Source organism: Chelon labrosus, assembly GCF_963514085.1.
Source record: "Chelon labrosus genome assembly, chromosome: 13".
NCBI lineage: Eukaryota > Metazoa > Chordata > Actinopteri > Mugiliformes > Mugilidae > Chelon > Chelon labrosus.
In genome coordinates, this window is record NC_140346.1 from 29,617,771 (window position 1) to 29,757,434 (window position 139,664).

Sequence of the window (139,664 nt, forward strand, 5' to 3'; positions counted from 1 at the left end):
TTCATCTCAACAGATTCACTTGTTGAGAGTTTTCAGGTCATGACCTGAACAGGACGTCCTGGGTGTATAGAGCTTTTATTTCAAAGTAAAAGACCCATTTTCACAATAAAACCTCATTTTCTTTCACTGTTGGAGGTCAGTGAATGAATCTGATCAGACAGGAAGCTCCTCAGAGTCTGATCACTGGTTTAAAGACTCATCAGATCAGAGCTGAACAGGATTACAAACATGAAGATTTTTTATATAATTAACACATATTAATTAATAGATAGATAGATAGATAGATAGATAGATAGACAGATGGATAGATAGATAGATAGATGGATGGGTGGAGGAGGTGACGTCTGGATGACGTCAGTCTCTCTGTGTCTCGGGGTGTGTTTGTTTGTGAGAGGAAGAGGCTGGTTGGATGTTGGGCGGGGTCTGAGGAGAGAGACACAGAGAGAGAGAGAGAGAGAGAGAGAACACAGAGAAACGTCCTCCTGCTGCTACTGCACGGACAAAAGGAGGAGGACACAGAGACAGGGACAGGGACAGAGAAAGAGACAGAGACAGAGACAGACGGACAGCCGGGAGGATGGGCCGGCGGAGCGGCCGTCGGTAGCGCTCTGTTTTCTGGGACGGAGCTCCAGGATGAGCGTAGCGCTGCAGGACCTCCGGAACACCGTGAGTACACACACACACACACACACACACACACTAACGCGACATGCACGCACTCGCCACGTGCACGCGCCCAGGTGCGTGACACTGTCGCAGTATCACCTGTCAATCACTGTGATTGACAGCTGTGTGTGTATGTGTGACGTCAGGGTTCACCTCTGTGCTGACGTCACTGATCAAACAGGTTGCAGATCAATAACACCAGAGAAGAAGAAGAAGAGACTTCCTGTGACCTTCTTCTTCTTCTCAGAGAAAACATGCGGCTGTGTTTAATTAACCTCTGGAGGTTCTGGTTCTGGAGGTTCTGGTTCTGGAGGTTCTGGTTCTAGTTCTGGTTCTGGTTCTGGACAAACTAGGGACGTTCTAGAGCTAAACTGAGGAACGAGATGAGATTCATCTTCAAGGTTTTGTTTGTAGTTTGATTTGAACTCTCTTCATCCTGAAAATGATGTCGTGGAGTAAAGTTGATCTGGAGTCTCTCTGATAGGAACTGATTCTGCTCCAGCAAAGATCTGACGGACCAATCAGATCATTTGGGCGGGGCTTCATGTGGTGATGGACAGAAGAGTAGAAAACTCGTGTGAGTCTTCTTCAAGCTCGAGAATCATCAGAGTATAAACTGATATTTACCTCAGATCAGGTGAACTAGAGAACATGTACACTTTAAAAACCCTCGAGGTTCTCATACAGAACCTTGTGGCACACCACAGTCGACATATCTTTGTGGTCTTCAAGCTCTCTTTGAGATAGTTGTCCTCTAAAACTCAGTGTCTGCACCTGGAAATAAAAAATGCAGCCTTGTGCTCTGAGATCCATTGTTAAAGCAGCAGCAGGTTTTTCTTTCTACGAGAACTATTTTTACGGTCGTTAAATAATTCAAGAACAGTTTGGAAATATGAAAAGTGACATTTGAGGTACTTTACTGGAGTATTTCTTCATGGTTCCAGCCCGCTACCTGAACATTTTATTATTATCTTAAATCACAATAACGTTGATGTCGACATTTATTTATTCTTTGATGGTTTGTAAACCTCGTTCATCCTTGGAGCTTCTTCCTCAGACTGAATCATATTTACCTGAAGGTTTACAGTCAATCCCAGCTGTTAGTTCCATTTATTTAGTTTCATGTTAAGTTGAAGTGAAACAACGTCATAAGAGTCTTTATGGTCATCGTACGCTTCAGCGTTTACACGACCAGCAAAGCGACATAAACATGTTCCCAGTGATAAAATATCACCAATAGATTAAAGTATTTCATTGCGATTAATCACGTACCTTCCATTTACACGTAAATAAACACAAATAAAACTCATTTTACATGTTGCAGGTAGCTGGACGTTATATTTCTGTCCTGTTGGTTTAGTTTGTATCTGACCGTTTCCTAAAGTGTCGCTGTTAAACATCGTGTCATATTTTTTCTTGCTGTTTCATATCAAATCGTTTCGTTTTCCTTCGTATCGGATCATTTCTCGTCACTAATCAGCTGACGGTTGTTTGCTGCTGTTCTCTGACAGTCATGTTCAGCGTTTGGTTTCTGCTGCTCTGACAGCTCAGTAATCCTGGTGACTTGTTGCTGGACACATAGATGATGGCTGAACGCAGCAGGTCTCTACTGATGAACACATGAGTGACTCCTCTTTGTTGGAGTTCAATGGAGCCGCTCCTTGAAGGAAACCAGTTTCCAGGAAACGTCCAACAAAGATATGAGGAAGTCACAGACGTGTAAAATGAGGCGTCACCTGTTCCAGCTTCCAGCCGACCGTCTGGTTTGGTGAGTTCAGATTCTGGGCTCCGACGCCTGAGGAGACGAGCTCGGGGCCAGAAAGGCCCTCAGGTGATTTTACTGAGGTTTGGATCAAATTTAAAACTTATGTCAGAGTTTGATCTGAGACTCGACGTGACATCGAGTTAAAGTCTAAAACGTCTCGTGATGAGTTGAAGCTTCTCGTCATAAAGATTTATTGTGGGATGAAATGAGAAAGACTGAGCAGCTTTCCAAGCAGAATAAATCTGGCTGCGTTAACTCTTTCAGTCCTTCTCATGTTCCCAAACAGCGAGCTGGCAGCGTGAGAGCTCTGGGCTGGGCAGGCTTGACTGTTTCCTGTCTGCAGAGCTGGGACTTCCTGTCTTAAGACGCCCAGTTTCCATCTGAGCAACAAAACAAACCAAGACCCCAGAGAGCCTGCTGCTGTCTGACCTTCATCGCCGTCCTCATCTTCATCGCTCAGGGCTTCTCTCTGAGCGTTAAAGCATCTTCATCTTCATCTTCATTCTTCAGCTGCTGCTGTTGATCCACTCGTTTGTTCTTTTTCTGGGGGGTGGGGGCGTTTGTGTCGCTGTGACTGATGATGTGTCCACGTCCTCGGGGATGGAGGAGGAGGAGGAGGAGGAGGAGGAGGTGCAGAGGTTGCTATGGTGACGACCTGCAGGTGCTGAGGTCGTGAGGCAGTTAAAGGAGGAGGATTCATTTCCTTTCTACGTTGAAACGCTGCTCGTCCATCTCTTTGTTGCTGACAGTTGGTTTCTAGTGGACGTCCCAGGCTCTGGTTGCCATGGTAACCCTCTTGTATATTTCCCAGTGAACATTAAAATATGTCTAGTGTAAAGACGGAGCTAGCTCATCATCTACGCTTCATCTGGGTTCACCTGATGCTCCAGGCTGCTACTAGCATGGTGCATTTAGTGGTGGGGTTAGCATTAAGAAGCTAATGCTAGCCTAAACACCATTAGAATAACCCAGCTAGCTTAAACATAAACAGTCAGTGTTAGCCTAAACCAGCTAACATTAGCTTTAACAACCAATTAATAGCCTAAACCTGCTAATATGTTAGCCTAAAGAGCTAATGTTAGCCCATATAATCCAATTCTCTGGTCGTCCATGTCTCTGTTGAGGACAGTTGGTCTCTAGTGGACGTCCCACGCTGTGGCCGACGCTACTAGATGCTATCAAACTAGCATACGAGGCTAGTGGGGCCCGGGGCCGCTACTCTGAGGAGGACGAAGCTAAACAGGAATCAAATAAACGAACCAAAGCTCTGTTAGCTCAGACACATGAGAACCTCACCTTCCTGCTGGTCTCATATTAAAAAGCCCCGTGGTGGTGGTGGTGTCCGTTTCCATGGTAACAGGCACAAACCAGACTGAGAATGTAAACAAACAGGCGACAGCACGATGAACACCCCTCTGATGAGGAGCTGATGGTTTGGTCCAGTCCTGCAGTTTGTCTCTAAATTAAATAAGGACGAGGAGGAGGATGATGATGATGATGATGATGATGATGATGATGATGGAGTTCAGGCTCTCTGAGCACGTCTGCTCCACGAGGACTAAACTGAGGGACAGAGACATGGAGACATCTTGGTCGTCTTCTTCTAGTCTATCAGTTCAGGCCTTCATCCTCCTCCTCCTCCTCCTCCTCCTCTTCCTCTTCCTCTTCTTCTGCAGCGTGTCCTGACATTAAGACATCTGGACATAAACACCGTGTGTAACCATGGCGATGGTCCAGGTCAGAGGACAGACATGTTGAGTCAACGTGGTGTCTCAGAGACAACAACGTCACAGACCGACATGATGTCTGAGTTTAGAGGACACAGGCTGGGAGGGGACAAAAGAAACAGAGAGACAGAGGGACAGAGACAGAGGGACAGAGACAGAGGGACAGGTTATATAATGGGTACATTAGAGCTGAATAGAGATGATTCAAACATTATCTAATTACACACACACATGATATAACACACACTCCTGTCTCCTAGCAACCAGCTCACCCTCTCCCCCCTCTCTCCCCCTCAATGTGCGTCATCAATTAAAGAGAGAGAGATGGACGAGAGACAGAGACAGAGAGAAGAGGAGGAGGAGGAGGAGGAGGAGGCGTCCACATACTTCAGACCAGTTGATCTGGAACAAACTGCACGTCCTCCTCTTCCTCTATCAGAGCTAACATGCTAACAGCAGCGAGCTAACATGCTAACAGCAGCATCAGCGGCTGCTGTGCTGTGTGCTGCAGTGGTTTCCATGGTAACCCGGCGCAGCGTGCGAGGAGGCGCTGGATGTGTGTGGTCTCCTCCTCCTCTGGGGCGGGTGGAGCTCTGCTCTGTTTATACTGCAGCCTCACAATGACTCCTCCAGGAGTAAACACAGGAAGAGGAGGTTTATCTGATCACAGCTCCACGTCTCCTCACGCTGAGGCCCCCAGGCCTCCTCCTCCTCCTCCTCCTCCTCCTCCTCCTTCCTCTTCTTCTTCATGTTGACCTGAACTGACTCTTTAAATGAGACATTTTCATCAAACTAATGTTGACGTTGTTTCCAGAGATTTGTCTCCACAGTCTTTACCCTGCTAACAGCTAACAGCTAACAGTAGCTGTTCCTAGCTTTGCTGTAGTCTTTGTGATGCGTTCAAGTACAACATTTTGGTCCAGTTGTCCTTCGCTGACGTGTCCATGTCTTCATTGAGACATGGTCTCTTGGTTTCGTCGTGCGTCTCCTCCCGTTCAGTGTTGTTGTGAAGATGTCGATATGTTTGTGTCCCAGAGGATAAAACGTGTCCAGAGCTGGAAGCAGACGAAGCTTTAATGTCCCAGAGGAGCGATCAGTCTTTGAGAGCAGAGCAGCGATCGATGGGACAGTTCATTAAAGAGACAGACGCTGGTACCACAGGTGTGGTTCAGGTGCTGCTCATCACATTCAGATAACACTAGCTCCTCCTAGCCTCTCAGCTAACAATAGCTCTTCCTAGCCTCCTAGCTAATAGTAGCTCTTTCTAGCCTCCTAGCTAATAGTAGCTCCTCCTAGCCTCTCAGCTAACAGTAGCCTCCTAGCCTCTCAGCTAACAATAGCTCTTCCTAGCCTCCCAGCTAATAGTAGCTCTTCCTAGCCTCTCAGCTAACAGTAGCTCTTCCTAGCCTCCTAGCTAATAGTAGCTCTTCCTAGCCTCTCAGCTAATAGTAGCTCTTCCTAGCCTCTCAGCTAATAGTAGCTCTTCCTAGCCTCCCAGCTAACAGTAGCTCTTCCTAGCCTCTCAGCTAATAGTAGCTCTTCCTAGCCTCCCAGCTAACAGTAGCTCTTCCTAGCTAATAGTAGCTCTTTCTAGCCTCCTAGCTAATAGTAGCTCTTCCTAGCCTCTCAGCTAATAGTAGCTCTTCCTAGCCTCCCAGCTAACAGTAGCTCTTCCTAGCCTCCTAGCTAATAGTAGCTCTTTCTAGCCTCCTAGCTAATAGTAGCTCTTCCTAGCCTCTCAGCTAATAGTAGCTCTTCCTAGCCTCCCAGCTAACAGTAGCTCTTCCTAGCCTCCTAGCTAATAGTAGCTCTTTCTAGCCTCCTAGCTAATAGTAGCTCTTCCTAGCTTCCTAACTGAAAGTAGCTCTTCCTACCCTCCTATTCATTCAGTCATTCATTCATTCATTCATCTTCTGTACCCGCTTATTCCTGTTAAGGGTCGCGGGGTCTCCTGGAGCCTATCCCAGCTGCCATTGGTCTAGAGGGGGGGGGGGGGGGGGGGGTCCACCCTGGACAGGTCTCCAGTCTATCCCAGCTGTCATTGGTCTAGAGGGGGGGGTCCACCCTGGACAGGTCTCCAGTCTATCCCAGCTGTCATTGGTCTAGAGGGGGGGGTCCACCCTGGACAGGTCTCCAGTCTATCACAGGGCTAACACAGAGAGACACTCACACCTACGGCCAATTTAGAATCACCAATGAACCTAACCAGCATGTCTTTGGACGGTGGGAGGAAGCTGGAGAACCTGGAGAGAACCCACACAGACACAGGGAGAACATGCAAACTACACACAGAAAGGAACCAGTCGGCCTGGATTAGAACCTAGAACCTTCTGGCTGTAAGGCATCAGTGCTGACCACCACACCTCTGTGCCACCCTTCCTAGCCTCCTAGCTAATATTAGCTCTTCCTAGCCTCCTAGCTCTTGGTAACTCTTCCTAGCTTGGCTGTAGTCTTTGTGATGCGTTCAGGTGCAGCTTGTTGGTCCAGGACACGTCTCCGTCGTTCTTCGTTTATGTTCATCCAAACACATTCTGGTGAAAGTCTTTTATCATCGGTCCGTCTCCGTCTCTGTCTTCTGCTGCAGATGTCCAGCTACAAGCGAGCTACGTTGGAGGAGGAGGAGGTGTCGGACGCTCCTGCTGAGGCCTCCTCGTCTCCTGACAGAGTGGAGGTCAGTGAACGCAGCACAGACACAGTAAACACAGGAATGTTTTGAAATGTGGTAACTGGTCCTGGAGCCAGCTCTGAGGGGGGGCCCTCAGCGGGGGTCCACCATCAACAAAGAGAGCAGCAGGGGGGATCTGGAGCGCTGCCTTCAGGCTCTGAGGAGGAGGAGGAGGAGGAGGAGGAGAAGAAACATGAAGCAGCTGTGCCTGAAAGAACTTTCACCCAAAACTGAACCTGAACTCAACACTTTCAACTCTGGTTGAAAGATGAACGGATGAATAGATGAATAGATGGACAGAGTGATAGATTTCTCTCTCTTTCTCTCAGGTGGGCTTCAGGAAGGGAGGGGTGGACATCCTGGGGAGGAGAACCCAGCTGGAGGTTCTCCTGTCGGTTCTGCTTCTGGCCGCTCTCCTCGCACTGATGGCCTGTCTGCTGCTGCTGGGCCTGGGACTCAGCTCAGGTGACCTCCCCCTCTGTTCCTCCATTCATCCATCCTTCTATTCCTCCTCCTCCTCCTCTTCTCTCTGGACTCTCTGTGTATTGTCTTTCTCTCCCATGATGCCTTGCAGACAGTGGGCGTGGCCTGTGCCTGTCGGAGGCGTGCATCACGGTGGCCAGCCAGATGGTGGAGGCGATGGACCGCAGCGCCGACCCCTGCTACGACTTCTACCAGTTCTCCTGTGGAGGCTGGATGAGGAAGAACCCTCTGCCGGACGGACGGTCCCGCTGGTCCACCTTCAACAGCATCTGGGAGCAGAACCAGGCCCTGCTCAAACACCTGCTGGGTAGGACGGGAGGAGGGGGGTGGGACAGGTGGAGTAGAGAAGGACAGGTGTCTCAGTGTGTCTCTTGTCTCCACAGAGAACGGGACATTCAACGGCAGCAGTGAAGCAGAGAGGAAGACTCAGTCCTACTACCTGTCCTGTCTCAACACTCAGAGGATCGAGGAGCTCGGAGCTCAGCCTCTCATCGACCTCATCGCCAAGGTAACCGCCCTGTCACCGCGGTAACCGGCCTGTCACCGCGGTAACCGAACCTGTCACCGCGGTAAACGCCCTGTCACCGCGGTGACGCTGTCTGGTTGCCGCTCTCCACAGGATGAACCACAGATAAATTATTCAGGAAACTGTTAGTGGTCGTCGGCCATTTTGTGTCAAAGCTCTAAATCGTGTCTTGTTAGGCGTGTTCGACTTCATGCAGATCTGTGCAGATCTGACTTGACGTGATGCATGCTGGGTTGTTCATGCTCATAGACCTCGAATATGATTGGTTAAAATGAACTTGTTCTACCCAGCATGCATCACGTCAAGTCAGATCTGCACAGATCTGCATGAAGTCGAACACGCCTGTTGTTTCATTTCCTGCTGTGGTCACATGACGATGTTTCTTGTGCGCTCAGATCGGCGGCTGGAACATGACGGGTCCCTGGGACAAAGACAACTTCATGGAGGTCCTGAAGGTGGTGTCAGGTCCGTACAGAGCTCAGCCCTTCTTCAGTGTCGGAGTCAGCACCGACCCCAAAAACTCCAACAGCAACGTCATCCAGGTAAACCACATGACTCAGGAACCAGAACTAGAAAAACTGAAGTAGAACCTGAAACTGAAACAGAACTAGAACCAGAACCACAACTAAAAGCCTAAAAGCAAATGTTTGCTTAAACAAGCTAACCTTAGGCTAAACAGGCTAAAGTTAGCCTTAGCATTAACCTTACCACATTTGACTCACCTGTTGATGTCTGCAGGTGGACCAATCAGGACTCTTCCTGCCATCCAGGGACTATTACCTCAACAAGACAGCCAATGAGAAGGTGAGGACACCTGAAGCTGAAGGTGTGTTGGTGGAAGATGAAGGTGAGTGTTTGAGACTGAGCTGTGCGCTGCCTCCAGGTGCTGGTGGCGTACCTGGACTACATGGTGGAGCTGGGCATGCTGCTGGGGGGCGAGAGGAGCACCACCCAGCACCAGATGCAGCAGATTCTAGAGTTTGAGACGGCGCTCGCCAACATCACCGTCCCTCAGGACCAGCGCAGAGACGAGGAGAAGATGTACCACAAGGTCACCATCGCTGAGCTGCAGGTGAGAAAGACATGTTCCGTCAGACAGAGGGTCCTGATGGAACCAACATCTAGGAGATAACACAGGGGTAATGACCTTTCAAAGTAAGACAGGAAGTAGACAAAACAAGAAGAAACTTTCAAAATAAAACAAGTCCAAGCTGGATCCAAGCATCCAAAACACCACAGAAGACCCGAGTCATTAATCTTCAGCTGAACCAAGACTAGAACCAGAACTAGAACCACAATCAGAAAAACTAAAGTAGAACCAGGAAATTAACCTGAAGCAGAAAAAGAAACTGAAATGGAACCAGAACCAGAACAATGAAGTAAAGCCAGGAACTAGACCTGAAACTGAAATAGGACAAGCTATCATTAGCCTAAACAAGCTAACATTAGCCTAAACAAACTATCATTAGCCTAAACAAACTAACATTAGCCTAAACAAGCTAACATTAGCCTAAACAAACTATCATTAGCCTAAACAAACTAACATTAGCCTAAACAAGCTATCATTAGCCTAAACAAGCTAACATTAGCCTAAACAAACTATCATTAGCCTAAACAAACTAACATTAGCCTAAACAAGCTATCATTAGCCTAAACAAGCTAACATTAGCCTAAACAAGCTATCATTAGCCTAAACAAGCTAACATTACATTAGCCTAAACAAGCTAACATTAGCCTAAATAAGCTAACATTAGCCTAAATAAGCTAACATTAACCTAAACAAGCTATCATTAGCCTAAACAAGCTAACATTAACCTAAACAAGCTAACATTAGCCTAAACAAGCTAACATTAGCCTAGCTGAGCTTACAGGACGGAGATGAAGAAACAAATTAGATCAGGGGTCTACAACGTTTTCCAGGCTGAGGACCCCAAACTGAGATGGAGTGGGGACCCCCTACTTATGTACATGTGTTTAAAAACATTTAAATTTATGGAAATTTCCTCCTGCAGTACCTCCGCTGACCCCCTAGGGGTTGCGGAGGTACTGCAGAATCAGATCTTAACATGTGAGAGTCTTTCCATCTGGTTCCAACATCTGGATCATGTCTCCAAGTCAACCAGCAGCTGTTGATGGTTCTGATCCAGCGGTAGGTAGAGATCCATTAGAGACAGCAGCTGCTACAATATTCTACTGACCACATGATGGCGCTGCTGATTTACAGACACACAAACTGAGATCAGATCTGGAGACGGATCTTATCACCAGGTGTGAACACAGGTGAGATCAGCTGATCAGGACTGATGTGTTTCAGTCATACCTTAGTCGTGGTTCATCCTCAGCCTCTCTCTCTCTCTGCTGCAGCCCTGTCCTTCAGGGCTACGAATGCTACAGGGGTCGCCATGGCGACTGTTGCCACGAGTGGTTGCTATGTGCCTGTATCTAGAGAACCAGCGAGGTTAGATAACAGGTTATTATATAAACGATGAAGACGAGGCAGAACAGTCTGTGCTCGCTCTCCTTGTCATCTTTGTTTTTATTTGTGGTCGCGGTTGATTGGTCGCTCTGGTCAGCTGACCCTGGACCAGCTGGTCTCATCACTCATTCATGGTGGAGGTCGTTCTTCCAGTAAACCATCAGCTCTGACCAACCTAAACCATAGACTAGAAATCATCTTCACTGGGACGTCTCCTTAAATATGAATCTTCTACTTCCTGGTTTTGTTTGGTCTTAAGATCTTTAGAGTTTTTCTTTAAACTTTAAACAGGTTTATTCAGTGTAAGCAGGGGAGATGTTCTACCAGCAGACACAGGTAGAACCAGTCAGCCAGCAGCTTAGAACCCACAACCTTCATGCTGTGATGCTAACCACCGCTAAATGGTGCTAACAGCCACTTCCATGGAAAGCAGCACTGACATGCTAGCCATTAGCATAACCTTTAGCACCACCATTAGCATCACCAGTAGCATCATCATAGCAGTGCCATTAGCTCTGCGAGTAGCATCTCGATTAGCATCACCATTAGCATCACCATTGGACTAAACTGTTCTTGTTCTTCTCTAGTCACATTACTGCCCTCTGCTGGAGTGTGTCAGGGTCTCTGTGGACATATTCATGTGGACACCTCTGTCTGGTGCATTCAATGTCCCCTGATTCCGTAGGATAAGCTGAATCACATCATGTGATATTTCCAAATCTTGTGTTAGAGAGAAAAATATCTTGGTTTAATGCAGCCTGATCCCTAATGCAGCAGGACTGGGCTCTGTGTCAGTGACTTCCTTTTATTCTTGTAATAAAATAATTTCACTTCTTCCTGCAGCAGAACTTTCACATTAATGATGATCAGAGAACAAACGTGAAGGCTTGTCGCCCTCTGCTGGAAGAAAGCAGCTTTAATAAAGTCCTGACTGTTGGTCTGTGTCTGAACGGCACAGCAGGGACGGCAACAGCAGGGATCAGTTTTTCATCTCTGCCCCCCCTCCCCCCGCCCCGGGTGGTGCAGTCTGCTCCCACGCTGAGGATTAATAACTTCCTGACGGTGGTGGGGGTCAGGAAGTTAAGATCTGTTTAATGGAGACAAGACGTCTGTGTACAGTTTAATAAAACGAATGTGTTCCTGAGCATCCAAGACTCTGGAGGTTTTCGTTGACGTTGGTGTGAAACCTTCTGGTTCTCATGATGACGTCTGTTTCCGTTGCAGCTGTTGGCTCCAGCTGTGGACTGGTTGGACTACCTGTCCTCCTCTCTGTCTCCTCTGGAGCTCAACGACACCGAGCCCGTCGTCCTCTACGCCAGAGAATACCTGCAGCAGGTGTCCGAGCTCATCAACAAGACCGACCGCAGGTCAGTCACCCACCTACCGCCAGAAACCCCCCACCAATGCCTCCCGCCGCCGCCACCACCTCAGGCTGCACATCAACCTCATGCTGATTGTTTTTGTAGATGTTAGATGAGAGGTTATGTAACATCAGGACGTCTGAAGCTTCTGAAGCTGAAAATACAAAGAAATGAAGTGAAGAGAGAAATCAGATGAGGTGTGTTGTGTCTCTAGAATGACTGGTGGGGGGTCCAGGTTCAGTCTGCGTCTCTAGAATGACTGGTGGGGGGTCCAGGTTCAGTCTGCGTCCCTAGAATGACTGGTGGGGGGGTCCAGGTTCAGTCTGCGTCTCTAGAGTGACTGGTGGGGGGTCCAGGTTCAGTCTGCGTCCCTAGAATGACTGGTGGGGGGGTCCAGGTTCAGTCTGTGTCCCTAGAATGACTGGTGGGGGGTCCAGGTTCAGTCTGCGTCTCTAGAATGACTGGTGGGGGGTCCAGGTTCAGTCTGTGTCTCTAGAATGACTGGTGGGGGTCCAGGTTCAGTCTGTGTCTCTAGAATGACTGGTGGGGGGTCCAGGTTCAGTCTGCGTCCCTAGAATGACTGGTGGGGGTCCAGGTTCAGTCTGCGTCCCTAGAATGACTGGTGGGGGTCCAGGTTCACTCTGTGTCTCCTTCTGTCTCCAGTCTGCTCAACAACTACATGATGTGGACTCTGGTTCAGAAGAGCGTCGCCAGTCTAGACCAGCGCTTCGAGAACGCTCAGGACAAACTGCTAGAGAGTCTCTACGGAACCAAGAAGGTACTTCAGTCCAAAGACTGCTGGTTCTAACTGGTTCTAACTGGTCTGACTGTTCTAACTGGTTCTAACCGGTCTTGTCTTGGTGCAGTCCTGTACCCCCCGCTGGCAGACCTGTATCGGAAACACCGACGACACTCTGGGCTTCGCTCTGGGGGCGCTCTTCGTCAAGGCAACGTTTGACAAACACAGTAAAGAGATTGTGAGTCTCCGCCTACAGAACCCATCATCTGGTTTCTGGTCTGGTCTGGTTCTGATCCAATACCTTCTCTCTCTCTCTGTCTCTGTCACAGGCTGAGGAAATGATCAACGAGATCCGCTCAGCGTTTAAAGAAGCTCTGGACCGACTCAGCTGGATGGACGACCAGACGAGACAGGCTGCCAAAGACAAGGTAGACGGACACATGTCCAGGTGGACGGACAGAGTGAACGCTCTTTAACCAGAACCAGAAGGTGTTAAAGTCACTTCCTGTCTGTCCCTCTTCAGGCAGACGCAATCTATGACATGATCGGTTTCCCAGAATTCATCCTGGACCCCAAAGAGCTGGACGACGTTTATGACGGGGTGAGTGTTGGTCTTAGACTCATGTGGTTCTCTGCTGCCCCCTGCTGTTTTAACACCAACATGACCATGTGTTTCAGTACGAGGCGTCCGACGACAGCTTTTTCCAGAACATGTTGAACTTCTACAACTTCTCAGCGCGAGTGATGGCCGACCAGCTGAGGAAGACGCCCAACAAAGACCAGTAATGAACTAAAAGACGTGATGAGTCGACATGTTTATTCAGGGATCGTATTCACAACAGATTCTCTGAGCGAGCTAAAGAGGACTTCATTGATCAGTCACGGCCCCTGTAGGTTTCAGTGTCCTTCTGCATAAAATTACTCAAAACATTTTCACACAAGTCCTGAAAGAAGTCAAAGTCCTGACCTTAATCCAATAGAAATGTTGTGGAAGGACCTGAAGCGACCTGTGAGGAAACCCACCAACATCTCAGAACTGGCTCATTAAACATTTCTAAAAGCTTGAACCTCCAGACATAAAACACCAGGTACCAGTCAGTGAGGATCTACTTCCTGTTGTCTCGATGAAAATCAAAGAACCGGAGATGAGACATTCATCCCTGGAACTAAAAGTCTCTTTAATTAATAAGAAGAAGCTTTGTGAATACGACTCCTGGACGTTTGGATGATGTGTTCAGACCACAGATTAACTCCCTCTCCTCCTCCTCCTCCTCCTCCTCCTCCTCCTCCTCTTCCTACTCTCCTTCTTTCCTCTCCTCCTCCAGGTGGAGTATGACTCCTCCTACAGTTAATGCCTACTACATGCCCACTAAGAACGGCATCGTCTTCCCTGCCGGGATCCTACAAGCTCCTTTCTACGCCCACGACCACCCCAAGTCTGTTCACCTCCATATCTGTCTGTCTGTCTCAGAGTTAGGATTATTACTCCATGATCTAAGAACCTGTGGAACCCTTCCTAGTTTATCAGTCTTGTTTTTAAAGATTAGCTTCCACTGCTGATGGCAGGCGCTGGAAGGCCTTTAGACTTTTAGTAGCTCATGTTAATCTAACTTTGTCAAGTCTGCTGTTGTTGTTTTTGTGTAACTTTGTGTCTTTTGTCTCTTCAGGGCGTTGAACTTTGGTGGGATTGGGGTGGTGATGGGTCACGAGCTCACACATGCCTTCGACGATCAGGGTTAGTCCGTTTACTTCCTGTCACATTCTCTGTTTTTATGTAAAGACACAGGGACTTAATCAGCACAAGAACTAAGTATGTCTCCCTCTCTGATCCTAAACGTCCTAGAGTTGGTCTCCTGTGGCTTCCTGAAGTCTGTCCTTGTCTTCCTTGTCTTCTCCTAGAGTGGACTGGATTCAGTCCAATAAATCTTTCTGTCAGAGTTAATGTAGTGTGGAGAGGGTAGCTGGTACCTTGGCTCCAGGAGGATTTGAAGCGTCCTCATTGATAAAATCAGTTTAGAAACAACATCGACTAATTTGACCTCAACTAGACGCCACTGAACTCATTCAGCAACCCCTTGACTAGAACTGGACCAAGAGTTTGGAGAAATACCACAAAGGTTCTAGTAAAAATAGAACCAGGCCCACTCTCCATTTGGACATTTGGAGAACCAAAGAACCCAAAGTGTTCCACGTTGGGTTCTTACCTCTTGAAAGTGAATCTGGCTACAAAATCCTACTGATTCCACTACAGGAGGCAACGTACACACAATTCAACCTTTGGACATTTTATTTCTCCTGGACATCATCACATTCTACCATTGTGCACATTATACAATCCAGAAGAAGATGGAGATTTCCTCCATGTTGTTCACACATGGAACTCCCCAGGGAAACCAGTCACCAAGGCATGCTACATATCAATGCTAAGCTAACTGTCACTACTAGATGGCTGTGTTGTGTTTATTATCTGTAGTACCACCATTAGACCACTAGATGGAGACACAGGACCAAGTATGTAGTTAAGGCACAGAGCTCAGATTCTAATAGTCCAGTCACCATGTGGTTCATAGTTGATGTAGAATCATGTGGATAGACTCTAAAGGACAGAAGATAATAAAACTATATCAGTTGTTGTCAGTTGGTTTAGGATTTGATGAAATATTGAGACAGAAGAAGAAACTCTGACATGAAGACTGAGAAATAAAAAGGTTCTCTAAGTGTTTTCTCTGTTAGCTGAGGCTAGCTGGTTAGCTTTTTGAATAAATACACTTGGACAGTTGTTTTTAAAGGTTGAAAGTCTGATCTTTTAGAGACATGAGCAATCACCTTGTCATGTGACCTACTGACTGACAGTTACACCTCAGACCAGACTGACCATTCTGTTTCCTGTTGGACGTCTCGTCAACGTTTCAGGTCGTGAATACGATAAAGAAGGAAACCTGAGGCCGTGGTGGCAGAACTCGTCAGTGGAGGCGTTTCGTCAGAGGACAGAGTGCATGGTGGACCAGTACAGCCACTACACCGTCAATGGAGAACACGTCAATGGGAAACAAACACTCGGAGAAAACATCGCAGATAACGGTGGCCTGAAGGCGGCGTACCACGTCAGTAATAATCTGTTAAATTAGAACGTCACATCACATCATCTATGTACTGACTGGTTTCTTCTTCAGGCGTATCGGTCGTGGATCCAGAGAAACGGAGACGAGAAGAGACTTCCTGCCGTCAACCTGACCAACGACCAACTCTTCTTCGTGGGATTTGCACAGGTGACATTGTTGTCTTGTGTTGTCTTCTTCTGCTGCTGCTTTAAAGGAAGGAAGAAATCAGAGAGTAATCTGGACCAATAGGAGCCACTGATCCAGCTGATTGACATGTGGCTCCACAAACTTCCCCAAAGGTTTCCCTGAAGGAAACACCAGTTCCTACCACCAGATCCACCATGATGGCGCGGTGGTGACGGTGGCTGGTTCATAGGCACTTTAGGCTAACGTTAGCTGGTTCATAGGTGCTTTAGGCTAACGTTAGCTGGTTCATAGGTGCTTTAGGCTAATGTTAGCTGGTTTATAGGTGCCTTAAGCTAATGTTAGGTGATTTATAGGCGCTTTAGGCTAACGTTAGCTGGTTCATAGGCGCTGTAGGCTAACGTTAGCTGGTTTATAGGTGCCTTAAGCTGATGTTAGGTGGTTTATAGGTGCTTTCGGCGAACGTTAGCTGGTTTATAGGTGCCTTAAGCTGATGTTAGGTGATTTATAGGTGCTTTCGGCGAACGTTAGCTGGTTTAAATGTTTGGTTCCTGTCTGTTTTGTCTCATGTACGTTTTAGGTGTGGTGCTCAGTCCGGACACCAGAGAGCGCTCACGAGGGCCTGGTCACCGACCCCCACAGTCCCCCCAGGTACAGAGTCATCGGGACACTCGCCAACTCCCCCGACTTCAGCCGCCACTTCAACTGTCCAACGGGGACGCCCATGAACACTGGGAGGCGCTGCGAGGTCTGGTAGACGGACCGGAGGTTAATTAGGTCGATGGTTAGTGTCTTAATTAGAGGCTGCAGGAGTTAACGCCAGTTAATCTGTTAATTAGACGACTCACTTCCTGTCTGAACAGAAACAGACTCAGTGGACTTCACACAGATATGAAGGACTGATGATGATGATGATGATGATGATGATGATGATGAAGAAGAAGAAGAAGAAGCCACGTGGGACAGTGTTGATTTATTATTATCATAATTATTATTATTATTATTATTAATTAATTATTAATGGGCTTTGGTTCGTGTCTGTTGTATGAAAGAGCTCTTTAACTCCGCCCCTCTCTGATGACATCACTGTGATGAACCATTACATCATCAGTCATGGGCGTCCGTGTGTGTGTTGCTGTCGTCTGATTGGCTGATTGGATTCATTAAACAGATTTAATTGATTATCAGTGAACACTCGTTAACCTGATCACACGTATTCATTCTACTTGCTGATAATCAATTATAACCTCAACTCATTTAACAATTTATTAATTAAAGGTTTAGTTACAGGGTTCAGTCTCATCAGAAACCTGTTAATTAGCACCTTAAAGCTCGTTAGGCTCAATTAAAAGTAAAACTGAGAGGACATGTGACCACGAGGTCGTTACAGCCGTGTTCAGTGTTTAATTAAATAATTAATAAATGAATTAAGTTGCCTTAATAATTGGACTCTGAGACTGAATCTGGAAAGTTGCCTTAAAAAGTAGAATCATCTTCATCAGCGTCTGACTGGAGCCAGCGTGGGGCGTTCAGGATCAGAATGTTTCAGGAAAAAATGGATGTGATGCGTTTAGGAACTAAAACCATCATGGAACTGAGCATGGTGTGTTCAGGGTCAGTCAGAATATTTCTGGTTAACACAGTTAAGAAATTCTTCTTAGTGTGATGCGTTCAGGAACTAAACGTTCTAGAGTAGAACAGTTCAGGAACTCTAAACATGATGTTGGGAACTAAAAGGAGCCTGAGGCGTTCAGGTGCATAAATGAGTGTTGAGTATTGCGAACCTATCGTTAGCTGACAGATTCTGGTTTGATCCTCATGTTAAATCTAATCAAAGTTTAAACAGTTTGAACTTATTCTTGTGTTTTCGGCCACATGGTCTTTTTAGTTCTCACCAACCTGATAAGACCAGACTTGGTTCTGAATGCTCCATGCTCAGTTTTGCACCTGAATGCCTCATGTTCCTCATGATCATTTTAGTTCTTAAGCTTGTTTCAGTCTTGCTCTGATTTTAGTCACCCTGTACTAATTTTGGAGAACCCAACATGTTCCTTTTAGATCCTAAACACTCCATTCTCAATAAAGTCCCTGAATGCATCATGCTGCTTTTAGCTCTTGCAAACTCAGTGATCATTTTAGTTCCTAAACGCATCATCATCTAGACTTCCTAAAACCCTCCTGAACTTATTTTAGTCACCTCGTGTGACCCTGAACGCCACATCCTCAGTAAGGTCCCTGAACGCCACATGCTCTTTTCTGTAATTGCTGATGAAGATGACGACAGAGTGGGATCAACAACCAACAGTTTCTAATCGACGCTCAGAGTCAGAACAAATTAAATCGTGACCTTTAGTTACCTCAGACGTCATTACCCACAATGCTTCTCACTCAGTGTTCCTGTCAGAGGTGTTCACTTGGACTTCAACACCTGAAACATCACCGTCCAATCACTTGCAGCTCCCGTGTGTGTCTGTGTGCGTCATCATTTGTTCAGCAGAAGAAGAAGCTGCTTCCTGCCAAAGACGTCTGTGTGTGTCTGTGTTTGTGAGGACCAGCTGTGTGTGTGTGTGTGTGTAATTGTGTGTGTAAAGTAGACGACAGTAGATCTGATCTAGACTAAACTCACCTGGTTGTAAACTGTGTGTCTGTCCTGAAGGGGGCGTCGGCGCTCTGCTCGTCCAATCAGAGAGCGGCTGGAGGACGAGACACGTTTTCTATCAGACTGCAGAATAAACACGATGAAATAAAACCAGTTTCTGGAGTTTATTTCTAATCCAGAGGAGTTCAATGAATCTGTCGAGTGTTGATTCATCTTTGAGTTAAATTCTAAAACATGTTTCACACTTTCACCAGATGATCCTGATTAATTAAAGCTTTATTCAGATGTTCAACCAGCAGACACAGACTGACCCCAGACAGTCAGCAGCTTAGAACCCACAACCTTCAGGCAGTGATGCTAACCACTGCTAAATGTTGCTAACACTTAGCACTTAGAGCAGAAGTTGCTGTAAATCTACCTGGTTTAGTTTTAGAGCAGAAGATGTGCAAGACAAATAAATAATAAACCATAAGTTATCAACAGTTATGACAAACTGAATATTCATTAATTAACTTTCAGTCTCATTTAAATTAGATTATTATTACAACTCCTTCTCAGTCTCATTCTCTTATTTTCTATTTTAGTTTTAATCCTGAACTTTATTGTGAAGGAGTGTCAGATCAGAGCCAACAGGAAGGGAGTGTTTGTTTTCACTAGAGCCGCGTGGGCGGGGTTTAAACAGGGGAAGGGGCGGGGCTTCTCAGAGCTTCAGCCTGAAGCTGGAAACCAACAGAAAGCTTCAGATTCTTCAGCTTCACCTGAACCTTCAGCACCTCCACGCTCAGGTGAGGCGAGGCGACTGATTGGTCGATAACGCTCTGATTCTGCTGCTTCTCAATAATAACAAGGTTCATATTTAAAGAGTCTTTGAGCTGTGATGAAGTTTAACTGTTCAGTTTATATGTTTAGAGACGGGTTCAGTCTTTAAGTTGTTGTTTGGTTTCAGGTCATTCAATAGTTTTTATTTGAGTTTATTTAAAGAAAAGAAGAACTGTAAGAAAAAGATTAAATGTAAATGTTTATTTTTATTAATGATTCTCAGTCAAACTGTATTCATGCAGCGTTCACACGCTCCCTGTCCACTTCATTAGGTACACCAGTGAAGTAGTTCTTATCTAAATAATGTTAATAATTGATGATGATGATTGTGGAGGATGGAGTTAAACTGGACTATTTGAGGAGATGATCCATATTTTAGAACCAGCTACTGTTCAATGAAAACACAGTAGAATCAACATCTATCTGAGTCATTAGAAACTAAAGCTGAACACCAGAACCTTCATGGAGACTAGAGTCACTAGTGTACCTAATGAAGTGGCCTCTTGTAGCTCTTATCGTAGCTGTTGTTGTTTGTTATGTTTTTTTTTTGGGTGGGGGGGGGGGGGGGGGGTTCTGGGGCCCACAACGTTTTAAAGGGTTAAACCAGTTGGTTTTAGTTTGAAGGTTCACGGATCTGTAGGAGGACGACGACAGTTTGGGGGGTGGAAGGATGAGGAAGAAGGCGGAGCAGAAGGAGGACGGCGCCACGCTCATCGCCATGGAAACCGAACTGGAGAGCAACTACGGCAGCATCACCACGGTAACAGCAGTTTTTACTTGTCCCGATCAACAACACGTTGATTTAACGTGAAGACGAAATTTAGATTTAGAATCCAGCGACGTGAAGTGAAGTTCATGGAGGAGTCCCTCAGGGCAACGTCTCGGAGCCTCTGTGGTTCACTTTAAAACTAACTTCATATCTGTCAGAACCTAGAAAAAAATAAAATCAGTTTGAACATTTAATCTTTAATTCTTTAAAGTCTAAAGACACGTAAACTAATTTTGTGTATTTTGTCTTTAAATATTAGTTTAAAAATACTTTCAAACTTTCATTAGATGTTATTTTCTAACCTACAAAATGAGTTAAAAAAATAAATATTTTAGTGTTTTAAATCTAAAAACTACTGAAATACATGAAAGAAAAACAAATGAAGTCTGTAGTTTAAAAAAGAAAATCGTCTTGACGTGTTTAGCTTCACTTAGCATAAGGACTGTTAGCATAGCTCCACGAAAAGCTAACAACTATTTCATAGTTCCAGCCTCCCAGTCGGTTTTCTTTCGGCTACAGCAGGAAACAGGAAGTGGGAGATGGCGTGAGACAGAGCGTCTCCACTCAGTTTGACACTGGCTGAGTGATGGACACATGATGTTTGTCCTGGTCTCACTCTCAACGCTCCGTCTGTCATCGGCATCGTTAACAACAATGGAGACGAGAAACTTCAGGAAGTGTCAGACGAAGGCTCGATAAGGAAACACTAAACAACACAGATCAGACGACGACGCTAATCTGCTTCAAAGAACCAAAGAAACAAAACCAACAATAAAGAGACTAAAACAAACCAAGTAATGAAGGATTACCACAAAGAAACACAAACAGCTTATGTCCCTGTGCCTCCACCTGGTCTCACCTGGTCTCACCTGGTCTCACCTGTCCATCTCTAAGTCCCTGTGTCTCCACCTGGTCTTAATCTAAATGTGTCTCCACATGCGTCCCCAGCCAGCACTTGAGATCTGATCTCAGTTTGTGTGTCTGTAAATCAGCAGCGCCATCATGTGGTCAGTAGAATATTGTAGCAGCTGCTGTCTCTAATGGATCTCTACCTACCGCTGGATCAGAACCATCAACAGCTGCTGGTTGACTTGGAGACATGATCCAGATGTTGGAACAAGATGGAAAGACTCTCACATGTTAAGATCTGATTGATTTTAGAGGGAGGTAGTAATGAAGGCTCTGAACGAGACCGATAATAAACTAATTCACAGACTCATTCTAGAAAACTGTATTTATTATTTCCCAGAATGCACCAGTTCCTCCTCCAAACAGGAACGTCTTTAGTGACGGTTCGACCCGAGTCGGTGAGTAAAACAAAACCTGTCTTGAACCTCAAAACATGCTTAGCTTAGCTTAGCTTAGCTTAGCATAAGAACTGTCAGGACACAGAGAATTTTATTGTAAGACTGGGTGATAAATAGTCTGAAGAACCAACAGCAGACGAGTCATGGTCTGAACGCTGAGCTCCTATTGGACAGATTTCGTGCTGGTGTGGGAGGAGCCTCTGAACTCTAAAGAGGAGAGCTCAGGTGTTGGCCCCGCCCACAGGAAGTGGAGGGAGGAGTTTCTGAAGAGACTGAGACGATCCGGACTGCTGCAGGAGCAGGTGAGCAAAACAAACACAACTCCATTAAATCAGCTGATGAAGGACCGACCCGACCGGGACGTCCTGTTTGACGTCTCCTTATTAAAGTCGCAGAGTTTGTTTTTATTGTGTTTGTTTGAAGGTTTTCATGTTGTTGGTTTTAGTTTGACGTCAGTAAGGAGGAATTAATAACCACAAAAAAAACAACAACTTGTCTTGTCCACAGAAAACTGTCCTCCAGACCAAGACGAGGGCATGCTTCGTCCTCCTCAGCGCCCCCTGGAGCATCCTGTGTTACTACGCCGAGGAGATCAGCCTCCGAGTTCCTCTGCAGGTACGAACCTCGTCCTCTGACGCCGTCTGAACTCAGATCCTCTCAAACACATCTTCGTCCTCCTGCAGGTGGTCAACGCTCCCATCGTCAACTGGTCCGAGCAGGTCCTGTCCAAGTTGTCCCTCCCCAACCCTCTGTCCCAGGAGGTCCCAAATCCCCCACCAGACTACTACACCTGCCAGTTCAGGACCAACAAGCTGCAGAGGTCCAGACTGTCCTGGTTTTAGTTTACGTCCTCATGATCTCAGTCCTCCAGTCTGAGTCCAGCTCTGTGTCTCTGTGTCCTCTGGCTCCAGGTTCCTGGGCAGCGACGACAAGGAGACATTCTTTAAGACGACCCAGAGACACCAGGTGGTGAGTCCAGACGTCTTCATGTCATCAGTTACTGATCAGGACTGATCAGATTTGTTTAGGTTCTTAATAAAGTCCCTCATCAGGTGAGACTTTCAGACTTTCAGACTTTCAGACGACACTAAAGAACAGCTGGGACGACTTTTTATTTCCTGAATTATAAGAAACATGAAACCACTCCGTGATCTACACTGCAGTGTCTGGTGGTGAAGCTCTGAACAAACTGATGTTAGAATAACTCAGGAGACGGAGTCTGGTTTAGTTGACACATTAAAAGTCTGTCTTCATTAATGATGATTATATTATCTACGTCCTGGAGACACAGCAAACCTGTCCTCTCAGCTGACGGGTCTGAGTCGACTCCTCTGATTGGTGGAGACAGATGTCCAGGATGTTTCATTCATCAGACGGATGCTGCAGGCGGCGACGCCTCCTCCTCAAACACAATCAGCAAACACACAAATACACACATCCTCAAACACACACACGCACACACACACACACATGCACACACACACACACACACACACACACACACACACACCCATAAATAAAGAGTTGGTGTGTTCCTGCAGCTCTATGAGATTCTGGCCAGGACTCAGTACGGTTCAGTGAAGAAGGGGGAGGTGGGAATCGACCGGCTGATCAGTGAACAGGTCTTCACCGCTGCCTACCCCCTGCACGAGGTGAGTCCAGAACCCAGACCGTCTCTCTCAGTGTTACATGTGTCCTCTGTATGATATCCAGACTCTGTGTTGATGCTGTACAGGGAGACTTCCAGCTGCCAGCCCCCCCGGTGCCCCCCCAGTGTCTGGGTCTGAGGCAGATCCTGTATTCATACTGGGCCTGCTGGTCCTGCTGGAAACGGTACCAACCTCTGGACCACATCAGGGAGTACTTTGGAGAGAAGATAGCGCTTTACTTTGCCTGGCTCGGTAACTATAGCAACAACAGCAGCATCCGCTTCTGACTGTAGTTACCGTTTCGTTTTGTCATTTCTTTGGTTACCTTTACTCACAATTGTTTCTATGGTAACGGTTTCCAGCTGTAATTTCTATGGTTACAGCAGTTTCTGTGGCAACAGTCTCTGTTTGTAGAGCAACAGTTTATAGTTTCTACAGTTACCGTTTCTAACTGCTGTTCCTACGGCAACAGCTCTTTGCTTTTGTCTCCGACTGTAGTTTCCTCTTCACAGCTTCTCACTGTAGTTTCCATGGTAACACCTCACTGTAGTTTCCATGGTAACTGTGTCCCTAGGCTTCTACACCGGCTGGCTTGTACCAGCGTCTCTGGTTGGGACAGTCGTCTTCCTGATCGGTTTTTGGCTCGTGGCCACTGATGTCCCAGCGTCAGTATAAACTTTATCAGGTCGTTGATTCGTTGGCGACTCTCAGAGTGATGTCTGGCTTTAACGTTTGTTTGTTTGTTTGTTTGTTTGTAGGAAAGAAGTTTGTGACAGTGGAGACACATTCATCATGTGTCCCATCTGTAACATCTGCTCCCACTGGAACTACTCCAGCATCTGTGTCACCTACAAGGTACCTGTCCTCATCTCTACCTGTCTACCTGTTCTCCTGCCTACCTGTCCTCATCTCTACCTGTCCTCATCTCTACCTGTCCTCCTGTCTACCTGTCCTCATCTCTACCTGTCTACCTGTTCTCCTGCCTACCTGTCCTCATCTGTACCTGTCCTCCTGTCTTTAAAGACGTCTTCCTTCAGGTTTGTCGTCCTGTCAGGTAGTTTGTGTTTATTCTAATCAGATGAACTTGATAAATGATCAGTGACTGAGTCAGCAGCTCCAGGTTGATTTAAACGTTGTCTTCAGGCCGGTCTCCTGTTTGACAACGGAGGGACAGTGTTTCTCAGTGTCTTCATGTCTCTGTGGGCCGTCACCTTCCTGGAGTACTGGAAGAGGACGTGTTCTGCTCTGTCTCACCGCTGGGACTGCTCCGAGTTCCAGGAAATAGAGGTGGGACCCCCCGACACCCCGACACCCCTTGACTCCCCAACACCGACTCACCTGATACTGTGATTAATAACTGTCTGACTGGTTTCTATGGTAACAGTTTCTGACTGTAGTCGCTCTGTAACTGACTGGTTAAATCTACTAAATCATTGCCCCCCCAGGAGCGACCTCGTCCAGAATTCACCGCCATGGCGCCGATGACGGTGAGGAACCCGGTGACCGGAGCTGAGGAACCTTACTTTCCTGAAAAGAAACGGTTCAACCGGACTCTGACTGGCTGCATGGTCATCATCATCATGGTGAGTCACCTGACCTCTGACCCTTCACCTGAACATGAAACAATAAGGACTTTACAGGAGGGTCGTGTCATGGTGGGATCCCAGCCTGACGTTCTCCTTCCCGTGTGCAGGTGACAGTGGTGCTGATGTTTCTCATCGCCATCATCTTGTATCGTACCATCCTCAGCATCATCATCTACAAGTCTAACAACGACTTCTTCAGCTGGTCTGTGAGTACCACACAACGTCACTGTTCCCTTACCGAGGTCCAGTAGAAAGTAGCGTGGCTCCAGGACGCTTCCCTGAGGAACGCCACATATTTCTGGTTTCATCACGTTAAAGTGTCTTTTCTGTGTTCAGGCCGGGAGGATCGCCAGTCTGTCAGGATCAGTGTTGAACCTGTTGGTCATCCTCATATTGTCCAGAGTTTACACTGCACTGGCCCACATCCTCACCCGCTGGGGTGAGTCAGCCTCACACTCTTAATGTGCAATTAAAAATTACAGCAGTGTGGGCCCCCACCTGTCCCTAATAATGTCATGTTCATTATTGAATTCTTTCTTTGATGTTAGCATTAGCATAGCATAGCATAACATAGCATTAGCATTAGCATTAGCATTAGCATTAGCATTAGCATTAGCATAGCATAGCAGTGTGTCCAGTTCTGTTGTCCCAGCCCAAGTCTAGTATAGAAGGCTTCAATAACTCTTCACTGTCTTCTGTTGAACTATCTGAGCTGTGTTTGTGCAGCCTGGATTTATCCTGTGTGTTCACAGTGTGTACTCTGTGTGTACTCTGTGTGTTCACAGTGTGTACTCTGTGTGTACTCTGTGTGTACTGCAGTGTAAACGCCTGCAGCTGTGTTGACTCTGTTTGTTTCTGTCAGAGATGCATCGAACTCAGACTCAGTACGAGGACATGTTCATCCTCAAAGTCTTCATCTTCCAGTTTGTCAACTTCTACTCGTCTCCGGTTTACATCGCTTTCTTCAAAGGAAGGTGAGCTATGCTATGCTATGCTATGCTATGCTATGCTATGCTAATTCTATTCTAATAATTAAAAACAACAATTTGTTTGTTGTTAAGGTTCGTTGGTTACCCTGGAAACTACAACACTCTGTTTGGAGTCCGTAATGAAGAGGTGAGTCTGATGAAGATGATGATGATGATGATGATGATGATGATGATCTAATGAACCCTGTGGTGTCAGTGCGGGGCAGGCGGCTGTCTGATTGAACTGGCTCAGGAGCTGCTGGTCATCATGGTGGGAAAACAGCTGATCAACAACATCCAGGAGTTCGTCTCTCCGTAAGCTACAACACAAACACACTCTGTAGGAGGAGGTCAGGTCCTCCTGGTCTGAGGGAATGGCTCATTATTTGGCAGGAAGGTGAAGGCGTGGTGGCAGAAGAGGAAGCTAAGTCCTCAGCTGAAGAAGAAGAAGAAGGAGGAGGAGGAGGAGGAGGAGGAAGGAGAGGAGGTTCAGAGGAAGAAGGGGGAGGAGGAGGAGGTTTCTCCCTGGGAGGCTGACTACCAGCTACTGGTCTGTGAGGGACTCTTCAGTGAATACCTGGAGATGGGTGAGTCCTCATCCAGATCTTTACTGGACCAGTTCCCAACAGAGAGAATCCAGAACAACTTCCCTCATTATTTTTCTGTCAGGACTCAACCGTACCCTATCCTATCCTAGCCTAGCCTATCCCATCCTAGCCTAGCCTAGCCTAGCCTAGATTAGCCTAGCCTAGCCTAGCCTAGCCTAGATTAGCCTAGCCTAGCCTAGCCTATCCTAGCCTAGCCTATCCTATCCTAGCCTAGCCTAGCCTGCTCTGGGGTTTCTCTGATCATATTGTTGTAGGTATCGAGGTTTCAGGGATGAACGAGGTGAGTTCCTGCCAGAGTGTTTTCGCCTCCTGCCATACGACTCTATCGTCTATAATATTTGTCGGTGGGTCACATGGGTCTCATTCTGGGGTAACATCCTTCCTCTCGTCCTCAGTGCTCCAGTTCGGCTTCATCACCATCTTTGTGGCGGCGTGTCCTCTCGCTCCTCTCTTCGCTCTCATCAACAACTGGGTGGAGATCCGGCTGGACGCCCAGAAGTTTGTGACTGAATATCGGCGCCCGGTGGTGGAGCGAGCTCAGGACATCGGCATCTGGTTTTCCATCCTGCAGTTCATCACTCACATGGCCGTCCTCAGCAACGTGAGCGTCTCTGAATGTGGATGAATTCTTCTGGTGGCTGTGTGTTCATGATCTGAGGCTTCTCTCTCCAATGTTTCCAGGCCTTCCTCATAGCGTTCACCTCGTCCTTTGTGCCTCGTCTCTACTACCGCTACACCAGAGACAACACTCTGAGTGGCTACACCAACTTCACCCTGGCAACGTCACCGCTCAGCTACAGCCAGCAACACAACAACACCTCCTGCAGGTGACTTCACCGTCATCGTGTTTGGTCACCGTCAAGGCTGGCTAACTCTGCCCTAACATTACCATACTCCACCCTTCTCTACCTGAGAGTGGAGTATTCTTGGTTTGGTTTAACTTCAGCTTCAGGTGTTTGACTGATCATGTCTTTGCAGGTATCGAGGTTTCAGAGATGAAAAAGGTGAATTCCTGCCAGAGTACTTTCACCTCCTGGCTATACGACTCGGTTTCATCATCATCTTTGAGGTTGGTGTCTCCCATACTTCAAGTTAACTTGATCTGTATTCGGTGTTGATCAGTGAACCAGTGAACAAGGCTTTGACCATCTGTCTTCCTCAGCATGTCGTCTTCTTCATCGGCCGTCTGATAGACATGATGGTTCCTGACATCCCAGAGGAAGTACAGATGAAGACGAAGAGGGAACACTACATGGCTAAAGAGGCGCTGGCTGAGAACCAGGTACAAGAAAACGACAGCTTCTGGTTTGGCCCTTTTTGTTTCAGAGAGTTTCAGTTCTACTATTGTGTTCTGTGTTTCCAGTCTTTGGGGAAAACCATGATTCCTGTTGATAGCGATGTCGCGTCTGGTGACCTTCGATGGCGTGGCTCTAGGATCTCACCACCGCAGAGTGACTCTCCTCCACCAAACCTGAAGGAGATCCCAGAGGAGACCGTCCCAACAGACAGCTGCTGAGATGACGCTCAACCTACATGGATTTAACTGCTGGACAACCACGGGACTTCTAAAAGAACGTGCAGCTTTGAACCTCTTCACATCTTCCTACAGGGAGTCAGGACAAGATGTCTGTGGGGTCTCTACAACAGCTACAAGACCTCTGCTAGACATGGAAACATCCTCTAGACTTCTAAAACTCTATCAGACATCTCAAGATGTTGTTCTAGGGCAGGGGTGCCCATTACGTCGATCGCGATCAACCGGTAGATTGCGAAGGTAGTGCGGGTAGATCACGTGCCATTGAAAAAAAATGATTTAGATGTTTGTCTAAAACATTTATCTATCGCACCTCCAAAACAAACAGCAAGACAAACGTTCTTCTTTATTTATTTTTACTTTATATTTGCAACGTGCCCTCAGTTGAGTGGCACACATCCACAGCCACGCACAACTTCAACAACTCAAGACTACCGTCTTTCTTAAAGAGACAGCGCTATTTTTGTCAAGGTGCAGTGCACCAGTTTTTCTTGATAAATAATTTTTCTTGATAATAATAATAAAAACAAAGATGGATAGAGCTTTTAACACTGTTGCACCAATTACTATGACTTATTATATATATATATCTATAGATATCTATATATCTATAGATATATATATCTATAGATATATATCACTTTGACTTGGTCATTGTAAAAGTAGCTCGCAAGCCAAAAAAATGTGGGCACCTCTGTTCTAGCAGAACTCTTTTTTATTTATAAGTTGACCCAGGATCTCTGGAAGACCTCCAAGACCTCTGCTAAACCTCTACAAGATCTGAGGGTTATCGGCTAGAAATAAGAACTACAAGAGTTGAGTTGTAGACTTCTGCAAAACTAACTAAGACTTCTGGTCAGCAAGATCTATTTAAGTTGTAACAGCAGCACAGAGGTCTACAAAACCACAAGATATCAACAAGGTATTCACAAGAGTAACGTGACCTCTTCTAGATGTGTACAGGTACAGAAGACCTCCACCAGATGTGACCTGCTGACGTCTAGTAGGACTGGAACCTAAAAGAGTTGAGGTGACCTTCTATAGACTAAACAAGATGTCCACTACAAGAGCTGTGTGACAGTTCCTATAGGCATCAGTAACGATGACTGCACAGGTTCTACAGGTTCTGTGCAAAGAAAATGTATCTTGAGATGAATTAACGTCAGTGTTTTCTGTAAAAAGACAAATTTAGTATGTAAATAAAATTTCTTACAGTGTTTTGTTCTTACTTCCTCTCTATGTGATGGTTTTAGTCCAGTAACAGTTCATCTTGGAGAAACTTCACAAATATGCTTAATACATATGAATTTTACTGTAAAGACTGAGGTCAAACCCAGAGGAGGTAAAAGTTTAGACAATGTCCAGATAAAAAATATAATATAAAAGGCCCAGATTTACATTAAACCTAAATAACTCCAGAATTAAATGTTCTTATTTGACCTCTTAATGGCCGAGATATACTGAGCCCATATGTAGCCCCATAGTATGAAACGTCATGATGTTGTAGCTCTGTGGATAAAATGAAAACTCTGTAAATTCATGAATTGTGTAGTATAGTGTAGATTTCTAGTTTTAGAGTAACTTTAATTATTTTGTTTTAATTCAGTCTGGTCTTCATCAGAAACACTGAATCGTTCATTAACAATTTTTAAAAACCTTTAGAAAGGCGCTTTAACTCACTCTCCGTTCAGTTTCTCATGCTTTCCATATTATTGTTAATTGATAAAGCACCTTTAGTTATTAACATATATTTGCTTTGAAAGTTATATTTATTTTAAATGTTTAAATGAAGAGTTTGCTCAGCGTGTTCCCGGTCAGGCGCTCTGCGGGCAGCTAACCCTGCCCCCTGTGTGACGTGTAGGACCTCCTCCTCCGACACACAGCAGCGGTAATGGCGGACTACGACACCTACGATGAGCGGGACCGGGCCTACGGCAGCTTCGGCGGCGGTAGAGGGTGAGTCTTCGCCCCGCACGGCAGCTTCGCCGTGTTCCCCGGACAGAAACCCCCGCCAGGTCGTCGCTGTGTTTCCCGCTGCTCTCCGCTCCGAGACCGGGGACCAGGATGATCAGGCCCCGGAGATCGACACCCCCCACGCCTGCTGAACGGGCCGTGCTGGAGTGAGGCGAGGCCGCGGAGAGCGGCTGGGAAACACCGTGGTCGCGGAGCTAGCAGGCTAACTGTTAGCACTATGCTAGCTGCGTACAGACAGTGAAAGAAACGCTCCCATGTGTCGCGGATCGCTCAGCTGCACCGCAACGTTAATCTGTTTTAAATAATAATGAGCCGGTCCCGGTGGGAGGCTGGACGGGAGGCCGCAGCCGGTGGAGGGGTAGCGGGGCTGCAGCTGCAGGCTGCCCGCATGGCTGCATCATGTGTCCGCAGCGGCAGATTGATCCACGCAGGGAGCGAACATGAGGCTGGATGTCGGTCCGTCCCGCCGGGTCCGGGTCCCTGCGGCGGGTGGAGGGTCCTCGGGTCTGCCGCTGGGTTCTGGTCCGGGTGTTTAGTGATGAATGGAGGCTGGAGGATGAGGGCAGCTCCCCGGGCTCCAGCTCCATGAGTCTGCGGTCTGAGGGTTCAGCCGGAGGGAGGCCGGGACCTGGTTCTGCTCAGGAGTCTGTGACTCTGAGTTTATCTGACATTAAACTTTATCACCTTAAAGTTTTACTGAGACTCAAAACAGAAGCTGATTCACCGTCAACTCATCAAAGTTCTAATATTTATCAGGATCTTCTCAGAGGAACCCTGGAGAACATGAAGGGTTCTGTCAGTGTGTTCAATCATTTCACTGATCAACAGAACAAATAATTATCATCTGTAGAAACATTTGATCCTCAGAGTAAATAGTTTATTAACTGTTCTATATGAACGACAGGAAACATGTGAACTAATGTCTCATCACTGATCTGATCATGTCTTTATAACAATCACAGTATTTATTAACCCCTTAAGGAAAGTGTTTCATTGCAGTTTCTCTCATAAAGTGAAGGTTACCAGGTTAATATAAACTAGAATAAATAAGGCTATAAAAGATGCATCAAACCAAACAGAGTCTGAGATGTGAAGAGGGACCGACACTCAGCAGAGACCTGGTTCCTCAGCAGAGACCTGGTTCCTCAGCAGAGACCTGGTTCCTCAGCAGAGACCTGGTTCCTCTGAGGACGGAGCTTCAGGGTTCAGGTCTAATCTGAGTCTTTGTCTCTAGAATCAATCAGATCTTAACATGTGAGAGTCTTTCCATCTGGTTCCAACATCTGGATCATGTCTCCAAGTCAACCAGCAGCTGTTGATGGTTCTGATCCAGTGGTAGGTAGAGATCCATTAGAGACAGCAGCTGTGACCACATGATGGCGCTGCTGATTTACAGACACACAAACTGAGATCAGATCTCCAGTGCTGGCTGGGGACGCATGTGGAGACACATTTATATTAAGACCAGGTGGATGGACAGGTGAGACCAGGTGAGACCAGGTAGATGGACAGGTGAGACCAGGTGAGACCAGGTAGATGGACAGGTGAGACCAGGTAGATGGACAGGTGAGACCAGGTGAGACCAGGTAGATGGACAGGTGAGACCAGGTGAGACCAAGTGAGACCAGGTGGGACCAGGTCTCTGCGTCACCTTCAGGCTCTGAAAGTTAACTCTTGGTCAACGACCAGTTAAAATAACCCAACGGCCAAAATAATAAACCTTTGTGTCACAAACGTTCATTTTAGAACATTTATAAAGTAGAAACTCTCCGTCAGTAAAATAAATAATAAGGCGCGTATGAAGCTAAGCTAACAGTTAGCTCACATGTAGACATCAGCTGCTTTAAAGGATCAGTTCTGTTGATTGAAGTTAAACTGGAGCTGCTCTGCACCGTTGACATGACGACCTGGAAATAATAAACTCCTCACAGCTTCCTAGCCGTTTAGCTAACTCCTAGCTAGCTCTCATCTCTGTGGTGCGTTCAGGTGCATTGATCCATTACACATCACAGCTGGTTTGTTGTGTCCAGGTCTTAAGAAAGCGTTCAGTGATTCATTATTCATCTCTGTGTTGCCCACGTCCCATGATCCTCTCTGTCCCGTCCCACCAGGCCCCGTGGCGGCGGCGGCCCCGGAGGCCCCAGGAAGCAGAAGGAGCTGCCGTCAGAGCCCCCGTTCACGGCGTACGTGGGCAACCTGCCGTTCAACACGGTGCAGGGAGACATCGACATCATCTTCAAAGAGCTCAACATCCGCAGCGTCCGATTGGTCAGAGACAAAGAGACAGATAAGTTCAAAGGTCAGAGGATGATTATTTAACCGACATCAAAACATCCGCCCAGAACTAGCCTCTCAGCTAACCGTAGCTAACGGAGCTAACGGTGCTAGCGTCCTAGCTAAACGCTGGAGTCTGTTAGGTTTTTATTAATTAAAGGTGTCGGCTGTGGACGATGCAGTACCTCTGTCTTCCTGCAGGGGGCGGAGCTTCTTGGATCCATGTCCACCATGTCCTCATGTCTGTCTTCTCTGTGTCTTCCAGGTTTTTGTTATGTTGAATTTGAAGATTTGGAATCTCTAAAAGAAGCTTTGACGTACGACGGCGCTGTGAGTATAGCGGATCATACAGCGGCCACTTTATTAGGTACACCTGGCTCCTGCCACGTCAATTAGTGATGATACAGATTCAACAAGGTGCTGGAGACGTGGTCCACGATGACCTGAGTCATCAGAGACGTTAGAGCTCAATGAACCGTCGGAGAGGATCTGATCTTTTAGACGTAGAGACTCCAGAAAGAAAGTCTGGAGGAGGAGGAGGAGGACTAGGAGGAGGAGGAGGAGGAGGAGGAGGCGCAGAAGATAAACGGTGAGGACGAGGAGAAGAAGAAGGAAAAGCAGGGAGAGAACACAAAGGAGTATGTGGTTAAAAGGAGGTGAAGAAGAGGAGGACAGGGACAAAGGAGGAGGAGGAGGAGAAGTTTGTGTCCAGTCCTGAGTTGATAGAGTAGAAGAAGACAGATGTTCCTGTCCTCGTGGACATGGACTCCATCTTGGTTCCTCTTTTCTGAGTGTTGCTATGCTAGGCTAGCTAGGCTAACTGGACGTAGCATCAGTCTGCTGTGGACTGAAGAGACATGATGAGCTGCTGCCGTGTGATTGGCTGATTAATGAGCAGGTGATACAGGTGTACCTAATGAAGTGGCCAGTGTGTGCTGTACTGGGGTGTAATGTAGAGAGCAGATGAATCCTGACTGGCTGTCAGTCTGACGTGACCTCTGACCCCTGCAGTTGCTAGGTGAGAGGTCACTGAGGGTGGACATCGCAGAGGGACGGAAGCAGGAGCGAGGAGGAGGAGGAGGAGGCTTCGGCTTCAGGAAAGACGACGGCGGCAGAGGTAGGAACCACGGTCAGAACCGTCAGCTGAGAACACGGAACCAGGAAACGTCGTCTCTAAGCAACAGACGGTTCCTTCTCTGACATGTCGTGAAACTAAAGTTCCTTCTCTGACATTTAGTGAAACTAAAGTTCCTTCTCTAACGTCGTGAAACTAAAGTTCCTTCTCTGACATGTCGTGAAACTAAAGTTCCTTCTCTGACACGTGGTGAAACTAAAGTTCCTTCTCTGACATGTCGTGAAACTAAAGTTCCTTCTCTGACACGTGGTGAAACTAAAGTTCCTTCTCTGACATGTAGTGAAACTAAAGTTCCTTCTCTAACGTCGTGAAACTAAAGTTCCTTCTCTGACATGTCGTGAAACTAAAGTTCCTTCTCTAACGTCGTGAAACTAAAGTTCCTTCTCTAACGTCGTGAAACTAAAGTTCCTTCTCTGACATGTGGTGAAACTAAAGTTCCTTCTCTAACGTCGTGAAACTAAAGTTCCTTCTCTAACGTCGTGAAACTAAAGTTCCTTCTCTAACGTCGTGAAACTAAAGTTCCTTCTCTAACGTCGTGAAACTAAAGTTCCTTCTCTAACGTCGTGAAACTAAAGTTCCTTCTTGGTGCCGTTTAGTTCCTGGTCTCCTCTGATGTTCAGACTGAATCTGGATTCATGTTTCTGAGTCTCTGAGGAAGAGGAGGAGAACTCTTCATCTTTCACTCTTCATCTTTTCATCCTCACCCCCCCCCCCCCCCCCCCCCCCGTGATTGGTGTAGACAGTCATGTGACATGTGAGCTTCTTCCTCTAACAGCTTGTCTCTGATTGGCTAATGGACGACTAACAAGCCCCGCCTCTTCAGTGCTGCTTCTTCCAGGAGGAGGTGCCTCCTCTTCCTCTTCTTCTTCCTCCTCGTTGCCTCTTTCTCCTTATCGCTCCTTATCCCCTCCTCCTTCCCTTCTCTCCTCTGCTCCCCCTCTCCCTCTTTCGCTTCCTCTCTCGCCTCCTCTCTCCTTATCGCTACCAGCCCTACTCCTCCTTTCTCTTTCACCTCCTCCTCTTCCCCGTCTCCTTTTCTCTCTCTCCCTCTCCTCTTTCTCCTCTCCTCCTCCTCTCCTCCTCCTCTCTCTCTCCTCTCCCCCTCTCTCTCTCTCTCCCTCTCCTCTTTCTCCTCTCCTCCCCTCCTCTCCCCCTCTCTCCTCTCCTCTCTCTCTCTACTCCCCCTCTCCTCTCCTCCTCTCTCTCTCTCCTCCTCCTCCTCCTCTCCTCCCCTCCTCTCCCCCTCTCTCTCTCTCTCTCTCCTCCTCCTCCTCCTCTCCTCTCCCCCTCTCCCCCTCTCCCCCTCTCCCCCTCTCCTCCTCTTATGTTAAACTCCCCCGTTGTCCCCTGCAGGACGAGGAGGTTCTCGAGGAGCACCGAGAGGAGGAGGAGGCCGTGACTCCCGGGATGACTTCGACCAGCCAGGAGGAGGAGGAGGAGGAGGAGGAGGTAGTCCGGCCACAGCCAATCAGACGGCAGGATTTAAACAGATTCATTAAAATTTAAATATTAAAGCAGATGAAGCTTCACGTGTCCTCCAGGGGGCGCTGGAGTCTTCTCCGTCTTGTTTTAAAGTGCTGACCTTTGACCTTCTCAGCCTGAAGCTGCCTGGACCACTCCCTCTGTTTTCCCATCATGCCTTTCACCTCATTATCACCACTCACCTTCCAGGTCCCAGTTACCTGAGGGAGCGTCTCGACTCACCCGTTTCTCTCTCTCTCTCTTTAGGCTTCAGAGATGACGACTACATGGGTGGGCGGAGTCGAGGAGGCGGCAGCAGCAGTCGCCCCGGCGACAGAAGGGGAGCTGCCGGCGGCGCAGGAGGAGGAGGAATGGGTCGCTTCAGAGAGGGAGGACCCCCCCGAGGAGGAGCGACAGACTTCAGGGAACCGTCTGAAGGTGACTTCCTGTTTTAATTTGTGGCGCTGCTCTGTGATTGGTCGGTTTTGTGAATGTTTTGTTTGTTTCGTTTCCAGAGGAGCGAGCGCAGCGGCCTCGTCTGCAGCTGAAGCCTCGAACCGTCTCGGAGCCGCTCAACCAGGTCGCCAACCCCAACTCCGCCATCTTTGGTGGAGCCAAGCCGCGAGAGGAGGTGATCTCCAGAGAAAAACCATAAGAGACTGAAAGGGGGAGGGGCCCGGGGGAGGGGAGGGGCCGGGGAGGGAAGGGGGAGGGGCGAGAGAACTTTAACGAGGAAAAACTAAACGAGACGAGAGAAACGCCGACGGGTTGATTGAACCGCCACAGTTAGCATTCCTACCCGATAGTGAGCTAGCTAGCAAGCGAAGGCGACGCCCCCCTCCTTCCTCTTCTTCTTCTTCTTCTTCTACTTCCTGTTTGCGTTCAGTATTTATTCTTAGTGGGAGTAAAGAGGAAACACCGATCAATAAATAAACCTGTAAACACAGCGCGCAGCTCCTCAATGCATGTCCTAGCCCCGCCCCCTGCTTCGTCCTGTAGCCCCGCCCCTCTTTCGTCAGAGGTCTCCCACAGAAAGAAGAAGCCGGAGGTTAAACGAACGCGTCGTCTTTTTAGTTTGTTTTGTTTACTGTCGTCGTCCTAGCTGAGGCCCCGCCCCGTCCTCGCCCTGATTGGTCAGAGTCAGAGACGCTTGTTGCCATGGTGACGCGTCAGTACAGTTTGTTTAATTCAAACTGTTTGTCATGTCTGAGTGGGCGGAGTTTAACCCTGCCTCTCGACAAGCTCCGCCCACTCAGGTATCTGCAACACCTGGTGGAAATTTTTTAGGTTTGTTTTTAATTTTTTTAAACAAAAAGAAAATATCAGTTTTCTCTGACTTCTGTTCCCATGATGCACTGCTGGTAGAGCTTCCTGATCAGGTGATGTGTGTGCTGCATTCGCTGTCTGTGGGATTTTCTTCCCTTGACAAATGCTGCGTTCAGGAAAAAAACCTTTAGTGAAATTAAGTTAAAAAAAAAAAACAGATGAAGGAGAAAAAAACAACTGCAGGCTGATTTGTCCCACGGTCCCTGAACACAGCACAGAGTACACAAAGGGAGACTGTGGTAAAGGGGCGTGGCCTACTTTACCTGAACTTTTTTATTTTCAGCTTTTGTCTCGTGTTCTCGTCTTAGGTAATCGTTACCATGGTGACCGACGTCAGGTTATAATTCACTTCTTGTTTATTTATTTCTTTAAATTTAAACAGGAAGTGAAGAAGCAGGAAGTAAGAAGAACGGGTGGAAATGTAAAATGAAGCACTCGTTTTATTTATTCATCCGTTCTTTTCTCGGTTTGATCATCTTTAGTTTTTATTAACGAGGTGGAGGGAAAGAAAATGTGATCAATGAATGTTTGTTTCTCCCGCCGTTCATGAAGGGATTATTGTCCTCAACGCTGCGTTCAGGTTCCTGTGTGGAAAAAATAAATGGATTGATAAATAGAAATCAAAATGTCTGCTCCTGATAGCTTACAGGTTGATTTATCCCACGGTCCCTGAACGTAGCACAGTTCAAACACATTAAGGGAGACTGTCGTCCTCTGATTGGTTGAACATAACACTTTTTTTCCAGTTTGTGTCTTGTACAGGCGTTACCCCCGTAGACGCCTCACTGAGCGCTGGACCGTACGTCAACGTGGCCGCCATATTGGAGGAGGCAGCTCTGTCCCATGAACCAATACGAGTCAATAGAGTGAACTTTATCAAGCGTCTTCTACAAAGTGCTGTAAACATTCACACATTCACACACAAACGTATATATTCAGGAACCGACAGGAACCAAAAACAACGTTGATGTTACAGACGTTGTGTTGGGTTCCTATCGGTGTAAATGTTTACAGCACTTTGTAGAAGACGTTTAATAAAGTTCGCTCCTTTGACTCGTATTGGTTCATGGGACAGAGCTGCCTCCTCCAATATGGCGGCCACGTTGACGTATCTCCAACCCGCTCAATGAGGCGTCTACGTATATATGTCTATGGTTACCATGGCTACCAAAGTCAGGTTACTGGGGGGGAGTAAAAACTAAGCTGATCTGTCCCACGGTCCCTGAATGCAGCACCGTTTAGACAGGTGGAGGTGTGGTGACGTGTTTTCCAGCAGCAGGTGGCGCTGATGTAACTTTCTCAGTGTTTGTCCAAAAAAGCGGAAAGGAAGAAGAACGGATGGAAGTTTAAAAACCGATCCTTGTTTTATTCGTCGGTTCCCGTGGTGATGAAGGAGGGATTAAAACAGACGGAGGTGATGGAGATGGAGGGAGCAGAAAAGATGATGATTAAAAACTGTTCTTTTCTTTTTCCCCCCTTCTTTGCTTTTTGCTCCCACTTTTCTTTCTGTGTGGGACCTCTTCCCGTTTGTTCTCCTTCCACCTGTCTTTGATTGCAGCACTGACTCATTTAAAGCAGCCACCCCCCCAACCCCCACGCCATGACCAGACGGTGGCGCTAAAATCACTCGGCGCCAACAGAAAAAGGAAGAGATTTGAAGGTTTTCGTGCCGTTTCGGTTGTTTCTTTGTGGATCTGACACCAAGAAAATGTTGTAAAATGACCCCCCTGCAAAGTCCAAATCATCGCTGTACAATAAAAGTTGGACCTTTGGTTTGTAGCTGAAACTGTAACGTGTGCTTTTTTTGAATCTTTTAAGTTTTCCTGCAGACAGAAATCTGAGAACTGAACCGGAGCCGGTCCAGGTGAACGGACTCAGCGTCGGTGTGGATCAGGTGAACGAACCTAACCCGCACAGTCGCTGGTCTCAGTCCCGGACGTTCAGTGGAGAAACTTTTTTTTCTTAACGAACTCTAGAATAAATCAGCAGTTTTAACTTTTTTCTTTATTTTTTGTTGTTGTTGTTTTTCCTACACTGTTTATGGCAATAAAAGTATTCTCATCGTACTCCAACCATGTGTTTGATTGGAGGGAGGGGCTCCGATTCATCTTTGGTTTTTCTTCTTCCTCCAGAAATGAAGAAAATAAAGCTCCATCTGTTCCTCCTCTTGTTTTTCTGAGTTTATAATTAAGTTTAATTTTAAATTCGCTTCGAGCTTATGAGCTCCTAAACCCAGAGTTCAGACTGTCAGGCACAAACCTGCGAGAAACTGAAAACTCATCAAATCTGAAAATCAGTTTAAAGTTTAAACAGGGAAACGATGTGTTCAGGTGCCTGGTGTCAAAAAGGGAAAATTTAATGTCTGATGATCATCGGCTCCTAAAAACCTTAGAGTCCGATTCGTCCCGCGGAACCCAAACACAACACAGTTTACATATTACGTAATCATTAATAATTAAAATCAACTCTGGAAAAGCAAAAAAAAACAATGCTCATCTGATTTGTCCCACAGACCCTGAATGCAGCATGGTCTACAGGTAGACTTTGGTGATTGAGGTTGTCAAGCTGCATTTAAACCAGAACCTCCAGCTAGCTTAGCTGTTAGCATAACCTACAGTGAAGCATAGCGGTGGCAGCATCATGCTATGATGCGTTTCAGGACTGTAGGACAGACAGAAACTTGAGGTTGAAGATGTTTTACTTGTACCGTCAGGTCACATTCTTCTGCTCCATTGTTGCTATAAATGAGTTTCTCCAAAGCTTCGTTCCAGATCAGAAAGTGTCTTATGGCATAAAGCACTGATGGCTTTAAGGCTACAAGCTAATAGCACCAGCCCTAGGTGTTGTTAGCCTAGCCACGGTAGCCAGTCTTAATCATTAACACTGAACTGTAGCCAGGTAAACATTTCCTGACGGCACAGATATGATTGACCTTGACCTTTGGGTATTTAGTGTCTGTGATCTTCTAATAGCCTCATCTGGTTTATATTTAACTGTTAGAACCACGTCCCCACGCTGGTGGACAACTACAGGCGCAGCGTCCGGTATCTACCAGGAGGTGGCAGTATATTAACATTTAATAAGTTCTAACCAGGTAGCTAATGTTCAGCTAGTCAGAGTGGCTACCGTGGCTAGGCTAATAACAGCTAAGGCTAGTGCTAATTCAGACTGTGAACCCTCTTTACTTTAATAAACAGTTTATAAATAAATGAACCTCAAACTGTTCATTAATTATTAGTTTGTGTTTCCGTGAGTCCAGTCTGAACTTTGTGGCGGGAAGTTGTTTTCCGGAGTCTCTCTGGTGAGAACTGATTCAGCTCCAGCAGAGATCTGCGGGCCAATCAGATTGTTCGTGGGGCGGGGCTTTAGTCAAACCTAAATGTCTGATTGGTTGGAGGGCCAGATAGGATTCAGACTCACTGATCCAAAGTTCACGTTATTAATCAGCTGATCCAGTAGTCAGAAAATTCAAAAATAAAACTTTTTAAAACTTTATTTTAGTTTGTTTTCTTTAGTGTTTCGGTTTTTAAAGATCAGTTTATAACAAAGATATAGTTGTGAGGACATTTGATGTAGTCCTCACAACTAAAGGATAATCTCAGGTGTGTTTGTTTTCTTCCTGGTTGTCTTCCTCCTCCCCTCCTCCCCCTCCCCTCCTCCCCTCCTCCTCCCCTCCCCTCCTCCTTCGGTTTCTCCTCTGATCCTCCGTCCCGTCATGTCGTTAAACCACCAGCTGACGTTAAACTTTGTCTTCTAGCAGCAGCTCCTCGTTGGTCAGTTAGCTTCCTGCTAGCCTCCTGCTAGCTTCCTGCGGCTAGCTGTAGCAGCTCTGTCAACAACAGGTAAGTCGACTCGTCACGTCGCTAACTTTGCTCCGTATCAGTTTGTTGAACTGTTAACCGGCTCGGTCTAATCCAGTTTATGTGATGATGTTACTGTCTGTCCTGCTGCTTTGTGTTTGTTTCATCCTTTAATCTCTTTAAACTTCACTAACTAGCCTAAAGTTAGCCTAGCTTGTAGCCTGCTAGCATCACCGGGGTACTTTCCTGTCTGCTTACGCCGGATTCCGTTCACATATTGTCGGGTTTAAAGTTCCCCGTCTCACCGGTGACCACCCAACGGCCTTAAACTGATTTTATGATTTATTACTTATTATCTACAGGCGTTTATTCATTCGGTCGATAGTTTTAGTTAAATGGGGTTTATTTTGATTACATGTAAACTTATAGCTGAAGCTGAGTTCCGTGGGCTAACCTGCTCTTCTGCTTTCTCGACACATTTATTTGCCTGATAATTTATGAAATAAGAGTCCTGCTCCTTTAAACATGGCGCCGAATTTATCAGAACAGATTACTAATGTATTAAAGTTCGTTGTTCTATGAACTATACTTCACCTGTGTCTGACAGCCACGAAGGAACTTAAATATGTCTTTTTGTGCTATGGAGTTTGGTGTTTACAAACGAAAGTAATCTCAGGGACTTTCTGTAGTGTCAAATACTTTCATACTGCTATACTAGTATAATAAAGTATTTTTTTTTTGGTATAGCTGAAAAGTCCTTGTTCATAACTCACACCAGCTAATTAGAAAAATATCAATTAGGACTTTTTTACAGTTTATGACATATGAAGCAGAATTATTTCAAACGACCTTATTAATATGTAAATAACATAGTTTTCATTTTTGGGCCCTGATTATCTGACCGCCTTTATAATTGCAGGTTTTTTCCATGGGCTTTGGTCTGCAGCCGTCCATCGCTGGTGTTATTGATCGCTGTGTGTTTTCCAGATATGTTCGCATCCTGCTGTAACTGGCTGTGCATGGACTCGGCTGAGGTTGAGTCGCCGGACCGACGGAATCAGTCCTACACCAACTCGGCCTTCAGCGGTCAGCCGTCGCCTCCACCTGAACACACCTGTAAGGCCTGTGGGGGCTCCTTTGACACACCTGCCAGGAAGGTAAGGAAAGAAAATACCTCTGCATCAACTGGATAGTCCTTCAACCAATCAGAGACATTTTAATTTTAGTTAAAGCCCCACCCACACGAGTTGATTGGCCCAGCAGATCTTTGCTGGAGCAGGATCAGTTCCTAACAGAGAGACTCCAGATCAACTTCCCAGTCATTTCTCTTTTCTCCTCATCCTTCTTCATCCCACTCTCACTCGTCATCTTCATCAGCTCGACTGAAGTTTCTCCAACTTTCAGAAAAGTTTCTCCAAGTTCAGCTTCGTTTGAGACTCCAGAACAACTTTCCTCTCCAAGAAGTTTGGGAAGTTCATGCTAGCTTCAAGGCCAATAATTACCCACGATTCATAAGGAAACTCCAGGAGGATGGAAACTTTAGCACTTGTTAGTTCCAACTCTGACGTTCTGGATTCTGGAGGATGATCAAACTTGAAGACACGTTAACTGGAGAATCAAGTGTTTCTTCAGATTAATGAACTTTCCACCAAACTGAGGAGAACCACCAGCACGAACTCTCAGCGTCAACTTTGGGTTTGCGTCTTCAGTGGTTTTGACTTGACAAGAGAAAATGTTTGAGACTAATGACTCCAGAAACACTGGCTAATAAAGCCTACAGCCAAATAGCTAACATTAGCAATCATGCTAACAGTAATTACTAGTTTCCTCTCCAGTTTTAGCGATAGCCACACTTGTTAACGGTTTGTGTGGAGCTTTAACGCTGACTAAGTCTACAGGTCTTCATCCTCCACATTGCTGTAGTATGTTTGAGCTTGGGATGTGTTTCACTGCTGCGCCATGATGCTTTAAGCAGGAAGTCGATAAGTCACTGATCACATGACAGTAACAACATGGACGCCTCCTAGAAGACAGGTGAGGAGCCCAGCGGGTCATTGGTTCATCAAGTGTGTGGAAATGCTTCACTAAAGATGAAGCCCATACTACCGTGACATGTCAGTCCTGAAATACAACTAAAGTTTTACTGGAAACAAGACATGCTAATGCTAACGCTAGCAGAGGAACGGTCCAAATCCTCTGGACAGCAGTCAGTTAACAACTTGACCAAACGTCCTGTGGTAACAGAGAGAAGGAGGCTGCACATCAACTATCTGATAAAGTTATTAGACCTTTAGCTGCTACACTATCCCATCTAACAACACGCTGTGGAGGACTATTAAATGCTACTGATGGTGCTGAGTTATAGGCTGTACATGTCTGCAGCTGACGGCTCCTAGAGCTGCATGTTAGCGTCAGACTGATGGTGTTTGTGATGGTGATGTGGTCTACGGTTGACAGTAGTCTGTGTTCAAGCTTCAGTTATCTTGCAGAGAAGTCTCCGTAGCTTCTTTTTACACTATGTGTTCAGGTCAAGAATCTAGAGTTCTTTACTTTCTACTGTGTTTTATGTGTGATGTCATCGACTAGTCGACATCGACTCCACTTTCACCACGTATTAGTCTACTTTAAAAAATCAGAAGTCGTTCAACCCCTGGTTTAAGCTAGCAACAGTGACACAGGAAGTCAGGGCTTCAAAGAGTCAGTTGTTGTAATCAGGCAGGAAGTCACTGTTTAAACTCTTCTTCGCTGGTGTCAATGATGCATCAGCAACGTCTGCTTGTCTTGTAAAGAAAAGTCAGAGTCCTGAGTTTAGATCCTTTCAGTTTTGATCCGGCTGGAGTTTCCTCTGAGGGTGACCCGGGGTCATTCCTACTTCCTGTCTTCAACAGTCACATGGTCAGAGTATTTCTCCACTGTGGGATAAACACAAGATTATCTTTTCTTGTAGAGTCAGCATTTATACTCAGACGTTCTTGACCCATCAGGAAGACGCGACAGAAGGTCCAGTCACTGGCCACTTTATTAGGTACACCTGTTCAACTGCTCGTTAACACAAACACCTCATCAGCCAATCGCTGACAAGTAAAACAGTTTACTGAAGTTTATATCTGCAGCTGATGATCACGTCAACATGGACCAAACCCTCTGAGGAACGTCTGCAGCTCCTTGTGGAACTGAAGTCACCAAGAACTGAGGCGGTACTAGCAAGGTGTACCTAATAAAATGGACAGTGACTGATACTAAAGTCTTCTTTTGTGATGACGTATGGTCATTTATTCAGAGATAGTCATGTCTCCAGGAAGTGGAGGTCCAACGGTATCAGCGAATGTCCTCGCTGTCCTTTCAGAACCACATCAGGAACCTCCTGACAGAGGAACCTCCTGACAGAGGAACCTCCAGACAGAGGAACCTCCTGACAGAGGAACCTCCAGACAGAGGAACCTCCTGACTCACTACACTCTGCTTTTATGGTCGACCGTGTGTGTTGTTAAAAACTGAAGCCCATGTTACAAACCATGTGACCGTTCTCTCTGACCAATCAGAGCTCTGTAGGGTTTTATGTGGATGGTCCAATGAGATGGTACCATCACCAGGTCCTCTCCCTGTCACTCTGTCTCTCTCTCCGTCTCACCTGTCTCACCTGTCTCTGTCTCACCTGTCTCACCTGTCTCCGTCTCACCTGTCTCACCTGTCTCTGTCTCACCTGTCTCTGTCTCACCTGTCTCTGTCTCACCTGTCTCTGTCTCACCTGTCTCACCTGTCTCTGTCTCACCTGTCTCTGTCTCACCTGTCTCACCTGTCTCTGTCTCACCTGTCTCACCTGTCTCCTCTGTCTCACCTGTCTCTGTCTCACCTGTCTCACCTGTCTCACCTGTCTCCGTCTCACCTGTCTCACCTGTCTCCGTCTCACCTGTCTCCGTCTCACCTGTCTCTGTCTCACCTGTCTCTCAGCACGTGTGTGTGGACTGTAAGAAGAACTACTGTAGCCGTTGCTCTGACCAGCTGGAGCCCCGCCCCCGCCTTTGTCACACCTGCCAGCGTTTCTATGGCAACCTGCTGGAGCGGGCGGAGCTGATGAAGCTGAAGGTGAAGGAGCTGAGGGACTACCTGCACCTGCACGAGGTCTCCACCCACCTGTGCAGAGAGAAGGTAAGGTGGGGCAGGTGGAGGTCCTGACGTGGACTCACCTGAGTTCTGACCTGTGTGTCCTGTTCCAGGAGGAGCTGGTGGAGCTGGTCCTCAGTCAGCAGTCCTCCCCAGACACCCCCATCACTGAACCCCCCATCACTGAACCCCCCATCACTGAGCCCCCCCCTGTGACCTCTGACCTGCCTGACCTCACCCCCACCCATGAGCCCCCCCCACCTGAACCGACCTTTGTCCCCGACCCCCCCGCTGAGCAGCCTGAAGCCTCGCCCACAGAGACCGTTGACATGGAGACGGACGTTCAGGACGAAGACCAGGTGACAAGTCTGAATGGATCTGTCTCTCACCTGTCTCTAGTTTTTGTTCAGACCAAGAACTTCATCAAATGAATAAGATAAAGTTCCAGATGTTGTTGTCAGATGTGACTGACTCGGTGTCTCTTGCCCCCCCCCCATGGTTCAGGGCTGGGACCCTGAGGGCCCCCCTGTTTACGGCCGCAGGGCGTCCCTGTCGGACCTGAGCTGTCTGGACGACATCGAGGCGCTCAGCGTCCGGCAGCTGAAGGAAATCCTGGCCAGGAACTTTGTGGACTACAAAGGCTGCTGTGAGAAGTGGGAGCTGATGGAGCGGGTGAGACGGCTGTACCAGGACCAGCAGAACCTCCTGGGTGAGTCGGGTGGGGGCAACTCAGGGAGGCCTCACACTGTCAGTGATGTATAGAGCTTTTATTTTGAAGCTCGTTTTATTTTGTTAACTCAAACTTTGTTTCCTGTGTTTCCAGCGGCCAACGCCGTCAACGCCTCAGGTGAGCTTTCTGTTTTTAACACATTTACGCATTTAATCAAAGGAGAAGAAGAAGAAGCCTGAAGACCAGGAAGTGACTGTTTGTCTCCCCCCAGAGTCCGGCGGCGGCCCTGCAGGCGTGGAGGAGAACCTCTGTAAGATCTGCATGGACTCGCCCATCGACTGCGTCCTCCTGGAGTGTGGTCACATGATCACCTGCACCAAGTGCGGGAAGAGGATGAGCGAGTGTCCGATCTGCCGGCAGTACGTCATCCGAGCCGTCCACGTCTTCCGGTCCTGAACCGGGTGGCGTCCTCACCTGGACACAGGTAAAACCAGACCTGACCACCCTGATAGCGCCCTCGCCACCAGCTTCCTATTCATCTTCTTCTTCTTCTCCTCCTCTGTAGGAGCTGATCTTTGAAGGGAACTTCTGCACCGACAGATGCTTTTATTTTGTTAAATCTATTTTTCTAGTGAGAAGTGACCTTACCTGACTTTATGACCGCTCATCCTCAGAGGAGCAGGAACTCAAACGTGCCTTGGATCAGCGCTGACGGGTCGAGGATCAGTTGACCAAAGACAAAAACATGCTGCAGGTGGAGGTTTGTTTACAGGCTGCTAAATACATCAGGACGTGTCTCTTTCCCATAATGCAACACTGCAGAGGGAGAATCTCAGGGGATCAGAGCAGCAGAATCAAGAAGCAAACACCTGAGTACACCTGGAGAAAATAACTCAAAAGAACAGAACATTTACAGAGAGCAGGGGCTTTCTTTAAATTAGAAGAAGAAGAATTTAAATTCTGGTCCCTGTGGTGAAGTTCCTCCAAAAGTTCCTAGTTCCTGAGTCGACCAGACAGAACCTGAGCTAGCCTGACTTAGCTCCCCTGAACTCTTATCAGAGTCTGTTATCATGACATCTGGATTTCACTCAAGTTCTGACGATGACCTTTGGTCTAGAGTCAGTACGATCAGAATTAATCTGGAACTTCAGTCAGTAGTCGCTCTGATCAGAATTCATTCGTTAGCTCTGACCTTAAACTGCTGCAGAATTATAAACTGTGAGGACTGGACCGCATTCAATCGACTTGTGTCTTAACTTAACTATGGACCCGGGAATGTAGCTTCCAGACAAAATAAATCCTGAATCAGTGAAGCATTCAGTCCAGTAGTAAAACCTGTAAAACACTCGTTATCAGAACAGCTTTGGTCGACATCTTCACCCCAATCTGAGTTTATCTGATTTTATTTAAATGTTGGACTGTGCCTTTAAATCTGTTTAATCAGGTTTAATGGAAATGACCGAGGCCCCAGAATGCTTCCCTGAGGGACTCCGCACTTTATTAACAGGATGTGTTCATCTGTACCAGCAGACTGTGTGTTGTTAAACTCTTTGGTTTAAAGTCGTGTGTCGTTGTTGCACTATTCTGATAAAGCTGAAACATTTTAGATTCTTTGGTTGATCAGTTTTTTGAAGGAGACCATTATTATTATTATTATTATTATTTTTGTGGGATCATTCAGTTTGATTTTAGACGTGAACATTTTCTTGTGTTTGGTACTTTTAAGTCTTTCTTTCTGACTTGAGATCATACATTGAAGCATAATACTGTATATTCACATTATCAGTGAATAAAGTCATGGGATGCAGCACTGAGAGTTTCATGTCACCAAAGCTAGCTGCTAGCTGTTAGCTGTTAGCTGTTAGCGTTGTTAGTTGTAAACTAACGTTTCCTCCTTAATCCAGTGGCCTTCAAACTTTTAGACTTTGTAAAATAAAAAGGTTTTTAAATGTCTCACTGTCATTTTTTAGGATTAAAAAGGTGAAATGATCTTTGGTCTCGATGAGGAACATTAACTCTGAAATGTTTGTCTGAAACCGTTTAAGCTCCTCAGTTTCTCTGTTCTTAGAAAATCTGTTAAAAATAAATAATGAGTGAATCATTTTGTAATAAAATGGAACTTCTTGGAACTGGTTTTTATTCTGAATTTGTTTTCAGAGGTTTGAGAGATGACAAATACAAGATGGCCGCCGTGTTAAAGGCCTGGCAACTTTTAAACTACAGCAGTGGCAAGTTTATAAATGACAGTAACAGACCTCTAGTTTAGAGGTTTGTCGTCTGGGAGTGAAGAAAGAGAAGAACAACGAGAACTCATGGAGCCCGTTGTCCTTGTCCACGTCTAGTTTGGACATTTCTGACTGTGGATCATGTTTCAGCTTCAGGAGTAGAACAGTCGTCTGTTGTCTCAGACTCACGTGGACGTCTCCAAGGCCGTAACCTAGCAACAGTGTTTTCCTCCACATGATGCTTTGCTCGTCAGCTGACAGTAAATAGTCTCAAACGAGGTTGAAGGAATTCAGATTTTTACTAAAGCAACTATTATTTAAAACTTTATTCATAATAACATGATGTCATGTCTCTTTTATTTATAAGACTTAAACAGTCACGGCTGAAGATATTATTCCTCATTTTTAATTTCACAACAAGTATTTTATGTGTTCATGTTAACATTTTATTTCAGATAATGAGAACACGAGAATTATTTTCTGTCGACCATTTTAAAGTTAAAATTACTTTTATTGGAAAAAAAATTCAAACATATGGAATATCTTATTTAAACCTCGTTCACTTTAATCATGAAACAATATTTATTGATATTTTTATGTTTTTACTCAAATAAATTATATAAATATTGATTCGATGTTTATTGGTGGAATGGGGCTGGGGGGGCGGGACGTGTCGCTCCTTGGCTGTTCATTTGTTGTTTCGGAGTCACGGGGCTGAGCTTCCATTGATGATTGGTTGGTTGTCCGAGTGGTGGGCGAGGCTTAGTTTGAACCGGAGTCCCGCCGCAGAGTTAAGTGTCAGGTTTCCTTTAGCCACAGTTAGCATGAAGCTAGCTCCCCCATCAGCAGCGGAAAGTTTTCCTAAACAGCCCGGCCCAAGGTTCACAGCAGCGGGCTTTTATGGGCCAACGCCGCGGTGTTTAGACTGCTGCTGTACGAGGTTTTAACTGTGTAGTTTTCTTTCTGGACAAGTTTAATAAAGTTACAGTGAGCCGGGTATCATGGCAGAGGGAGCGGACTGCGGCTCGGTGAACCCTGCGAAGAGGAAGCAGCCAGCGGGGAGGAAGAGCCGACAGAGTCAGCCGAAGAAGACCCCCAGCAGCCGGGTACGGTCTGAAGCTAACGGAGCTAGCTGTTAGCATCACAGCCCGTTAGTTTGACGGGCTGTGATGCTAACGGCTAACGGAACTAGCTGTTAGCATCGCAGCCCGTTAGTTTGACGGGCTGTGATGCTAACGGCTAACGGAGCTAGCTGTTAGCATCGCAGCCCGTTAGTTTGACGGGCTCCACAAAGTTTGACCGAAGACCTGAAGATTATCTTAAGACTCGTTTCAGGAAAAACTATAACAGAAGCAACATCTCAGGAAAATAATTATTAATATTCTGTCGGAACACTTTTAAGTTTTAATAAGTTTTAGCGACGTTTTTGTGTTTGAGCTAACTGTTGACAGCATCAAGCTAATGCTAATGTTCAGACAACAACTAACAGGCCCCGAAAAAACACTTAAACACTTAAATCATATAAGACTCAGATTTAGGATTAAACACCGACACAATGTAAAAGTAATGAAAAGATATTAAACTTTAGATAATTTATTCAACTCGACATTAATTAAAACAATCGTATTATTATTATATTTATATAAATAAATTATAATAATGTTAATTAAACTTGCTTAAATATCCATTAAATGAAAAATTTCAAGCACATTTCATTTAAAAGTTTTAATATTTTTAGAAATCTATTTAGCATGTTCCATTATTTTAAATATTAATAATATCAAGATGTTAATATTGACTTAAAACTTGAGCCGTACTCTTATTAAACTTTAGCTGAGTGAGTCTGATCAGTCGTTAATCACTAATAATTAATGAACCTGTCTTTAGAGTGGGAAGCTGTTAAATCATGACTTTTTTTAATGGAGCTTGGTGTGTGCGTGTTTTCAGGTGTGTCTGGAGAAAGTCTTGGGTATCAGCACGGCCAGCAGCAGCGGTTTGACCTCTGACCCCAACTCTGGGCTCATCGCCTATCCTGCCGGGTAAGCCCCGCCCATTTCGACTCACCTGTGCGTAAGGGACTGGATTTGATGTTTGAGTGTGATGACGGTGACTGACTGTGTGTCTCAGGTGTGTCGTCGTGCTGCTTCACCCGAAGAAGAACAAACAGAGTCACATCATCAACGCGTCCAGGTACGACTTCAACCTAACGGCCGCCAGCAGTCCTGTAAAAGCTTTGGTGCTCAAGGGCTAACGTCAGCTGCACGTTATCTGGCAGTTGTTAGCATCTAGAAGCTACCGAGGCTAACGGTTAGCATGCTAACAAGCGGCTAACTTAGTGTAGTGAATGTAGAGCTTGTTCCAACATCTGGATCATGTCTCTAAGTCAACCAGCAGCTGTTGATGGTTCTGATCCAGCGGTAGGTAGAGATCCATTAGAGACAGCAGCTGTGACCACATGATGGCGCTGCTGATTTACAGACACACAGACTGATCAGATGTTGATGTTGTGTTTCAGGAAGCCCTTCACTGCTCTGGCCTTCTCTCATGATGGTAAACACCTGGTCACTGGAGAGGTACGACCCTGTGAGGACACCTGAACATCGACACTGGCCTCAGTGAGGTCAGCTGACAGACACTCCTCTCACCTGTCTTCACCTGTCCTGTGTTTCAGAGCGGTCACATGCCCTGTGTCCGGGTGTGGGAGGTGGGTGGAGGTCAGGTGGCCGAGGTCCAGTCTCATAAATATGGCGTTTCCTGCGTGGCGTTCTCCACCAACAGCTGCTACATCGTCTCCGTGGGATACCAACACGACATGACCGTCAGCGTGTGGGACTGGAGGGTGAGGACGGTTAGCGGCCGGCAGCAGTCGTCCTTCACTGCCGCTACATTTAACTCAGACGCGTCCTGTGTTTGTGTCTCTGAGCAGAAAGGTTCAATCATCGCCTCCAACAAGGTGTCCAGCAGAGTCTTTGCCGTCTCCTTCTCTCAGGACAACAGTTATTTCGTCACTGCAGGAAACCGACACGTCAAGTTCTGGTACCTGGACGCGTCCAAAGAGCGGCGGGTAAAAACCTCGACACCACGACCAACGGATTCATCTCAGGTCTCTGCCTCTACACTCTCTGTCTTCTGCTTGTGCGCAGGTGAACAGCACGGTGCCCCTGATTGGTCGGTCAGGGTTGCTGGGCGACCATAAAAACAGCGTGTTCAGCGGCGTGGCCTGTGGGCGGGGCCTCATGGCGTCCAGCACCTACTGCATCACCAGCTCCGGTCTGCTGTGTTCGTTCAACGGCAACCGACAACTGGAGGCCTGGGTTGACCTGAAGGTCAGCAACGGGACGAGACACACACACACACACACACATAAACACACACACTCTCTGACCCTGTTGTCGTTGTTGTCGTTGCCAGACGTCGTCAGCCAGCTGTCTGGCCGTCAGTGAAGACTTCATCTTCTGTGGTTGTGCAGACGGAGTCGTCAGAGTTTTCAATCCCTCCAACCTTCAGTACATCACCACCCTGCACCGACCTCACCGCCTGGGAGTCGACCTCACACAGAGCGTTCAGCACGGGTACAAATACCACAGATACTCTGAATAAATACCACAGATACTCTGAACAAATACCACAGATACTCTGAACAAATACCACAGATACTCTGAACAAATACCACAGATACTCTGAATAAATACCACAGATACTCTGAATAATACTCTGAACAAATACCACAGATACTCTGAATAATACTCTGAACAAATACCACAGATACTCTGAATAATACTCTGAACAAATACCACAGACTCTCTTCCTGTCTCCAGCAGTCAGCTTCCTTCCAGTCCAGACGCTCAGTATCCCGACACCCTGGCTCTGACCTTTAACCCCGCCGCCCGTCACCTGACCTGCGTGTACAACGACCACAGTGTGTACGTGTGGGACGTCCGGGACGTGAGGAACGTGGGGAAGCTGTTCTCTGCTCTGTACCACAGCAGCTGTGTGTGGAGCGTGGAGGTCGGTCTGAGACCAGATCTACCGACTCTACCGAGTCTCTGAGGTTAAACCTGAACCTGTTTGTTTTCCAGGTGTATCCAGAGCTGACGGACTTGTCCCAGGCCTGTCTCCCCCCGTCCTCCTTCCTCACCTGTTCGTCTGATAACACCATCAGACTGTGGAACACCGACCCCCCCACCGGACACAAGAACCTCTACAGTAACGTATGTGAGGCAGGAAGCAGGACGTCTCTCTCTCTCTCTCTCTAGCTGCTTCATGGAGTTGTGTGGTTTTTAGGACCTGCTGAGGATCCTGTATGTGGGGGAGAACACGCAGCACCTGCAGACGGAGGGGGAGAGGGGGGAGGCAGCAGGGGCTGATGGGAAGGCGGGGATCAGGGTGCTGGGCATCAGTCCAGACGGACAACACCTGGCAGCCGGAGACCGCTGTGGAAACGTCAGGTGAGACATGAAGTCACTGAGGCACTGACAGGTGTGTGAGGAGGACAGGTGGCCCGACAGGTGGCCCGACAGGTGGCCCGACAGGTGGCCCGACAGGTGGCCCGACAGGTGGCCCGACAGGTGGCCCGACAGGTGACCCGACAGGTGACCTCTGTTTGTGTTTAGGATCTTCGGTCTGATGTTTCTGGATGAGCTGGTGAAGATCGAGGCTCATGACTTGGAGGTGTTGTGTTTGGAGTTCTCCCCCACGTCCACAGGTGAGTCTCTGCTGACTCAGGTGAGTCTCTGGTTTATGTCTCAGGTGAGACTGACGGACCGTGATGTTGTTTCAGGTGTGAGGTTGTTGGCGTCGGCCAGCAGAGATCGACTCATCCACGTCTTCAACCTGGAGAACAACTACAGTCTGGAGCAAACCCTCAACGACCACTCAGCCTCCATCACCGCCGTCAAATTCACAGGTTCTAACGTTAACTGGGTTCTACGTCATCGATCTTAATAAAGTTATTAACTCATCAGTCCACAGAACCTTTATTATGAAAAAACAACTTTATTTTGAAAAGCATTTAAGATGAAAAAGTTTAATTAAAGTTAAACTACTTTATTTTTTAAAACATGAAACTTTTCTCACAAAAAAAAAATATAGTACTTTAAAAAACGGGCTGAGTGAAGTCACATCCAGGAGAACAGGAACCAGCTCAGGTTCTCTTTAAAGAACCAGGGTTACTGCTGTCATCACCTGCTGTTACCTGTGTTCCAGGTGAGAGTCCAGAGGTTCGGATGGTGAGCTGTGGAGCCGACAAGAGCATCTACTTCCAGAGCGCCGAGCAGGTCAGGATCAAGACCTGGGTCCTGGGACGGCCGCCATTTTGTGTCTCTTGTTTAGTTGTTTGTCTGTCTCTGGTTTTCTGTCAACGATGATGATGATGTCACTGATGATGTCGTTGTTGATGATGTCACTGATGATGTCATCGTTGTTGTCCAGGCGGCCGAGGGTTTGTCGTTCTCCAGGAGTCACCACGTTGTGGAGAAGACGACGCTGTACGACATGGACCTGGACTCAACCAGGACCCACGTCGCCATCGCCTGTCAGGACAGAAACGTCAGGTAAACGGTGACGACGGTGATGAAGGTGATGATGATGGTGATGAAGACGATGTTTGAAGCAGCTGACGGAGCGCTTGTTGTTTTCAGGGTCTATAACGTGGAGACGGGGAAGCTGAGGAAGTGTTTGAAAGGCTCGTCCAGTGATGAAGGAGCTCTGCTGAAGGTTGGTGACGACTCTTCTCCCCACATCAATAAAATAAACCTCCGGTCTCACCTGCTGGTTCTGGTTCTGGTTCTGGTTCTGGTTCTGGTTCTGGTTCCAGGTCCAGATGGATCCGTCCGGGTCGTTCTTCGCCACCAGCTGCTCCGATAAGAACATCACCATCTTTGACTACGAGTCAGGAGAGTGTGTCGCCACCCTGTTTGGACATTCAGGTGAGTGAATCCAGCGTCCTGTGTTGAGTGATGAACGCTCTGAGCTCAGGTGTGTTCACCTGTAAACTGTTTCCTCAGAGATCGTCACCTGTATGAGGTTCAGTCAGGACTGCAGACACCTCATCACTGTGTCAGGAGACAGGTAAACACGGGACACGGGGGCAACTGTGTGGGACACGGGGGCAACTCTGTGGGACGCGGGGGCAACTGTGTGGGACGCGGGGGCAACTGTGTGGGACAACTGTGTGGGACACGGGGACAACTGTGTGGGACACGGGGACAATTGTGTGGGACAACTGTGTGGGACACGGGGGCAACTGTGTGGGACACGGGGGCAACTGTGTGGGACACGGGGACAACTGTGTGGGACACGGGGACAACTGTGTGGGACACGGGGACAACTGTATGGGGCAACTGTATGGGACAACTGTATGGGACACGGGGACAACTTTTCAAATCTCGTTGTTTGTGTGTCTTGTTGTGTTGTGTGTTGTTGTGTGCGTAGCTGTGTGTTTGTGTGGAAGCTGGACTCTCAGATGACCAGCGTCATGAGGAGGAGGCGTGGCCTCAGACCGACAGCTGCTCCTCAGACTCTGAGCCACAGACAGGTGAACATCAGGTGAGACAGGTTGGCTTTGTTCTTCATCTCTGAGTGAACTCCATCATCTTCATCATCTGGTGTCTGTTCTTACAGGAGGGAGACCTTCATCACGGTTCCCTCCTCCCAGAACCCTCAAGAGGAGGAGGAGGATCAGGCTGACGTGGGTACTCCAGCAAGACTGGACCTGGCTCCAGGTGAGGAGGAGGAGGAGGAGGAGGAGGAGGAGGAGGAGGGGGAAGAGGAAGAGGAAGAGGAGGAGGAGGAGGACGGGGAAGAGGAAAGGGGAAGAGGAGGAGGGGGAGGAGGAGGAGGGAAGAGGAGGAGGAGGGAAGAGGAGGAGGAGGGGGAAGAGGAAGAGGAGGAGGAGGAGGAGGAAGAAAGAGGAAGAGGAGGAGGAGGATTAATCCTGTTGTTGTTGTGTTTCAGACGCTCAGCTGCTTCAGACCAATGGGAAGCTTCCTCTGTGGTTCAGGAAGTTGGTCAGTGTCTCTAACTCTTCATCACGTCTCAGCTCGTTGATCCGTTCAGACTCTGATTGTTTCCTGTGTTCAGCACGGTCAGGGCGGAGCCTCCGGGCAGGCCGTCCAATCAGACGCAGAGCCACGCCAGGTACGCAGCCGATGGGCGGAGCAACTGAACCCTTTGACCATCTGCTCCAACTTCTCCCCGAGTCCCACCAAGAGTCAGGAGGAGGAGGAGGAGCAGAGGGAGGAGGAGGAGGAAGAGGAAGAGGAAGAGGAGGAAGACTTCCACCCTCAGAGTCTGGAGAGTCTGCTGGGAGATGAGGAGGAGGAAGATGGAGAGGAAGAGGAGAAGGTGGGTTAGCCATGGTTAGCCGTTAGACACACACACAGCGTTGGTCAGTGTGATCATAGACTCTCGTATAGATTTATATTTATTAATGAGCTCCTCCATCACCATGGTGACGGTCACTATGGTGACTCTCAACCTTCTTGTTTGCCTCCAGGTGCTGCAGACGACGGCTGAGGACCGCAGCAGCTACATCCTCTACCCCAGCAACACCTCCACCTCCACTGACAGGTGAGGGTCACCTGGGCTCTCCTTTCATGGAGGACCTCTCTGTTTCTAACCAAGTGCTTCTGTGTCCAGGGAGTTTGACGTGGAAGGTCTCAACGTTCCCACCCCGATGGAGGTCAAAGGTCAGGGGACGGGGCCTGTGGTGTGGAGCACTCAGCTGAGTCCAGACTCTGCCTGCTCAGAGGGCTCGGCAGGAAGTCTGGAGCAGCCGCACGACGCCGGTCAGAGTCTAAGCTTTTAAAACATGTCTGCAGAGCTGAAACACACCTGAAACACACCTGGAACACACCTGAAACACACCTGAGCCACACTAAACACACCTGGAACACACCTGGAACACACCTGAGCCACACTAAACTCACCTGGAACACACCTGAAACACACTAAACACACCTGGAACACACCTGAGCCACACTAAACACACCTGAGCCACACTAAACTCACCTGGAACACACCTGAAACACACTAACCTCATCTGAAACACATCTGAAACACACCTGAGCCACACTAAACACACCTGGAACAGACTAAACACACCTGAGCCACACTAAACTCACCTGGAACACACCTGAAACACACTAACCTCATCTGAAACACACCTGAAACACACCTGTACTACATTAAACACACCTGAAACACACCTGAGCCACACTAAACTCACCTGAAACACACCTGAAACACACCTGTACTACACTAAACACACCTGAAACACACCTGTACTACACTAAACACACCTGAAACACACCTGTACTACACTAAACACACCTGAAACACACCTGTACTACATTAAACACACCTGAAACACACCTGAGCCACACTAAACTCACCTGAAACACACCTGAGCCACACTAAACTCACCTGAAACACACCTGAGCCACACTAAAACACACCTGAGCCACACTAAACTCACCTGAAACACACCTGGAACACACCTGAGCCACACTAAACACACCTGAGCCACACTAAACTCACCTGGAACACACCTGAAACACACTAACCTCATCTGAAACACATCTGAAACACACCTGAGCCACACTAAACACACCTGGAACAGACTAAACACACCTGAGCCACACTAAACTCACCTGGAACACACCTGAAACACACTAACCTCATCTGAAACACACCTGAAACACACCTGTACTACATTAAACACACCTGAAACACACCTGAGCCACACTAAACTCACCTGAAACACACCTGAAACACACCTGTACTACACTAAACACACCTGAAACACACCTGTACTACACTAAACACACCTGAAACACACCTGAGCCACACTAAACACACCTGAAACACACCTGAGCCACACTAAACTCACCTGAAACACACCTGAGCCACACTAAACTCACCTGAAACACACCTGAGCCACACCTGTACTACACTAAACACACCTGAAACACACCTGTACTACACTAAACACACCTGAAACACACCTGTACTACACTAAACACACCTGAAACACACCTGTACTACACTAAACACACCTGAAACACACCTGTACTACACTAAACTCACCTGAAACACACCTGAGCCACACTAAACTCACCTGGAACACACCTGAATAATGCAAACAGGCTTTATTACCTGTCAGGTGGTATATCATGAATGTTTAAAGTGTGAAGAAGAGATTAATAAATCCGTCATTAGAACAAACTCCATCACCTGAACGTGTGTGTGATGTTTTCTCTGCGCTCTCAGACACTGACTCTCTGAGTCAGGGCAGCTCTGTGGGGAGTTTGGTTCTGGAGGACGACGAGGACAGAAACTCTCTGAAGAACCACTTTGACACTCTGGCCTCCAGCCTGAACGACGGTAGGCGAAGCTGTTTGTCTTTGTTGATGTTAAAACGTTGCCGTCTCCTGACTCTGTATCTGACCTTTGACCTCTGACCTCACAGAGAAGTTCGACACAGACCTGAGGACGCTGCAGCCTCCAGAGCCTACAGACAAACACTTCCTGAACCCTCGACTCAGCATCTCCACGCGCTTCCTGTCTCGCTTCCAGGACAGAATCAGGTCAGATTACCCACAATCCTCTGGGACTCTGAGTGACCTCTGACCTGTAGGATCACTGTAGGGGTCACCGAGTGAACGGCTATCGTGATGTAATAGTTTATAACTCCTGTGTTTTTAGGCCGTGGATGAACCGAGCTCCGCCTCCTGTCTCCATACCAACCAGGATCTCAGAGGAGAGCCACATCAGCAACACATCGGTACTCAGACACACCTGTACTACATTAGACTCACCTGTACTACATTAGACTCACCTGAAACTCACCTGTACTACATCACCTGAAACTCACCTGTACTACATTAGGCTCACCTGAAACACACCTGTACTACTTTAGGCTCAACTGAAACACACCTGTACTACATTAGGCTCACCTGAAACACACCTGTACTACTTTAGGCTCAACTGAAACACACCTGTACTACATTAGGCTCACCTGAAACTCACCTGTACTACATTAGGCTCAACTGAAACACACCTGTACTACATTAGGCTCACCTGAAACACACCTGTACTACATTAGGCTCACCTGAAACACACCTGTACTACATTAGGCTCACCTGAACCTCACCTGTACTACATTAGGCTCACCTGAACCTCACCTGTACTACATTAGACTCACCTGAAACTCACCTGCACTACATTAGACTCACCTGAAACACACCTGTACTACATTAGACTCCCCTGATATCATGAATGTTTTCAGCTGTTATATATTAAGAGATTTTAAAACTAAACGTCCGTCTTCAGGTGAACTCGGAGTTGAGCAGCGACGTCTCCTCAGATGTTTCGACTCAGAGAGAAAACAGCAGCGGTGGTGAGTTGTCAGTTCTTCTTCTTTTGTTGTTTTATAACTATCAAATATATGGACGTCTGTCTGAAGACGAAGAAACTAAAGACTGAGATGATTGTTTTCACACAAGAGGAAAAACTTCTTCTCTAAGCCTTGTCTCCAAGTCAACCAGCAGCTGTTGATGGTTCTGATCCAGCGGTAGGTAGAGATCCATTAGAGACAGCAGCTGTGACCACATGATGGCGCTGCTGATTTACAGACACACACACTGAGATCAGATCTCAGATGCTGGCTGGGGACGCATGTGGAGACACGTTTAGATTAAGACCAGGTAGATGGACAGGTGAGACCAGGTGAGACCAGGTAGATGGACAGGTGAGACCAGGTAGATGGACAGGTGAGACCAGATGAGACCAGGTGGATGGACAGGTGAGACCAGGTAGATGGACAGGTGAGACCAGTTGAGACCAGGTGGATGGACAGGTGAGACCAGGTGAGACCAGGTGGATGGACAGGTGAGACCAGGTAGATGGACAGGTGAGACCAGTTGAGACCAGGTGGATGGACAGGTGAGACCAGGTAGATGGACAGGTGAGACCAGTTGAGACCAGGTGGATGGACAGGTGAGACCAGGTGAGACCAGGTGGATGGACAGGTGAGACCAGGTAGATGGACAGGTGAGACCAGTTGAGACCAGGTGGATGGACAGGTGAGACCAGGTGGATGGACAGGTGAGACCAGGTGAGACCAGGTAGATGGACAGGTGAGACCAGGTGGATGGACAGGTGAGACCAGGTGAAACCAGGTGGATGGACAGGTGAGACCAGGTCGATGGACAGGTGAGACCAGGTGAGACCAGGTGGATGGACAGGTGAGACCAGGTGGATGGACAGGTGAGACCAGGTGAGACCAGGTGAGACCAGGTGGATGGACAGGTGAGACCAGGTGGATGGACAGGTGAGACCAGGTGGGTGAGACCAGGTGGATGGACAGGTGAGACCAGGTAGATGGACAGGTGAGACCAGACTGATCAGGACTAGTTCCAACATATCTCTGAACACTCTATTTTAAACGAGTTGTTCATGATCAGATCATTCAAATAACGAGTTCTGAACGGTGCTACTGATGGACCAAGGATCATTGGTTCTGACCCGTGTGGTTCTGGTTCTGGTTGAAAGGAGTCAGAACACTCAGTGGATCTCAGACCAGTCAGGGAGTCCATGCTGACCTCTGACCTCTGATGGAAGCTCAGGACTGGACCACGGAGACCTGGAGGAAGGAGGTTCTGGTCTGATGTGGACTCGTTGAGTTTCTAGAAACTAAACTCTCCATTACACTTTAAGAACTGGAGACTCTGATGAAACGCCTTCAAGAAGCTCAACAGTCACATGATCAAACATCAACAAACAAAATGGCGGTTTATCTTCCTGATATGAACTAGATAGATAGTTTCTTTATTAATCCCAAACTGGGAAATTTCTCTGTTGCAGCAGCAATGTACAGGCATTCAACCATACATAAATATAACAAAAGCTAAAATCAACAATAAAAATAAAATAAGTATACACAATATTAACAAGATTATAAGATAAGTGAATAAGTGAATATTAAAGGTGAATATTAAAAAGAAATGTTAAATTAGATTGCAATGAGGTGTACTGAATATAGGTAAGATTAAAAATTTACAGCCATTTACCCAAAACAAACATGTGCAAATGTGCAAGAAAAAAAAACAAAAGTCCAGAGTGTCATCTGTCACACACAGTTGAGGAGTTGTACAGACTGAACTAACTATTACATGCTATTATTTATCAGAGGCTCCGGGACGATTCCCTGAGGAACTCCAAACGTTGGACTTTATTTTGTCTAAATGACCAACAACAGGAGTGTGTATGTTTGTGTGCGACCACAGCGAGGTGTCCTCAGTCCGTCCTGCGTAGAAGATCCTCCTCCGCCCTGACTTCCCATCAGCCCCATCAGCGAACGCCACGCCGCCGACGACACACGATGCTGGTGGTCCAGTGCAGAAAGACTGTGGGAGGTGTGTCGGCGTGGGTTGCCGTGGACACCTGGGTGGTTTTGTGTCATCTGGTTTGTCTGGTTTGGTGAAGTTTAAGACATCAGGGCTCAGGAGCACCGGGTGACGACAGGATCACGTCTTCACGTTTCACTTTGAGGTGTTTCTATTCACTGATGTCTTTCGCTCAGATCTTTACTGAGACTCCACAACAACTTTCCTCCTCTAAACATTTGTAGATTTGACGTTACTTGGGACGTCCTGGTCTGATCTTAGATGTCCTAACTCTCTCCTGGAGTTTTCCCACACAACAAACAGGACTTTGTTTTTCTCTGGGTCTTGATGAAATCCAGACTGTTTCTCTTACGTTTATGTTTCTGTGTCAGATGTCTGAGGAGATGATGTGTAGGAGGATGAAGGAGAACCATGTAGATCAGACAGAAATATAAACTGACTTCACTGAGGAATCGAGACTTTTTTCTTCTGCTCCTTCGTCCAATCAGATGTCTCAGCCAGCAGCGTCCACCAGGGGGCGTCTCAGCTCAGATACCTGGGAACCACAGCCAGCTCCAGGGCCAAGCTGAGCCAGGACACCACCTCCACCAGCACCTCCTCCTCATCCTCCTCATCCTCCAACCCCCAGGAGGAGATCAGGGGGAACCTCACCTCCTCCTCAGACCCCCAGCCTCCACCTGATGCCCAGCAGGACCAGACCAGGTAACACCCGGTCCCTTCAGACATTTAGTTTTAGGAATAAATCGATATTTAAATGTTTCCATGTCTCCTCCCAGCCTACAGGTGTTGGCCACGCCCACTCCTGTGACGTCACAGGTCGCCGACAGCAGGTGGAGCGTCAGCAGCGTCGAGGAGACGTTGACCAATCAAAACCAGACACTAACCCAGAGCCCCGCCCCCTCCTCTGATCAGACTGAGCCAGGTGGACCTCGAACAGAAAGAGATTCATGTTTTTATTTTTATACGAATGCTGAAGGTTCTTCTTTCTTTCTTGTTTTTAGTGTCGGACGTCGCATCATCTCTCTCTGCCCCGCCCACATCCACATCCTCTCCCCTGTCAGAGAGACTCCGCCCCCTTCAGACAGGTAACTTCCTGTCCCGTTAGCCACCTGTAAACAAACCAGGACTATCTCCAGAACCATCAGGTCCATGTTCCCCACCCTGGTCTCTGTGGACCCTGGTCTCTGTGGACCCTGGTCTCTATGGACCCTGGTCTGGTAGAAAACACCCTGATAGCAGTGATATCATTCTGAACTCATTCAGCAACCCCTTGACTAGAACTGGACCAAGAGTTTAGAGAAATACCACAAAGGTTCTAGTAACAATAGAACCAGGCCCACTCTCCATCTGGACATGTGGAGAACCAAAGAACCCAAAGTGTTCCACGTTGGGTTTTTACCTCTTGAAAGTGAATCTGGCTACAAAATCCTCCTGATTCCACTACAGGAGGCAACGTACACACAATTCAACCTTTGGACATTTTATTTATCCTGGACATCATCACATTCTACCATTGTGATCATTATACAATCCAGAAGGAGATGGAGATTTCCTCCATGTTGTTCACACATGGAACTCCCCAGGGAAACCAGTCACCAAGGCATGCTACATAGCAATGCTAAGCTAACTGTCACTACTAGATGGCTGCATTGTGTTTATTATCTGTAGTACCACCATTAGACCACTAGATGGAGGCAAAAGGCCTTGTATGATATTTAGGGCTCCGGTGGAGGCGTAATAAAACCAATGATCATCAGGATGTTTGTTTGTTTTCAGATGATGATGATGATGAAGAGTTGTTGAGTCTGCAGCGGTGTCAGCTGGTCGCCAATGAGCTGAAACAGACGGCGAGACGAGCCGTGCAGCTTTACCAACAGGTTCTAGATTCACACAGAGACTCATCGATCTGAAACGTTGCGTTAAATTAAAATGTGTTTCTTGTGTCGTAGCTCGCCGATCCAGACGCTCGTCCTCAGGTGGCGTCTGTGCTGCAGGAGGCGTTTGATGTCGTCCACTCAGAGCTCCAGGCGGTGCTGCCAGGTCCAGCCGGGCGGAGCAGCGGCGCCCCCTGTGTTCAGCTGGACGACGAGAGGACGGCGTCTCTGCTGGAGAGATACTCTGATCTGCTGGTCCAGATGACCCAGAACAAACTGAACCGGGTCTGAACCAGAACCTGCACCAGTATTAAACATTAACGCACCTTAAGTTTGTTTTTATGACAGAAAGTGTTTTTATTTGTGTTTTAAATCACGTAAACTGTAGTTTATGTTTCTTAATAAATGTTGAATTTAAACGTTTGAGGTTTTTATTTCTGATAAAACTGTTTCCATGGAGACCAAAGCAAATGATGTTATCAGATGAACGTCAATCACTGGAGAGGTTTACGGAGGAGGAGGAGGAGGAGGAGGAGGAAGAGGAGGAGCTCAGTGTAAATAAAATATTCAGTTTCAGTCCGTCTAGAAATGATGCTGACGTTATTCTGATTATTTATTTTGTGATACTGTGAGGAACAATAATCTGAACCAGAGTCCATTCAGAAAACGAGCTGTTGAAGATGTGTCAAACCAAACTACCTGTTATCTTTAAGACTAGTTTATTTCAAACTGGTTTTGTTTTAAATTATATTTATTGTTTGTACTCTTTAATTAATATTTTCAATCAAATAAGTTTATTTGATTTTATATTTATTTTATTTATTTCCAAACGGCCCTAACCTATGATTAATTAATTAATTAATTAATTTCTAAAACTTTAAAACCAGCGAAACGTCTTGGTGACGTCACCAGGTGAGCCAGCGGGGTGTGTTTGTTTTTAACTCCAGCCGGAGGAGGAAGAGAGCTGTGCGGGCGGTGATTGGCTCAAAGTTGGCAGCTGGTCGCACGAGCCACAAGCCTTGGCCCCGCCCCCACCAGTGACAAATGGGAAAGCAAAAATAAGTTTTAAAAAAAACTAACAAACACCAAAGAAGAAGAAACGTAAACAACAAGGAGGAGGAAGCAGCAACATGGCGGAGCATCGAGGAGCCGGAGACTCAGCCCCGAGCAGCCCGTAACATCAGCCCGGGGAACGGCATGAAGCAGCCCGGACTGCCGCGGGCATCATGGCCGCTGTGAGCGCCAACGCCCGCGGAGTCATGACGGATCGAGCGTCGGAGCCGAGCGGCCGGTTCCTGGCTCCGGGAGGCGGCGGCGGCGGCGGCGGCTGGAAGGGACACATCGTCCGGCAGCTGAAGCACCGGGACCGGAGCCAGCACGCGATGTACCAGGACCTGATCCGCTTCTGTACGGCGACAAGTACACGTCTAACTCCGCTAACGCCCCGTGAGGAGGCTCGACCAGAGTCCATTCAAAAATCTGACACTTTAACAGTTTAACACTAAACTCAAGGCGCTGAACAGGAAATCACAGCTCTGGCTTAAAGCCGAGATTTTTAAATGGAGTCTGGTTCAGAGAAACTTTATCTCTCACACGCATGATCTAAAAGTTAACACTAAAAACACAGAGTTAAGAGATAAGAGTCAAAAAGGTTAATTAAGATCAGATATAACAGCCTCATCTAAAAGCTGTGATTTCTTAAATGGAGTCTGGTTTAGACAGAATCCTGGCTTTACACCAAAGTCTTGTCAAAGGGGAGATTTTATTTGTAACCAAAATCCATTCAAAAATCTGTCAATTTAACAGTTTACTGTCTAGAATGAGTTCTGAGATCAACAAAAAGATCATAGGGAATATAATGATTTATAGGTAAAGTGTTCGTACTGAACTTGATATCTAGTAGAAGACATGATGATAAATAAAAGAAACAGGTTGAATCCAGATAAAACTCACGTCAAGTGACTTTGGTGCAGAGAAACACCAGCAGATATTACAGCTTGAAAAAACGGCAAGTAACATTTTATTGCAGGAAACAATAAAGTGATCATGAGTCAACAGGCATGTTAAAGAAATGAGTGTTTTTTTAATGGAGTCTGGTTGTCCTCCACGATTCTTCAGTGTTTATGATCAGACTCTAAATACAGAGTTCCTTATTTTGTTGACATTCAGCGACAGGAAGTTGTCAGAAAACCAAAACCACCCGTTGCTCCACTTCCTCTGAACACTGACTCATGTGTGACTGATCATCATCTGCAGACGTGCGTCCAGAATTAAACTTGACTGTTGATCCTGAGTCTTAGACGTGTCAGATTTTGAATGGACTCTGGTGTAGGTTTGACTGATCAGGTTTCTGTTTGCAGACTCTCAGCTGCTGGAGAAAACCAGTATGGCCAAAGGAATCCTGAGCCGCGCTGACAGGTAACTCACCTGAACCCTGACACAGTTCAGCCTGCAGGTAATCAGGATGCTGAGGTGTGTTTGTTTTATGTATTCAGACGTCCCGGTGCCGACAGCAGCTCCCTCTCGTCTCTGCAGCATCGGATCAGCCAGGTGAAGAAGACCAAAGGAGAGGTCAGAGAACACACCTGTCCTCATGTTGTTCTGTTGGTCTGAAGGTGGCGCTAACTCACAGTCAAGCTTTGTTCAGGAAGCCCCGCCCACACCATCTGATTGGCCCGTCAGTGATTCCAGTCATTTCTCTTTTCTCTTCATCCTTGTTGATCAGGACTCTCAGTCGTCCTCTTCATCAGCTGAAGCGTCTCCAGATCCACCAGGTCTCCTCGTCCAGATGTTGGAGTTGGGGACGAGCCTGAACTGATTCTGATTCTTAAACTGAGTTGATCTGTAACTGACCTGGAGTCTCTCTGTTAGGAACTGACTCTGCTCCTGCAAAGATCTGCCGGGCCAATCAGATCATTTGTGGGCGGGGTTTAACGTGATGATGGACAGACGTAGTAACAGTAGTCACGTCATCTGATTAGTTTCCAGCTAACTGTCTGTGTGTCTCAGCTGGCCTATCAGGTGCTGGAGCTGCAGCAGCAGATAAAAATCAAAGAATGTGTTCTGGAGGAGCAGCATGCCAGGTGAGTGCCACACCTGAACTCAGGTAGGAACTAGTTCTCAAAGGAAACCTTACGGGTTAAAACGTTTCTGATCAATATTTAGATATTGATCCATGTTGGTGTTTTCAGACTGCTGCAGGAGGAGCGGCGGCTGGCGGGGGCGTTTGGTTCTCGTCAGGAGCTGCAGGAGCAGGTGGCGCAGGTTCAGGAGGAGAACGGGGCGCTGAAGATAAAATACGACGCCCTCCTGGAGCGACAGAGAGGGGCGGAGTCTAGACTCAGGGAGGAGAAGGTCAAAGAAGGACACCTGCTGGACGACATGATCCACCTGAAGGAGCAGGCCGCCGCCCGCATGAACTACCGCAACGAGCGCAAGTCCAGGTTCCTGAACGCACCTGAAAGCACCTGAACACACCTACACCTCAGCGTACCCAAACACACCTGAACGCACCTTAACACACCTGAACGCACCTCAACTTACCCAAACACACCTGAACACAGTTGAAGCACCTGAACGCACCCTAACAACTCACCTGATGTGTCTTGGTGTTTCCTTCAGAGCTCGAGAAGCCAAATTGCAGAAGGAGCTGCAGACAGCTGCCAGGTCAAAGGTCAACATTGACAGGTGAGATGGTTGTTGCATTACTTCCTGTCTCTTTCAGAATAAAGCTCCGTGTTAAGACTTTGTCGTTGTTTTTGTCTCTCAGTTCGTCCAGCGCTCCGACGTCCAGATCAGCGTCACCCAAGAATCAGGACGAGTCGTCAGAACGAAGCCAGACTCGACTGTTCAGGTGTGACTCACCTGTACATAAATGTCTTCATTAAATGATTTTAACAGGTGAAATGTTTCACAATAAAAGTGAACCTTTAAATGAAACTCTGTCAGGTCGGCGTCGGCCACGTCACCGAGGATCTTCTCCTCCATCAAAGGCCTGTTTGAGTGAGTCCTGATTTATTGACTGTAGTAACAGCTGGTTTTATTTAATGAATGAATGAATGAATGAATGTGTGGGCTCAGCAGGAAGAGGCGTGGCCACTCTGTCTGCAGTCTGCAGGAGGATCTGGACTGTCCAATCAGAATCTGTCTGTCCGCCAGAGTCCCTGCCAGAGCTCTACAAGTACTGGTAATACACACTACCACTAAATATACACACTAGATACCTCCACTAGGTTCTGATTGGTCCCCCCTCACCCCACGCCCCCCCCCCCAGGAGGCCCATGAGCAGGACATTAACGCCGTCCGGTTCAGCTCCAGCTCTGACCTGTTGGCCACCGGAGGAACCGACTGCATCATCAAGCTGTGGGAGGTCCGAGCAGGTGAGCCGGTCTCAGGTCGCCTTGTTAACGTCAGGTGTTAATTAATGACAGGTGTGATGACCTCACTGATGATGTCATTACCAGGTACGCTGACTCACAGAGGGTCTCTGTACGGAAGCACGGAGGGAATCACCTGCATCGAGTTTGACAACACGGTGAGTACTGATCCTGATCCTGATCCAGATCCTAATCCTGATCCTGATCCTGTTCCTGATCCTGATCCTGATCTTGATCCTGATCCTGTTCCTGTTCCTGATCCTGATCCTGACCCTAATCCTAATCCTAATCCTGATCCTGATCCTGATCCTAATCCTGATCCTGATCCTGATCCTGATCCTAATCCTGATCCTGATCCTGTTTTCAGGGTTCCAGGATCCTCGCGGCGTCCTACAACAAGTCGGCCTTGCTGTGGCGGCTGGATGACTCTGTTCCCAAGGTAACGGTGACAGGCCTTCCCAGCATGCACTGGGCTCAGAGCTGTCTGATGAACCACTTCCTGGTTCCAGTTTGAATCCGGTTTGAATCCAGACTGACCCTGTCTCTGTCTCAGGTGACTCTAACGGGACACAGCAACAAGGTGACAGCCGCCAGGTTCAGCAGCTCGTCCCAGGTGGTGACAGGAAGTGCCGACCGAACCGTCCGACTGTGGGACCTGCAGAGAGCCGCCTGTGAGTCTGAGCTGGCCTCTGATTGGCTGAGCACATCTCTTAAAGGGACAGGTCACTGATAGCTGTGGATGGAGCTTCCTTCATCTATTGGTTAACATCTATAGACTGTATAAAAAGTGGACGCCATGACAGCTCCTCCTGGTGGCTCTGGTCCTCTAAGGTGGACGTTGTCTCTTTAAATGTCTCAGGTGTCCTCTAAGGTGGACGTTGTCTCTACAGGTGTCCAGCTGGTGGAGGTGGGCTCCTACGTCAGTGACCTGGTCTGCTCTGAGAACTGTATCATCAGTGGACACTTTAACAGAAAGATCAGAGTCTGGGACACCAGGTAGGTCCTCATCCCTTCATCCCTTCATCCATTCATCTCCTGATCCCTTCATCTCCTGATCCCTTCATCCCTTCATCCCTTCATCTCCTGATCACTTCATCCCGTCATCTCCTCATCCCTTCATCCCTTCATCGCCTGATCACTTCATCCCTTCATCCGTTCATCCATTCATCTAATCATCCCTTCATCTCCTCATCTCCTGATCACTTCATCCCTTCATCCCTTCATCTCCTGATCACTTCATCCCTTCATGTTTTCATCCCTTCATCTCCTGATCACTTCATCCCTTCATCTTTTCATCCATTCATCTCCTGATCCCTTCATCTCCTCATCTTTTCATCCCTTCATCTCCTCATCCCTTCATCTCTCATCTTTTCATCCCTTCATCTCCTGATCTCTTCATCCCTTCATCTTTTCATCCCTTCATCTCTTCATCTCTTCATCCCTTCATCTTTTCATCCCTTCATCCCTTCATCTCTTCATCCCTTCATCCCTTCATCTTTTCATCCATTCATCTAATCATCTCCTCATCTTTTCATCCCTTCATCTCCTCATCCCTTCATCCCTTCATCTCCTGATCACTTCATCACTTCATCTCCTCATCCCTTCATCCCTTCATCTCCTCATCCCTTCATCTCCTGACCACTTCATCCCTTCATCCCTTCATCTCCTCATCTTTTCATCCCTTCATCTCTTCATCCCTTCATCTTTTCATCTCCTGATCCCTTCATCCCTTCATCTCCTCATCTCTTCATCTCTTCATCTCTTCATCCCTTCATCTCCTGATCTTTTCATCTTGTCATCTCTTCATCTCTTCATCCCTTCATCTCCTGATCTTTTCATCTTGTCATCTCCTCATCCCTTCATCTCCTGACCACTTCATCCCTTCATCCCTTCATCTCCTCATCTTTTCATCCCTTCATCTCTTCATCCCTTCATCTTTTCATCTCCTGATCCCTTCATCCCTTCATCTCCTCATCTCTTCATCTCTTCATCCCTTCATCTCCTGATCTTTTCATCTTGTCATCTCTTCATCCATTCATCCCTTTATCTCCTCATCCCTTCATCTCCTGATCACTTCATCCCTTCATCTTTTCATCCCTTCATCCCTTCATCTCCTCATCTTTTCATCTTTTCATCTTGTCATCTCTTCATCCATTCATCCATTCATCTAATCATCTTTTCATCTCCTCATCTTTTCATCCCTTCATCTCCTCATCCCTTCATCTCCTGATCACTTCATCTCCTCATCTTTTCATCCCTCCATCTCCTGATCACTTCATCCCTTCATCTTTTCATCCATTCATCTCCTGATCCCTTCATCCCTTCATCTCCTCATCTTTTCATCCCTTCATCTCCTCATCCCTTCATCCCTTCATCTCCTCATCTTTTCATCCCTTCATCTCCTGATCTCTTCATCCCTTCAACTTTTCATCCCTTCATCTCTTCATCCCTTCATCTCCTGGTCCCTTCATCCCTTCATCTTTTCATCCATTCATCTAATCATCTCCTGATCACTTCATCCCTTCATCTTTTCATCCATTCATCTAATCATCTCCTCATCTTTTCATCCCTTCATCTCCTGATCCCTTCATCCCTTCATCTCCTCATCCCTTCATCCCTTCATCTCCTCATCCCTTCATCTCCTCATCCCTTCATCCCTTCATCTCCTGATCACTTCATCCCTTCATCTTTTCATCCCTTCATCTCCTCATCTCATCTTTTCATCTCTTCATCCCTTCATCTTTTCATCTCCTGATCCCTTCATCCCTTCATCTCCTCATCTTTTCATCCCTTCATCTCTTCATCCCTTCATCTTTTCATCTCCTGATCCCTTCATCCCTTCATCTCCTCATCTCCTCATCTCTTCATCTCTTCATCTCTTCATCCCTTCATCTCCTCATCTTTTCATCCCTTCATCCATTCATCCCTTCATCTCCTCATCTTTTCATCCATTCATCTAATCATCTTTTCATCTCCTGATCCCTTCATCCCTTCATCTCCTCATCTCCTCATCTCTTCATCCCTTCATCTCCTGATCACTTCATCCCTTCATCCCTTCATCTCCTCATCCCTTCATCCCTTCATCTCCTGATCACTTCATCCCTTCATCTTTTCATCCCTTCATCTCCTCATCTCATCTTTTCATCTCTTCATCCCTTCATCTTTTCATCTCCTGATCCCTTCATCCCTTCATCTCCTCATCTTTTCATCCCTTCATCTCTTCATCCCTTCATCTTTTCATCTCCTGATCCCTTCATCCCTTCATCTCCTCATCTCCTCATCTCTTCATCTCTTCATCTCTTCATCCCTTCATCTCCTCATCTTTTCATCCCTTCATCCATTCATCCCTTCATCTCCTCATCTTTTCATCCCTTCATCCATTCATCCCTTCATCTCCTCATCTTTTCATCCCTTCATCTCCTGATCACTTCATCCCTTCATCTCCTCATCTTGTCATCCCTTCATCCCTTCATCTCCTCATCTTTTCATCCATTCATCCCTTCATCTTTTCATCTCTTCATCCCTTCATCTTTTCATCCCTTCATCTCCTCATCCCTTCATCTCGTCATCCATTCGTCTAATCATCTTTTCATCACCTCATCTGGTCATCTCTTCATCCCTTCATCCCTTCATCTCCTCATCTTTTCATCCCTTCATCCCTTCATCTCCTCATCTTTTCATCTCTTCATCCCTTCATCCCTTCATCCCTTCATCTCTTCATCTTTTCATCCCTTCATCCATTCATCACTCTTTCACTCTTCTCTCTGTAGAGCCGGTAGAATCCTCTCTGCTCTGATTGATGCCCCTGACACCCCCTTATTCTCCCCTCCTGCCCAGTTTCCATGGCAACCCCCTCTCCCTCTGTTACCTAGCAACACAGAATATCCCCCACGCCCACCGACCCCCCCCCCTCGTCTTTTCAGAGCCAGAGCGAGCAATGATTGACAGCTCTGTCCTCCAATCACAGAGCAGAGTGAAGGTGGTTCTGTTTTTTTTCTTTTTATTTATTATTATTATTATTTCTTTAACCAGAGTCAATGAAATAAAACCGTCATTTAAGGTATGATCGTGTCCTCTGATTGGTCACAGCCTCGTTTAAATGTTTTCAGTAGATTCAGGATCAGTTTCTTCCGTGTTCGTCTGCAGATCAGATCCTGTAGTGTGTGATGTGTAAAGACTCGTCCTGAACAAACCACTTGTTTTCTTCAGCAGTCAAGTCTGAGATGTCTGAGTTTCCTAGCGGCCCTTGAACGCATCAGTGTGATTGATAAATAAAAGCAGGTAGCGTCTGGTCTCCTTCAGGGTCATGAGCTGCGTTCAGGAGCATCCTGCTCAGGGGAAGGTCACCTCGCTGGACCTCAGCTCAGACCACCGCCAGCTGCTCAGCTGTTGCCGTGACGACTGCCTCCAGCTGGTTGACCTGAGGAGGTGGAGCTACGACCGGATGTGCTACAGGTGAGAGACACGAGGACATGAACGTGTTTGTTATGAATCAGTTTCCTGTTTGATTGGCTGATTGGCTGATTGGCTGATTGTGTGTCTCAGGGCGGACGGGTTTAAATGTGGCAGCGACAGCACCAAGGCCGTGATCAGGTGAGTCGACAACACAACTCACAACAACAATCATTCATTAGTCCTTCTTCACATCAGAGACACTTTTAGTCAAACGTCTCTGTTTATATTCTGGTCCAGTTGGAACCGAATAAATGTTCATTAAATGTGAAATAAGACGGTCTGAGCTCCTGCCTGAGAAATAAAATATTAACGTTGTCAGCTGTGATGGTCTCTGGTCCGTTGATGGATCCGGTTCCTCCGTCTAATCATCTGATAGAAATCTGTGTCTGTGTCAGAAAAGAGAGAGATGATGATACGTAGTGTGGTTCATTTAGCTGCAGTTTCCATGACAACGGCAGGACCAGGATGCTTGGTGTGTGTTCACTGACACTGAATATATAAATGTCATGTGACGTTATGGGTTTAGTTCCCGTCACGTCCTCCACGTGTCCAGATCAGAACAGATGTTTGAACCAGATGTTCTCTCCTCAGTCCAGACGGCGACTACCTGGCGGCCGGATCAGCAGACGGTGCTGTTTACGTCTGGAACGTCTCCAACGGCAACCTGGAGACCCGCCTCCCTGATAAACACAGGTAAGAATCAGCCAATCGATGAAAAGGATCAGCCACAACCAGTCTCTGTCAGGTTTAATAGAAACACCAGAGGACCCAGACTGGTTCCCAGAGGAACTCCACATGTTCTTAAACTCTTTGTCTCCTCTCAGTTCGTCCATCAGCGCCGTGGCCTGGTCTCTGTCCGGAGAATACGTCGTCAGCGTGGACAAGAGTCGGCGGGCCGTCCTCTGGAGCGACATCTGATTCAGCCAATCCACAGAGAGGTCCTGTTGTCAAGCCACCCCCCCAGAAAAACCCAAAACAATGCACCTTAACTGAGAAAAGGAACCGATCTGAGAACATTTGATGTCTGTGGGTCGGTCTAAAGGGAAACTTTCTGCTCGCTGCCATTTTTATTTTTACTTTATGACGTAACTGGGAACTTTAACACAGATATTAACAAGGGAAACAGTTTAATTCTCTCAACTTTAAGCTTTTTGAAAACAAGAAACATTTCTGAGAGGACATTTGTGTCTGAAATGTTCCACCAAAGGTTTTAGGAACCAATGTCAGAGATTTACAAGGAACTCAAGGTTCCCTCAGAACTTTATTATCCACCACAGTTTATAACCCCAGGAGGGTTTATCTGATCAGTCAGCTGATCATGTCTGTTTACTACCTTGTTGTTGTGGTTTACTAGCGACTGATTCCTGTTCGTCTTCGTCTACGGTTCTTCTGTCAGGTTCTCTCTAAACTAAATGTTTTCAGGCAAAGCTTTTGGAAGATGGTGGACAACATTCAGTTGTAGGTCCTCCTCAATCTGGAGGAACAACAATCTCAGGAACTTGTTGTGACTGTTTAGTCTTTGGATGGAAGATAGAAGTTCCTGGGGCCTTTTTCTACTGCAGGAGCCTTTTCTGGAGGAGGTGGAACTAGATCAGGGTCCAGGTTTTTAGTAAAAGGACTTTGGAGAAAACGTTTTATACAGAAGAACGCCGCCGTCCGTCCTGCCGCCGTCGTCTTTAACACATCTGACCGCCGTTGTGGCCAGAGGCTCTAAGAACAAACTCAGAGTCAGATATTGAGTCGGTTTGTCTGGGTGTGATTCTGTAGTCTGACTGATCTTGGCTCTCAGCGCTGGATTTACATTTAAAAGGCGTCGGCGTTAATCCGCAGTTTGGCCTCTGGCTTTGAAGAGCGAAGTCAGCGGCTTCAAAGAGAGAAGTCGACGGCTGGAGGCTGAGAGAGACGAGTGATTTACATCCGTTTATTACCAGAGTCGACTCTTAGAGGATATTAAACGTTACAGGAAACATTTTCTCCTGATGCCAAACCCATAAACCACCAAAGCAGCAACAACAATAATCAGCTGTATTTATTTAAGAGTGACATTTAAAATACACTCCACAGGATTTAAAGGTCTTGACTAAAGAAATAATTCTTTATATTTGTCTTTTAAACTAAATCCATGAAGAAGTTATTTATATTTCCACATATGATTTTTGTTTCGTATCATATTCGATGCGTCAGGTGTTTATTGATCATTGTTGAACCTTTATTTACCTTTTATTTGACATTTAGTAGAAACATCTATTTCAGGTGTTCTGAAAAACTAAAGTCTGTTGTCTCTGACGTGGTAAATATATAATATATGTTATAAAGGTTATGATTTAATTGTGTTAGGACGACAAAACACAAAAATGACCAAGTGAAAAATCTAAAAATTCCACTAATATGGAATAAATGAATGCATATCTTAAGATGATATTTTGAAATTTAAAATAATCACTTTAAATTAGAAAAACTGGCATCATGAAGGTAAATGACCAAATACAGCTGCTGCATCATATCTGATTTTATTACAACATAACGTATAAAGTAAATATTCACATTTAAATATCCTGAACAACATAAATGACCAAAGATTTCGCTTAAAACAAACTAGAAAGTCCACAAAGGCGGCCATTTTGGAAATGGCTGCCAAAAGCTAGTGACTGCAGAGCCTGGATCAGTCCACCAGGGGGCAGAGGACCAGGCTCAGATTGTTTACAGCAGCTTTTTAATGTAAATAGTGATGATGTTGGTGGAGCCTCAGCAGCTTCCTCCTTCAGTCCAATTGTTTTCTTGTTGGTTTGGTGAATGAACTGGATCTGTGAGTGGTCGTAATGTTTTGGCTCAACAGAATGGCGACACACAGCTAATAAGCTAGGAGTTCGTTGACTCCTGAGCGTTGTCACGTAGTTGGGCCGGTCCTGGTCGGTCCTGGTCGGTCCAGGTCAGTCCGGGTCGGTCCTGTTCGGTCCAGGTTGGTCCTGTTCGGTCCAGGTCGGTCCTGGTTGGTCCAGGTCGGTCCGGGTCGGTCCTGTTCGGTCCTGTTCGGTCCAGGTCAGTCCAGGTTGGTCCTGGTTGGTCCGGGTCGGTCTGGGTTGGTCCAAGTTGGTCGTGGTCGGTCCTGGTTGGTCCGGGTCGGCCCTGGTCGGTCCTGGTTCCAGATTCAGTCCAGAGAACTGATCGTTGTCTCTTCACTGAGGAACTCAGCTTCTAGAACAACAATAAACAAAATCTAAATGAAGTTTGTGCTCAGTAGATTTTTTTATTGATCTGATCCAGCGGTCTGAGGGTTAACGAAGCTTTTTATGTTTAGTTGTGATGCTGTTTTTGTTTCTTGTTATTTATTTGGTGAGATTGTGGTCAATTGGGACAAATGGATTTGATGTTTGTTAAATGATTGAAGATGTTTTAATGACTGTCATCGGTCCTGAGCTCAGAGACTAAACACTGGTTCAGAGTCGTTTTATATCTTAAACATTGGTTTAAAATGAATGAAGTACAGAGGAGCTCCAGGTTGATGGTGGGCGTATAAAACACCCAGCTGAGATCCCAGAGTTCACACCCAGACTCTGACGGTGGTTTAGATCAGCTACAGCCAGGAAAGTTGTTCTGGTGTCGGGAACTGATTCTGCTCCGGGCCAATCAGATCATTTGGGCGGAGCTTAATGTGTAACTGGGATGCAGTTCTCGGGTGTCTTCATGTAGCCAGATCCCAGGAGTCTGAAGTTCATATACTTGCTTCGTTTTCATCCTCCCAGAGTTTCCCTGTGAATTGTGGGTAATTGTTAGTCTGGATATGACTCTGGATTAGTTCAGGTTTAGAGAAGTTTGTTGATGTTAAACATAAACGTGTAAAGATTAAATCGTTCAAACTAGAGAGACTAAGAGTTAGTTTTCATGTCTGGACTCATGTGGATCTGAACCTTCAGCTGTTTGTCTCTGAGCTCTTTGACTCGAACAGATTTTCTGTTTCTAACAAATGAACAAAACAGTTTCCAATAAACTGGTTTCTGACCGTCTGTCCTTCATCGTGTTGCCTCTTCTTCGCTCCAAGGCTTTTTATTTTTTATTTTTGACAAACGGCTGAAGTCTCTGCGTCGATGTTTTAAAAATACGAGGTGATGATGACGAGGAGGAGAAGGTTCGACGCCGGAGGCTGCGTCGCATCGAGGTCATTAAACAGGAAGCAGCTGCTGCCTCCAAACCAACCGACCACACATACACCGGGACCACAATCAAGACCAGTGGTTACAAACTTCATTTTCTTTCAGGAGAAAGAAGGTTAACCCTCAAAAGACAAAAGACAGATGTGTACATCCTCCATCAGCTCCATCAGGGTTGAAGGTTTTCAGGGAGACTGGAACAGAACCAGAGCTACAGAGGAACGAGATGTAGTTGAGAACGTACGTTAGAGCATCATCTGCGTATAAACTGATATAAACATTAAATCATGTTGAAGCATGTAGTTAAAAAACACAGAGGTCCTCATCCAGAGCCCTGTGGTACACCAACATCTGAACATCTTCTGACTAATAAAACTCATCATCTCAGGTTCATCTTCATCACAATCTAAATTCTAGACCAGGAATTACAGCACTGTCCTCTATAGAAACTGTCCGTCTACTTCCTGGTATTTCTAGTTTGGTTCAGACTCTGAAATTAAAATTAAAAGAATAAGAGTTTGATTTAAAATGCAAAAAAAAAAAAAAATATATATATATATATATATATATATATATATATATATAATATTAAACCAGTAAATAATCCTTTGGTTCTTTCATCTATGAAACCAGAAGTTAAGGAGAAACTAGTGGTAATTAGATTCAAGAAGAAGATCTATCTATCTATCTTATCTCTGAATCTGGAGAAGAACCAGCTTTATTTAGAGCTGAACACAATGATCCATGGACCATAGAGACCTGGACCAGTGGTCACCATGGAGACTACTTGATGGACCAGAGAGACCTGGACCAGTGGTCACCATGGAGACTACTTGCTGGACCAGAGAGACCTCCTCAGGAGAAACAAGATGAAGACTGAGATTAAGTTTAGACGACACAAGAACAGAAAGGTTTATTTTAATTGTCTTGTTCTTTGATTAAAGAAAACATTAACAGTTGTTTTTCCAGTTTTTGTTTCTGGTTTTAAAACCAAAGCGGACGTGGTGATGGACTGTAACAGTGGTCATACGTCATCTGAGCCGTGGAGTTGAATTAATTTACAACTAAATGGAGAAGCCAGATGTTTAGAGTCCAGCATCAAGATTGATGCAACAATTCACGTCTCTGATTGGTTGGAGGACTGTCCAGGTGATGCAGGGGTGTTTTTCCTCTGACTCTTGAGTCTGATTACAACAGACTAGTTTTGGTTTCAGTCAGATATAGAAATGATTTCAGCTCTATGGGTTTGACTCTCAGCCTAGAGGACGTTAGAGGAACTGCAGGGTTCCACTGTTCATTTATGAAGTTAACAGAGATTATGTCTTAGTCACTTAATGTCACATGGTTCTTTGCTCTGATTGGCTGGAGGACTTCCCAGTTGATGCAGAGGTTTCTTTTCTCAGGATCGTGATGAAATCCAGATGAATTTAAGTCTGAACATAATAAAGTGTTTCTGAGATGAAGGAGGCTGGAGGTCAGCTGTCATGATGTTAATGTCAGAGACAGAAATATCTTCTGTCCTCATGTTTTAACACATCGTACTGCTAATGAGTCTGACAGTAGAGAGAGAGAGAGAGAGAGAGAGAGAGAGAGAGAGAGAGAGAGAGAGAGAGAGAGAGAGAGAGAGAGGAGGAGGAGGAGGAGGAGGAGGAGGAGGAGGAGGAGCAGAGTGTAGATTCAGTCTGTCCTTCGTTCAGTTGCGGCTCAGATGGAGGTTTTTCTTCTCGCTGAGGAGAATCTGACGGCATGACGACGGCTTCCTGAGAGAGAGAGAGAAACATCCTGCCTCAGTTTCCACGGTGACGGCATCCCTCCATCCTCCTCCTCCTCCTCCTCCTCCTCTTCCTCCTCCTCTTCCTCCTCCATCATCTCTCCGTCCAGAAGCTGTCGCCTCGTCAGCGTCGTCAGGATGGGAGATAAAGGAACCAGGTGAGATTTAATGTTCATCTCCTTCCTGCTGGTCATTGTGAAAGGTGTGTGTCTGTGTGTGTGTGTCTGTGTGTGTGTGTCTGTGTGTGCGTGTGTGTGTGGGCCTGTGTGTGTGTGTGTGTGTGTTGTAACGTTACATAACATTGTGTGTTGGTGTGTGTGTGTGTGAGAGACGTGTCTGAGCTGCAGACTGTTAAACGTTACTTTTATTTTGACAGCCAAGGCGAACAGGAAACATGTAATGAGAGTAATCAGATTACTAGTTACTAGCTCAGATACTGTAATATCATCGTCAGACTGTTACTGTGGAGGAAGGAGGAGCTGAGCTTTAACTGAGCGGCTGCAGACAAGATTAATGTGAATGATCCAAGAACAAACTAATCGTTGATCATTGATCGATTATCTCAGCGTCAACAAACAGCTTCAGTTTACGACGTTAGCATCGTTAGCTTCAACTAATAAAAGTCGTACAGGAAGTAGAAAAACAGGAAGTAGACGAAAAAGAACGATGAGTGAACAACGTTCCTTTAATGCGTCGCAGCTTCGTTGTTTAAAACCTGTCGAAACATTTTTAGACGTTAAAGTGTAAAAAAAAAAAAAAGTAAAATAATTTATTATCTGTTAACACAAAACAGAAAAAATAGACGTTAATATGTGAGAGTCTTTCCATCTTGTTCCAACATCTGGATCATGTCTCCAAGTCAACCAGCAGCTGTTGATGGTTCTGATCCAGCGGTAGGTAGAGATCCATTAGAGACAGCAGCTGCTACAATATTCTACTGACCACATGATGGCGCTGCTGATTTACAGACACACAAACTGAGATCAGATCTCAAGTGCTGGCTGGGGACGCATGTGGAGACACATTTATATTAAGACCAGGTAGATGGACAGGTGAGACCAGGTGAGACCAGGTGAGACCAGGTGGAGGCACAGGTGTCATGTGTCGACTGATCAGCTGATTTAGGAGATTAATAATTAATTAACAAGAAACAGAAACAAAAATCTGACGTCTTCAAAGTTTGGCTGAACTGAAACGACCAACAGTGTGCTACGTTAGCATCTTAGCACAAAAATGACTGAAACAAAGAATCATTAGAATCAATGAATCAACTAAAATATTGATTTATTGACCCATGTGACCTGACAGTTAAAACTTTATTAAATACAGTTTCTATTACAGACGTCCTTCTTCTTCTTCTTCTTCAAACTTTCAGTCAAAAGTGTCTGTAAATAAATAAAATAGATACCAGAACCAGGACCAGAACCAGGACCAGGAGCAGAAGCAGAACCAGGACCAGAACCAGAACCAGGGCCAGTGGGCGGGGCTTATTTGTTCCTGTTTGGTTTTTCAGATTCTCTTCAGTCTGAATGTTTTTTGTTTCACGGCAGCAGGAGAACTAACGTGTCTGACGTTTATTAAGACGGGTTTAAAGATGGCGTCCGGTTCCTTCCTGAGGAGTTTCCTGGTCAAACACTGAACTTGTTCTTTTAAAGCTCGGCGTGACGTTGGTGGAGCTGGTTTCAGTTCCTGAGTGTTTTCAGGCTGAATGATCCGAGTGTGAAGCGTCAGGAGAATATTAACGAGTGGACCGAGGTCGGACCGACATACAGAGCAGCTCACACTCCTCCTCCAGCAACACAACACACTCTGAGCCGCAGAGGAACATCTGACATCAACATCTAGTTTATTTTACTGGTTCGTTCTTTGACTCATTTAACTTCATGAAATAAAATAATAAAAGAGGAACATTAAAGCCTGACGCGTTAAACTACAGCAGTGAACAGACTCTGGTTCCTCCACCTTCACCCAATAAAAACAGGAGTGTCTCAACATTAGCAATGCTAGCAGCGCTGTGAGGCTAAATGCTAACATTAGCAGCATGCTAACATGCTCACGGTTTATTTGGATCCTTGTAGCAAAACAAAAAAAAACAGATTCTACAAAACAGTATTTAAACAAACACCTCAGCGTTACTTAACATTTAATGGATGACACAAACTAAACTCTACAGAACTAAGATGAATTAAAGTTATTTTGTCTTAATTTAATATTAAATGTGTTTCTTTTCTTGTTTAATTTGATCATCACAGATTTATGGGTTGTTTTTAAAGATTCAGGTTTTTTTTATTTCTAGACAGACCTTCATGAATCCAACAATAAAAACTAAATAAACTTTTCAAGGATAAAAAACAACAATTAGCATAAAGTGGATCTTAATTAATAAACATGTGTCTGTACGAACCACAGCTCCTCAATGAAACCGTCCTGGAGCTTGGTTCTCACATTTGAGTCAAAAATGAAATAAATTCATCAGTAATCTTGTTTTCTGTCGTCGTAGCTCTTCAGTGAGGTGTTAGCATGCTAGCATTAGCTCATTAGCAGTAAATCCTTCAGTAGAGCAGCCAACTCTGGATCAGCTCTTTATTTTATGTTCACTCTTAATTTCCTCTCAGACTCAGTTTGTTGTTAATAAAAGTGTCAACGATGAGTGTGAGCTCTGAGACCAGGTCTGAGACCAGCTCTGAGACCAGGTCTGAGACCAGGTCTGAGTCCAGCTCTGAGTCCAGGTCTGAGACCAGGTCTGAGTCCAGGTCTGAGTCCAGCTCTGAGACCAGGTCTGAGTCCAGGTCTGAGTCCAGCTCTGAGTCCAGCTCTGAGACCAGGTCTGAGTCCAGCTCTGAGTCCAGCTCTGAGACCAGGTCTGCCAGGACTCGACCCAGAGTTTGAGAATCAGACCATGGATGGGTCGGTTGATGGAGGGAGAGCAGATGATCTGGTGTCGGGGGAAGTCCTCGCTCTTCAGTCCATCACATATTGATCAGACAGTTAGAGTCCATCGATCCACAGAGAAGAAATACCTCTGCACAAAGACACTGAGACAAAGACACTGAGACAAAGACACTGAGACAAATACATGAGACAAAGACACTGAGACAAAGACACTGAGACAAATACATGAGACAAAGACACTGAGACAAAAACATGAGACAAAGACACTGAGACAAAGACACTGAGACAAAAACATGAGACAAAAACATGAGACAAAGACACTGAGACATGTTGACGTTTTATATTTAAATTTAAAACCATTTAACGTTTCCGTCCTTATTGTCCTTCGTGTCAGTCCTCAGATCATAAATCATGACATGGACACATGTGGAGACACCAGGTGTGAACACATGAACTTAGAGATGGACAGGTGAGATCAGATGATGATGTGAGGTCTGAACACACCTGGTCCATGTGTTCATGTCTGCTTTGGTTTTACTGGTGTCATACACTATCAGACCTCTCCCAGCTAACAGCAGCTCTTCCTAGCCTCTTAGCTAACAGCAGCTCTTCCTAGCCTCTTAGCTAACAGTAGCTCTTCCTAGCCTCCTAGCTAACAGTTGCTTCATAGCTTGACTAGGATTCTTTGTGGTGCATTCAGGTGCAACGTTTTGGTCCAGGAGACGTCAGAGTCGGTCTCTGTTGAGGGGGTGATGTTGGTTTGGTGCGTCAGGGTCTCTAACTTGTAGACACGTCATCTTTCTGTTTTAATCGTTCTAATGAATCAAGTATCTTCAGCTTCGTCTCCTTTCGATATTCAACCTGAAACCTGATGAAACACCAGAGGAAAGAGGAAAACTGAAAAACTCAGAGCAGAGCTGAATTATTTATGGTTGTAGAAATATCTAAATAACGTCTAAACGTTAACAGTCGGCCTTCAACTGTTCTTTGACCTGAGTTTACATCTTCTACTAATAATAATACTAATACTAATACTACTACTACCACTACTACTACTAATACTAATACTAATTCCAATTCCGATCTGTTCCTGACTCTTGAGGACGATGAATCTCACGCTGACGTCTGTGGTCTCAGATCAGATTTATGACGGTCGTTAACTCCCATCATGTTGTTGCTGCTGTTCCTAAGAGTCCATCTTTATCTCTGGGCTCTGTTCTCACGTTCTACATCAGCTCTTCTGTCTGAATGAATCTTTAATGGTGTTTATGACTTCCTGTCAGCGAAGCTTTCAGCCTCTTTTCTTGTCCCTTCTGTCTTGATGATTCACTCATCAGTTCGTTCTGATTGATGGAAAATAATTGGACCTTAATTGTCTTCAGTGTGAACGGTGACAGAAACATTAGCTCTGTTTAGCAGTGGATGTTTTCCTGCAGCAGTTCTGGTTGATTTGAGGTTTGAGATGCAGAGCTGCTCCGTGTTAAGCTTTAATTGGACTAATTGCAGAGACGATGGCGGGCTCCCAGGGGCCCCGGCGGTTTCCTGTAAAACGGCGTCCTAATGCTGCTGATTGATGAAGATCCATTCAGGAGGAAGCTCAACGCTAATGGAGCCGCCTCGGCTAATTTATGAGCACAAGAACACAGAGAGGAGGGCGGGGCTTCATCAGGACAGGAAGCTAATGGATGATTGACACTTTGTTTGTTTGGGAGGGTCAGACTCAACCATCCATTAATGAGACGAATTAACTTTGTATTTTTATAGTTTCTTCTGAAACAATAACAAATGTTTTTTACATTTTAATGTTGAAACTTTATTAGAAACTAAATGAATTCATTGAGTCAGTCACGTTGGGTCCAGAGGGTGAATGACGATGATGATGATGAACAAATGATTCATTCATTATCTTTTCTTTTCAGTCTCTTACTTGTATTTTTTGAATGCTTTTGATTTCTGTTATGTATTTTAAACCCTGTCTTACTTTGTACAGTGTCCTTGAGTGTTTTGAAAGGCACCTGTAAATGAAATGTATTATTATTATTATTATTATTATTATTATTATTATTCATTCATAAAGTTCATTCAAAAGTGATTTTCTTTTCTCTGTTTTCAGAGTTTTTAAGAAAGCCAGTCCTAATGGAAAGGTGAGTCGTCCTTGTCTTCTTCTTCTTCTTCCTCTTCTTCTTCTTCATCATCTGACAGGAAGTTACTTTCACACAGAAACAGACCTACTTTATTTTTATCTATATAATTCTAATCTCCACAACAAGAGGTAAAATCGATCACATTAAAAGTTCACCTGTAGAACCAGGATGTGTCTCATCAAGTAGATTAATAATCTGATATTAGTCGACTGTCGCAACAGTAATAAGAGACGTTTTCATGGGAATAAATAAATAATAAGTACATCAGTAACGTCTCAGATCGATTGACAGCTGTGTTCATCCCTCAGCTCACCGTCTACCTGGGGAAGAGGGACTTTGTGGACCACGTGGACTTGGTGGAGCCCGTCGGTGAGATCGGTTTGACTCATTTACTCTAAATCCTTCTCGCTCATCTCTCTTCTGTGGTCGGTCGGTGTTTGTTGACTTTCTCTGATTCTTCTCGTTGAAGATGGCGTCGTTCTGATCGACCCAGAGTACCTGAAGGAGAGGAAAGGTACGATGATTTAAATAAAAGTGTTATATATGACGCATCTTTTAGCGTAAAGGCTTTGACTTTGGCTTAGTTATTGTTTTTAATCAAATAATGATGTTATTCTGTCATTTCAAATAAATCAGCTCAGATTTTCATGAATGAAAAAGTTCTATTATTTATTTGAGATTAATCATCTTTTGTGGCGTTCCTCAGGGAAGCGTCCTGGAGCCTCTGTTCTTTTTCTATTAAACCTTTGTGTACCTGTGATTTATTCATTTATTCTGACTGGTCCTATGTGCATTAAGGTGGAAGTTTGATTTCACACAACTTTAAAGACAGAGACTCTTTAAAAGCTTTACCAACATATCACAATCTTTGCATTGTGAGGCAGAAACAGATGATTAAAACAAGAATATACTCAACTGTGATTACAAACGTGACACCCACCTCTCCCTCAGGATGACAGGTAGAAGGAGCAAAAGGAATATATAGGGGATTACCACAGAAGAAGAAATCACTGAGGAGGAGACTCTGAACCTAAAGTGACTCAGTGACGTCTCCTGACAGAAGAACAGAGGATGGTTCTGTATGACACTGGTCCTCTTGTATAGAGTCTCTGAATAAAGAAGGATGTCCAGCAAAGGTTTAGCTTAGCTTAGCATGAAGACTGGAAGCAGAGGGAAGCAGCTGATCCTCGAACTAGATGTGATTTTCTTTGTGAAGTTTGGATTTTATAAATGATGATGAAGTTCAGATGATTTAGTTTCAGCTTGTTCTTTAATGACCTGGCCGACTGAGACTCCACAGACCTGATGCTAGTTTGATTTTATTCTTTTTTTTTTCTTTCAGTGTTTGTGACGCTGACTTGTGCGTTTCGTTACGGCCGCGAGGATTTGGACGTCCTGGGGTTGACGTTTCGGAAGGACCTGTTCGTGGCGAATGTCCAAGCGTTTCCTCCGCTGCCCGAAGAGAAAAAGAGTCTGACTCGTCTTCAGGAGCGCCTGATTAAAAAGCTGGGAGAACACGCCTACCCCTTCACCTTCGAGGTACCGAGGTCACCGGATCCCAGAACATGAACCAACACTGAGTCAGATTCTCAACACAACATAATCTAAAATATCAGACTTTATAAAGAGGAACACAACAAAGGAACAGACGGGATGAGGGCGGACGGGTGTTTACCTCATCAGCCAGAGAAAGAGGAAGAACAACAAACACTTAACTTTCCATTAACACCATTAGCAGCTGTGGTTTAGACTTTGATTTTAGATTAGATTCATATCATTGACTATAGCACATACACAACAAAATACAATTTGGCATCTAACTGGAAGAACAGCAGCAAGTAGAAAAAGAACCCAATAATAGGGAACAAGTTATAAATATTTAAAACAGTCCCATTTAAAAGTTTTAGAGTTCTTCAGAAGGTTCTACTTTTCTACATAAAAATGAATCAAAACATCCTGAAAGTCAACAAAGAACCCAATGAACACATGAACCAGAACCATGAGACTAAAGTGAGCCAATATTACATATCATGTCCTCCTTGTCTCCAGTATCTGCTGTGACCTCCTTGTAACTAAATGTTTCCAGTAACTGCTGATCAGTGGTCTACAGCAGCTTGGAGGAATTTTAGCCCATTCCTCAGAACAGAACCACTTCAGTTCTGAGATGTTGGTGGGTTTCCTCACATCAACTGCTTGCTTCAGGTCCTTCCACAACATTTCTATTGGATTAAGGTCAGGACTTTGACTTGGCCGTTCCTAAACATTCATCTTGTTCTTCTTTAACCGTTCTTTTGTAGAACCACTTGTGTTCTTGGGCTCGTTGTCTTGCTGCATGACCCAGTTTCTCTTCAGATTCAGCTCCAAACACTTCTGGACAGACAGACTCTCCTTTGACTTTGAAATTAACTCGTAATCCTAGAGGAGCACCTCTCTGATATGTAATATAGGCTCATTTTAGTCTAATATTTGCGTCTTGTGTGTTTGATGAGGTTCTCTTTGTCGACTGATGTTTGGCAGCAGCACCGTCCTGTGTAGATTTCTTTTAGTTTCAAACCAGCAGATGTTTTAAACCGTTACTCTCTAAATGTTTCAGGTTTTTTAATTCACGTGTTTTCAGATTCCTCTGAACCTGCCGTGCTCTGTCACTTTGCAGCCGGGACCAGAGGATACTGGGAAGGTAAAGACTTGATTCAATCCAGGGAACCTCAGTAACAACCTAAATGTATTTAAAGAAACCAGCACTTCAGACCTGAAACCTGACTCTCCTCTCTCAGGCCTGTGGAGTCGACTTTGAAGTCAAAGCTTTCTGTGCAGAAAATGTTGAAGAAAAGATTCACAAAAGGTAAAAGTGAGTCTTCTGCAGAATGAAGGGATGAATTATGGATGAAAGTCAAATCACTCAGTCATTCACAGCTCTCTGCTCAGGTCTGCACCGCAGGACCAGAATAATCCAGAATTCATTTAAATGTGTCAGGGAATCCTCAGCTCTGACGTTCAGACTAAATGTTGTTGTTGTTGCAGGAACTCGGTGCGTCTGGTGATCAGGAAGGTCCAGTACGCTCCAGAGAAACCTGGTCCTCAGCCCACGGCCGAGACCACCAGACAGTTCCTGATGTCGGACAAACCCCTGCACCTGGAGGCCTCGCTGGACAAGGAGGTAACACCTGAACACACACCTGAACACACACCTGAACACACACCTGAACACACACCTGTTTGTTGATGAAGACCAGGATCGTCAGTCTAATAAAGATCTAATAAATGAAAAGCTTCATCTCTGAGTCTAACTCCTGATCCTGTTCTAGTGATAATAGTTCTGTAATAGTTCTGACCTCTGTGGTTCTGTCCCGGTTCTGTCCCGGTTCTGTCCTGGTTCTGTTCCAGATCTATTACCACGGCGAGCCCATCAGCGTCAACGTCCACGTCACCAACAACACCAACAAAACCGTGAAGAAGATGAAGATCTCAGGTTCTTCATGGCTCTGTGTCCTGTTATCTAAAGAATGAATGAACTGATGAATGAACTGATGAATGAACTGATGAATGAACTGATGAATGAACTGATAAATGAACTGATGAATGAACTGATGAATGAACTGATGAACTGATGAATGAACTGATAAATGAACTGATGAATGAACTGATGAATGAACTGATGAACTGATGAATGAACTGATGAATGAACTGATAAATGAACTGATAAATGAACTGATGAATGAACTGATGAATTGATGAATGAACTGATAAATGAACTGATGAATGAACTGATGAATGAACTGATGAACTGATGAATGAACTGATGAATGAACTGATAAATGAACTGATGAATGAACTGATGAATTGATGAATGAACTGATAAATGAACTGATGAATGAACTGATGAATGAACTGATGAACTGATGAATGAACTGATGAATGAACTGATGAATGAACTGATAAATGAACTGATGAATGAACTGATGAATGAACTGATGAACGAACTGATGAACTGATGAATGAACCGATGAATGAACTGATGAATGAACTGATGAATGAACTGATGAATGAACTGATGAATGAACTGATGAACCTGTCCGTTGTGTTTCCACAGTGCGACAGTACGCAGACATCTGCCTGTTCAACACGGCTCAGTATAAATGTCCGGTGGCCACTGAGGAGTCAGAGTGAGTCTGAACGTCTCACTAAACATCTGGTCCAACTCAGTCTGACCTGGTTTTATTTTTATATCTGAAAGGTCGACTTCACTGTGATTAAAACTCTTAAATGAGTCCAGACAGATGGACGTGGATCAGGACCTCTGGTTTAGAGGATGGGTTCTGATCCTGGTAATCTCTTTGTCTCTTGTGTCTTTTCATTTTTAAATGTTCTTCTCAGTGACGTCGTGGCTCCCAGTTCAACTTTCTGTAAAGTTTTCACCCTCACTCCGTTTCTGGCTAACAACCGAGAGAAACGAGGCCTCGCTCTGGACGGGAAGCTGAAACATGAGGACACCAACCTGGCCTCCAGCACTCTGTGAGTACAGAAGTCAGAGACGATCGGAGACAATCTGAGACGATCAGAGACGACCATAGACGATCAGAGACGATCATAGACAATCTGACTGTAAACGTTGTGTCCTGCAGGTTGAGAGAAGGAGCCAATAAGGAGATCCTCGGCATCATCGTGTCCTACAAGGTCAAAGTGAAGCTGGTTGTGTCCCGTGGAGGGTGAGTCCTTCAGCTTTAAGACAACATGTCGTCCTCAGAGACTTTATTCATCAGGATGAGAAGCTGAGACTGAGACTGAGACTAAGACTGAGACTGAGACTAAGACTAAGACTGAGACTGAGACTGAGATTAAGACTGAGACTGAGACTAAGACTAAGACTGAGACTAAGACTGACGATCAGATGGGTTAAAGCTGGTGATGATGATGATGATGATGGTGATGATGATGGTGATGATGATGAGGATGATGATGGTGGTGGTGGTGATGATGATGATGATGATGATGATGGTGATGATGGTGATGGTGATGATGATGATGATGATGATGGTGATGATGGTGATGGTGATGATGATGATGATGGTGATGATGGTGATGGTGATGATGATGGTGGTGGTGGTGATGATGATGATGATGATGATGATGATGATGATGATGGTGATGATGATGATGATGAAGATGATGATGATGAAGATGACCCAGAGTAAATGAGTCCAGTACTGACTCTGCTGTGGATGGTTTTTGTTCCAGGCTCCTGGGAGATCTGGCAGCGAGGTAACCTTTCACCATCTGTCACAAACACTGAGATTTACAAAGGTCACCTGAACGTGTCACAACAACAACCTTCATCACTGCGTTAATGAAGCTGTTTCTGTTTCAGTGACGTCTCCGTGGAGCTTCCCTTCACGTTAATGCACCCGAAGCCTTTAGAGGAATCCATCTACAGAGACGGTCAGACGTGTTCCACTCATGTTTCAGACGTGTTTCAGACGTGTTTCTGTTGTGTTTCATTCATGTTTCAGACGTGTTCCACTCATGTTTCAGTTGTGTTTCAGACGTGTGTCAGACAAGTTTCAGACGTGTTCCACTCATGTTTCAGTTGTGTTTCAGACGTGTGTCAGACAAGTTTCAGACGTGTTCCACTCATGTTTCACATGATTCAGTCGTGTTTCAGACATGTTTCCGTTCTGTTTCAGACGTGTTCCACTCATGTTTCAGACGTGTTCCACTCATGTTTCAGACGTGTTTCGGACGTGTTTTTGTTGTGTTCCAGACAAGTTTCAGACGTGTTTCACTCAAGTTTCAGTTGTGTTTCAGTCGTGTTTCAGACAAGTTTCAGACATATTTCAGTCGTGTTTCAGACGTGTTACAGATGTGTTTCAGACGTGTTTCAGTCGAGTTTCACTCATGTTTCAGACGAGTTTCACTCATGTTTCAGACGTGTTTCAGACATATTTTAGTCGTGTTTCAGACATGTTTCAGACATGTTTCAGACATATTTCAGTCGTGTTTCAGACGTGTTACAGATGTGTTTCAGACATGTTTCACTCATGTTTCAGACGTGTTCCACTCAAGTTTCAGACATGTTTCAGTCGTGTTTCAGACATGTTTCACTCATGTTTCAGATGTGTTCCACTCAAGTTTCAGACATGTTTCAGACATGTTTCAGACGTGTTTCCGTTGTGTTCCACTCAAGTTTCAGACGTGTTTCAGTCCTGTTTCCGTTGTGTTTCAGACATGTTCCAGACGTGTTTCAGACATGTTTCAGTCGTGTTTCAGTCGTGTTCCACTCATGTTTCAGACGTGTTTCAGACATATTTTAGTCGTGTTTCAGACATGTTTCAGACGAGTTTCACTCATGTTTCAGACGTGTTTCAGACGTGCTTCAAAAGTGTTTCAGACGTGTTTCTGTTGTGTTCCAGACAAGTTTCAGTCGTGTTTTTGTTGTGTTTCAGACAAGTTTCAGACGTGTTTCACTCAAGTTTCAGTTGTGTTTCAGACGTGTGTCAGACAAGTTTCAGACGTTTTCCACTCATGTTTCACATGATTCAGTCATGTTTCAGACAAGTTTCAGACATATTTCAGTCGTGTTTCAGACAAGTTTCAGACATATTTCAGTTGTGTTTCAGACATGTTTCCGTTCTGTTTCAGACGTGTTTCAGACGTGTTTCAGAGAAGTTTCACTGATGTTTCAGACGTGTTTCAGACGTGTTACAGATGTGTTTCAGACATGTTTCACTCATGTTTCAGACGTGTTCCACTCAAGTTTCAGACATGTTTCAAACGTGTTCCAGACATGTTTCAGACGTGTTTCCGTTGTGTTTCACTCATGTTTCAGATGATTCAGGCGTGTTCCACTCAAGTTTCAGACGTGTTTCAGTCGTGTTTCAGACTTGTTTCAGACAAGTTTCAGACGTGTTTCAGTCCTGTTTCTGTTGTGTTTCCGTTGTGTTTCAGACATGTTCCAGACGTGTTTCTGTTGTGTTTCAGACATGTTCCAGGCGTGTTTCAGACATGTTTCAGTCGTGTTTCAGTCGTGTTCCACTCATGTATCAGACGAGTTTCACTCATGTTTCAGACGTGTTTCAGACATATTTTAGTCGTGTTTCAGACATGTTTCAGACATGTTTCAGATGTGTTTAAGATGTGTTTTAGACAAGTTTCAGTCGTGTTCCACTCATGTTTCAGACGTGTTTCAGTCGAGTTTCACTCATATTTCAGACGTGTTTCAGACATATTTTAGTCGTGTTTCAGACATGTTTCAGATGTGTTTAAGATGTGTTTTAGACAAGTTTCAGTCATGTTCCACTCATGTTCCAGACATGTTTCAGTTGTGTTTTTGTTGTGTTTCAGTCGTGTTTCAGACAAGTTTCACTCATGTTTCACTCATGTTTCAGTCATGTTCCAGACAAGTTTCAGTCGTGTTTCAGACGTGTTTTAGTCGTGTTTCAGACAAGTTTCACTCATGTTTCAGACGTGTTTCAGTCGTGTTCCAGACATGTTTCAGACGTGTTTCAGACAAGTTTCACTCATGTTTCAGACGTGTTTCAGTCGTGTTTCAGATGTGTTTAAGATGTGTTTCAGACGTGTTTCAGTCATGTTCCACTCATGTTCCAGACATGTTTCAGTTGTGTTTTTGTTGTGTTTCAGTCGTGTTTCAGACAAGTTTCACTCATGTTTCACTCATGTTTCACTCATGTTTCAGTCATGTTCCAGACAAGTTTCAGTCGTGTTTCAGACGTGTTTTAGTCGTGTTTCAGACAAGTTTCACTCATGTTTCAGACGTGTTTCAGACAAGTTTCACTCATGTTTCAGACGTGTTTCAGTCGTGTTCCAGACAAGTTTCACTCATGTTTCAGACGTGTTTCAGTCGTGTTCCAGACATGTTTCAGACGTGTTTCAGACAAGTTTCACTCATGTTTCAGACGTGTGTCACACATGTTCCAGACATGTTTCAGACATGTTTCAGACAAGTTTCAGTCGTGTTTCAGACAAGTTTCACTCATGTTTCAGACGTGTTTCAGACAAGTTTCACTCATGTTTCAGACGTGTTTCAGTCGTGTTCCAGACAAGTTTCACTCATGTTTTAGACATGTTTCAGTCGTGTTCCAGACATGTTTCAGACGTGTTTCAGACAAGTTTCACTCATGTTTCAGACGTGTTTCAGTCGTGTTCCAGACATGTTTCAGTCGTGTTTCAGACGTGTTTCAGTCGTGTTTCAGACATGTTTCTGTTGTGTTTCAGACAAGTTTCAGTCGTGTTCCACTCATGTTTCAGACGTGTTTCAGTCGGGTTCCACTCATGTTTCAGACGTGTGTCACACATGTTTCAGACATGTTTCAGTCGCGTTTCAGACGTGTTCCACTCATGTTTCAGATGTGTTTCAGACGTATTTCACTCATGTTTGAGACGTGTTCCACTCAAGTTTCGGTTGTGTTTCAGACAAGTTCCAGGCCTGTTCGTTGTTTGTTTAAGGTTCCTTATAAAACTTCTCAGTTGAATTAATCTGACGACATGAACTGTTCTTTTACAGAACAGCTTTTAGAATCAGTGATGTGAAGAGTTTGTCTCAACGTGATGATTTAATGTAGATCAGTTTCAGCTCTGAAACGACTCTCCTCCTTATTTCTCTCTCTCTCTGTCTCAGCTGCAGATGAAGCTCCGATCGACACAAACCTGATCGAGTTTGACACACAGTAAGCAGCGTCCTCTCTTCCTGTCTCTACTCTGAGCTCTGATTGGCTCTGCTCTGGTTGACGGTCTCGTCGATAAGCCTGACAGCAGAGAGGGTTTCCTCTCCGCCTGCTGAACCATTAACTGTGATGGACTCGTCTCCAGAGTCTCAGCGTTAATGCGTCTTAATGCTGCTGCTGTGGGAGCTGCAGGAAATGGGCTTTAAACTGGAAACTCATTCTGCCGTCAGCAGAGCCTCGACTAAACAGCAACTCTGCATTTCACTGATTATTTCATGATCCACAACAAAAAGGAATTGATTGTTGCAGTCATTAAAAACATAATGAGGAGATGTAACCCAGCTACTGATCTACAGTTATCTGCAGGAAGTGACTCCCACCCAACCAAACACATGACACAGAAATATTAGACTGAAATGAGCCAATATTACATATCAGAGGGTTTAGGCCAAATCAGAGTCCATCTGTTCAGAGGTCCATGGGGGTGGTAAGGTCCTGGTTTGGGCCTGTCCTGCTGCATCTGGACCAGGACGGCTTGTCCTCATTGATGGACCAATGAATTCTGAATTCTACCAGTGAACTCTAAAAGAAAACGTCAGGACATCTGTCCATGAGCTGAATGTGAAGAGAAACTGGGTCATGCAGCAAGACAACGAGAACCAAGAACACAAGTGGTTCTACAAAAGAACGGTTAAAGAAGAACAAGATGAATGTTTAGGAACGGCCAAGTCAAAGTCCTGACCTTAATCCAATAGAAATGTTGTGGAAGGACCTGAAGCAAGCAGTTGATGTGAGGAAACCCACCAACATCTCAGAACTGAAGTGGTTCTGTTCTGAGGAATGGGCTAAAATTCCTCCAAGCTGCTGTAGACCACTGATCAGCTGTTACCAGAAACATTTAGTGACAAGGAGGTCACAGCAGATACTGGACACAAGGAGGACATGATATGTAATATTGGCTCACTTTAGTGAATAAGTTAATACACAGATTAAGCAGCTTTGTGTATAAAAGATAAAAAGGTTTTCTCTGTAGTTCAGAATAAAATCAACACATGAACTCCTGGTCAGTGAAACAACATAAATGCAGTGTTGGGCAACGTAATACATTATGTATTACTTGTTACTGTCATTTCAAAGTAATTCGTTACATTATAATATTACTGTCTCTGAATTGTAAGGCATTACACGACTACTGCATTACTTTTAAGTTACTTTCACCAAAATAACTGCATATATATATATATATACTTATTCTAAATGTATCTTATTATGCTCCTAGGCTTAAGGCTAACAACAGAAGAATGTAAAAAATAAAGAAAAGAAACTGCATTTAAATGAGAAGATGAGGTAGGAACAATAAGTGCAAAACTAACTTAAGGTCAATAAACGTCAAAAAAGCAAGTTAACCTCCTGACTACCAGGAAAAAAAATATTATCCAATCACATTTTTTCTTTAATTCCCCAATCTTTGTAAGGTAATCAGAATGCTGAATTTTTTTTAAAATAAGTTTGTATGTTTAACATTTCATATAACTGATGGACGACATTTTCCTTAATGAGAAAGAGAAAGGTACCAAAGCCCCGCCCCTTTACATGTGTTATCATTGTAAAAGCTGTAAATGTCGTCTGTAGACAGGCAGTATTAGTCTCACACCTTGCTTTAACATCAACACATATGCACAAACCAAAAGCTTAATATAAACCGTGGCACCGCTCTAAATGTTTCGTTGGATTACTTGTGCTATTTCGCGACGTAGATCGATCTTTTGGTTTCGCACATAAAGTGCACTTAACTACTGTGCTCCTCGTATCTTTGTCTCTAACAAACTGAAAATAATGAGAGTATGTCCATCTCGAAAATGTACTGTCCAACGTCGAGCCTGCTTCAGCGCAAATTTTTCTCCTCTGCTGATCTCGCGGTGTTATAGTATAAAAACAAAACAACACTTAATTTCGGGTTAAAATGTATTGTAACGCGTACTGACCTTTGTACCGAGTCAATTATTACCCAGTTTTTTTTTGGAATGCCTTACATTACCTCGTTACAGCAAAAAGCAATACATTACAGTAATTACATTACTTTGGTAACGCGTTACTCCCAACACTGCATAAATGAATTAAAAATATTTAATAGGAAATTAGTGATAGGTGCATAAATATTCAACCCTTCAGGTCAGACTTGAGGTAGTTAGATGAACTTTTTTTTTCTAATAGTTTCCATTTGTTTTAAGATGTTATGCTAAGCTAACTCTTCCTGTACCTTTATCTACTATTCAGAGCTCTGTCTTCTCCAATATGACAAAAAAGTTCTGAACAAACAAATTTGTCTGAACCTCAAATCTTAAAGACTCATAGTTTGTTGTGGCGTTCACCTAACACAGCCACTGATATAATAACTAACCAGCGCCATCATGTGGTCAGTAGAGTATTGTACCATATCTGATAATATATGATACATGGACCATGACAGTCGTAGCTTCTGCTGGTCGTAGTGTGAAGACACCGTGGAGGTCGGGTTGTGACCTTGAATCCATCTGACCTCTAACGACCTTCTCTCTTCCTCAGCGATGACGACATCATCTTTGAAGACTTCGCCCGCCAGCGGCTCATTGGCGCCAAAGAGGACGAGGACGAGGAGCCGGCGGAGTCGCCCAACCTCAACGACAGATAAAGACGACGAGCGACGACATTACCGCCGCCGCCGCCGCCGCTGCCGCTGCTGCTGTTTTTGTTTCACTGCTGTTTGTAGTGTGGAGCTAACGGAGGTCACCTGTAGGTCAAACCTGTCCGGACACCCTTTAAACTCTGAGTGGTGCCGTGTTTGTGTGCTCGTCCATCTTCATCCTCTAGAACACCACTGACATCCGTCCAGTTTTCAGACGGAGCAGCCGGCGGGAACACCGACCCGACCGGCGGTAGCATGCCTTCAACGCCTCTGTGTTTCAGGAGTCCAGCTGTGGTGAGATCAGTTTTAATGTTTTGTATCAGAGGGTTTTTCATAGAGAACCACACTGCCACACCTTGGTTGATCTGAAGTAGCTCCACCCCCAGAGCCACGACATGGACATCAGGGCGGAGAGGACACTGACCTGCAGGACGTCCCAACTCACCGAGAGGACCTTAACCTGAGAGGAAACTGTTGCATGAAATACATCAACACTTAGTCTGATTTATTAATAATCAGCGTGTTAGAGGAGGAGTTCACCTGGTTTCACTTATTTATGTCAAATCTTATCTGTCAGTATTCAACGTGTTCCTGTCTGGTTCAGTAAACGCCACGTGATCTACTTTATCTCTCAATTAACCAAGAAAACAGTTTAAATATCAACGTTAATCAGAATCACTTCAACTGTTTCCTCCTGAAACGTGTCTCCATCAAAAAACGACAAATACTAACGATCAGAGGATTCAGAGACGTGTGTTTAGTTCCATATTTAACATTCAGTTAAAAGGATTTATAAACATCTGAGTATTAAAAGTCTTTAGTTGAAACAATCAGACGTGTTTATCTCAGTCGTCCAGGTCATGGTTTGTCCAGAAAGACAAAGACAGACAAGACGTGCTGAGTTTTATTGAGACGTAGTTTAAGTTGAATAAAGTGAAGAATAAAACTAGACCAGTTATCCAGATCCAGATCCAGATCCTCTTCAGGTCAGGATTCAACTGAAGGACAAAGGGACAGTCTTTAGAGGACAACCATGTCCTCATTTTACCTAGAGAAGACGTCTGAGATCTAATCTGAACACCTGTCCCCAGGAAGTTTCCTTCACACCTGGAGACAATAAGGATTCATTATAAAAACACTAGAACCAGGTCCAGGTTCAGATCCAGGTCAAGGTCCAGAGCCGCCAGGTCCAGGTCCAGAACCAGAACCAGGTCCAGGTCAAGGTCAAGGTCCAGGTTCAGTTCCAGAACCAGGTCCAGGTTCAGGTCCAGGTTCAGGTCCAGGTCCAGGTCCAGAACCAGAACCAGGTCCAGGTTCAGGTTCAGGTCCAGAACCAGAACCAGGTCCAGGTCCAGGTCCAGGTCCAGATCCAGATCCAGGTCCAGGTCAAGGTCCAGGTTCAGGTTCAGGTCCAGAACCAGAACCAGGTCCAGGTCCAGGTCCAGGTTCAGGTTCAGGTCCAGGTCCAGAACCAGAACCAGAACCAGAACCAGGTCCAGGTTCAGGTCCAGGTCCAGGTCCAGGTTCAGGTCCAGAACCAGAACCAGAACCAGGTCCAGATCCAGGTCCAGGTCCAGATCCAGGTCAAGGTCCAGAGCCGCCAGGTCCAGGTCCAGGTCCAGAACCAGAACCAGAACCAGGTCCAGATCCAGGTCCAGAACCAGGTCCAGGTCCAGGTCAAGGTCCAGGTTCAGTTCCAGAACCAGGTCCAGGTTCAGGTCCAGGTTCAGGTCCAGGTCCAGAACCAGAACCAGAACCAGGTCCAGGTTCAGGTCCAGGTCCAGGTCCAGGTCCAGGTCCAGGTTCAGGTCCAGAACCAGAACCAGAACCAGAACCAGGTCCAGGTCCAGATCCAGGTCAAGGTCCAGAGCCGCCAGGTCCAGGTCCAGAACCAGAACCAGAACCAGGTCCAGGTCCAGATCCAGGTCCAGGTCCAGGTCCAGAACCAGGTCCAGGTCCAGGTGAGTATCAGGTCATTATCAGACTCTAGTCATGTGACCTTCAGGTGATAAAACCCTAAACTCTCCACCATCATCTAGAGCTGAACACTTGGAGGAAACGTCTCCTAGAAACACAACACGTCCAGATGTCTTTGTCTTTGTCTTTGTCCCTTGGTCAGATAAATGACTTGGACGTTTTAAATGTGTTAATGAGGTTATTAAAAAAGAGAGTTGATGCTGAACATAAAATTATTAGGAAAAGTTCAAATCTTATATTCATAACAAACAACTGAAGTCTCTGAGTGTCCCTGAACGCACCAGCAGGAGGCGCTGCTGCAGAACGAATCCACTCATTAATATAAAGTGTACTGAGCGTTAAATCCGTCCTAGTGCAGATGTGTTGTGAGTGTGTGACAGTGGATGACGTGTGTTTTTAACTGTAACATCAGAAAAACCCAAATATCTCATTTCTACTGTTCCTTTTAATTTGACAGGAGACGTGTATATTCCACCTGAACTTTAATAAAAAGACGTATGTGAAGGTTTGTCAGCGTCTTCATCAAAAGTTCACGAAGGAAACGGAACAAAACTAAACTCACATCATCTCAACTTGTTGATTTAGTTCAGGTTCTACATGTCGTCACATCCAGTCTGAGCTCAGAACAAGAACACTTGTTACAACATCTGAACTAATGATCAATGATGAGTTCATTATGAGATTTAAACTGTTTATTGGGATAATTAAACATCATCAGGAGGATGAATGAACGAATGAATGAATGAATGAATGAACGAATGAACGAATGAATGAATGAACGAATGAATGAATGAACGAATGAGGAACAACTTCCTGCTGCTGACGTCGCTGAGGAACGTGGACGTCTGGTTTGACTCATTGTACCTGAACAGTGAATCAGTCTCTTAAAGTATTTCTTACTTTTCTTTCATGTTTCACAGCAGGCCCCCCCCCCCCCCCCCCCTTCCCCTGCCTCACCTTTGACCTCCTCCTTCCTCCTCCCCTGACTCATGCAGTGGTAACGTGATGGTAGAGGAGGAGGAGTCAGATTCGGAGGCACCGCTGAGTGGAAACAGTAATTAAATTAAATTCTATATGTGGTATTAAATGTGGTGATGGATGAGATCCAGGAACCTCAGACCAAATAAAAGGATCAGACTTGAACTGAATATATGATGAGTCTTTACACCTTTTAAGATTTATCCAGAACCAGACCCAGAACCAGGGACCAGATCAGTCTGGTTCCAGAGGGTTTTACATTTTAATCTGTTCTTGGCCTCAGAGCAAACCTTCAGATCCTCAGCTCCACTGGTTCCAGGGGCCCCACTCGTCAGGGGCCCCACTCATCAGGGGCCCCACTCGTCAGGGGCCCCACGGACTGAGAGACCTTCGTGGTTTAACACTATATAATAAGTACACATTATGAAGCATTAATAAATTCATTCATTCATCTTTTATAACATTAATAGACATCAGGCAGCAGTTTACAGACGTAGTTCTAAATGATTTGTTCTATAACGTGTTTATTATTATTAAATATTAAAGTATTTACAAACAGTGATTCATTAGAAAATGATTAATAAACTATTTAAATTAACATTTATACATCAGGTACTATAGTCACTGAGTTAATAAATGATTTATAAAGACGTACTTTTACTGTGATTCATGATTAATTCAGGTATAAAACTTTTAGTGTTTGTTAATGAGGAAAATATAAAATGAATAAACATCTGTAATCTCTGATATTCACTCTGAAAATGTTTAGTTATGTGGCCAGAAGACGAATGAATGAATGAGTGAATGAGGAACATGGATGTGTTCCGTCTTCATCCAGTAACGTCTCTGCACTAGACTAACTCATTCATTTCATCACAATCAAACAGCTCTAAACTATTTCACTTTAAACTCCAGACTTTTACCAAAGGAGAAACTTTCACCGAGATTATTTTCTTCGCTCTGAGTTTAAAAATCCTCAAAAAGCCGCTTCGGATTTCTTTGGTCCGGACGCCGTAGATGATGGGGTTGACCGTCGCTGGGAGCAGGATGTACAGGAGACCCATGAGGGTGTTGAGGTCTGTGGGTATGGGGATCCTCAGGTTGTGGGACAGGAAGGTGATGCTGCCCACCAGGTAGAAACACATCATGACCATCAGGTGAGTTCCACAGGTGTGAAACGCCTTCCAGCGATCTTCTCCGGCCGCTGCCCGTAAGACGACGCTCAGGATCTTCACGTAGGACAAGAAGATGAGCGGTATGTCCACGCCCACGAAGCAGATGATCACGGCCAGACCGGCCGCGCTGCTGCTGGTTGTGCTGCCGCACGCCAGGCTGACCAGCGCCATGTGGTCGCAGTAGCAGTGCTGGATGATGTTGGAGCTGCAGAACCTCAAAGAACCCGCCAAACCCACCAGAGTCGCCATGATGGAGACGCTGCGGACCAGAGTGAAGAGCAGCAGCTTCATCAACATGGACGAGTCGATGAGTTCGGCGTAGCGCAGCGGCTTGCAGATGGCCACGTAGCGGTCCAGCGCCATCGCCAGCAGCAGCGTCGACTCCACCGAGGACAGGAAGTGAGTGAAGAACATCTGAGTCAAGCATCCGGCCAACGAGATCTGGTTCAAGTCGAACAGGAGGCCCAGGAGCATGTTAGGGACGATGGCGGTGACCACGAGGATGTCGACGACGCAGAGCGTGCAGATGAGGAGGTACATGGGGCTGTGCAGACCCTCCACGCTGCGAATGACGTGAACCAGCACGGAGTTTCCCGTCAGCACCAGCAGGTAGGACGCGGATAACGGCAGCGCCAGCAGCCGGTGGTGTCGCTGCAGCTCCGGGAAACCTCTGAACAAGAAGGTGTCGTGGGAGAAGTTCCCTCCCAGCGACGCCTCCAACATGATGCTGGCTTCACCTGAACAGAACCCAGATCCAGACCAGAGCAGTCAGACAAAGATGGAAACCAGTTGAGGAGCAGCTCATCAAGATGACATTTAATGAATCATAAAGAGTCACTTACTGGGATCCAGCCATCAGGAGACCTCGACGCTGCTGGGGCATCTGAACGCTGAGAAAACAAGAACTAAAAATAAACTAAACATCAGACAAGACCTGGACTCACAGTGTCCTTTAGAACGTTCCACATGTCTTCATAAAAATGACTCAAAACAGTCCTGAATAGATAAAGAACTCAATTAAACACATGAACCAGAAATAATACACTCTAACCCTGACAGGCCCAAAGCAGGACACCAGCGCCCCCATGTTTGATGGAGGGATGAGGTCCCTGATTTATTGAAACTAAACCAGGAACTGAACCACATCTGAGTCTCATTATGTTGATGGAAACACTTCTGAACACATGGACTCTGATTGGATCCTAGAGGAGCTCCTCTCTGATATGTAATATTGGTTCGCTTTTGGCTCAAATGTTTTTCCAAATAATGTGACTATCCTGTAATGTGATGTAGATACAGAAATGAGATGAATGAATCAAAAGTATTTTTATTATCACTTGTTATTATTAATCATTATTACGTGTTAAACATATTAACAGCGTTTGTAGCTGGTGACTCAGGTGATTTGATTGTTAGTTTAAATCAGATTTATTTCTATTAATGAAGCTCAGTTAAATCTTTTCTCTTATGAAGCATCATTTTCATTTTGAGTAGCTGTGTAACGTTATTTATTTTTTATCCACAACTCTCATATCATATATTTGTAAAGCATCTTGAGACAATTGTTGACTCGTCGGTGTGGAGAAAATCATTTTAGATTTCTGTTGAATTCTCTGTGACGTCAAAATGACTGAAAAGTCTTTGTCAACTAAAAATGATCTTGACTTTGTTCAAGTCAAAACGAATTAGATTTTCTAAATGCAGTGAGTGGTAGTTATTTTTTTTAGATTTAATTAAGGCGAACATCAAACATCGTCTATTTTTCTTCCAGTTTTCCGTCATAGAAAATCAAATTCATTTTGACTTGAACAAAGTCAAGATCATTTCTAGTTGACAAAGACTTTTCAGTCTTTTTGACGTCACAGAGAATTCAACAGAAATCTAAAATGATTTTCTCCACACCGACGAGTCAACAACGTTAAAACCACCAGAACTCAAACACACTACAATACGTCCTCAACTGTAAAGGAAATGAAACGTCAGATTAAAATCCTCCAGTCAGGAAACACATTCAGAAAATAATTGTGAACTTGCTCATTAGTCTTTAATCAATTAGTCAACTTGAGAAAATTAACAAGAGTAAATAAAATTTTAAATCACAGAACTTCCTAAAATTCTGGGCCGGATTTAAAATTGAAAATAAAAATAAATTATTTCAACAATAACTTTCCTACCTGCCGCCGGTCGTCAGGAGAAAACAAAGCGTCCCCTCAGTTCATCTTATAACCAGAGTCCAAATGTCCCACAGGAAGACTGAGCTCAAACACAGCACCACTGTGATTGGCTCAAACCAGTTTGTTCCAATTTAAACATCCAATTTAAATCTCCACAGATTCTCCAGAGTTTCCTCAGTTTGTCCACGGTTAATAAGACACCGACACAGAGACGTGAGATTTGTCTTTCTCATTATAACTACGAATCCAAAAACAAACATTCTTTTAATAAAAGATTCATATTTAGTTGTTTTGAGGCAGGTCCCTCCAATATCGTGAATATTTGTTGGTTTGACAATAAATTAGATTTCTTGGAGTATTGGACTAATGCTCGAACAAAACCAGACATGTAGAGGACATCGGGTCGGAAGCTGGGACTCAATCTCTCAGTCATCAATAAATACATTAATAACCAGCGCTGCTTCCTGATGAGATGTTTTACAGACAGATTTGATCACTTTATGCCAAACTGAAACTCTAAATCAGGAGAAGATTCCTCTGAGGTTTAAATTGTAAAATCTAATTTGTCTTCTGTTCCCTTATGAATCCCAGTCGGCCATGTGTTGTCATCTTTCCTTGAAGCTAATTGGCCCTTAAGTCGAGACAGCAGAGTTTAGTTTCCTCTGAAAAGACGCTGGGATTAATTATCTGCTCGGTTTAATTAGTCCTTTCCATCCGACTGCTGGGACTCTGAGAGCTGCAGGGGTAATGAGCTTTATGTCCCACTGACAAACTGAATGGCTTTCCGTACACTGTGTTCACTTCACTTTAACAAATAAAACATTCTTTGATCCTCTTTACATCCTGTTCGATTTAAGTCCATAAAGATCTTAATACTGGCAGCATATCAAGCCTAACCCCAAAGAAGACTCCTCTTGGTGCCTCGGAGTTGTTCCAGGTGGTTTTTGGTCTTAACCTGGGTACACTGTGCTGCAAATGAATAGTAATCACTGCCTTCATGTGGATCACAGTGTCACTGTCCCCTCTCACCCACTGCATCAGACTGTTTCAGACCTCAGCAGCTCCTTCAGCAGCAGACTGCTGCATCCACGCTGCAAGAAGGAACGCCACTGCAGGTCATTCATCCCAGCTGCCATCAGGCTGAACAACACCAGCCTGAGTCAATAAAAACCGTCTTTCTGCACAAATTAATCTGCCTTTTTGCACGAACCACTACCTCACCAACTCATAGTTTTTTTTTCAAAGTTTAAGCAACTATTTATTTGTAAAGTTTATTCCACCACCACACTGTGGATACAGAATGTCTTTATATTTCTAGTTTTTTCTCTCCATATTTTTTCAGAGTATTGTTATTTTTTTGTATATTTTTTGTATATTTTTTGTATATATTTTTCAAAATTTTGTATTTGTGTTTTTTTGGTAACTTTTTCCCTGTCGAAGTTGTCACTGTTTTCTGTATATTTTTTTTTTGCCAAATTCCATGCTACTGAGACAAGGAAATTTCCCATACGTGGGATTAATAAACATGTCTGATCTATCTTATCTTGTCTTATCTTATAACCAGTGTTTCCATCTTTTGAGGAACTCAGTCAGGAACTCCTCTGGTTGCATTTCCTTCAGATAAACAAGGATTCAAATGAAATTTAAGGAGATTATAGAGTGGAGTCAGTGTGACTTCAACACTAAAGTTTATCTGGAGTATCTCTGTTGGGAACTGATTCTGCTCCAGCAAAGATCTGCTGGGCCAATCAGATCGTCCAGGGGCGGGGCTTAATGTGGTGATGGACAGGAGAGTAACAGTAGTCATATATTTCATCTAAGTGCTGGGGAGTTGAATTAGTTTACAACTGTCACAGTCAGAGAAACAAGGTGTTTAGAGTTCACTGTCACCAAACTGATTAAGAGACTCTGGAAATAAAGAGGAAAATAATTTGAAAAGAAAGCGAAAAAGAAGTTGAAAAAAAAAAACACACCATATTTTGAAATGCTGTCTTCATACAAGTCCGAGTCAAGAGTAGCTACTGGCTCCAAGAGTAAATCCTACGTTTGGAAGCCTTCAGTAAAATATATCAGATGGACTCCAACCATGCTCAATGATTATGTTTACTGAACTAATTTTGCTTTTGGTTTAAACTATTTTTTCTTCTTATTTGTGTTGGTCAACTTTCCCAGATGTAATTGGACCTTCCTTAGACCTTTATCCACTTAGGTCTGTGAAAGTTGTGAAAGTTTTTAGTCATCCGAGTCATGGTATAACAACATGGTGTAACAAAGACAACTGGACTTTTTGGGTCGAAGACATTTAGCCAATTGTCCCTTATCAATGTCGAGCAGATGAGCAATCAGCCTATCAAGGTATCTGCCAAGGGATACACATCCCTGTGCTCCTTCTATCAATACTGAATATTGGCCAGATCACTATATCTAACTAGTGTCTTGCTCATCCTTCCACTGAAAACCAAAGAATTCCAAAACCATCTTCATGCTCCCGGGTTACGGGTACTTGCAGTACTACATTTTTACACAGCGTCAGCTCACCTGACCTGATTCATGTAATCACTATTATGTTTGACTTAACTTTGAGCTCCTTGTCTCCCCACACTGAAGAGGGCCTCCCCCACTTTCTCTTGTCATGACTGTACATTACAAAGGAGACATTTTCAGACATTACGTTGAAAAGACTTCCCTTAATAAAACACAAACTCTGACGTGTAAGGGTTAGGGTTTATTTGCTAAAAGGAACATCAGTCTTATGGTGAGCCAACATTTTATAACACATTGGTATGTCACACATGTCTCCACGGTAGCTCATCTCCAAACTTGATAATGACAAACGTGTAGGGGTGTGACGCTCGAAGCTGATGTTTCGAAACAGGGTCGAGCTTCCGAAACGCAAGTGTTTCAAAAAGTGTTTCGAAGTGTGGTTCAAAACGCCCATGTCACGTGACCATGGCTAAGTGAGGCTTCGTGGTGTTTCAAACTGGTTTCACCTGGTGGCACACTTGCCGAGCCGAGTAATTAGCCAAGTCCCACAATGCTTAAAAGTCATTCAAACACATCCTATCTTCGTGGGTTTTTTGTGAGGAGAGAGATTTTGAGAGATAACGACATATAGAGACTCCAAAACAAGAAACAGATTAAATGCCAAGACGGCAGAACAACTGTTATTCTTAAATAAAAATTTATGTTGAACCTGATTAGTCTAACCTGCTTCATTCATTTATCCTTTATTTCCCTACAATATGTTCCCAAAAAAAAAAAAAGCCTGGGCCATAAGCATACATTTTAAAACCACTGTAACATTTTTCTTGAGTATATCCCAAAGGATAATATACTATGAAACTGAAATAACAAAATATCTGTAACTGGCAGTACATTTCACTGTGCATTGTACTATGTATAACTGTGCATGTGACAAATAAAACCTATCTATATGTATAAAATGCTCAATTTACTCTAGGGATAAACTAGTTCAGACATTTTAAGCATCAGCAGGGAATCGAACCTCGGCCGTTTAGGCCGCGTGCATGTGAGTTAACCACTGAACCACCTGGCGGTTGACGAAACATCGCGTTCCATGTCGGTTATTTATATTCTTTGTCTGAAGCAGTTGTGCTTCATGGTCAAAGTGTGATGTTAGCAAAACAGGCCACTAGATGTCACCATGGAGTTACGTGTGTCGGATTGTTTCGAAGCCTCGACACAATTCCGGCGCAATTGCTTCGAACGTTTCGTTGTTTCACAAAGCCTCGTTCTGCCCATCCCTACAAACGTGTCGTCCAACAGACGTCCTGCTTTCACCACACAGACAATCTTCTGTGTCCTCGTGATCCAAAGCACACATCTAAATCAACGAAAGCTTCAGCAATAAGAAATTATGGAATGACCCATCCAGGGCCCATTCAGTAATGTATGGTAACATGTAGCTCATATAAAAAGAAATGTGTCAGAAACAAATATATTTCTGACACATTTGAACCCACTGAGAAAAATACATACATTTTATATGTTGATGCCTCAGTGTTATTTGCAAATACACACCCTAACAAAAATGGGTTATATTGACACAAAATTATCAGTTTGATTCTGTTTAAATATACTGGAAATGAAAATGATCCAATGAAATAAATAGTTTTGTTAGTGTACGGATTTAAAGAAAAAGTAAGTTATGCACATTATTACATAAATGACTTCATTTAAATCTAAACTCTGAGGCTTTACTTCAAAAGTCTAATTTGCAGCATTTGTGACCTTAATAAAACTAGATAAAGAATAATTGACATTTTGTACTAACAACAACACCTCAGTGTCTTCACGATGTGTTGTCGGATCTCAGCGGTTCTTACGCCGTAGATAATCGGGTTGAAACAGCTCGGAAAGAGCAGGTACAGGATGCTGAAGAAAACCTGAACAGCTGAAGAGAGACCGTTTCTGATCCGATAGGACAGGAAAGCTGTGAGTACAATGATCAGAGTAACGACCATGACTACGATGTGGGTGACACAGGTTTGAAGAGCTTTGCCTCCTGATTTCCCTGAAGTCAGCACAGAGCTGAATATGACTATGTAGGAGGCTGCGATGAGGAAGAAATCAAGAACTGGGACAAGGAACACTGAGATCAGCCCCACCAGGCTGTTGATGGCGGTGCTTCCACAGGCCAGCTCCACCAAGGCCATGTGTTCACAGAAACAGTGGTCTATCACGTTACTGAGACAGAACGACAACTTTCCTGCCAGACCCACCACCGCCGAGACTGTCAGCACATTTCTGATCACAAGTGGGATCACAAACTTTAGAAACCTTTGTGAAGACATGTGTTCATGGTAGAACAGCGGCGTGCAGATGGCAAAGTAGCGGTCCAGAGCCATCCACAGCAGCAGGGTGGACTGGAAAGCTCCTAACAAGTGAACTAAGTACATCTGAAGCAGACATCCACCCAGAGAGATCCCCCTCCAGTCCAACAGGAAACTCAGCAGCATGTTAGGGACGAAGAAGAGAGGAAGACTCAGGTCAACGCACGCCATGGCAGCGATGAGGACGTACATGGGCGAGTGGAGACTTCTCTGTGAGACGATGACATAGAGCAGAAGGGAGTTGGACAACAGAGACACCACAAACATGATGAAGAACGGGATGAAGAGGAGAGGCCTCAGCGCTCCGAGGGCGTGGAAGCCGTCCAGAATGAAATCTGTGTGGGAGTAGGACACGTTGTCCCTCAGCGCCTCCATCCTGGTCTCCTCCTAAACCGGTTTTAGTGTCTGAAAACAGCAGCAAACATTAAACAGTTCAGTACAGTGTTTTCTAAATGAAAACTACTTTAGAAACATCTCTATCTGCTCTGGAAGCTCATACTCTGACTAACAAACATGTTAACAAGAGCAAATCCAGCTGAAGTGACACAAAGCTGATTATGAATAATAACTCCTCCCAGAAGATTCTTTAACACAGGGAATTTTTAACTGTCACTATAAAAAACAAGCAGTTTAAATAAGTATATTATATTGAAAGTCTAATGACAGTTGTGACACAGCTGTGTGAAGATGCCCATCAGTGTCATAAGAACAGACGGTGTTTCATGATAAAATGACATTCACTAAACTAGTTTAGAAAGAAGAATGAACGTGTCCGGACAATTTATTACAAGACAAGACGGAGCAAATACTTCACAACTTAGAAATAAACAGGTTGGTATCTCAAGCCTGGAGCCAGTTTCAAGACTCTCATGTCTGACACAGAGGTCAGCTTCAGTAGCGTTAATTTACAGATAAAAATAAAATAAAGATGCATCATGGGAGAGACAGACACCGTGGTAACTTCAGATGAACCACGTCTAGCATCTCTCAGCGTCTAGCAACAACACATCAGCAACACAAAGGATTAAAGCAAACAAACCTCACAAAGAGCAGAAGGGTCTCATCCTCACATCCAAGAGGAAACACTGAAATCAATGCAAGGATTTAGTTTTCCAGAGAAGTATGGATACGTTCTATAACAAACAAGAGTCAAGATAATCAAGATATTTGACAATAATATTATTTTACAACATTTAAAAATAGCCAGAGGTTAGTTTATCTTCCCAGACGATCTGAAGGTTTACCTGAAGAAATCTGCAGAAAAGAACCCCAACCCATAACCCTAACCATAACCCTCGACCTAACCCACCGGTCTTACTTCTGTTTTCTGGAGTTTGTCACTAAACGTGTCTTGTCTGCAGGTCGATGCTTTCAGCCACTGACTCTTCTCCATCCAACTGTTCATGCTACAGTGCTAACTCAGCAACTTAATACCTTCTGACTGATGCTGCCATTGGCTGCAGAGACAAAGTTCAACACTGAGTCAACCGGTTGGTCTAAAAACTCCAGAGAGCAGCAGCCTCACACACGCCTCACACACTAAAGATGACTCATGTTCTAATGTGGAGTTACAAAGTCAGGAGCTGAGTCTGGTATGAGGGATCAAACTGTTTAGGGTTTGTTGATTTCTTCTTCCTTTGTGGGTGCAGCTGGTTGAAGGAGCTGAAGGCCCAACAGTGTCATACAGGAGGTGAAAAAAAGGGGAACTACCTGGACCTTATTTCTGACATAAAATACGATTGTTTACTCACCCATATAACTGTGGTGTCGTGTGGAGTCATTCGGACGATATTTAGATCAGCGTATATCCATATAGTGGGAGTGAATGGGGCACCGAGACGCAGCCTCTAAATAACATTATCTGTCGTGAAACTCGTTCATTTCACCAATATTTTATTATGATGCTCTAGTGCTGTTCCCCGTTGAGTCCAGAGTTACCTGTTATCTATTCATGGACGTGCAGCGGTTTGTTGTTCTTTAACCAGCTCTTCCTCTCTCTGCCTCCTCATCTTCATCCTCATACTCTGCCTCAGAACGCTAACGACGTCCATCATAAACAAAGTCGTCGTCCACAACCTCAGAATCAGAAAAATATTCAGCCGTGTTGCAAAAAACTAGCAGCAGCTAATTACAGGTAAACAAGCCGACCGTCGCTCAGAGATGACATCATCATCCAGGTCAGAGGTGAGTAGGTCAGTCTACAGACCCTGGATGATGAGAACAGGTAACACCAGACTCAACAGGTAACAGCACCAGAGTATCAGAACTAAATATTGGTGAGTTTCGCGGCAGATAATGTTATTTAGAGGCTGCATTTCGTTGCCCCATTCACTCCCACTATATGGATATACGTGAATCTAAATATCGTCTGAATGACTCCAGATGACACCAAAGTTATATGGGTGAGTAAATGATTGTATTTTATGCCTGAAATAAGGTCCAGGTTGTAAAAAAACAGTAGTTCCCCTTTAAATGTTTCATAAAACAATATAAGTGAAGAGTATAAAGGGTTAAAATCAGACAAATAAGAAACATGGTGTCCAATAACTATTATTATTATTATTATTTTATCTACAGTAGTCTAGAGCAATCAAACATAAATTTGCTGTACAGTCCTGTTTTTCTATCTGTCACTCAGACTCTGAGTCAGCTGTGTGTGTAGTTTTTCGTTTTGACGTTTGAACCATTTCACTGCTTCATTCAGGATAGAAACCCTGTCACTGGTTCAGATGTGGTTTGACACTGATGTATTCAGTATAAATATTCTCTACCACTAGTGAACCATGATACCAAGAGCAAATAAAAACAGCTGATGTAAGCGCTGTAACATAAACACTGGTGTAGGTTAGCGAAGGTTCATAGAGCGTAGTAGTGATGTAAATCAAAACGGTCCAATGACAGAAGAGCAGTACAAATGGAGATAGACATACATTAAAAAAACAACGGTCTTGTGTTAATGAAGCAAGGGTTCGATTCCCATTGATTTTTATGATTTATCTATTTTATTGTTATATGTAAATAATTTATTTTTAATCACTTTAAACCACATATCCATGTAGTGTAGTCAAACAGGAATGTGCATGGCAAATCAAGTCCCATACAAGCATGAACCATTAAGACACGTCTCCATTGTACTACATTTTATTGTCCACTAGATGTCCTAATAGAGCACTGGGTCACTGAAGCCTCCAGTAATGAACCTGTTTTTAAATCACATGTCAAAGCTTCAACAAAGCCTCATTGGCCATCACTAGCTACAATAAAATAGACCCTAGACCAGGGGGGCTCATCAGATCGATCACTTTCGATCGGTAGATCACGAAGGTAGTGCGGGTAGATCGTGTGCCATTGAAATTTTTTTTTTAGATGTTAGTCTAAAACATTTATCCGTTGCAACTCCAAAACAAACATCTTTATTTATTTTTACTTTATATTTGCAACATGCCCTCAGTTCAGCGGAACACATCCACAGCCACGCGCAACTTCAACAACAACTCAAGACGACCGTCTTTCTTAAAGAGACAGCGCTCCAAATAAAATTGGAGGCTACCTGTATATATATATATATAGATATCTATATATATATATATATACAGGTAGATCACCTTGGTCATTGTAAAAGTAGCTCGCAAGCCAAAAAAGTGTGGGCACCCCTGCCCTAGACCCTCCAACCAAAAACAAGAGAAATCAGGAAGAAACTGAACTGGCCTCTCACCCCTTCATGACTGGACTGGTAACATTTAAAATCACAAGACATCCAGATGGAAGCCCAGGACATGAGATGGTTCCTCTGTAACTGGATTTACCACAAACCTTTTTAAACTGCACCTCATCAGCTGTCCTCCAATCACTGTCTGACAAACAGGAAACTGAAAAAAAGAACTGAATAAGAACACAGCAACCCCCGCAGGCAGGAGGGAGAACAGCACTAAACAGACAGACAACCCACTCATGTAAATTAGATATAACTTTAACACTTTCTTACATATTAGATGAATTATAATCAGCAGAGACTTCCCTCTGAATAAACAATTTATTTAATATCATGTGTACAACCCAGAGGAATGAGCTCGACCTGGGCACTGGGATTATGGAGTTGTATGGGGCGGAGGAAGGACACAGCAACCTCATACTAAAGGGACACTAGAGAATATTAAAAGTTTGACAACAATTATGAGATTGGCTGATTGGGACCATTATAGCGTCGAAACACTTAGAAAATAATTTCGGACTCTGGTTTGAACATACTTTGAAAAATATAATTGTTATTGATAACTCTTTAACAGAGGGTAGCGCATGCTGAGGCCTTAATAGAAATGAACATGTCATCATGTCATGTTCAATATGAATTGAAGTTGCAGCACATCAGTAAATATATGGACATGTTTAGACGTGTTTTCTTTGCTACACACAAGAGGAGGGAACACATTTAATCCTTACATCAATAAATCAGCATCCTGGTGTAACTGCCTCGTTTTCTTAAAGGTTATATTTGGTGACTGTTTTTAAACACGGCGGCTCAGTGGTTAAGTGATCTGAAGAGTGAATGAAGAGAGGGAGCGGCGTTAGCTAGAACAAAGCAGCAAATCTGAGAAGTAAAACATTATTTGAATTGATTAATAGAGGTTACATTATAATACCACATCATACCTTTAATTTAATTAGAATTATTGTACTAATGATGTCTAGATGACTCATTCTAAGTAGACAAAATAAAAATATTTCAAAGTTTGTACTAACGACAACACTTCAGTGTCTTCATGATGTGTTGTCGGATCTCAGCGGTTCTTACGCCGTAGATAATCGGGTTGAAACAGTTTGGAAAGAGCAGGTACAGGATGCTGAAGAAAACTCTAACAGCTGAAGGGAGACCGTTTCTGATCCGATAGGACAGTAAAGCTGTGAGTACAATGATCAGACTGACAGCAATGACTACGATGTGGGTGACACAGGTTTGAAGAGCTTTGCCTCCTGATTTCCCTGAAGTCAGCACAGAGCTGAATATGACTATGTAGGAGGCTGCGATGAGGAAGAAATCGAGAACTGGGATGAGCAACACTGAGATCAGCCCCACCAGGCTGTTGATGGCGGTGCTTCCACAGGCCAGCTCCACCAAGGCCATGTGTTCACAGAAACAGTGGTCTATCACGTTACTGAGACAGAACGACAACTTTCCTGCCAGACCCACCACCGCCGAGACTGTCAGCACATTTCTGATCATAAATGGAATCGCAAATTTAAGAAAACTAGGTGAAGACATGTGTTCATGGTAGAACAGCGGCGTGCAGATGGCAAAGTAGCGGTCCAGAGCCATCCACAGCAGCAGGGTGGACTGGAAAGCTCCAAACAGGTGAACAAAATAAATCTGAAGCAGACATCCACCCAGAGAGATCCCCCTCCAGTCCAACAGGAAACTCAGCAGCATGTTAGGGACGAAGAAGAGAGGAAGACTCAGGTCAACGCACGCCATGGCAGCGATGAGGACGTACATGGGCGAGTGGAGACTTCTCTGTGAGACGATGACATAGAGCAGAAGGGAGTTGGACAACAGAGACACCACAAACATGATGAAGAACGGGATGAAGAGGAGAGGCCTCAGCGCTCCGAGGGCGTGGAAGCCGTCCAGAATGAAATCTGTGTGGGAGTAGGACACGTTGTCCTTCAGCGCCTCCATCCTGGTCTCCTCCTAAACCGGTTTTAGTTGAATTGGTCTGAAAACAGCAGCAAACATTAAACAGTTCAGTGACTAAAAGGAACGTGTTGAAGCCTCAGTTTATTTCTGAACACTAGGATCCTGGAACAACACGGGAGCAGCACCAAGAAGGTTTTACTACACGGTGAATCTCTAACTCCATCACCATGAAAGTCTTTCAGATAAACACATTTAACAGGTAACAGTCATGTTCTGGTTCCAACACACACACCTGGAGGCCTCAGTAAACACCTGGACAATCAGATGTTTTATTTCTTTTTCTATTCTTACAGTGACTTCTGTTCACTGTCCCTCCTTCTGTATCCTCACACTCCCCAGTCACTAGAGGAAGTACGCTGACTGTGGGACAGGTCACTAAAACCCATCACTGTGATTGAGTTAAGGTTCTGGTTACACAGAGACACAGTCAGGTCAACCTGCTCCATCCACCAGTATCACACGACATCTAAACATGCACAACTGCACAATACAGGTCATTTCATCAGGTACAAGACTGAATGTCACAGGTGGCACATCAGCTGGAAATGGAACATCTGACCTCAACACTGATTTGATGATGTAGTTGAGCAACTAAAAGATCAGCTGCTGTCATAGACCTGAATCAGGACCTTCAGTGCTGATGTTCTACATCTAGTGACCCAGTGAACCAAACAGCTTCTCACATAACTAAAGCTGCATCTTTGACTGGTTGTTATTCATGACTGGTTATTTCATTTCATGCTAAGTTAAAAGGTGAATGTAAAGAGTCAGGAGACAGGGTTCAAAAGGTTTAGGAAACTCTCATTAGGTTTCATTTCTAACATTTAGAAGCAGTTTCCAGTTTTCTATGTTGTTTTTATCCTTTTGTGTGTTCTTGTTGGTTTGTGTATTCATTAAACACACCTGGTGTTTCCTGCTGTGCAGATTGTAAAGAAATAACACTGACTGGAAATGTGGAAGAACAAGCAAAAACCGGAGCCCGTTTCATGAATCAGCTCCGTCACACGTCTCTAATGTTTTTCATTTTCTGCTCAGTTCTTTGCAAACTTTGACACAGAGGTCAACTTTAAAATGACAAATAAAAATACGACAGACACCATCTTCAGATGAATCATGTCTAGCATTTAGCAGCAACATAGCAACACATCAGCAACATAAAGAATTACAGCAACAAACCTGACAAACAGCAGAAGAGTCTCATGTTCCCTCAGAGAATTTGGATTCACAGCCAAGAGGAAACTGAAAACACTGAAACAGAAATAAAAGTCTGGAATGATTCTGTAACGAAGACCAAGAAACAAGATAATCAAGATATTTGACAATAAAATGATTGAAAAGTATCAGAGGTCGCTTTATGTTCTCACACTGTCAGAGTCTTCCTGAAGAGCTGCTGACATTTAGAGACAAACTGCAAACAGATATGAACTGTTTCAACAGGTCAGTGATGTCCATCCATTCATCCATTCATCCATCCGTCCATCTGTTCATTCTAAAGTGCTGACACAGCTATTTAATAGCTTCTGACTGATGCTGCCATTGGCTGCAGAGACAAAGTTGAACTCTTTGTCAACCAGTTGGTGTAATGTCCTAAAAACACCAGAGAGCAGCAGCGTCAGTAAAGATCAGCTGCTAATAAGTGACTAAATTAAAGTGATAGCATGAAGTTACTGGAAGGTAACTATTAATACTCTGGTCAGTTCACAATCAGCAACCAGATCATTAGCCAAAACCTAGAAACCATTTCCCAACGATATTCTTCAATCCTGACAAATTTCACACAAAGGGAGTCTGAACAGACGTTTTATTTGGATAAATGTCTCATTGTTCTGTTTAATGATGTGGACATGTCAGGTCAGTATGTGAGTCAGTGGTTGATAGTGATAACAGTGATAGTTAGAAGACAGACAGGCCTCAGTGATGAACATATGTGGACCATGTAAGATGGATTAGAAGGAAGGACGGCATCACTCCATAGCAGGACCAGCACCAGGCCCCCCTGTGACCCCATGGTGGAGAACAAGTCACATGTTTGGTTCAGAGGCAGCAGGTCCATGTCGGGACCACGTTTATCCATGTGTTTCTTTCTTTCCTTCTATTTTGTGAGTCCTAACTTGTTGGGAACATTCTTTTTGTCCTGGTGTAAACAGGTATTTATAGAATAATGATACTTGGGTTTGTTTAAGAATGTGGAGCAGTTTGGACCAAGTGACGACACGTCAGTGTCCTCACAATGTGCTGTCGTATCTCCGTGGTCCTGATGCCGTAGATAATCGGGTTGAAACAGCTCGGGAAGAACAGGTACATGGAGCTGAAGAAAACCCGGACGGCTCCAGGGAGACCAGTCTTGACCCGGTAGGACAGAAAAGCAACGAGTATGATGATCAGACTAACAGTCATCACTACGATGTGGGTGACACATGTGTGCAGAGCTTTGACACCTGATTTGCCAGAAGTCAACACAGAGCTGAATATGACTATGTAGGAGGCTGTGATGAAGATGAAGTCAGCTACAGGGATGAAGAACACAGTCAGCAGCCCCACCAGGCTGTTGATGGCGGTGCTTCCACAGGCCAGCTCCACCAAGGCCATGTGTTCACAGAAACAGTGGTCTATCACGTTACTGAGACAGAACGACAACTTTCCTGCCAGCAGCACCAGCAGACTGATCATCAGCACATTTCTGATCACAAGTGGGATCACAAACTTTAGAAACCTTTGTGAAGACATGTGTTCATGGTAGAACAGCGGCGTGCAGATGGCAAAGTAGCGGTCCAGAGCCATCCACAGCAGCAGGGTGGACTGGAAAGTTCCTAACAAGTGAACAAAATAGATCTGAAGCAGACATCCACCCAGAGAGATCCCCCTCCAGTCCAACAGGAAACTCAGCAGCATGTTAGGGACGAAGAAGAGAGGAAGACTCAGGTCAACGCACGCCATGGCAGCGATGAGGACGTACATGGGCGAGTGGAGACTTCTCTGTGAGACGATGACATAGAGCAGAAGGGAGTTGGACAACAGAGACACCACAAACATGATGAAGAACGGGATGAAGAGGAGAGGCCTCAGCGCTCCCAGTTCATTGAAACCATTGAGAATAAAGTGTTTGTGTGAAGAGACGTTCTCCATCCTCGCCTCCATCCTCGCCTCCATCCTCGTCTCCGCCTGAAACCTCCTACTCTGGAGTTTTAGACAAATCAACCTGCAACCAGCAAGAAAGTTTTATTTGAGACAGTGGATCTAAACATGAAGGAGAGAAGATGTTTCAGAGTCTCTGCCTCTTACAGGCCTCAAAGTCCAAACCAATCAATGAGGAAAGAAAATTATAATTTACTTAATTAAAAAAAACAAACAAAAAAAAACATTTCAGTTAAATATCATAACAATCTAATTTGTGTGCAGGTGTTTAATCCTGACTCTGAAATGTGGGCTACATACAGTATGTTATGTTCAGGAGTCACATCTCAACTAAGACTAACTGGATGTAAACAGGCCGGTCAAGTTCACTTGTTATTTATCTGGATTATCTGAATCCCAGTTCTTATCTTTACACAGAATATCTATCAACTTCAAGGCATCAATCTTTAAAATGATAACGTGCAGAAAGTTTAGAATACAAATTAAATCTAGACTTCTTTTAAGCTCTTAAACTTACTGATATTAGCACCACATAGAATTAATAATTAATTAATAATAGAAGTTTTGCATTAATAAAATACAGGTTTCCTACAGAAATGTAAAGTATTTATGTTGAGGATGGATCCCTCATATACACAAACAGAAAACTACCATAGTTCATATTTTCAGAAGGAAGTATTTACAACTGATTAAGAACTAAGAACTGTATTTATGTGACAGTGATAATTATTATTTTGATTGGAGAATAAAATAAATATAAAACATGTCAATCTTATATTAATATGTAAAACCTTTTAATGGGACGACCCAGCAGTTAATTAAATATCACTGTGACAATTAAATACAGTTTACATGTTAATATATATTCAATAGTATTGTTATTCAAAATATACATTATATATATATATATATATATATATATATATATATACACATATATCACATCTATCATGAGTAAATGTATTATACCTTTAACAGTCTGATTATATTTGTTATGTATCGTAAACAGAGCAGGAAAACAGGATCATTGTGTGATCTGTGTAGTCTTCAGTTATGTTTACATGTACCACATATAGAATCTATTCTAAAGTTGGTCCTGTTAATTAAATGGTTTAGATTCTGGAAGATGGATCTGTCTGTTTAACTCGGTTCATTAATGACCTCAGGGTTTCAAAGCTGACGTACAGACTCTACAACGCTGCAAACACAACAGATTTCTGTTAGCTTGACATCTGCATTACATGTTCTACCCAACGTAGTTTATACGTGAAGATTAAAAATCAAATAACGAAAACATCCGTGTGGTATTTTCTCCAGTGAGTCATGTACCAATCGATCAACGAGCTAAAACAAAGAGACTCAACTATAAATATTAATTAGAGCAAAAACAACTCAACACTGTCAAATATTTCAGCAAACAAACCTCTCAGAGAGCCAACCAGTTTGGTTTCACGTTGAAGAAATAAATGAAGTTAATCACAGTCACTATGTAAAATAAGAAGAGAGGCAGATCACTGCAGTAGAATCAAGGTTGTTTTACTAGATCAGAGAAACTCAGATTGTAGCACTCAGTAATCCGTATGAATAACAGGGTTTGACTTGCTGTTAGTTCTGGTTGTTCATCCCGAACCGTGCTCCCTACACAGTGTGATGACATGAGCTGCTGATTCTCTCCATCTATTTGTTCCTGCTGATTCAGTCTGACGTCCCACTGGCCTCAGAGACTAAGTCCAACACTTAATTAATTTGTTGGACTCCACATCCCAGAGAGCAGCAGCAGTTTCAAACCAAAACATTCAAATAAATATGGAAAAGCTTTGTTGAAAAATCACATACGGTGCAATGACTGCATGTTCTCCATTATAACTAAACATGCTCCTATTCCTCGTCTGGAGTCTGGAGTCTAATTTAAATGTGATTATAATGTAGAACTGTTATTTACTGCTTTAATCACATCAGACACTTTTCACTATAAAGTTCCTGGAACTTTTATTTCTTAGGACAAATGTCAAGTAACTTTCCCAGATCTAGAAGATGCCTTTCTACTCCGGCCTGAAGCAAAGATGAGGCAAATTAGTAACGTATCAAAGATCTGATGATTAATTATCTTATGTCTGTGATGACCGTTCATGTCAGTGGTTCTCACTGCAGATCACCACCTCAGAGACCTACTTCATGTTTTCTGTGTAAATGCTGAACGATGTCCCATATTAAAGATTTTCATCTGCAGCTCCGTGACATTAAACTGAAACAGAGAAACATGGAACAAACCAAATCAAATAGTTTACAGAAATCATTTTAATCATTTATAATAATTTTAAGTATATTCAACCAATCAACAATGTCCAGTGCTGTAAAACTGTTTTACAGATTGTACCAACAATCACGTCATAACGTCAGTAAGTGATCAGTCAGTCACCAGAGGATGGAACAGCAACTAATAATTTATAATTCACACAGATGTTTGTGTAATCAGACCCCTGAGGAGCCCCTAACCCTAACCCTGAGGAGCCCCCTAACCCTAACCCTGAGGAGCCCCCTAACCCTAACCCTGAGGAGCCCCCTAACCCTAACCCTGAGGAGCCCCCTAACCCTAACCCTGAGGAGCCCCTAACCCTAACCCAGTGTACCCGATTTGATGTAAGGCCTGCCACAAATTTTATGTGGGCAGACGAGAAATGCAATATATTTGAGAATAAAACAACACATCTATACCATGAATAAGGGTAATGGAACGGGTGTCCTGTATGAGCATTTTAAACTCCATGGCCGTCAGAATGTACAGAGTATTGGCCTGGAGAGTAATAGAGACTGGACTACTGCTCAACGTTGGGCGGCGGAGAGGAAATGGATCCAACTATTACAGACCATGGAGCTGACAGGACTCAATGAAAAATACTGAGGGAATCCATTTCACTTGTTAAGAACTAAGATTTGGACAGCATATACTAGAAATGTCAACCTCCCTTGTCTTCCAGAATCTTTTCCATCCTACAGGTCTTGATCGGGATCCCCTCTGCCTTGGAACAAACCCCCACCCCTTCTCTTTTCTTCCTCCTCTCTTTCTTTATTTCTCTCACTCCTCTTAGCATATATTCCTCTCTGTTAGATACATGAACTTTTATGCACTTTTTAATATATTTTTTATTGAATGTTTTATTACTTGTTTTAAATGCATGTTGATTTGGTGTGTTTTTATTAACATTTTAGTTTATATCATGCATGCTGGTTGTTATCGTGACTAACCCCGAGAATTTAATTATTTATTTATTTATTGATTAATTATTTATTTCTGACAAACCCACAGAGAAGTATTATGCTTTAATTGTCCCCAATTTCCGGGGATTGACTCGCAGAGGGGATCCCCTACCAAGAAATTTTATTAAATAAAGCCCCCCTCCCCCCTTTTTTTTTTAACTACGCTCTTTGGCATTTTTCATTATTTTTATGGGTCTTTTTATTACATTTATTACTTTTAACAGTTTTCCCACTGTCTTTAAACAACCCTGGTTTATTAAAAGGTATTTTATACATTTTATTCCCCTGTGCCCGTGCCCTCATTCTGAGCGCTGCGTCTTCTTGCCCAACCTAACCCTAACCCTAACCCAGATCAGCTGAGATCAGGAGCTGAGTGAAGACATCCTGAGTCGTCCCATGACCAGGTTCTTGCTTCAGGAACTATGACAGATGTTCTCCACTATCTGAAAGTCAACCAGATGTTGACAGTTTACCAGTTTCCAGGTCTGTCAGCAGCCTCTGACCAACATGAACCTCTTGAACCAACCACTTGGTTAGACCACACATAAAGTACATTCTTTGTCCTGTACCAGACTCATTAGTGCCCATGCTCCTCATCTGACACCTCTCACCCCCGTCAGGAAAAACATTCAGCACCAAAGTTATAATTAATGTTTAACAATAGCACTTCAGGTTGTTACTGATTTCTGATCTACTTTTGCTTTGCACATGACATTTTAGATGCAGACTTGTTTCATTTCAGGCACTTTTGTACGAAGCGACAGCAGCTCAGCGTCTTCAGGATGTGTTGCCGGATCTCGGTGGTCCTGATGCCGTAGATAATCGGGTTGAAACAGCTCGGGAACAGCAGGTACATCGTGCTGAAGAAAACTCTAACGGCTGCAGGAAGACTGTTTCTGATGCGATACGACAAGAAAGCAACGAGCGCTACAGTCAGGCTGACTGTGATGACCACCACATGGGTGATGCAGGTGTGAAGAGCTTTAACGCCGGACGTACCGGACCTCCATACTGAGCTGAATATCACCACATAGGAACCAAAGATAAAGATGACGTCAAAAACAGGAACGAGGAACACGGTCAGCAGCCCCACCAGGTTGTTGATGGCGGTGCTTCCACAGGCTAACTCCACCAAGGCCATGTGTTCACAGAAACAGTGACTTATCACATTTGTACAGAATGACAATGTTCCTGCAAGACTAACCATCCCTGTGTTCATCAGGACATTTCTTACAACAAGTGGGATCACAAACTTTAGAAACCTTTGTGAAGACATGTGTTCATGGTAGTAGAGCGGCGTGCAGATGGCAAAGTAGCGGTCCAGAGCCATCCATACCAGCAACGTGGACTGAAAGGTTCCCACAAAGTGAATGAAGTACATCTGAAGCAGACATCCACTCAGAGAGATCCCCCTCCAGTCCAACAGGAAACTCAGCAGCATGTTAGGGACGAAGAAGAGAGGAAGACTCAGGTCAACGCACGCCATGGCAGCGATGAGGACGTACATGGGCGAGTGGAGACTTCTCTGTGAGACGATGACATAGAGCAGAAGGGAGTTGGACAACAGAGACACCACAAACATGATGAAGAACGGGATGAAGAGGAGAGGCCTCAGCGCTCCCAGTTCATTGAAACCATTGAGAATAAAGTGTTTGTGTGAAGAGACGTTCTCCATGCTCCCCTCTTTTAAAACGTTCTTGTCAAGGATTGTAGTTCAAACAATCTGAAAACAGAAAGACAAAAAGGTGACGTTTAAACTCTGTGAAGCTCTAGAAGCTCTGTGTCTGTACATATCTAGATGTATTTAAGAACATCTAGATATGTACAGAGATGAACTAGAGTTAAACAAACAGGTTTTACTTGTTGTTGGTGTCGTAGCCGAGTCGCCCCCACCCATCCGTCTGTGCTCAGTCACTGACTCAACATTTTAATACCGTCCATCTGCTGCTGCTATTGGCTGCACAGGTTGGACGTTCAACGCCACCAAGCAACCGTGTCACTGCAACCAAAAATACGTTTTCTAATTAAAATGAAGTCCCAGACATCTGCGTTTTAGTGGTGACATGCAGTAAAATGACTGAATTCACTCCAGTGTTAATGTTGCCATTAACACTGGAAAAAATGCCATTTTTGATTTAGTCTTAGAAAATGTTCATTAGTCTTATTTAGATTTTCGTCATTTCATCTTTATCAACTTTTAATTCTTACAGAGAGTCAAACTGACACCAGTGGTCATCTTTAGACTAAACATTAATCAGTGTTTCTCTCTTTAGTTTAATGTGAATCATTTAGAAGGTTTGGATCAGATGTTACAGAGTAAAGAGGAACGATTCATTCCAGGAACTACATGTATGGAAAGTTTTAGCTCAATGCTAAATGCTAATCCATCATCTACTCTACTGTCCACTGTTTAAATATGTGTCAGTAAAAGGTAGGAGGTCAATAACTTCACGTAACTAGCAAAGTTCTTAGATGAGATTTCTTTAACTCCATAGTTATCTTAGTGACTGTGATGGAGGCTCCTCCTTGACCCGTCCTGTGCAGCGCTTCCTGGTATGTGTTGCAATCAGTGTCTGTATGGTTGCAATGTTTCATTTCACCACGGGGAGGCGCAGTGAGGATTTAACGCCTGAAAAGACACCTCATCTAGAGCTTCATGAGAACATGGGTCATCTGTTGATCTGTTGTACCACAGAGTATATGTACGACATGGACAATGTGTCTCCACTTCCTCCCATTGGTCAAAGTGAGGCTGATCATTTCTGTCTGACAGCAGAGCCACGTTATCAATGCCCCGCCCACGCTGCCTCCAGACTCACTGGTGACTGGTTAATACTACGCTCTGCTCTACCTCCATCCAAATGTTGGATTATACACTGGACTTATTTATTTATGTTTCCTACTCTCATGGTCCTACAGGACTGTTTTAGCTGTCATGACCAACTGTTAGTGATCATGATGTCACATCCTGTTTCTATAGCGTCAAATAACTAAAACAAAACTTATCCATAGAACTGACTCTTGAACATTCATCAACATTATATAGAAACCATGCATGAAAAAAAAAATGATGTGACATGTACTTGGCCCGAGTCCCGCCCACTAACATGGAGGAGGTGGAGCTTATGACCTATACTGCAGCCAGTCACCAGGGGGAGCTCTTCTTGATTTGGCTTTAGAGGAGCAGTTCCTCCATCCATCTCTTATATAAAGTCTGTGGTATATATCTATCTATGAATAGAATCCAGCCAATAGGCCACTTATGTCACGTTGGGAGTCTTTGGGACTGGGAGTTGGTGTCCAAGAGAAGGAAAGGAGTTTTTGAGTCCATGACCAGATAAACCATATGAGTGCCCCTAATGGACTCATCTACCGTAGTGCTGCCAGTCATGTGATTGGTGGGAAAATTCTCAACAGAATAAGCAGTACTTCTGAAACTGTGGGGCAGCTGTGGCTCAGTATGTAGAGGTGGTCCACGAACCAGAAGGTTAGCGGTTTGATCCCCAGAATGTGCCACATGCTGAAGTGTCCTGAAGTTGATCCCAGTGTGTGGTAGTGGTGTGTGAATGTGTGTGAGTAAATGGGTAGATGTATCTGTGACTGTAAAGTGCTTTGAGAACCAATAGGTAGCAAGACACTATATAAAAACCCAAACTCTACTACAGTAGTAGAGTTCATCCTAGTGTACCATAGAGGCAGGCTAGAGTCAGGCTGTGCTACAACCGGACATCATGAGCGTCAACATTGTTGCCTGTGACACTGGAGACGACGATGTCTGTTTTAAATCCACTTGATATTAGGTTTGTCTGTGACTGTTCCTAATTTCTTTCAAGTTCATTTGTTTTGCCAAGTCCTCATGACTTCACATTAATGATCATGACTGACAACAACAGGTATCGTCTCATGACATAAAAAGGATGTCCATTGTCCAAAAGAACACAGATCTAAAGGAACTGGTTCAGATTGTCAGAAACAGAACAGAGACCATCAGTGTTCAGGCCTGACAGTAACTCAAAGGAACAGACTGAGAGGACATCCTGGTCCAAAATGAAAAGCTTCTGGACTGACTAAAATCTGAAGCTGACCACATGGACAGGTGGTGGTAGCATCATCATCCTGGACTACTAGTGGACCTGGTTCTCCATTACCAATGTTCTCCATTTAAAAGCCTCTGTGATGGTGAAATGTGGATATAAGTGGATGTTCCAACATGACTGTGCTAATCTAAGCTGACTGTAGAATTGATGGAGCTTAACTTTACATTTTATGAACAACTGTCTCAAACCTCACAGTTTGTGTCAGGAACAAGAAATGTTGTGAAACCCCCGAATGATTATACCTGAACCTGAATACCTGTCAGATCGAGGAGCGACTCATCAGGAGGCTCAAACCAAATAAAGCATAGGCTGTATGTTTAATTTTGACCATTTTTAAATCTTAAAATGAACTTCTTTTAAACTTGTCTAAACCGTATAGAATATCTGCTGTTACATCATCTCATTCTTTATGGGTCATTTTCTCTCCTGTTTACTGCTGTGTGCTTGTTTGTTGTATCATTGACAGTAATGAGTCCCAGCAGACTCCTCGTTCCTTCAGCCTCATCAGCAGCAGCTATTTTCATCCAGGATACAAGATGAAGCCACAGAGGCCGGAGTCTGTGTGGACACTAGGACACTCTGGAGGATGGAACCAGCGTCACTAACTGGCCAATTAGCATGGTTAACAAACAGCTACTGAGAACAGAGCAGCTTCAGGTCCTAGACTACGTGTTTATACTGAACATGAAAAGAAAACTCAGTGAAATAATCTGTAAAAGTTACAGATTATTTCACTGAGTGGTTCACGTTGACTTCCAGTTCCTCTCTTGTGTTTCCAACTGCAAAGTTCTTCCGGAAAACAGGACTAATCTCTTTGTACCGAACTTTGATGTGAGAAAAATAATATTTCCTCTGTAAGAAGTTTATGAACTTGAAAAAGTAAAAGTTTTAACCACACAGTAAAGGTGCTTCATAGTGTACTGTATGTGTTCACTGTATATTCATGACTGCCATTGATTTCAGTCGACCACTTGATTCACTGAGATTCCTTCCTGCAGCAAGAACCACAACAGATCTTTAAAATAATACAGTTTACACATGAACGTGTGCACGTACGGATTTTTGAGCCTTGGTGGTCCATGCTTCAACAAGGCAGTAGCTAAATGACCAAAAACAAAAGAAAGCTACACTTAGACTTAGATAAGCTTTATTCATTCAAGGGAAATTACTTGGTCACAGTAGCTTAGTTGCACATTAAAAACACTCTTACGAACCTCAAGTAAATGAAAGATAAAATAAAACTAGATGATCGCAAGCGATCATAAAGGGGTCCATGCTGTGGCGAAGTCATCCCTGAGCGGGACGCAGAGGCATAAGCGGGTCGGACATGGCCTGAATGGAGGCAAAGTGTCTGTGGAGGAATCCTTTGGCTGACAAGTGAATGAGAGTCAGGTGGGCCGGAAGCAACGAAATGTGGGGTCTGCTTGTATGCAGTCTTTCACAGGTGCCATTGCCTCAGTCTGCCACTAGAGGGAGTCATGGGTTAAAGCAGGTGGGAAAAGACCTGACAGGAGGTCAAGTGTGACTAGGGGAAAGCTGGGTCTGCCAACTGAGTAGGAGATAGGACTCAATTATTTACACGTCACCTGTAGGGCCCCCTGTTGACGTAATGTCACGCAACTTGATAGGCGTCTACACAATATGTCACAGATTGTGTATGCCAAATGTCATGAATGGAGCTATTGCAGTTTTTGAGATATCGAAATGTTGCCTTTGTTGCACCCCCTAGAGACCATGGGTCACAAAAGTTGGGGTGCTTGTACAGAATCATATTATTATCAATGATATGGAGTTTGATTAAGTTTGGGTATATACTTCACAAAATATTAGCTTTGGACTTATAATGTTATAACACCATAAAAATTAATTAGCCATTAACTTTGTAATTAATAACCCTGCTAAAGTTCTTTTGAGAACTTTTCGTTTTCTAAATTGGCTTATTATAGCGCCACCTAGCTGTAGGCATGTGTATTGACACCTTGGCAAAGTGAACTACTAGGACTTCTAACAAGTTACCAGGTTTGATGCCTTTTGCCCTTGCAGTTTGTCCTGAGCAGACACTTTTAGCGAAGCAGAATAATAATAATAAGAAAAATCGCAACAAAATCAATAGGGCCCCTACAAAATATAAGTAAAATCTAGTAAACTAAAATAAAAATGTACAACAAATAGAGACAGAGGAATATATATTATATACATTGGAATGATGACAACATCAGATGGAGTCCTGACCTGAAGATCAGCTCCTATTACTGACTGATTCACAGTCATTTACATTTACCACTGTCTCTGTCAGAGCTACTGATGCTCTCATTAACTTCTACAGTAAGACCAGTGAGACGTAGCTGAATGTTTTTCAAAATAAAATCACAAGATGGGGTTTTATAACTTTACATCCTACAATTCCTACGTCCTAAAAGGGACGTGTAGACATATGATTGGTTGTGGCTCATGGTGCCTTAGCCTCAGCATGTTAGTATTGATATCCATTGACACGTCATGTATCTGAATTGTATTATGTTAAAGTCCAATGTTTTGTGGACTGCTCCATCCACCCCAACATCCTCCCTACTCAGGTTTTCTGACCCTACGGCTACTAGAGGACGCTTATGGTCATTCTATCTTACAGGAACACAATGGTAAGGGATTTTTTTTAAACACAACCTAGACACACCTCTGTGTTTATTGTGAAACAGTGAGAAGTTGACATGATGAACATGAAAGCTTCAGAGTTTCATTATTTCACTGACGTAACTTCAACATGAGAATTAACCAGTTAATGAGGTCACACTGTGGCTGTGGGCGTCCTCTGTCTGTAAAAGTTTAAAAAGTCAAAGAAGAGTTTGAGCTCAGGTAGGAGGGACTCATGCTGGCTACAGGAGACATGTCAGACGTTGTTTTATAATTTATAACTTTACTCCTCTTGACTTTAAGGCCGATCTCTTACATTTGTGGTTTGTTGAAACTGTTTCCTTAACAATGGGTCTGTGTAGTTTTATAACTCTGACTTCTTTTTATCAGATGTTGATGTTTCAGCTGCACATTATGAAAAGTGAGCAGTGTTTAGCAGTTTACATCTTCCAGTAAGTTCTACAACAGAACCTTTGCTTTGTGTGAGATGTTGTAAAACTAAAACGAGACTCATGATCAACTCTACACCAGATTCATATTTCACTCTCTCTGCCTACTATGACACTGGGGCATTTAAATACTTGTATTTCTTCACTGTTATGTCTCTGTACATGTTTATAGTTGCAGCTAATGTTCTTCTGATCGTGGTGATCTGTGTGAACAGGAGCTTACATGAACCTATGTACATGTTCCTGTGCAGCCTGTTTGTCAATGGACTGTATGGTAGTACCACCTTGTTCCCGTTCCTCCTGGTTCAGATCCTCTCTGACCTTCACTTGGTTTCTGCTCCGTTCTGTTTCCTGCAGATGTTCTGTGTCTATACTTATGGAGGTGTAGAGTATTTAAACTTAGCCATCATGTCCTATGATCGCTACCTCGCTATCTGTTCTCCACTAGAATATAATAAACATATGTCTTATAATAAAGTTGCAGCCCTTATGGCAGTTATATGGTTGCCTCCGATCTTTGTAAATGTCATTACACTGCCTCTGATTGTTCCTTTAAAACGCTGTGGAAACATTATTAACAAGGTCTACTGTGACAACCACTCTGTGGTGAAACTGGCCTGTTACGACACCACAGTCAATAACATCTTCGGCCTGTCTGTTAGTACTCTCTCTGTGTTCGGTCCTTTAATTTTAATCATTCACACGTACATGAAGATTCTCAGAGTCTGTTTCTCTGGATCTAAACAGACCCGACAGAAAGCTCTCAGCACCTGCACCCCTCACCTGGCCTCCCTGCTCAACTTCTCCTTTGGCGCCTGCTTTGAGATATTACAGAGCAGATTCAACATGAGCAGTGTACCAAACATGTTGAGGATTTTTTTATCGTTATACTTCCTCACATGTCCACCGCTCTTCAACCCTCTAATGTACGGCCTCAATCTGTCTAAGATCCGTCTTGCATGTAAAAATCTCTTGTCACATGTATCGTATTAGTATTAGCACATTAACTTTAACATAACTGGACCTTTGCTTTCTTCTAATTGTACACTGTGTTACGACTTGAATCATAAAATATATTTACTTCAATAGTTTCTACATGTTTGGCTTTTTTTCTACAATGTGAATAAATAATTGTACAAAGGAGATAGAAGTGTTGTGTTTAATGTGACTTGAATGTATTTATGTATATTTCAAAGTTATATCAAACAACTCTTCATCTTCAAGACATGACCTAAAACTTGAGTAAAGGGTCTGTAGTGTGGAGGCCACTGAGGAGTCACAACTTAAATGTGAGAATTTATAACAAAATGTTTTTAAGTGGTGGCACAGTGGTGTGGTAGTTAGCACTGATTCCTCACAACCAGAAGGTTCTGGGTTCTAATCCAGTCTGACTGGTTCCTTTCTGTGTGTAGTTTGCATGTTCTCCCTGTGTCTGCGTGAGTTCTCTCCAGGTTCTCCAGTTTCCTCCCACTGTCATCAAAAAGCATGGGAGCTCGGTGCCGGGTCAGGTTGGCCCACAGTGGCGGTGCACTCGGTCACAGGGCTAACTCTCTATCTGACCATGTATAATGACAAATAAAGCACTTTGTTTTTCTTTACCTTAATATCAATATATCTGGACACAAACTAAATCCATCTGAGGCTATAACTGTGCAAAGCAAGTAGACATTATTTAAACATGTCTCTTTCCTCTGTGTGAACTTGTTGTCTTTGGTCATACCGTAACTTGCCTAAGTAGTGGTATAGATGCATTATGTTGATTATGGACCTGGAGATGCTCCCAGTAACCCCCACCCTGGGCCTCCTGAGCAGACACTCCTGCTGTGAGGAAGAACATTTTACTGAAGTGGAGTAATGACAAAATTACCTGCTGTGAAGGCTGGAAGAGAATGATGATGGACATGGCTACATGTGAGAACCGTAACCCCTTTTACTCAACGAACCTGGCTGAACATCAAATATTAAACACAATACAGCCATCTTGCTGTGAAAGTTAGCTTAGCATTGATATGTAGCATGCCTTGGTGACTGGTTCCCCTGGGGAGTTACATGTGTGAACAACATGGAGGAAATCTTATTCTCCTTCTGGATTGTATAATGTGCACAATGGTAGAATATGATGATGTCCAGGATAAATAAAATGTCCAAAGGTTGAATTGTGTGTACGTTGCCTCCTGTAGTGGAATCAGTAGGATTTTGTAGCCAGATTCCATTTCAAGAGGTAAAAACCCAATGTGGAACACTTTGGGTTCTTTGGTTCTCCACATGTCCAAATGGAGAGTGGGCCTGGATTAATGGGAGTGTTTGATCACCCAGATTTTCACAGTGATGCCTCCATGAAGTTAATGAAGCAGCTTGGTCGGGCTCACCTAACCCCTGTGGAGAGGCTACAGAGGCGCCAGGCAGGGGAGTGCCTCTATTCTGGCAGAAGAAGACATTTTATTACCATCTGTCTGGTACGACCAAAAGACCAAGCTCACCAGTAACAGTGGGGGTCCTGGTGGGCCAAACCAAATCCCTCCAAGAGGAGCTACATCGTTTTCAGTCGCCTGCTTCTCTTTGTTGTAACTTCTTTTCTCTACCCATGTTGCCGTTGGTGGACTCAGGGGCCAAGGGGAATTTCCTCGATCAACAGGTGGCGGAACAAGCAGGTTTAACTCTCGAGCCTTTGAAGGAGCCTCAGACTGTTCTACCAGTGGAGATTCCTGGCCAGGGTAACGCACTGCACCCAGCCCCCATGCTTGTTATCTCTGGAAACCATAGAGAATCCATACGCTTCGTCATTATTTCCTCACCCAGGACACCACTCATTCTAAGGCTCCCTGGTTAAAGGTACACAACCCCAACATGGATTGGTCTGGTGGTAGCGCTTGAGTTGGAGCACCTTTTGTTTTGAGAATTGTTTAAAGTCCACCAACAGGAGCAGATCCTTTTCCTGAGCCCTCAGACCTCTGTGGCGTTCCTGAAGCTTACCATGACCTACAGCAGGTGTTTAGTAAGTCCAAAGCACTCTTCCTGCCCCCCATAGGTCCTATGATTGCTTATTTGACCTGCTCCCTGGTGCCCCCCTCCCTTCAAGCCACCTTTACAATCTCTCCACACCAGAGCATGAGGCTATGGAGCGATACAGCCGAGATTCCCTGGCTGCAGGGATCATCCGGCCTTCCTTGTCCCCCCTAGGAGCCGGATTCTTTTTTGTGCCCAAGAAAGATTCAACTTTTCACCAGGTGCATGTGCGGGCTGTTCTTCAGATAACAGACTCTATGCAAAGGCAGAGAAGTGTGGATTTCATGCCAAGAAGGTCAGTTTCCTGGGTTTCGTTATTGTGGAGGGACAGGATAAGACTGCCCCTGAGAAAGTGGAAGCAGTGTCTAAATGGCCAATTCCTGGCAACCGAAGAGAGTTGCAAAGATTTATTGGTTTAGCCAACTTCTATTGAAGGTTTATTAAGAACTTTAGCACCGTGATTGCACCTCTCACCTGCCTTACCTCTTCTGAAGTGCCGTTCCAGTGGTCCTCGGAGGCTGATGCTGCTTTTCCCCGTTTCAAGAGGCTCTTCACCACAGCCCCGGTTCTTGTTCACCCTGATTCTTCCCTCCCATTCATTGTTGAGGTGGATGCTTCAGATGCAGGAGTGGAAGCCGCTCTGTCTAAGCGCCGTGGTCCTGAGAACAAGCTCCACCTCTGCACCTTTTTCTCCAAACAACTGTCACCAGCTGAACGGTACTATGATGTAGGCAACAGGGAACTGCTGACGGTGAAGATGGCTTTGGAAGAGTGGAGACATTGGTTGGAGGCCACTGAACAACCATTCGTGGTTTGGACCAACCACAAGAACCTGGCTTATGTCCAGTCTGCCAAGAGGTTAAATCCCCAGCAAGTGAGGTGGGCACTCTTCGTCAGCAGGTTTAACTTTACCCTTACCTATCGCCCAGGTTCCCCTCAACATTAAACCAGGAGGAGGTCCCAGACAAACCAGAAAACATTCTCCCTCCCTCCTACATAGTTGCCCCAATCACCTGGGAGATTCCTGTATCTAGGAAGCACTTCGCACTCAACCTGACCCAGGAACTGGTCCCTCTGGCCTTCAGTTTGTCCCCGACTCAGCCCGAGCCCGAGTGCTGCAATGGATTCGGTGTAGCAAATTCTCCTGCCATCCTGGTTTCAACACTATCTCTTCTGAAACGCAGCTTCTGGTGGTCCACTACGGACCAGGACACACGCTCCTACATTGTGGCCTGTTCAGTCTGTGCTAGAAGGAAGACCGTGAGTTCACCACGCCCTGGTCTCCTTCAGCCTCTGCCCATCCTAAGTCAGCCGTGGTCCCACAGAACCCTGGACTTTGTGACCGGATTGTTTTTCTAAGGCTGCGCATTTTATTGCCATCCCCAAACTGCCATCAGCCAAGGAAACGGCTGATCTATTGACTAATCATGTAATTTGTTTACATGACATTCCAGTGTACATTACGTCTGAAAGCGGACCTCAGTTTGTGTCACAGGTTTGGTGAGCCTTTTGTCAGGGCATTGGGGCCACAGCCAGCCTTTATTCTGGATTCCACCCCCAGTCTGACTGCCCTACAGAGAGAGCAAACCAGGACCTGGAGACATCCCTGCATTGCATGGTGTCGGCAAACCCAGTTTCCTGGAGCAACTTTCCTATGCCTACAACTCCCTGGTCTCATCTGCTACAGGTATGTCTCCATTTGAAGCTTCCCCGGGTTACCAGCTCCCTCTGTTTCCCTGTCAGGAGAAAGAGCTGGTTGTACCATCCATCCAGCAGCATCTTCTGCGCTGTCAGAGGATATGTCAGTATTTATACTGTCAGGATTTCCTGTGTGTTCCTTGTTGGGTGTGTCTGTCTCTCCATGTGTGTTTCCTGACTGGAGGCTGGTCTGGAGCTGGGCAGCTCTGGAGCCACTTACCTGCACACCTGCAATCAATGGAGCCTCATCGGCCATCGACTCCCCTCGTCCATAAGTCTAGTCTCTAGTTCTGAGTACTTCTTGTGCAGTTACTGACTGTGGTTTTCCCCTGACCCTTTCCTTTTTTCTTCAGCTCCTGGATCCATCTACACACCTGCTCCGCCATGTTCTCCCTGGAAGCCTCACTCCACCGTACCAGTCCGCCAGCCTCCCTCCCAACATATCTAACCCTGCTTTCCCTGGATTCCCCACCAACCTGGTTCTGCCCAATCTTCATCGTCCTGCATAACTGCTCCCACCTGCTACCTCTGTCTTGGCAATAAACTGGTTAAATCACCACAACCTCCTGGTTCTTGGTCTGTGACTGAATCTGTGCGTCCTATCCCTACTGACAGTCGTCACAGAGTGGGCCTGGTTCTGTTTTTACTAGAAACGTTGTAGAATATGCGTGCTTTGTGGTATATCTATAAACTGTTGGTCCAGTTCTTGTTTCCATTTCCATATACCTTATTTATTACTAATGAATGGAAGATTTGGGGTTTATGTTAAAGTCCAATGTTTTGTGGACTGCTCCATCCACCCCAACATCCTCCCTTCTCAGGTTTTCTGACCCTACGGCTACTAGAGGACGCTTATGGTCATTCTATCTTACAGGAACACAATGGTAAGGGATTTTTTTAAACACAACCTAGACACACCTCTGTGTTTATTGTGAAACAGTGAGAAGTTGACATGATGAACATTAAAAGCTTCAGAGTTTGATTATTTCGCTGACGTAACTTCAACATGAGAATTAACCAGTTAATGAGGTCACACTGTGGCTGTGGGCGTCCTCTGTCTGTAAAAGTTTAAAAAGTCAAAGAAGAGTTTGAGCTCAGGTAGGAGGGACTCATGCCGGCTACAGGAGACATGTCAGACGTTGTTTTATAATTTATAACTTTACTCCTCTTGACTTTGAGGCCGATCTCTTACATTTGTGGTTTGTTGAAACTGTTTCCTTAACAATGGGTCTGTGTAGTTTTATAACTCTGACTTCTTTTTATCAGATGTTGATGTTTCAGCTGCACATTATGAAAAGTGAGCAGTGTTTAGCAGTTTACATCCTCCAGTAAGTTATACAACAGAACCTTTGCTTTGTGTGAGATGTTGTAAAACTAAAACGAGACTCATGATCAACTCTACACCAGATTCATATTTCACTCTTTCTGCCTACTATGACACTGGGGCATTTAAATACTTGTATTTCCTCACTGTTATGTCTCTGTACATGTTTATAGTTGCAGCTAATGTTCTTCTGATCGTGGTGATCTGTGTGAACAGGAGCTTACATGAACCTATGTACATGTTCCTGTGCAGCCTGTTTGTCAATGGACTGTATGGTAGTACCACCTTGTTCCCGTTCCTCCTGGTTCAGATCCTCTCTGACCTTCACTTGGTTTCTGCTCCGTTCTGTTTCCTCCAGATTTTCTGTGTTTATTCTTATGGAAGTATAGAATTTTTAAACTTAGCCATCATGTCTTATGATCGCTACCTCGCTATCTGTTCTCCGCTAGAATATAATAAACATATGTCTCATAATAAAGTTGCAGCCCTTATGGCAGTTATATGGTTGCCTCTGATCTTTGTAAATGCCATTACAGTGGCTCTGATTGTTCCTTTAAAACGCTGTGGAAACATTATTAACAAGGTCTACTGTGACAACCACTCTGTGGTGAAACTGGCCTGTTACGACACCACAGTCAATAACATCTACGGCCTGTCTGTTAGTGCTCTCTCTGTGTTCGGTCCTTTAATTTTAATCATTCACACGTACATGAAGATTCTCAGAGTCTGTTTCTCTGGATCTAAACAGACCCGACAGAAAGCTCTCAGCACCTGCACCCCTCACCTGGCCTCCCTGCTCAACTTCTCCTTTGGCGCCTGCTTTGAGATATTACAGAGCAGATTCAACATGAGCAGTGTACCAAACATGTTGAGGATTTTTTTATCGTTATACTTCCTCACATGTCCACCGCTCTTCAACCCTCTAATGTACGGCCTCAATCTGTCTAAGATCCGTCTTGCATGTAAAAATCTCTTGTCACATGTATCGTATTAGTATTAGCACATTAACTTTAACATAACTGGACCTTTGCTTTCTTGTAATTGTACACTGTGTTACGACTTGAATCATAAAATATATTTACTTCAATAGTTTCAACATGTTTGGCTTTTTTTCTACAATGTGAATAAATAATTGTACAAAGGAGATAGAAGTGTTGTGTTTAATGTGACTTGGATTTATTTATGTATATTTCAAAGTTATATCAAACAACTCTTCATCTTCAAGACATGACCTAAAACTTGAGTAAAGGGTCTGTAGTGTGGAGGCCACTGAGGAGTCACAACTTAAATGTGAGAATTTATAACAAAATGTTTTTAAGTGGTGGCACAGTGGTGTGGTAGTTAGCACTGATTCCTCACAACCAGAAGGTTCTGGGTTCTAATCTAGTCTGACTGGTTCCTTTCTGTGTGTAGTTTGCATGTTCTCCCTGTGTCTGCGTGGGTTCTCTCCAGGTTCTCCAGTTTCCTCCCACTGTCATCAAAAAGCATGGGTGCTCAGTGCCGGCTCAGGTTGGCCCACAGTGGCGATGCACTCGGTCACAGGACTAACTCTCCATCTGACCATGTATAATGACAAATAAAGCACTTTGTTTTACTTTACCTTAATATTAAATTCTGCTCATCTTTCTTGGCAGTCTTCTATGTATTTATGTAACTTGCACCTCTTCTGATATCTGGACACAAACTAAATCCATCTGAGGCTATAATTGTGCAAAGCAAGTAGACGTTATTTAAACATGTCTCTTTCCTCTGTGTGAACTTGTTGTCTTTGGTCATACCGTAACTTGCCTAAGTAGTGGTATAGATGCATTATGTTGATTATGGACCTGGAGATGCTCCCAGTAACCCCCACCCTGGGCCTCCTGAGCAGACACTCCTGCTGTGAGGAAGAACATTTTACTGAAGTGGAGTAATGACAAAATTACCTGCTGTGAAGGCTGGAAGAGAATGATGGTGGACATGGCTATATGTGAGAACCGTAACCCCTTTTACTCAACGAACCTGGCTGAACATCAAATATTAAACACAATACAGCCATCTTGCTGTGAAAGTTAGCTTAGCATTAATGGATTGAATGAACAGTTGAAGGTTGAGCTGGGTGAGAATAGGATTGATACCCGGCTTTGCTCTCGTCGTTGGGAGAAGACTGCTACCCCTGCTTGCAGGTCTAGGGCTCTTCTGCCGACCACCAGCCCGGTACCTGCTGCAGCCCTTGCCTTACCGTCCAGTACCCCTGTGGAGCCTATGCAGCTTGGTCGGGCTCACCTAACCCCTGTGGAGAGGCTACGGAGGCGCCAGGCAGGGGAGTGCCTCTATTCTGGCAGAAGAAGACATTTTATTACCATCTGTCTGGTACGACCAAAAGACCAAGCTCACCAGTAACAGTGGGGGTCCTGGTGGGCCAAACCAAATCCCTCCAAGAGGAGCTACATCGTTTTCAGTCGCCTGCTTCTCTTTGTTGTAACTTCTTTTCTCTACCCATGTTGCCGTTGGTGGACTCAGGGGCCAAGGGGAATTTCCTCGATCAACAGGTGGCGGAACAAGCAGGTTTAACTCTCGAGCCTTTGAAGGAGCCTCAGACTGTTCTGGCAGTGGAGATTCCTGGCCAGGGTAACGCACTGCACCCAGCCCCTATGCTTGTTATCTCTGGAAACCATAGAGAATCCATACGCTTCGTCATTATTCATTCATTCATTCATTCATTCATTCATTCATCTTCTGTAACTGCTTATTCCTGTTAAGGGTGGCGTAGCCTATCCCAGTTGTCATCGGGCGAGGGGCGGGGTACGCCCTGGACAGGTCTCCAGTCTATCACAGGGCTAACACAGAGAGACAGACAACCATTCACACTCATACCTACGGCCAATTTAGAATCACCAATGAACCTAACCAGCATGTCTTTGGACGGTGGGAGGAAGCTGGAGAACCTGGAGAGAACCCACGCAGACACTGGGAGAACATGCAAACTACACACAGAATGGAACCAGTCGGCCTGGATTAGAACCCAGAACCTTCTGGCTGTGAGGCATCAGTGCTAACCACCTCCTGTGCCGCCTCCTCATTATTTCTTCACCCAGGACACCACTCATTCTTGGGCTCCCTGGTTAAAACTGCACAACCCCAACATGGAATGGTCTGGTGGTAAGGTCTTGAGTTGGAGCACCTTTTGTTACCTATCTCCCAGGTTCCCGCAACGTTAAACCAGACGCCCTGTCCCGCCAGTTCAGCCAGTAGGAGGTCCCAGACAAACCAGAAAACATTCTCCATCCCTCCTGCTAGTTGCCCCAATCACCTGGGAGATCGGGTCCTGTATCTAGGAAGCACTTCGCGATCAACCTGACCCAGGTGGTGGCCCACTACGGACCATGACACACGCTCCTACGTTGTGGCCTGTTCAGTCTGTGCTAGAGGGAAGACCGTGAGTTCACCACCCCCTGGTCTCCTTCAGCCTCTGCCCATCCTAAGTTAGCCGTGGTCCCACAGAACCCTGGACTTTGTGACCGGACTCCTTGTATCTTAAGGTAACTCTGCCATCCTTACAGTGGTTGATTGTTTTTCTAAGGCTGCGCATTTTATTGCTATCCCCAGACTGCCATCAACCAAGGAAACGGCTGATCTATTGACTAATCATGTAATTTGTTTACATGACATTCCAGTGTACATTATGTCTGAAAGGGGACCTCAGTTTGTGTCACAGGTTTGGCGAGCCTTTTGTCAGGGCATTGGGGCTGCAGCCAGCCTTTATTCTGGATTCCACCCCCAGTCTGACTGCCCTACAGAGAGAGCAAACCAGGACCTGGAGACATCCCTGCATTGCATGGTGTCGGCAAACCCAGTTTCCTGGAGCAACTTTCCTATGTGTAGTGGGAAAGCTTCTGTTGTTGTTGTTTGTGGGTGTGGCCTCAGGCCTGACTCCTCCTCGACCGCTCCCTCAATTAAGACCAGGTTATATAGGTCACCTGTGGCCTGTGATCACTCTCTCTCTGCTTCTGTCCTGTTGTCTGTGGTGGCCCAGTGTTTGGTGTTTTGCAAGTAGGTGTCTTGGCATTATATGTACCTAATAAGTTTCTTACTGCAGGATTGACTAACTGGCTCCCTTATTTTAGTATGGTCTGACGTTGCTGTGTGCAAGCCCCATTGTTGTCCCCTGCAAGCTGATGTTAGTGCCCTATACAAGGTGGTGAGTAGGGTTATGGCCCCTATATGATCGTTTGCAGCACAATGAACCAGGCTAACTAGTTCTTTGCTTTTTGTAGGTTCACTTCATTTACCTGCTGCTGTTTTGCCCTTAGTGATGAGCCCTTTCATCGTGCTCATTTTATCCCTGCTTTGCCCTTTGTTTGGTTTTGTTTACCCCTGTTGGGCTTCATGACTCTTTTGGTTGAGTTATTATTTTGATTATATTGTTAAAACCAACTGGGTTCATTCGTTTATTCATTTAGTTGTTTACTTGTTTGTAATTGTTTTGCTATTCTTTTTCAGTGTAGTGGAGTGCCACATTGTAGTGAGGCTAGGCACCCCTGGTGAGGTTCCTACACTTAAGCATGTGAGTAGAAGCACCGGGACACGATTGTAGACTGCACCATATTTGCTGTGAGGATTGTTGTGTTGCTGTTTTTCACGAGGTGAGTAGTGGTAGCACCCCTAGGCACTCCTCAGTGTAGTCTGCCTCACTCTATAGGTGGCCTCCACTCACTTTTCTTTAGTTTCGGTAGTTTATGTTGAATTGGTAATTTTAAACATTCTTAACATATTTTCACCTAGTTTTAGATTTGAATGTTAGGGCCCTTTTTTAGTGATTATAATAAAGAGATTTCAGTTCCCTTAATGTCTTGTTGATTTATTTTCTCCTCAGCAGTTCCAGTCTCTGTTTATTTTATTATTAATGTTAATAAAATTTGTTTTGCTTTTCAAAAATATGTCTCTGTCTGTCTCAGAAACGAATCTGTGTGCTTTTTAATCATTACAGTTTTGAAGTAGTATTTCCTGGGGTGCAATTCCCTAGGTGGCGTTGTCGGTTATTTCCTCTACTATAATAATTCATTCACCCTTGCCACATATGCCTACAACTCCCTGGTCTCATCTGCTACAGGTATGTCTCCATTTGAAGCTTCCCCGGGTTACCAGCTCCCTCTGTTTCCCTGTCAGGAGAAAGAGCTGGTTGTACCATCCATCCAGCAGCATCTTCTGCGCTGTCAGAGGATATGTCAGTATTTATACTGTCAGGATTTCCTGTGTGTTCCTTGTTGGGTGTGTCTGTCTCTCCATGTGTGTTTCCTGACTGGAGGCTGGTCTGGAGCTGGGCAGACCTGGAGCCACTTACCTAACCCTGCTTTCCCTGGATTCCCCACCAACCTGGTTCTGCCCAATCTTCATCGTCCTGCATAACTGCTCCCACCTGCTACCTCTGTCTTGGCAATAAACTGGTTAAATCACCACAACCTCTGGGTTCTTGGTCTGTGACTGAATCTGTGCGTCCTATCCCTACTGACAGTCGTCACAGAGTGGGCCTGGTTCTGTTTTTACTAGAAACGTTGTAGAATATGCGTGCTTTGTGGTATATCTATAAACTGTTGGTCCAGTTCTTGTTTCCATTTCCATATACCTTATTTATTACTAATGAATGGAAGATTTGGGGTTTATGTTAAAGTCCAATGTTTTGTGGACTGCTCCATCCACCCCAACATCCTCCCTTCTCAGGTTTTCTGACCCTACGGCTACTAGAGGACGCTTATGGTCATTCTATCTTACAGGAACACAATGGTAAGGGATTTTTTTAAACACAACCTAGACACACCTCTGTGTTTATTGTGAAACAGTGAGAAGTTGACATGATGAACATTAAAAGCTTCAGAGTTTGATTATTTCGCTGACGTAACTTCAACATGAGAATTAACCAGTTAATGAGGTCACACTGTGGCTGTGGGCGTCCTCTGTCTGTAAAAGTTTAAAAAGTCAAAGAAGAGTTTGAGCTCAGGTAGGAGGGACTCATGCTGGCTACAGGAGACATGTCAGACGTTGTTTTATAATTTATAACTTTACTCCTCTTGACTTTAAGGCCGATCTCTTACATTTGTGGTTTGTTGAAACTGTTTCCTTAACAATGGGTCTGTGTAGTTTTATTACTCTGACTTCTTTTTATCAGATGTTGATGTTTCAGCTGCACATTATGAAAAGTGAGCAGTGTTTAGCAGTTTACATCTTCCAGTAAGTTCTACAACAGAACCTTTGCTTTGTGTGAGATGTTGTAAAACTAAAACGAGACTCATGATCAACTCTACACCAGATTCATATTTCACTCTTTCTGCCTACTATGACACTGGGGCATTTAAATACTTGTATTTCCTCACTGTTATGTCTCTGTACATGTTTATAGTTGCAGCTAATGTTCTTCTGATCGTGGTGATCTGTGTGAACAGGAGCTTACATGAACCTATGTACATGTTCCTGTGCAGCCTGTTTGTCAATGGACTGTATGGTAGTACCACCTTGTTCCCGTTCCTCCTGGTTCAGATCCTCTCTGACCTTCACTTGGTTTCTGCTCCGTTCTGTTTCCTCCAGATTTTCTGTGTTTATTCTTATGGAAGTATAGAATATTTAAACTTAGCCATCATGTCTTATGATCGCTACCTCGCTATCTGTTCTCCACTAGAATATAATAAACATATGTCTTATAATAAAGTTGCAGCCCTTATGGCAGTTATATGGTTGCCTCCGATCTTTGTAAATGTCATTACACTGCCTCTGATTGTTCCTTTAAAACGCTGTGGAAACATTATTAACAAGGTCTACTGTGACAACCACTCTGTGGTGAAACTGGCCTGTTACGACACCACAGTCAATAACATCTACGGCCTGTCTGTTAGTGCTCTCTCTGTGTTCGGTCCTTTAATTTTAATCATTCACACGTACATGAAGATTCTCAGAGTCTGTTTCTCTGGATCTAAACAGACCCGACAGAAAGCTCTCAGCACCTGCACCCCTCACCTGGCCTCCCTGCTCAACTTCTCCTTTGGCGCCTGCTTTGAGATATTACAGAGCAGATTCAACATGAGCAGTGTACCAAACATGTTGAGGATTTTTTTATCGTTATACTTCCTCACATGTCCACCGCTCTTCAACCCTCTAATGTACGGCCTCAATCTGTCTAAGATCCGCCTTGCATGTAAAAATCTCTTGTCACATGTATCGTATTAGTATTAGCACATTAACTTTAACATAACTGGACCTTTGCTTTCTTGTAATTGTACACTGTGTTACGACTTGAATCATAAAATATATTCACTTCAGTAGTTTCAACATGTTTGGCTTCTTTTCCACAATGTGAATAAATAATTGTACAAAGGAGATAGAAGTGTTGTGTTTAATGTGACTTGAATGTATTTATGTATATTTCAAAGTTATATCAAACAACTCTTCATCTTCAAGACATGACCTAAAACTTGAGTAAAGGGTCCGTAGTGTGGAGGCCACTGAGGAGTCACAACTTAAATATACATACTTTCATACATTTTGCTTTTAATATTCAATTCAGTTCAATTCAATTAAATTTTTATAGCGTCAATAACAATACAAATTGTCTCAAGACACTTTAGGATATCTGGTTTCAGAGCAGCCTGGACGAAACGGTGACAGGAAAACCTCCCTTTTAACAAGAAGAAACCTTAAGCAGAACCCGAACCAGAAGGACACACAGCAGTTAACATGCTATACACTAATAGCACAGAACTGCATGACTAGTAGTAGATAAGAAGTTAGAGGACAGGAACTCAGTGCTCCTATACTTTTTGTCTTTTTTGACATATGAAATAATAGTGAGAAAATTCAATGTTTTCAGAAGAGAGGTGCTTATAGGACCTTTTATTGTTTTGTATCATATTTGATGCATCAGGCATTTATTTCACATTTTTTTCTGTTTAGCACAAAAAAAGCATTCATGTTGGTTTGGTTTTATTTTTTCCAACAGGATCCTTTTTTGACCTTTTAAATTCGCCCTTTACCAGAGTGTCCAGCAGTTTATTTGTAACGATACCTCATGTCTTTTGACTTTTTGTCTTTTTTGTCTGTTATGCAGATAAAATCATATTAATTTTCAAATGCATCAGCCACACTATCAAACTATGGCATCCCTCTGCAGTATTAACCCTTTATAGGACACTCATTGAAATACTTGGAAATTCTAAACGTCAACACTAGAGTGTTATAATAGGACATAGGAAGACTTTTTTACTTTTGTGAAATTTTTCAGAATTTTTAATATGAATTAATTTTAATCAAGATTAGTGAAGTTACCATATATGGTTCCCTTTCCTTAAACAAATGTAAACATGTATTTAGATCATTAGAACAGAAGTGCTGATTCAGACACTCAACATTCACATTATCACATTAGACAACATTAGGACACGTCTTCTTCACGGCACTTAATAAAGTAGTAATGCTCAGTGTTCATACAGAGGTGGACCTTTCAGGCCACATTTGACCCTGATGCGACCTGAGGATGTTGCCTTGATCTTCTCTGATTGAAAAATCACATGCTTCAAAACCACACTGAGAGACACCGGGATGAAATTTAAAATGTGTGAGGAAGTGTCCATATCCAATTCAATTTCAATTCAATTTTATTTATATAGCGTCAATAGGGGGAGAGGGACACACAGCAGTTAACATTCTATACAGTAATAGCACAGAACTGCATGACTAGTAGTAGATAGGAATTTAGAGGACAAGAGCTCTGTGCCAGAGAGAAGAAAGTGGAGGATGCGAGAGAGGAGAGAGAAGAAAGAAGGAGGACATGTGTTTGGTGCATCGTCCCCCAGCAGCCTAGGCCTATAGCAGCATAACTAAGGGATGGTTCAGTCCAGCTCTAACTATAAGCTTGATCAAAAATGACCTTAAAAGTAGAGAGGGTGTCTGCCTCCTGAACCCAAACTGGGAGCTGGTTCCACAGGAGAGGAGCCTGATAGCTGAAAGCTCTACCTCCCATTCTACTTTTTGAAATTCTAAGAACCACAAGTAGGCCTGCACTTTCAGACCAAAGTGCTCTGTTGGGATACAATGTGGTCTTTAAGATACGATGGAGCTACATTTCTCCAAACTGAAGCTTATCAAAATGAACCTGAGATCCACAAAGCATAATGGAATCTGTTGATCTTTGAATCAACATTTAGGTTTGTGCCAAATTTGAAGAAATTCCCTAAATTACTGAGATATCAAGAAAAGGCTGATCCTGAAAACATAAAGCTTCGGTGACAAGAACAATTGTGAGATTATGAATCATAATGTTTTGAGACAGTAGAAAGTATTTTTCTCCATCCTTGTCTTTTCCAATAAACTCTCTATCCAGAGTTATAGTCCGATCACTTGAGACCAGAGATAACTAATTATATAATTAATTAATTTTCCATGAATGAACAAAATTACTTTTAAATATTGTTTTCTTGAAGTGGCCACCCACGCTGTAATTATACAGTATTTGATTGTTTGACTGCTCTTAGTGCAGCAGCGCCCTCTGCTGTGTGGACATCACCGTCAACTCTATGAGAAATAAGAAGTTTATAAATCCTGCCATTGTAATCAAAAGTATCTTTGAAATGTGTTTTTATCTTTGTTGCAACCAAGAGGTAAATACATTTAAACCTAATTCCAGTTTTCATGTCCAGCTGATCTTTTCTTCAGCACCACTTCTATTTTTTTTTTTTTTTTTTTTTTGTGGTCTGAAAGGTCCACCTCTGTATGAACACTGAGCATTACTACTTTATTAGGTACCGTGAAGAAGACGTGTCCTAATGTTGTCTAATGTGATAATGTGAATGTTGAGTGTCTGAATCAGCACTTCTGTTCTAATGATCTAAATACATGTTTACATTTGTTTAAGGAAAAGGAACCATATATGGTAACTTCACTAATCTTGATTAAAATTAATTAAAATTAAAAATTTAGAAAAATTTCACAAAAGTGAAAAAGTCTTCCTATGTCCTATAATAACACTCTAGAGTTGACGCTTAGAATTTCCAAGTTTTTCAATGAGTGTCCTATAAAGGGTTAATACTGCAGAGGGGTGCCATAGTGTGATAGTGTGGCTGATGCATTTGAAAGTTAATATTACTTTATCTGCATAACAGACAAAAAAGACAAAAAGTCAAAAGACATGAGGTATCGTTACAAATAAACTGCTGGACACTCTGGTAAAGGGCGAATTTAAAAGGTCAAAAAAGGATCCTGTTGGAAAAAATAAAACCAAACCAACATGAATGCTTTTTTTGTGCTAAACAGAAAAAAAAAATGTGAAATAAATGCCTGATGCATCAAATATGATACAAAACAATAAAAGGTCCTATAAGCACCTCTCTTCTGAAAACATTGAATTTTCTCACTATTATTTCATATGTCTCTGTGAAGGTTCTCAGTCATCCAGGTCATGGTTTATCCAACAAAGGTTCAAAAAAGGCAACTGGACTTGTAGAGCTTTTTGAGAAGACGTTTCACCACTCATCCGAGTAGCTTCTTCAGTTCTAGAACTGAAGTTGTCAGGAATCACAACGCTAAAAGACTTTGTATGTAATGTAGATTTTATTAGACTCAGCCATATACATAGCCATATATATATATATATAGTAGTGCTGCTCCTGAGGCCTTGTTGAGGTAGTGTATAGTACGGCAGCATTCTGTTAAAGACAAATTCATTTATCATCTATAGATAGGTTCAACTCAATGACATCATTTACAAGTAATTACATACCTATAATGGTACATTTATTTTCTCATACATCTATAAAATAGATAGAGTTGACATGTTGGACTGTGCTGCTCATGAAAATGTAGAAATGAATAGTTTAGTGGATGTTATATTCCTGTGGCTGCAGAAGGAAAACATAGTTTTGTCATTTTGAATTATAATGTGCCAAAGATCCACATAGAAAATAAAAGTGTTTGACGTCTTAATTTCAAGATCCTGCGTTTGCAATCAGACTTTTTCCTATGAGACGTATTTTAGACATTTTCAGGCCGTACATCACGGGGTTGAAGAGAGGCGGACATGTCAGGAAATACAGTGATAACAGAATACGAATCAGGATGGGCACATTCTTCATGTTAAACCTGCTCTGGATTAATTCAAAGCTAGCCCCGACAGAGAAGTTAAACAGAGAAGCGAGGTGAGGTGTGCAGGTGTTGACGGCTTTCTGCCTCGTCTGTTTGGAACCAGAAAAACACACAAGGAAGATTTTCATGTAGGTGTATGTGATAAAAGTAAAAGAACCAAAGATAGTGGCAAAAGATGCCATGAGTCCATATATATTAGCTGCATTAGCACTGGAGCATGCCAGCTTTACAACTGAGTGGCTA

At 44.5% G+C, this 139,664-nt stretch overlaps 15 protein-coding genes across 25 annotated transcripts in view; 10 read left to right on the forward strand and 5 right to left on the reverse strand.

The window, feature by feature from the left end:
• The first annotated feature begins 440 nt into the window (after positions 1-440).
• ece2b (endothelin converting enzyme 2b) lies at positions 441-18,395 on the forward strand. The gene is made up of 19 exons (XM_084558656.1): positions 441-666; positions 6,743-6,829; positions 7,153-7,288; positions 7,398-7,613; positions 7,690-7,814; positions 8,228-8,374; positions 8,571-8,636; positions 8,716-8,904; positions 11,533-11,675; positions 12,333-12,447; positions 12,536-12,646; positions 12,738-12,836; positions 12,932-13,009; positions 13,087-13,190; positions 13,734-13,844; positions 14,076-14,143; positions 15,322-15,512; positions 15,582-15,677; positions 16,234-18,395. Exons 1-19 carry the CDS (start codon positions 634-636, stop codon positions 16,408-16,410), a joined length of 2,292 nt encoding a protein of 763 aa, XP_084414782.1. The 5' UTR covers positions 441-633; the 3' UTR covers positions 16,411-18,395.
• A 1,319-nt stretch (positions 18,396-19,714) lies between these two features.
• Positions 19,715-28,645, forward strand: ano7 (anoctamin 7). Its single transcript, XM_084559552.1, has 23 exons — positions 19,715-19,831; positions 21,090-21,147; positions 21,322-21,449; positions 21,655-21,762; positions 21,831-21,967; positions 22,059-22,116; positions 22,689-22,799; positions 22,883-23,048; positions 23,371-23,461; positions 23,555-23,651; positions 23,940-24,083; positions 24,242-24,379; positions 24,490-24,588; positions 24,719-24,821; positions 25,245-25,356; positions 25,444-25,498; positions 25,568-25,665; positions 25,744-25,937; positions 26,354-26,559; positions 26,640-26,785; positions 26,937-27,027; positions 27,121-27,240; positions 27,322-28,645. The coding sequence occupies exons 1-23, from the start codon at positions 19,742-19,744 to the stop codon at positions 27,472-27,474; spliced, it is 2,703 nt and encodes a 900-aa protein (XP_084415678.1). The 5' UTR covers positions 19,715-19,741; the 3' UTR covers positions 27,475-28,645.
• Positions 28,646-29,335: 690 nt separating this feature from the next.
• eif4h (eukaryotic translation initiation factor 4h) lies at positions 29,336-37,728 on the forward strand (the record flags this gene model as incomplete). 4 transcript variants are annotated; one of them, XR_014699415.1, is made up of 9 exons in its annotated part: positions 29,336-29,448; positions 31,578-31,765; positions 32,006-32,070; positions 32,752-32,857; positions 34,229-34,324; positions 34,604-34,774; positions 34,852-34,967; positions 37,221-37,322; positions 37,481-37,728. XR_014699415.1 is itself a non-coding variant. In XM_084559215.1 (8 exons), the coding sequence occupies exons 1-8, from the start codon at positions 29,384-29,386 to the stop codon at positions 37,224-37,226; spliced, it is 813 nt and encodes a 270-aa protein (XP_084415341.1). In that variant the 5' UTR covers positions 29,336-29,383. The 4 variants fall into 4 exon arrangements, 3 of the variants coding, with proteins under 3 accessions (XP_084415341.1, XP_084415339.1, XP_084415340.1); XM_084559215.1 differs by having other exon boundaries at positions 37,221-37,728; XM_084559213.1 differs by lacking the exons at positions 37,221-37,322; positions 37,481-37,728 and having other exon boundaries at positions 34,852-34,991.
• A 1,646-nt stretch (positions 37,729-39,374) lies between these two features.
• rffl (ring finger and FYVE-like domain containing E3 ubiquitin protein ligase) lies at positions 39,375-46,347 on the forward strand. 2 transcript variants are annotated; one of them, XM_084559073.1, is made up of 8 exons: positions 39,375-39,504; positions 40,450-40,619; positions 43,414-43,611; positions 43,680-43,925; positions 44,071-44,275; positions 44,390-44,413; positions 44,508-44,720; positions 44,802-46,347. In XM_084559073.1, the coding sequence occupies exons 2-7, from the start codon at positions 40,452-40,454 to the stop codon at positions 44,690-44,692; spliced, it is 1,026 nt and encodes a 341-aa protein (XP_084415199.1). In that variant the 5' UTR covers positions 39,375-39,504; positions 40,450-40,451; the 3' UTR covers positions 44,693-44,720; positions 44,802-46,347. The 2 variants fall into 2 exon arrangements, with proteins under 2 accessions (XP_084415199.1, XP_084415200.1); XM_084559074.1 differs by lacking the exon at positions 39,375-39,504 and having other exon boundaries at positions 40,336-40,619.
• A 910-nt stretch (positions 46,348-47,257) lies between these two features.
• On the forward strand, positions 47,258-61,155 carry wdr62 (WD repeat domain 62). 3 transcript variants are annotated; one of them, XM_084559210.1, is made up of 34 exons: positions 47,258-47,567; positions 48,409-48,500; positions 48,589-48,651; positions 48,977-49,034; positions 49,133-49,300; positions 49,388-49,525; positions 49,605-49,787; positions 49,873-50,033; positions 50,280-50,469; positions 50,541-50,672; positions 50,746-50,909; positions 51,075-51,166; positions 51,242-51,367; positions 51,667-51,737; positions 51,892-52,013; positions 52,101-52,176; positions 52,277-52,388; positions 52,467-52,530; positions 52,894-53,007; positions 53,083-53,183; positions 53,416-53,468; positions 53,542-53,805; positions 53,957-54,030; positions 54,100-54,248; positions 55,732-55,845; positions 55,931-56,048; positions 56,167-56,245; positions 56,794-56,860; positions 58,749-58,877; positions 59,357-59,570; positions 59,645-59,790; positions 59,870-59,953; positions 60,645-60,745; positions 60,818-61,155. In XM_084559210.1, exons 1-34 carry the CDS (start codon positions 47,463-47,465, stop codon positions 61,031-61,033), a joined length of 4,140 nt encoding a protein of 1,379 aa, XP_084415336.1. In that variant the 5' UTR covers positions 47,258-47,462; the 3' UTR covers positions 61,034-61,155. The 3 variants fall into 3 exon arrangements, with proteins under 3 accessions (XP_084415336.1, XP_084415337.1, XP_084415338.1); XM_084559211.1 differs by having other exon boundaries at positions 50,283-50,469; XM_084559212.1 differs by lacking the exon at positions 58,749-58,877.
• A 621-nt stretch (positions 61,156-61,776) lies between these two features.
• Positions 61,777-73,576, forward strand: atg16l2 (ATG16 autophagy related 16-like 2). Of its 4 annotated transcripts, none has more exons than XM_084559379.1 (18): positions 61,777-62,149; positions 63,103-63,160; positions 63,238-63,313; positions 63,752-63,825; positions 63,934-64,185; positions 64,364-64,429; positions 64,512-64,595; positions 64,691-64,744; positions 64,823-64,928; positions 65,016-65,121; positions 65,206-65,276; positions 65,486-65,557; positions 65,672-65,789; positions 66,009-66,114; positions 69,421-69,573; positions 69,664-69,711; positions 70,165-70,266; positions 70,398-73,576. In XM_084559379.1, exons 1-18 carry the CDS (start codon positions 61,969-61,971, stop codon positions 70,489-70,491), a joined length of 1,821 nt encoding a protein of 606 aa, XP_084415505.1. In that variant the 5' UTR covers positions 61,777-61,968; the 3' UTR covers positions 70,492-73,576. The 4 variants fall into 4 exon arrangements, with proteins under 4 accessions (XP_084415505.1, XP_084415506.1, XP_084415507.1 ...); XM_084559380.1 differs by having other exon boundaries at positions 64,826-64,928; XM_084559381.1 differs by having other exon boundaries at positions 63,764-63,825.
• A 2,054-nt stretch (positions 73,577-75,630) lies between these two features.
• arrb1 (arrestin, beta 1) lies at positions 75,631-91,877 on the forward strand (the record flags this gene model as incomplete). Of its 2 annotated transcripts, none has more annotated exons than XM_084558657.1 (16): positions 75,631-75,650; positions 80,498-80,528; positions 80,837-80,897; positions 80,998-81,042; positions 81,871-82,067; positions 83,146-83,205; positions 83,303-83,370; positions 83,550-83,685; positions 83,913-83,997; positions 84,619-84,691; positions 84,903-85,040; positions 85,151-85,234; positions 85,764-85,787; positions 85,894-85,973; positions 89,167-89,209; positions 91,772-91,877. In XM_084558657.1, 16 exons carry the CDS (start codon positions 75,631-75,633, stop codon positions 91,875-91,877), a joined length of 1,251 nt encoding a protein of 416 aa, XP_084414783.1. The 2 variants fall into 2 exon arrangements, with proteins under 2 accessions (XP_084414783.1, XP_084414784.1); XM_084558658.1 differs by having other exon boundaries at positions 85,894-85,964; positions 89,161-89,209.
• A 3,848-nt stretch (positions 91,878-95,725) lies between these two features.
• Positions 95,726-96,724, reverse strand: or55e1 (odorant receptor, family 55, subfamily E, member 1; the record flags this gene model as incomplete). Its single annotated transcript, XM_084558844.1, has 1 exon — positions 95,726-96,724. The coding sequence occupies one exon, from the start codon at positions 96,722-96,724 to the stop codon at positions 95,726-95,728; it is 999 nt and encodes a 332-aa protein (XP_084414970.1).
• A 5,740-nt stretch (positions 96,725-102,464) lies between these two features.
• Positions 102,465-103,462, reverse strand: LOC311498312 (olfactory receptor 52K1-like; the record flags this gene model as incomplete). The annotated part of the gene is made up of 1 exon (XM_084558845.1): positions 102,465-103,462. The coding sequence occupies exon 1, from the start codon at positions 103,401-103,403 to the stop codon at positions 102,465-102,467; it is 939 nt and encodes a 312-aa protein (XP_084414971.1). The 5' UTR covers positions 103,404-103,462.
• A 4,244-nt stretch (positions 103,463-107,706) lies between these two features.
• On the reverse strand, positions 107,707-108,702 carry LOC311498563 (olfactory receptor 52K1-like; the record flags this gene model as incomplete). Its single annotated transcript, XM_084559217.1, has 1 exon — positions 107,707-108,702. One exon carries the CDS (start codon positions 108,700-108,702, stop codon positions 107,764-107,766), a length of 939 nt encoding a protein of 312 aa, XP_084415343.1. The 3' UTR covers positions 107,707-107,763.
• A 2,087-nt stretch (positions 108,703-110,789) lies between these two features.
• On the reverse strand, positions 110,790-116,978 carry LOC311498562 (olfactory receptor 52K1-like). Its single transcript, XM_084559216.1, has 2 exons — positions 116,462-116,978; positions 110,790-111,519 (listed from the first exon to the last, which is right to left on the reverse strand). Exons 1-2 carry the CDS (start codon positions 116,786-116,788, stop codon positions 110,899-110,901), a joined length of 948 nt encoding a protein of 315 aa, XP_084415342.1. The 5' UTR covers positions 116,789-116,978; the 3' UTR covers positions 110,790-110,898.
• A 5,222-nt stretch (positions 116,979-122,200) lies between these two features.
• LOC311498531 (olfactory receptor 52D1-like) lies at positions 122,201-123,292 on the forward strand. The gene has a single exon (XM_084559164.1). It carries the CDS (start codon positions 122,354-122,356, stop codon positions 123,281-123,283), a length of 930 nt encoding a protein of 309 aa, XP_084415290.1. The 5' UTR covers positions 122,201-122,353; the 3' UTR covers positions 123,284-123,292.
• Positions 123,293-127,633: 4,341 nt separating this feature from the next.
• Positions 127,634-129,369, forward strand: LOC311498872 (olfactory receptor 52D1-like). The gene has a single exon (XM_084559642.1). It carries the CDS (start codon positions 128,383-128,385, stop codon positions 129,310-129,312), a length of 930 nt encoding a protein of 309 aa, XP_084415768.1. The 5' UTR covers positions 127,634-128,382; the 3' UTR covers positions 129,313-129,369.
• Positions 129,370-132,958: 3,589 nt separating this feature from the next.
• Positions 132,959-135,591, forward strand: LOC311498010 (olfactory receptor 52D1-like). Its single transcript, XM_084558443.1, has one exon. The coding sequence runs from the start codon at positions 134,586-134,588 to the stop codon at positions 135,513-135,515; it is 930 nt and encodes a 309-aa protein (XP_084414569.1). The 5' UTR covers positions 132,959-134,585; the 3' UTR covers positions 135,516-135,591.
• A 3,536-nt stretch (positions 135,592-139,127) lies between these two features.
• Positions 139,128-139,664, reverse strand: part of LOC311498766 (olfactory receptor 52N4-like) — a 5,228-nt gene continuing 4,691 nt past the window's right edge. The window contains exon 2 of the mRNA XM_084559494.1: positions 139,128-139,664. This exon is cut by the window's right edge and continues 236 nt beyond it. Coding sequence (XP_084415620.1) covers positions 139,265-139,664 — 400 coding nt within the window. The 3' untranslated portion in view covers positions 139,128-139,264.

Excerpts from the sequence above, each read along its gene's own strand:
- ece2b (XM_084558656.1), top strand. The coding sequence starts at position 634 with ATGAGCGTAGCGCTGCAGGACCTCCGGAACACC. Across the intron at positions 8,905-11,532 it reads TCACCATCGCTGAGCTGCAG|CTGTTGGCTCCAGCTGTGGA; the intron begins GTGAGAAAGACA and ends TTTCCGTTGCAG. Across the intron at positions 13,845-14,075 it reads TACGCCCACGACCACCCCAA|GGCGTTGAACTTTGGTGGGA; the intron begins GTCTGTTCACCT and ends TTGTCTCTTCAG.
- ano7 (XM_084559552.1), top strand. The coding sequence starts at position 19,742 with ATGAGGAAGAAGGCGGAGCAGAAGGAGGACGGCGCCACGCTCATCGCC. Across the intron at positions 24,822-25,244 it reads CCACATCCTCACCCGCTGGG|AGATGCATCGAACTCAGACT; the intron begins GTGAGTCAGCCT and ends TGTTTCTGTCAG. Across the intron at positions 25,357-25,443 it reads ATCGCTTTCTTCAAAGGAAG|GTTCGTTGGTTACCCTGGAA; the intron begins GTGAGCTATGCT and ends TTTGTTGTTAAG.
- rffl (XM_084559073.1), top strand. The coding sequence starts at position 40,452 with ATGTTCGCATCCTGCTGTAACTGGCTGTGCATGGACTCGGCTGAGGTT. Across the intron at positions 43,926-44,070 it reads ACGTTCAGGACGAAGACCAG|GGCTGGGACCCTGAGGGCCC; the intron begins GTGACAAGTCTG and ends CCCATGGTTCAG. Across the intron at positions 44,276-44,389 it reads GGACCAGCAGAACCTCCTGG|CGGCCAACGCCGTCAACGCC; the intron begins GTGAGTCGGGTG and ends CTGTGTTTCCAG.
- wdr62 (XM_084559210.1), top strand. The coding sequence starts at position 47,463 with ATGGCAGAGGGAGCGGACTGCGGCTCGGTGAACCCTGCGAAGAGGAAG. Across the intron at positions 53,806-53,956 it reads ATGGAGAGGAAGAGGAGAAG|GTGCTGCAGACGACGGCTGA; the intron begins GTGGGTTAGCCA and ends GTTTGCCTCCAG. Across the intron at positions 55,846-55,930 it reads GGCCTCCAGCCTGAACGACG|AGAAGTTCGACACAGACCTG; the intron begins GTAGGCGAAGCT and ends CTGACCTCACAG.
- atg16l2 (XM_084559379.1), top strand. The coding sequence starts at position 61,969 with ATGGCCGCTGTGAGCGCCAACGCCCGCGGAGTCATGACGGATCGAGCG. Across the intron at positions 64,929-65,015 it reads CCAGAGCTCTACAAGTACTG|GAGGCCCATGAGCAGGACAT; the intron begins GTAATACACACT and ends CCCCCCCCCCAG. Across the intron at positions 69,712-70,164 it reads AGCACCAAGGCCGTGATCAG|TCCAGACGGCGACTACCTGG; the intron begins GTGAGTCGACAA and ends TTCTCTCCTCAG.
- LOC311498562 (XM_084559216.1), bottom strand. The coding sequence starts at position 116,788 with ATGGAGAACGTCTCTTCACACAAACACTTTATTCTCAATGGTTTCAAT. Across the intron at positions 111,520-116,461 it reads ACTTTGTGGGAACCTTTCAG|TCCACCCTGCTGCTGTGGAT; the intron begins TCCACGTTGCTG and ends GGAACTTTCCAG.
- LOC311498531 (XM_084559164.1), top strand. The coding sequence starts at position 122,354 with ATGATCAACTCTACACCAGATTCATATTTCACTCTCTCTGCCTACTAT.
- LOC311498872 (XM_084559642.1), top strand. The coding sequence starts at position 128,383 with ATGATCAACTCTACACCAGATTCATATTTCACTCTTTCTGCCTACTAT.
- LOC311498010 (XM_084558443.1), top strand. The coding sequence starts at position 134,586 with ATGATCAACTCTACACCAGATTCATATTTCACTCTTTCTGCCTACTAT.